At 41.2% G+C, this 103,837-nt stretch overlaps 4 protein-coding genes and 1 long non-coding RNA gene across 5 annotated transcripts; 1 reads left to right on the top strand and 4 right to left on the bottom strand.

The window, feature by feature from the left end:
- The first annotated feature begins 4,227 nt into the window (after positions 1-4,227).
- CISD2 (CDGSH iron sulfur domain 2) lies at positions 4,228-13,118 on the top strand. Its single transcript, XM_082758807.1, has 3 exons — positions 4,228-4,382; positions 11,555-11,766; positions 12,748-13,118. The coding sequence occupies exons 1-3, from the start codon at positions 4,280-4,282 to the stop codon at positions 12,835-12,837; spliced, it is 405 nt and encodes a 134-aa protein (XP_082614933.1). The 5' UTR covers positions 4,228-4,279; the 3' UTR covers positions 12,838-13,118.
- LOC309877477 lies at positions 8,259-15,500 on the bottom strand. Its single transcript, XR_014317368.1, has 3 exons — positions 14,934-15,500; positions 10,793-10,933; positions 8,259-8,410 (listed from the first exon to the last, which is right to left on the bottom strand). It is a non-coding gene; the product is annotated as an uncharacterized lncRNA (long non-coding RNA).
- Positions 15,501-18,563: 3,063 nt separating this feature from the next.
- On the bottom strand, positions 18,564-33,974 carry LOC309877473 (sodium/hydrogen exchanger 9B2-like; the record flags this gene model as incomplete). The annotated part of the gene is given in 12 exon segments (XM_082758804.1): positions 18,564-19,505; positions 20,453-20,589; positions 20,685-20,793; positions 23,137-23,286; positions 24,414-24,520; positions 24,981-25,156; positions 26,016-26,143; positions 28,084-28,226; positions 30,506-30,676; positions 32,178-32,361; positions 33,892-33,935; positions 33,938-33,974. Coding segments are annotated over 12 exon segments (1,626 nt in total). The 3' UTR covers positions 18,564-19,265.
- A 3,418-nt stretch (positions 33,975-37,392) lies between these two features.
- Positions 37,393-52,968, bottom strand: BDH2 (3-hydroxybutyrate dehydrogenase 2). Its single transcript, XM_082760225.1, has 10 exons — positions 52,960-52,968; positions 50,943-51,023; positions 50,048-50,126; positions 46,792-46,888; positions 46,195-46,303; positions 44,435-44,495; positions 42,959-43,072; positions 42,203-42,261; positions 41,456-41,548; positions 37,393-40,262 (listed from the first exon to the last, which is right to left on the bottom strand). Exons 2-10 carry the CDS (start codon positions 51,012-51,014, stop codon positions 40,209-40,211), a joined length of 738 nt encoding a protein of 245 aa, XP_082616351.1. The 5' UTR covers positions 51,015-51,023; positions 52,960-52,968; the 3' UTR covers positions 37,393-40,208.
- Positions 52,969-53,897: 929 nt separating this feature from the next.
- Positions 53,898-86,686, bottom strand: LOC309877987 (centromere-associated protein E-like). Its single transcript, XM_082760044.1, has 41 exons — positions 86,583-86,686; positions 86,405-86,496; positions 85,530-85,619; positions 85,333-85,451; positions 84,313-84,432; positions 83,189-83,270; positions 82,914-82,981; positions 82,758-82,829; positions 82,014-82,065; positions 81,186-81,273; positions 80,878-81,004; positions 80,284-80,403; positions 78,732-78,890; positions 78,211-78,355; positions 77,866-77,963; positions 77,521-77,577; positions 77,275-77,442; positions 74,928-75,002; positions 74,540-74,668; positions 74,031-74,165; positions 73,287-73,464; positions 72,922-73,076; positions 71,959-72,273; positions 70,786-71,097; positions 70,421-70,579; positions 68,417-68,638; positions 67,402-67,560; positions 66,976-67,203; positions 65,776-65,913; positions 64,464-64,610; positions 62,597-62,809; positions 61,232-61,441; positions 60,553-60,762; positions 59,121-59,342; positions 58,304-58,507; positions 57,642-57,754; positions 57,034-57,131; positions 56,378-56,537; positions 55,631-55,890; positions 54,649-54,748; positions 53,898-54,410 (listed from the first exon to the last, which is right to left on the bottom strand). The coding sequence occupies exons 1-40, from the start codon at positions 86,636-86,638 to the stop codon at positions 54,651-54,653; spliced, it is 5,853 nt and encodes a 1,950-aa protein (XP_082616170.1). The 5' UTR covers positions 86,639-86,686; the 3' UTR covers positions 53,898-54,410; positions 54,649-54,650.
- Between the last annotated feature and the right edge of the window lie 17,151 nt (positions 86,687-103,837).

Below are 103,837 nucleotides of genomic sequence, written 5' to 3'. Positions count from 1 at the left end.
GTCCGTGTAGTAGTGTGCCGCTGATGTCGGCTTTGTCCTCTGTCGGTCCTTCAGCGCAGGGGAGGAGGTATCTGTTTTTCATCACTGCAGCTTCCTCCCAGGGGACAGTCTGGGGATTTTGTAGTCTGTTTTGTTGCAACAAACCAGGCAGAACCTGCCACAAATCAGTAATCTATCTGGTCTTTTTTTTTGAAGTTAGTAGGGTATCCTAAAGATACTTGTTCTGATATGAGTAAAAATTTGAATTAGCAACTCTCTGGAAGCCAATAAAGTTCCAAACCTGTGCAATTCTTTATGCGACCGGGGGTCGGTCTGGATCCTCATGAGCTGTTACGTATTGGATCAACTTACTCATGAGGATGGAAAGATTGGATCAAAGTTTAAAACTCGTTGCAATGTTATATTTAATGTGCATCATCAGCACTACTTCACTGATGCTACCTGCAATAGTATCACATCATACAACTTCAGTTACTTCCTCAGCTTTATTTAAAGGCAACAGGAATCAGTAACATAGCACTTGGATAGTTTTATCCTGTGTTATTTTTGCAAATATTCTACTGACTATGAAAGCCACTGTTGTGGACCAATACTGACCATTGCAAAACAGTCCTGGCTTGTAAAAATCTAACAATGTAAAAAGAGACAAACTGTTCTTTATCTGGGGATATCTAGGAAATCAACACTGAAGACACCTATTCCTTCTTGGGTTGGGATTTTCTTCAGCTTCGTTTCATATCCTCAACCATAATTTATGCATAGCACTTCCCCAAGACACTCCCCAGCAACAGCAGTCAGAAGAAGAAATTAAAATGTTAAACCTGTGCCTGAGAGATCAAAGACTGATTATTTCTTACGTACAATTGCACATGGGCTCTGGTCTTTCTTGCACAAAGTAGCATTTTGGAGTTTGATACAATTCTTAGAAAACTTGCCATTCTTCTTTACATTCCTATTTTCGTTCTTTTCAGAAATTAGTGCTCTACAGCCCATGACAATAAACAGCATTCTGAGCCACAGGGACATTTAAAAATGCAACAATAATACATGCTGCGGTAGGACACTGCAGCTACTTAGGCAATTACAATAGCACCTGCTTTCAAAACATAATAGTTACATTGTAAAATGCTTAGACATTAGCTAGATTAAAAAGTAATAGCAGGCTAACTTCTTTCAGTCTGGATTCTCCTTTCATTCCCCATTGATTGTAAAATAATTTAGTATAATTTTATAATATGATAATTATGCTATCCCAAAATTACCCTCCTGATTCGTTTATAAGTGATTTATTTTCTCTACCCATTTTCCTCTCGAGCATGGTGCACACTGCAGAGGAGCAGATATTTTCCACAAGCTCCAGCAGAAGCCACTTCCAGTGCCAGTTCAGAGAGTCAACTGAAAGCACGACAGTCTCAGCTTTCTTCTAACAGCAATTAAGCCTCTGGATGTAAAAATAACAAATGAAAACCTAACTTGGCTGCAACACAACTGCAACTCGCTCACAACGTTCATAAAGCAGGAAAGTAACCTTATATATACATATGGTCTTATGGATTATGTGTTTTAAGCCAGTTTACTTATTCTTCGAGACTAGTTTTTTTAATACTCGGGTGTTGACAGTGCTGCATACTGACGGAGACCACATGAAATGAATCACAGTTCCTGCAGCCCTTCTGGGGTGTCATGATTTTGCTTGCTTTTGGGGAAGCAGAAGAATAAGAGATCTTTACAAACAGCAGGAACGGCAGCTAATCAACCCCCATTGTGAAATGATTCAAATACAAAGGGAGAGGTCTAGCTTCCTCCTAGATAGAGCCATGCATTTGCTGATGCCAGAAGCCAGCCCTTTGGCGACAGGCTAGTTTTTAGTTGACAACAGTAGTTTTGCCTGCTGCGGAGATTATTCGAGGCGCTCGGTATGGATAATGGCAATGCCAATTCCAAGAAAATGGTTTTAACAACACAAGACATCCTGTTGATAGAAAAGCTCATAAACATGAAAGAAAGCTGAGCAAATTACTGCGCTACTTAGGCTTGTTTTGGAGATGGAAGGATTGTGTGTCTGCTACCTCGGAATCTTTCATCTTTTATCCTTACAGGTATGTACTTGGTAAAATTAAATACATCAATATCATCTATAAATGTTCTTTTCCTTTGCAAATCTTAATGTGTTCTAGACAGACCAGCAAGCATTATCTCATTCTGCAGCTGAATTAAAGGCGCAGGGGCATTAAGCAATTTATGCAGGGTTAGAGAGGAGGAACACCAGCAGCTTCTTTTCACCTGCGTTCAGATGGAGCAGGGCTGACCAGCTTTTGGATGCTGAAGGTGACTTACTTCTACTGGGAGCTGGACCAATGCAGCAATGTTTTTAGTAACATTGCACTTAACAGAACAAGCCCCACCAAACACGATCCGCACCTCTGCCATGAACTTTTCCACCATTCTCACCGAAGCATGCATAGGAGCAAGTCCTCTTGCCGATTCTCTTTTGAGTTGTATTTTGGGAACTCCTTGTAACAGACCTGAGCTAGCACTAATGACTTAGACCTCCTCACGTGGCCTCCAAGCTGCACCTTGTCTGTAACGTACTTAGTTGCTGAAAAATCTTAGTGATAGAGGATACCTACAGCTGAAAGCAACAATTGTATTTCAGTATTGGTGACCTAGGTTCTGTTCCAGTAGCTGTGCTTGGGCTTTTTGTGCTGCTTTTATTACGGCAGCTCCTATATTCCTTGCCCAATACCAGATTTTCAGTGGCCATGTTCAGTATGAAACACATAGGCAGAGGCAATCTCTACTTTAAACATTCATAAACCAAAGCTAAATATGCAACAACAAATGACCTTGCCATTCTTCCCAAAATGCTACAAGAGTTTCCAGATACCCAGCAGCACTGAGATTTGAGGCACAAAGAGATATGGACTTGTGTCCATATATATGTCCACACAGGGGGTTAAATGTCTGTAACAGAAAGAAGATGTCACACATGCTCTTGATATTAACCGATCATAAATCCTTCCCCTGTAACTAGGTCCCTAAAGATGGACAACTGCGTACAACCCTCTTCTTTTCTGCAGGACTGAGCGAGCCTGCAGCTTACATTTTCCCCCTTAAGTCAAACAGGAAGTTTGCGGCCAAGCTGGAGAGCGAACACAGATCTCCCGAGCCCCAGTTCACACCGGATGCCCAAAGCCCATCTTTTGCCTCCCCTCCAGCTCTGAATCTCATTCAGGCTTCACTTTCTTTATAGTTTTTCCACAAGCAGTGACATCACCCCTTCATACACCAAAACTACTCACGCCTCACGTCAGGTGATGCCCGTGCAGACAGGCGAGGCGCGGTGCGAGCGGCTCCTCTCTGCAGCATGTGCAGAGCGTCGAGCGGTGCTGAGTGGGGCGCAGATCAAAGGCGGTGCAGCAGGGCTCGGTGAAATGTCAACTGTGCTCCCCAGGCCACAGCGAGCATCCAGAGGAGGCTGAAAGAGCAGAGGAAAGGATGGAGGGAGGGAAGGACAGGGGGGCGTGAAGCTGTTCGATTCACAGCTGAAGGATTTGCTTGATGTACCTTCAGCTTCGCGTATTCTTCCTCCAGAGTTTCGCAAACAAGGTTACGTCATGACGGGTCTGATCTGCAGTCTTTGCAGAATAATCAAACGTTTTGCTCTTTCATTATCTCGTCTAAGAGCAGGCATTTGCCTGCATAAGGAGGAACCCTCTCAGGACATCAGACACAGTCATCACCAGCCTAAACTTGGGTGAGGCGGGGAGCTGAGATACTCGGAGATCACAGGAATATTCTCACTAGCTAAAGATGATTCATCAGGAACAGTTAACGTAGGGTCACAGGTAGGAAAGCAACATTCAGGCCAGAAGCTGCGTTTGTTTGCCTTAAGCCTGGCTTCGAGCGTTTAGTTTCTGCCTCAGTTCCTCACGGCAATTTCAACTTTAAATCAACTCATTTTGATCAACATTGCCCCGGATCACTGCGAACTGGGCTCCACCTTCCCACTGCCAAATTTTTACCCCCAACACACCGCTCCCCGTGCCTTAAAATCAGCGAACACCGAACTCCGCGCTCGGAGACGCACCGACACCGCCCCGTCCCCTCAGCGCCGCGCCCCCCTCCCTAACGGCCGGCTCCGCCCGCGCGCCCCCCGGCGGCTGCAGCGCCCCCGCGCGGCGCGAGCCTGAGGGGGCCCCGCCCGGCGGCGCATGCGCGGCGGCGGCAGCGGCGACGGTTGGCGGCCGTTGCCTTCCCCCCCCCGCTAACGGGCGCCATGGTGCTGGAGAGCCTGGCCCGCATCGTCAAGGTGCAGCTGCCCGCCTACCTCAAGCGGCTGCCGCTGCCCGAGAGCGTCGGTGGCTTCCTCCGCCTCACAGGTAGGCGGCCCCGGGGCCTTTCCTGAGCTCCCCGGTTGTCCCCCGGGGGGGAGGAGAGGGCCGGCAGCCGGCGTTCGGCCGCCGTTAAAGCGCCCGGTGAAGCCCCGTGAGGTGAGGTGAGGTGAGGGGGGTAGGGGAAAGGAGGCTGCTCGGCCTCACCTGTCCGGCTGGGCGAGCAGGGGCCCCGTCAGGGCAGGACGTGGGGTTTGGCTGCAGGCCCGAGCCCCTGCCCCAAGGTAGCCGCTGTGCAGAGCTAACGGGTGCAGCTGGGGAGGGCTCCGTGCGGGAGTCCGGCTTGGACGTGAAATGAAGCTTTTTTTAAAATGTCTTTCTATATTTTTTTTTTTATAAGCCTTGGGTATTTTCCCTCCCTCACCCAGGAAAAAATTACATCTGTTTTAGTCATAGCCTTATACCAGAGCGAACAAGAAAGAAAACTCTCCGTTAAATCCTTGTGTGCTCAGGGCATCTCAGTGCTTTGCAAAACTGGAACTGTGCGAGCTCAGGCTCTGGCACAGTACTGCAGGCAGAGCCTCAAATAGCTGGAATAACAAGATCAGTTTGGCAATAAAAAACAAGAGGAATATTCTAACAGGAGCTGGCTGGAGGCAGAAAACATCTTCAAAGTGTAGGATCAAGCCCATGTGTTCTTCTTGCAGCACCAAGCTGTATGACTTCAGTGGTGCTGGGAAATGGGTTCATTTAAAACTAGTTCTGAGTACTTTTTACAGTGTGCATGCTCCTTGTAAACTTAGAAGCCCCATTATCTTTCTCAGGACAAGGAAACCTGTCCTTCCATCCCCATAGCTACTCTTTCATCTGAAAGTGCTGTTAATTATATTGACCAAAAGAGAAGCTTAGCTGCTATAAAGTTGGAGGAGGGGATATAATGAGATTCAGAACAAAGCAGCTTCTCCTACCCCAGCTTTTGAAAGTTTCCTAATTAAGTCATTGTCTTTTTAACCACGAGTGGTGCTTAAAGTTTCTTAAGCTTAATAATACCTGAGCTTACTATCTTGCTTCACGTTTCCAGACATACATTTCTGTTACAGGATTATTGTGCAGCCTCTGTATGTGTTCACACTGCACGGTGAAGTAGTTGAACTTATTCTGAAAACCTCTGGTCAGAACTCTCTTTTTTCTTTTTTTCTTTTTTTTTTTTTCCTTTTTTTTTTTTTAATAGAAGTGTTTTACTGTCATGTTGTTAACCCCATTAACAAGTACTTGCTTGACTTTGGAGGGAGGGGAATAAGTAAGCAACTGAAACCCTCAAGGGAAGACCAAATGTATGAAATGTCAGTCCCCAAAACATGAAACATAGGTAAGAGAAGGAACAGAGTGGGAAATTGCTTTGAGACCTTTTAAAAATTCAGTGGGCATAGCTGAAAAAAAGGCATTACCTCTAATTATTAGTGATTTCTTTGACTGGTCTCATGTTAAACACTGAAAAGTTGAAACAGAGTGATAATTAAAAATACATAGCTATAGAGACAATGTTTTGACACACTTCATTTTTTCAGCAATCAGCTAGAATAATATCTGATGTCCTGCTTAGATATCTTCATCTAAAGTGAAAATGAATGAAAATAGGAGAAAAATAGCAAAATTTTACAAGGTGCTTAATAAGACATAGGGTAGATGCAACAGATTGAAGCTTTTCAACAGAAAATGCTGGGATGTTACACCCTAGGCACATAAATTAAAAATGATCCTATCTTAATGCTATTAAAAGTTATTGAAATTCACTGAAACCTCACTGCTCATGAAAGATTTCTGTACTTACCTGCACCCAGAGCCGCTGTCAGTCTCAAGTTTTGTCTAATAAGTGTGCTTCCGCAAGCATCTCCTCTTTCTGTGTTGTTGTGTTCTTAGCGTGCCCCATCCTGAAGTTGTAGCCCTGTAAAAGTAGGGGATTGCCAATTCTGGGAGTTGTTTTGTAGCAGTGACTTAAAGGTACCCCTGATAACAGGGTAATGGTAGCACCAACCCTACTGTAAGGGGCTGTATTTTACGTTGTTGAATGGTAATTCACCATTTCATAAAACAGATACAGTTTCTAGCTTTAAAATCAAATTTCCAGGACTGTTGAATGAGTATAATGCAACTTAAAAACTGGAAGGAAAATGGTAATTATAAGTATCTTTAATTGAATTAACATCAGTGAGTGACTCTTAAACAATAGTGAAGATTAGATTTAAATTTCCTTCTGTGTTTACTACTACTACTAGAAGTTTTAGGGCATCATATTCTTTGGCAAAAAAATACATCAAGCATTTTCCTTTGCTTTGTTTTGGAAGGTCAGAAATAATATTGATCTGAAATCATTTAAATGTGTTAGTATTTGTCCTTTGGCATCTGCTGAACTCAGGGACCAGCCCTACAAAGCACTTGCTGGCGTTGACTTTGTTCACAAAGTCGGGCCAGAACTGAAATTGGGAACGGTGCAGTGCTTTGCTTGTTAGTGCTTTTATTGCTTCTATAAACCTTTGGTAGCTTCCAGGCAGATGCAGCTCCAGTTCCTGTGATGCATCAGTTGTAGAAACACCAGACCAAAAGCACAGGGAAGAACCTTTCCTGTAGGGTATTGTTAAGGTGTGCTGATCATAGACCTTGAGACACCTGCTGTTTGTTATGACCTCGCCTGACCACAGTGGAAAACTGCTTGCTTGGAGAGAGGAAGACTTTTAATGTCCAGTGCAGAACTCCTGAAGGTAAAAGCAAGGAGGGAGGAGGGAACGAATGTGTTTGACCTTGGGTTTAAAAATGGATAGCTGAATTATCGCACTGCTGCTGCTCAGAAGCCTCTTTCAGTTCCTTGTCATAGCTGCTTTACCCTTCCCTTCTCAAGTTCACTAAAGTGAACAGTGTTGCCGTCTGCTGGGTTTGCTTTCTGTCCTGGTAAGTTTCATTAAACTGGAACAGAATTAACCTCAGAATAACGTGATTAGGAGTGAGAAAAGGGAATTTCAAGGTCTCTCTAGGTGCCAGTCTCCTTTCCATAAACATGGTGTGTTCCTGTGTGGGCTGTCACGCACCTGGCATACATGTTAAGAGGGACTTGAGTGTGACAAGCTGCCAGGCAGAAAGAGGACAGTTTTGTGGGTCATCTGTTACTAGCGGAAAGAAGGAGGGCTGACATCAGACAAGCTCTGCATACTCTCTGGTCATGAACAATGAATTTCTCGTTTGCAGACTAGCTTGCTAACCTACCCTTGCTTTGGCTTTCTACTTTATTATTTAGTGCGCTGTGCTGTTAAAAGGACAGTCACCTCTCCACCGCCCCACCTGCTGAATGAGCTAACACTGAAGTGGTGTGCAGAGTCCTTTGATTTTAGTTTGTTTAGCAATGACAACATCAATAAATGATCAAGCAAACGAACAGAAAACAGGACAGAACAGCTATTAGTTCTGAAGAGAAAATAGTTGGGTCGATATTTTGAGCCTGCATGAAGAATTGTGGCAGTTCAGAGAGAACACAACCACAGTTCCAATATTCATTTTGACTGGTAGCTAATACTTGTTAAAACTTTGGCTTGCGTTTGAGTTATTATCTTAAGAAACTGCTTTTGAGTCTGCACAGGATCATTTCCACGTAAATGAGCTAAAACATGAAATCAAAGTGAAAGATGAAGAAGGGCTGGTGAAAGACATACAGGCAGTAAACACTGGCTTTGATTTGACTCTCAGTGGCTGGTCGGTCCTGTTCTGCTCACAATGTTTGTGTTTCTTATTTTTGGACTTGTTACTGTTGGACTAAAAGTTAAGAAAAACCTTTTCTCAAAAACCTAATGCCATGGCCTGTGGTCCATGGTCTCAGCTTCTTGCAGTTCTCTGGGCACTCCTGTTTCAGTGATGTTCCTGATACTTTCCAGGACTTATCTTTGGGATTGGTCTCTATCCTAATACAAGTCAAGTTTGAAGACTAACCTCTTCGATCCTCTGCTCTCCATTTCTGGCTCCAAAGACTGCCTCTTCCCAAGCAGCAGAGCTGATAAAGAACCTCCAGAATCAATGTAGTTGAGTATCAGCTGTGAAAATAAACAGAATTTTGTGAATTGCCTTACATCTGCTTCAGAAAGGTATGACTGGCTTCAAAACCACCCAGCAGCTTGCGGTTGTAGGAAGATACCTTTGCATTAATTTGGGTGAAGGCTCCCCTGCTCCCCTACCCCTCCCAGTCCAAAGGTCTGGGACTTTTTACTTTGTGACGGTATCTTGTTTCTCATGCCTTAGAAACATGGTCACGTTGTTTTTTTCAGTCTAAAAGTATGAGCCTGTGGCAGTCTCGTTGACAATAAAGTCAATTTACAATTAACATACAAGTTGGTATAACCTGGGGCTTTCCAGAGACCCCCAGAGTAGTGTTATCTCAATAAATCATTGGCTGCTGAGGAGAAAACTCTTTATCAGCACTTAGCACCGTAGAGATGGGAAATAATACCCATGATAAATAATATCCCTGTACTTCCTATTCCTGTCTGTTTCTAGTTTCCTTTCTAAGAGGTTACAGCTGTCATGTTCCTCTTTCACTCGGATGAACCCAGCTGGTTAGGAGCCTCCCACAGTCACGACTGGTGGCCCAGTGAGTGTTCTGACTTCAGAGTCCTGTCAGGGAGTTTAAAGCTGTACTGAGATGCCACTTGCTGTTCAGTTGCTGGTCTCTTCCTAACATTTAATTCTGGCCAGACTGCTCTTTTTTGTGTGTCAGTTTTAGTCCAGTGGGATTCCTACCATTCAATAGGCATCCTGCTTCTCTTTATGGTGCAGCTGTTGGGATGCCTATTCTGTCTTGGAGTTCAGTGTAGCTTTGTAGATAGGCAGCTCTTTGCCAACAGTCAAGTTAAATGTTGAATTTGATTAATTTTTTTTCAGTGACCAAAGCTTTTTCCCTCTCTTCCAAAGCATGTTTTAAGTCAGCCCTTCATATAAAATCAGAAAGCACGTTCAGATGGCTGTTGATGGGCTGTTCTGGAACAGTGCATCTCAACTGATGTTACTCATGATAATATTTTTGCTGTATGAACGATAAGGCTGGAACATGGCTTAGTTTGTGTTGTGTGTCTGTGATCAGTATCATTTACCTTGTAGCTTCATAGTCCCTCCAGAGTTACCGCCATCTTGTGAAAGTTTGAGATGTTAAGTCTTTCCTAATAGTGGTGACTCAAAGAGTAAATGACGCTATGCCAGCAGCTTCTAAAGTGGGGTTTGGCCATGTATAGCCAGGAGGGGCTGCCTGGTTAGCTGGCTGTCCAGACCTCTTTCCTCAGGACATTCTGTGACAGGTTTGCCTTGGTGGCTCCTGTCGTTATTCTGTCCTCTGTCTTTTCAGAATGTGACAGGGAAAGGTGTCTGTGAGAACTAAATGGTCAGTCTTTGGGGTGGACCACACTGTCTGTCCAGAACTTAATGTTTTTCTCTACTGGAATATTCAGGAAACTTTAATTTTTAATGAGCTTGTTCACTGCGTTATTGAGGGAGAGTAAAACTGCTTAAATATTTTGTCTTACTGTTATTTATGGTAATGATAGAAAAGACAAACAGTTACTGCTGTCCAGGAAGTCCGATGTTTTGTGTAGCACTGAGATACTTAAATGTTTCCAGTTAATTATTAATTAGGGCCCACAGCTTGTTGAGGGAACAGAGACCAGTCTGTTGTGGTGACTCCTATGAAATACTGTCAAAAATCGTTGTGCAAAGGAACCACTGCAAATGCAGGCATGGAAAGACAGCACTGAAAGTTCTTGCAGCATCTTTTATCATTTATTCAGTTGTGGCGCATTTCCAGATAAATGCAGTAAGCATGGTTTTCACACCAAAGGATATAGAAAGCCCGGAGAACATAAAGCTATTCCTGCAAAGTAGTTTTGTTACGTGGTGTGCTTCCAGAACCTTCAAATTATTAAGTAAGAAATACTGCATTCTAACGGGAAAAGTATTAGCATGAGCAAGCTCTTTATTGTAACAAATAAAATTAAGCCTCACAAAATAATGTGATTTCTGAGAGCTCACAGTCTACCTGGCATCCTCAGCCTGTTCTATTGCATTCAAATTGTAGAACAAAATCTTGATATGTTCTGATCCTAAATCATTTAAAAGAGGAATTTGATTATTGTTTTCTCTTACAAAGTGCTTGTGTAATTGTGCTCCAGCTCATTCAAGTTCTTTGTTTCTCAATTTAAAATGTTTTGAACATCCTTCTATTTCTTTATGACTATTCAGATTTAATGTATTCTCCAGAAATTAAAACCAAAACACCTCTCTCTATTGCTACACGCATTGTTAAATTACACCGGAGTATTGTCACAGCTTGTATTGTTGGAAAAGCGTATCAGCCTTTAAAGTACGTCTTTTGCCAGGTGCTGAATTTCTCTCAAAGTTCAGTAAGTCTTTTTTGTACTAATATGTCTTACCTGTACTTAAAATAAATGTCTCAGGTTGGTAAAAAGCAGTTTCCTGGGGCTTGACTTATGTAGAGGTACCTAGAGAAGGAGTCCTGACACTGGCTATGTGCATTGTAGAAAATTGTTGTGGATCCCTGAGCAAACAGAGCTCTGAAAAATAAAAATAAAAAAAAAAAAAGGGAAAGGTTTTGTTAATGCTTATTTGAGGATAGGCATTAGATCTGCCAAAAGTTCCTAAACACAACTTGGAACAAAGCAAATGAGGAAAACTTCAAGAATAAAAATCTGAAATGAGCAATTAAAAAAATAATTATAAAGCATATTGAGTAGTTCTTCATATACAGAATGTAAGATACCAACACTGAACCATAGTGAATTTTTACTAACTTCCCACGTGTAATCATGCCCGGTTTGCTAGTACTTGGTGTTTTATGTTTGGTGAGCAGAACCTCTGTAACTTTAGTTCCTCATTTCAGTACACCTTTTACTTGTTTTATTTTTTTTCCATCAAGTCATTTTCTAGTGTGTTAAAAAGTAAACTTCAGATGAAATTCCAGGAGTCCAGTTTGTGCCTTAGCTACAGTAAAACCCAGATTTTAATCTGGGACTTCTTTCGTCTCATGACTTACCCACAAAGTCTCACCTGCCCTCAGAGCCCTGCTGACTGAGCAGTCCTGTTCCTTACCCTAAGCCTAAATCATGTGAGAATAGCTGACGCTGCACCAGACTGAAGTGGTGTCAAGAGCCAGTCTGAGTTCCACCTGTCTTCAGTTTCAGAATGGCTGCGGTTATTGCCTTTCCTGGGCGTGCTGGCCTTGCTGGGTTACCTCGCTGTTCGTCCGTTCCTTCCCAAGAAGAAACAGCAAAAGGATAGCTTGATTAACCTCAAGATCCAGAAGGAAAACCCAAAAGTAGTGAACGAAATAAACATCGAAGATCTGTGTCTCACTAAAGCTTACTGCAGGTGTTGGCGTTCAAAGACGGTAAGGTACTTTGTGCTACTGTAGGATTTGAGGTTGAAACTTGCATATTTTTATCAGTTCTGTGGTAGTGAGTTGCAACAAGGTGACCTCTTGCTTTTCTTGGGAGATGGAATAGCATCCTGGTTTCAGAGAATGGCACCGTTCTTACTTTTCTCTACTGTAAACCTAGCTACATGCAGAGAGAAACTGTTGAAATCTGTAATAAAAAAAACACCACACACTAGGGTTTTTCCTAGAAATAGTGACCATCTGTGATTTAGATTAAAACAAAGCAAACCTTAAGGTTTGAAAATATGTTCCAACTAATTAGAAGATCAGTTAGAATCATTAAGGTTGGAAAAAACCTATGATTCTATTCTCTGATGGAAAAACAATACTTTGAAATTTGTTCATATTAGAATGAAAGTAGAGTGGGGTCTCTGTTGAGGGAAGGCATATCCCCACCTGGTCCAGAGCAACCACTAGGTGACTGCTTTGGATGGTCTGTGTCCCCTGCATCAAACAGAAGTAGATGGGTGATTCTCATCTTCTTCTTGTGACTGTCCTGACGTCACTGTGTTGGCCTCTCTAGACTGAATGCTTTCCTGTTTTAGCAAAAAACTATGCCTGGGACCTAGAAAACTCTCTCAAGTACTTCTCGTTCAGAAGAATCACTTCAGAAAAATATACTGGCTGAAAATGAGCTGTTGAGAGCACTTTTATTGGCTCCACAATAAACCTTAAGCCACTAGTGGCTGCTTTGGTTCCTGTTCCTTCGTGGTGAAGGCTTCATCTCTAACTTTGTGTCTACAAACAGCTATTTTAGGACCTCACAAACTTAGCTACCTGTTAACAGTGTGTGTGTGTGTGTGTTTTTTTAGTAATGGGCCTGATAGGGGAACAGGGAGTTTGATGTTGAAATGGGGCATAGGAGGAGGAACGGAGAAACTAACAGCAGTTGCTGTACGGAGGTGTACTAATTTCTCATTTGTTTTCTTCCAGTTCCCTGTCTGTGATGGCTCACATAACAAGCACAATGAACTAACAGGAGATAACGTAGGTCCACTAATACTCAAGAAGAAAGAAGTATAGCGAATGCTTAATCCAGTAGATCATGACTGAGAAGTCTTTTATACTGTTGTAGTTGCAAGGGGCAGCATTTTATTATGTGATTGGTATGATTTAGTCTAATGATGGCTGTAGATTTCTTTTTGGGATAAACTGCGTTTAGACAGTGCTAAATCTGTCACTGTTTGATATTTTATTCTGAGAAGAACTGTCTGCTTTGTAAAACTGTAAAGTAACTGTCTCTGTAAATAAGTCGTTTATTTCACCAATAAAATGACTTCCTACACCTAAGCCTTGTTTGTATGAACGCGTAGCTGCAAAAATGTCACTATTTCCAAGGGAACAGGTCAGCCAGTAACATTGCCCCTTTATGCTGAGCTCCTGTTTGTCATTCACGCTCTTGTGAGGAAACAGATTTGCTCCTTGCAAAGTTCATACGCACTGCAGATGCTGCTACTTGTAGTGGGGACTTTTCTGGGTGGAGCTGGTCAAATGACAGAACCACCAAAGGGGAGGTGAACTGTATTCTTGGCTTGTTACTGATTCAGAATGGTTATTAGGGCAAGTCAGAACTTTGCTGTGGTAGGGCTTAATTTCAGATGCAGGTAACTAACTACGTGCTACTTATTTAACTGCTAGGCTCCATATTAATTCTTCTAAAGTGCTTTATTCAATGAAGAGCTATTGGTCTGCTTAGAAGTACAAGTTAGACAGTTGTGTAAAATTGTGGCACAAATGCAAGGGAAGTTTTGACTGTTCCTTAACAAGCATTTTGTTTGGCTTGTTGGTAGGTAGGTGGGAAGCCCCAGAGCACCATGCTACTGCCAAAGCTTATCACCAGTGCTGGAACAAGTACAAGTCAGGAAGCCGTTCTCACACCAGGGCTGTCACAGCAGCAGCAGAACTAAAGTAATCCCTGCATTTGTAACCCTTGTAGGTCTCGGTACCTAAAGCTCTTGCCTTGCAGCAGAACGTGGCAGATCAGGATGTGACTGTGGGTTACCTGACTGCTTTTGCACAGCGTGGAACAGAATCGTGGGACAATCTAGCTTTGTTTAAATGCTTCACGGGAATCTTATCTTAATAGATGAAAGCAACCTGTAACCACTACCCCATTAGGATATAACACTTATAACGGAGGACGATCCATCATGATATTGTCTTGAATTGTAGTGTTTGCCATTCCAGATAATGTATAATAAACACTGAGACCATTACTTGGGCTTGCTGGAGAAACAGCTAGATGAAATACAAAAACATGTTTAGACAATGCTTTCCAGCTTTTCAATGCACAGCCTAGTGCAGCAGTCAGTTACTACATACAACTGTGTGCACTTCTAGCTTTTATCAGGATATTTCTGCATTCAGGTAATTTGATTTCTCCCTAAGTTTGAGAAGTAAGCTCTGTACATCATCCTGTTCTCACTTCCATTGCTCCACTCAGACGGATGCTGTCAGTGTACGTAGTACAGTAAAAGTGGTTTTGTTTCTCCCACAGCGCTATTCCAAAAGAAGAACGACAGTGTAAAGCTTGGCCTCTCGACTCTAGCTCTAGGACAGTTTGATTATGTAATGTTTTTTTCTTCCTGCTCGCTATTAGAGGTGACTGCTGCTAAACTATCTACAACTACGGCTACAAAACACGTAGATTTTCACTTGTTTCTGCTTATGTTTATAAGGGAACGGAGCATATTTGGAACTGCCCCAGCAGCACTCACAGCTCCGTTTTAGAAAGGACATTTTAGTAATTTCTACATGATACTAAAATTAAGGTCATAAGGAAGATAGAGAACCATTTCCTTGTATTTCAGAGTCTGTGAAGGGAATACTATCTCTCATGGCCTCAGCTAAAAGTGTTGTCATGCAGTGTTGAAGCAGGCCTATGTTAGGTGCAGTGAGGAGCCCTAACATACATGGATTGTACATACTTGGAGGTTTAATACCCCTGCCAGAAAATATAATTTCATCTTCTGCAAGTACCGTCTGCAAAAGTACAGCTATAAAACTGAAATAAACAAAAACTTAACAACACTGGCTATGGTATTTTTGCTGCAGAAAATCCAAACCAAGATTGCTGCTGCTGCTTTGGTTATCAAAGTAAGAGTTCAGTTTTTGCCTACCTGCCTTGTGAAAATTGCTGTGCAATGCATTAACGTTCGCATCAGCGCTGAGAAAGGCTGCAAAACACTTCCCGGGATGAAGGAGAATCAGGAGAGTCTATCACCAGCAGCTACCAGAGTCACTCATCCTCTTTGCTTTCAGGAGTCCTTGGAAGGTTGTTGTCTGTACCAACAGCTCTCACCAAATAAATGAAATTTGCTTGGACTGCTAAGTTCACAGCACTGGATAGGACTGGCTTATCTGATCCTGTGCTGCTTGCAGCTTGGATTCTTCATCTGCAAGCCACATGCAGGAATTTTCCCTCTGAAGTTAAAATGATTGTCCTTGAGAAGACAGATGCCAAAGTAAGAAAAAAAAAAGTCACTGCTGACTCCTTTAATAGTTAGCTTGCACTCAAAGTGCAAGTCTGTCCATTTAAGCAGACACCCCTCCTTCTCCCCCTCCAAAAAAACCCACCACAGTTTACTTATCTGTTCAAATTATCTTCATGAGGTCCGTGGGGTTAGCTAAGAACTAAAGTGTCAGCAGAACCCTTTATCTCGGTTGACAGAGTTGAACCAATTACCTGCTAGAATATATTTGGTCGCATCTTGGCACTGGGTGACTTTTCTGCCCTCATCTGGAAGCTCTACACAAAGGGATAAATTTGCCCAGTTCTAAGGAAGACCAGGACTCGGGCAGCAGACCAACTCTTCACAGTCAGGAAAAAGCAAAAGCCAGAAAAGGCAGACACGGCATGCTGCAACGTGCCTTCTGCACGCAACTCGAACACTGGTACCTACCTTTCTTTTTAACTATGATTTTGAAGACTTGTTGTAATGAACTCCAATGAAACATGTAAATGGATAAATTTAGAGAAGGGTGTCTGACCTGGGTTGACTTTTAGACAAAGTAAATGTGAAATGCATCTGGCACTGAATTTCAGCTCTTGCACTCTGTATTTAAAAAGCAAAATGCAAGAACTACCGTTCACTGTTTTGCGGCCATATTACACCCTGAGTGTTTCACAATTAATTTTAGACTTCATCCAAGTTCTCTAGAATGTGCAGTTTGGCTGTAAAAGAGAGAGAAAACAGTGATTATAATTACACTATCATTGCATCCCCAGCTTGTGCGATTTCCTGTGTCCAGATGGCCCATTTCTGTCTTTTCCCATATGCTGCCTGCTGTAAGTGCCCGCCGTGTGCCGCCAGGACCACGCTGTGCCGTCAGACTGTTCTGCTGCAGAGGCTCTCCTCAACCTTCTGGTGCTGCACGTGCACGCAGTGCTCAGTACTCCTCCACGTGACCCTGTGATTGTGTCTGCATGGCAGCCAGGCTCCGTTGGCTATAGGTTACTGCAGCTTGCCCCCTGATTTTATTTCCTCCAAGTAAGAGAATGCTTGGCACGGCACAAAGATTTTACTGGCTTGAATTTATGCATTATTCAAGAATGATTTCATGGCATTTTGTTCAAAGGGAGGTGGCCTTGTGGCTTTACCCATGCAAACTCAGATATAAAGTGAAATCGTTATCTCTTTAAATTAACAGCTATTTAAAATGAGCTGAAATTGTCAGTCTCAGCCCTAATGTTATGTTTCTTCTCAGGAGAAGACAAGCGTTTTGTTCCTGTCCAGAAGACAAGGAGAGGAGCATTATATAGCATTAATGCTCTTCATATTAGATCTGCAGGACTATGTTAAGAGCTGCAGTCGGATTCACGATTTAATAAAGGTCGAGGGAAACGGGTCTTGTAACAGCCACACGCAGTGGTGAGGAAAGGAAAATTGAGTTTGGATTAGAAGACAAAAACACTTCCATTGGTACAGCTATTCAAGGTCTCAGAGCAGTGGGGGGAGTGATGTTGACGAATAAATTGAGAGTGCACAGAGGTTAAGGGAACACGATAAATCCAATTTATGAGATGCTGTTATGATAGTAAGCAAGTATTAGAGGCCATCATGAACAACTGTTTGTCAGAGGTTTGCTTGCACATTTAGGGTCGTGTTCACATTTAAAGGACTTAAATTGTTTACACTTCTGTTACTGAACAGACTCCAAATGTGGCATAATGATGCCTCCCTGAAAGAGGGCTCTAATTTGTATAAAACTAGATCAAAAAAATGAACCATATACAGCTTCCCCTTGTGAACTTCACTCATGTAGCATTATTATGCGATAGTCACTGATGAACTAAACAGCTTATTCCCTCACAGTATCAATTAAGTCTACAGACATTACAATTTCCAATTACAATTAGCTCCTTCTAAACCACCCCTATTTCAGTAACTGAGTGCCTCTGTCAGCCACCTAAAGCAGGCAGCAGGGGCACAGAAGTCAGTGGACACAGCAAGCACCAAGTGCAGCACTGCAACCACGCATCACTCTGTGCAGTTTGAGAGCACCTTCCTCTGGTGAGGGAACAAACGGGAACTGAGGACTGCACATTCCATGCACTGCTGAAAATCTCTGGACACAAAGATATTCTGTACAGTATCTTGTAAAATGGAATTGCAGCAGAGAGCTCTGCAGATAGCCCTTGTCCACCTCGATTACGACCACAGCATAAAATCCTTATTTAAAAAAGAAAGAAATAAAACTTAGATTCTGAGGAATGCTGTACTGACTCCGTGTTTGTGAAAGGAGCAGAAAATGACCTACTTAGAGCCAGTTACTCACCCAAAATGTAGCAAAGATTTGCCAATATCTGTAACAGGCAGTACCAAAGCCAAGCTGATACCAAACCTAAAGGCAAGCACAGGGTTTTGATCAACAAAGGAGGTTTATTCCTGGCTTTTGGACAGTCAAGGGGAAAGAAAAGTGTAACAAGTCATATGGGAAAGTCAAATGTGAACTATATTGCACTGACTCTGCAGGAGGCATCTATAAAGTAAAATGAAAACAAATCAAAAAAACAAACCAAAAGAACACCACCAAAGCTCACTTTTTGTTCTCCCTGGTGAAACATTTTGGCAAGAGATTCAAAATGAGCACTGCCACTCATTACCATCATCCACAGCTGCACACAACTTGGGTGTTGGGAACTCGTGAGGGTGCTAGTGCTGTCACATCGCAGCCTATCTGAAGGAAGGTGTGGTGAGGCCTCTTTCACTTTGTACCATCCCTCTCAGCACTGCTTTTTCCAGGCTGTTCAAGTCTATTACTTTCCTGTATCAGTTAGAGGTTAAAATGCCATGCCAAATCTGAGAGACCTCCGATCTCCACAGCCAAGCCAGCCATCCACCTCTTGGAACACTGAGAGCTAACTTGTTATTTTTTTGGTAAATACTTGTTTTACTTTTTATACAATTACCCAAATGCAAATGTGAGAAGGACCAGATCACAGCATTCTCTCGGCCAAATCAGTAAAAATTTAGGACAGAGTAACAGGAGATACCTGCTGACCCATAAATCCTGGTTTGAGGTCTGCCACAGAACTCTGCTGAGTTCTCCAGAGAGAGCTGAGGAAGAAGGGGGCAACTCCTTGCTACCTTGGCCTTGTCCTGCCAGAAACCCCATCCTAGGGGAGCTCTCCCCTGTCCTACAGCAGCCAGGGCCAGAACACAGCCGCTCTCAGCTTGACGTAGTGTTGCACAAGAGCTGAGGTACACATGAAGCAGCAGCTGTCCCAGTCCCATAGAACCCTCTCCCAGTCCTCCTTGAAACTCTCGTCTTATTTTCAAGCTCAGCCCTTTCTACCAGCACCAGGTACTCCTGTATTACCACAGCCCTGATGGACCCTGGACCCAGCTGCCTCCTCCAGCACACAAGAACTGCTTGGTGCTCCTTGCTGAGACCAAAACTGGCAGGCACAAAGGAACGTGTGCGATGTGTGGGAGAACAGCAATGGGAAACAGCAAGTTTTGAGACCTGGATGAGGAAGGAGAGGGAATCGCCAACCCATGGCAGGATTGGTTCACTGTGCGTCAATCCTCTCTAATTCAATAGTTGCATTCTTTGAGCTCTTGAACTTGTCATCTTATAGCCCGGTTTCAACCATCAAGAAGTTATTCACGTTAGTCTCCATTTTCTTCTGTTTATCCACCTCATGACTCCACTCCATGCCTGAACAATTCCGATCCTCTCCCTGGCCTCACACCCACACGTTTCAAGTAACTGTTGACTGCTAACTTCTGAGTGACTCACGGCCTCACCAGCCTATGTGTTTAGCTGGTTCATCTCTTAAGGCACTATCAACACTTTGACATATTTTATAAAACTCCACCAGAGCTGCTTTTGGAATAGCACATATAACCAATACTTGTTTTGGTTTCCTCCACAAAGATTACAGGCACAATGTGTTTACTCAAAAGCGTCAGTGCTGAAGGACCATATTCCTGTCGATGTCCATCTCACGAAGGTTCACAGGCCTCTGCCTCTTCTCCAGCTTCGGCACCTTCCTCATCTTTCTTGTTGTTTGTCTGCGCCTTCTGCAGAAGTCTGGGCCCTGCCAAGCCAATGGCCAGGGCTCCAACTGGAGCAGTGATCAAGATAGCCAAGAAAGCTACCGTCAGCACGTCCATTCCATACTTTTCCAGTTGCTCATCCTGATGACTCCTTGCTGTATCCAGGGCGAGGGAACCTATTGCAGCCTGTAGGAAAGGAAGCACTGTTGAAACGGAGCAAGTAACCTTTACCAATGAAACCGGGAAAAAGGTCTAATCCACATCTAACAGGAGGGTCCACATTTAACATAAATTCAAAGTTTTTAACATATTCAAAACCCCTTAGTTTCTAGTACATAGAAAAGTAAGGGCTCTATTGGCCCTAGAAGAACAAATTTCAGTTAGCTACACTGTGAATTTCCTAAGCTAATGAATTTATCTGGGTGGGTCCCTCCTGTGGAGGAGCTTAGCTGACATGTTATGCCATTTCTGGAGATGGCACGACCAGCAGATTGCATGTTGGAGCTCTTAAAATTCCTCACCTCGAGAATGTGTCCTGACAGCAGGCTAACTAGTAGCAGCAGCTTCTGAATATTTAGTTTGCAAATCTTGCAATAATCCTTGCCTCTTCTGATTATTAACTTCTGCTTGCAAATAATCATGCTATTGAGGCAAAGCTCTAGTGACTGATCACTGAGCAGGAATGCAAACAGCCTGAGGCTTCTCTAGCAATAAGCCCGTCAGACCACCCCTTACTAAAGTGACCACAAACTGAAAACACTATCTGAGCCTTTGGTGTGACTGTCTCAGCAGACAGAATGTGGTTTAAGAGGGAAATGAGAGTCCTCAAAACCTGTACATAAAGGCACAATGATCTGCGATAGCAGAGAAGGTTTTTCCCTGTTGAAGTATTTGTATGTGCAATTCACTATGATTAGTACAACTTCGAATGTAAGCAAAACACCCTCACGTGGAAGGTCCCCTACGCCCTTTTCAAGCAGACTTAGTGGAGAGTTTGTATTCTAAACCGCCCTACTACGCTCTGCTGCTAAGAGACCTGATCCTCTCCCTGATTACTGCTGTGCTGGTTAGGAAGAGCCGTGCTAAGGACAACAGATGTAGCCTGGAATGAAAGTGATGATGCACTGTTTTACCTGGACAGTGGCTTTGGGAATCCATGCCAACGAGACAAATACCTTCTCCTTGAAATTAAACCCAGCAAAACACACCATCAGGAATGTTGCTATGATTCGCACAACTAGGGCAATGCTTAACGTAGCAACACAGAGCCCTGTAACAAAGACACATACTTCTCACTATTTCTGTGCAAAGGTACCTTTTTTGGAAGCTAGTAATGAAAGTTGGATAAGTAGCGAATGATCTTACCAACAGTTTCAGGTCTAAGAGATGTTACAGATACTTCTGCGCCAATTAAACCAAAAAGAAAAGGTTGAAAGATATTCCATGCAACTGCGACAATTTTTTCTACTTCCCTCTGCAATGAAAACAAGAAATAATCTTGAAATTCACAAAAAAAAAATATATATAAAAATCAAGCACACACATTTAATTAATCAAAGGACAAAGTGAAAACTTATCATGAAGATTGTCCAGACTTGCTCCTCAGACAGTTTATGGTAAACTGCTACTCTGCCCTAATACTAAATGATTCAAAATCAGTTGTGTACCATTTGAAGGTCAGAGCGTGTCTTGCTTTGTCAGAAAATAAATGTTTGCTATCTCGAGAAGAGAAATAAAAGTGACTGATGTTTGAACAGTAACAAAGCAGTTTGCAGACTAGAAGAATAAAGCACAGTTGATTTCAGCATTTAGGAAGATGCAGTTTCAGCTGTTTTGCCATGAAGTTTCCTTAGCCTTTGGTAACTGCATGCTTACACTTGTCCTTCTGTTTGTACCTGAGCAGAGTCAGACCCTCAAAAATGTCAGTAATGACCTCAGTCTGCTCATACTACACTCAGGCAGAAGCCTATCTCCATGTGAGCAGGAGCAAAACTAGACGGAGTAAGCCTGATATCCCATACCAGTAAGAAGTGTTGAAATTCACAGTTTGATGTACTATATAACTGCAAAGCCATTTTTTCTGCTTGTGCTTGAACATCTGACACTTTTCCTAAAACAAGTTGCTGCCAAGGTAAACAGGACCCTTCCATTTATACAAAGAGATACATGCAGCATATCTAACAGACTTCTTTTTTAATTAACTGGGTTCTGCAATAGCAAATGAACATACAGGCCGGAGTCTGTGAAAATGCAAGCGCTGTGCTCTGTTACTGAATCAATCCAAGACCCAGATGTGTCCTGTCCCTCATGTTCTCTCTGGGACTGATCCTGCAACGTGCTCTTCAGTCAGTGGAAAGGTAGTTAACTGCAATGCAAAAACTTTTGCAACATTAGAGAAAATAAGGTAGAAATACATGGGCCTGTAAACATTTTTCTTTATTTGCCGCACTTCTCCCCGTTATCTCACCCTTTGTTTTTTTTTTGGAAGAGAAGCAATCCTCTTTACAGATATTAGCATTGTTTCAGATTGTTTACAGCCCACTATTGCTGAAGCAGATAAATGTTCCTTGTTCTCTGTGGACATTATTTGTTAGTAACTTCCATTGGGGACAGCATGAGGCAGTGGCCTCTGAGAGGCTCAGAAGGCAAATCTTGGTAAAATACTGAGTGTACAGTAAACAGACATCTCTGGCTGTTTTGACAAAAAGAGCTATTCGCATTTGAAGTCATCACCTTTACAACCAACAAGTCTCACCTACAGATCAAAAGAATTTAAGCTAAGCATTTATAAACTGCATACCCTCTTTTAAGGACCTTCCTTCTGAAATGGCTTAAAAGCTTTCAGTGAGCTTTATGAGTTGTACTGCTCTTAAGTACTTAAATCTCAAGATTCCCTTCTTTTAAAATTGGACAACAATGTAGTATTTTAAATAGAAACCATGGTTTCTTGTTTGCTATTTTAACAAACCTTGAGATCTTCCTGGGGTTAGTGTCTAGTTGGGAATAATTATCTATCTGATTCCCTTTCCTTTATTCTCTTCTCACCTTCTTTATTGCATGTCTCAAGGCTATAGCTATGGAGAGAAAGATGACCTCAAAACATGAAGTGTTGGTGGCATCAAGCAAAAGAGATGTGCCAAGATACAGAAATGCAGTGGAGCAGCAACAGTAAGAGGAAGCAGGCTTCATAGCTAAGAGAAAGTGGCTCAGAAACAGCCTTCTGTATGGTTTCCGTATGGCTTCTGTATGGCTGTGTATCACCATTTAGTGTGGGCATCCTGCTTTCTACATTTGTTCAGAATACACTGCCAAGGATTTGGGAAAGATGAAAAAATGGTTGGATAATGCTTTCCATTTCATCTCCCAAAATCACAAGGAACAAAGGCTCAGGGTATTCAGGCCATGCGCACAACTGTATTTAGATACCTGTTAGTAAATCTTACCTTAAAATGACCACTTAAGGTTACAGAGACCATCACACAACTCTGGGACAAAGCTCTGGACTCCTACTCAAGTGCCATGACAATTAAATCTCTGTGGGGCTTAAAAGGCATTGACTTTTACGCTGATGTGTAAGGAAAGCTTGTGAGCATTTCACTGTCACTATTCATTACCTTATCCACATCCACGGTAAATTTCTGTCGCACTAAATGTAAAAGACTTCCAGAATAAATGCAGATTTTTTTTTTTTAAATCTGTATTCCCCCTAAAGTTTCATAAATGCACCACTGACACTTCTGACAGAAATTCAAACTTCTGTGAAACCATGCATTCAAACGAGTTTCTGTATGGTATGCTTCTTTATGTAAACACTCACCTTTTCATCAGACCATCCCACACCAGCAACAAAAGCTAAGACTAATGTGCAGAGCCCTCCTGATCCAGGGAAGCCAAAGCGGATGCTACCAAAAACAGCAAACATGGACAGCCCAAGTACAAGATACGATCTCTTCCATGACAGAGACGTCTGCAATCAAGGAAAGAAAGAAAGAAAGAAAGAAACAGAGTAAATTTCTTTTTAGAAATTGAGAAAAAAGTCTATGCTTATTAATTTGAAAGCAATAAAGGGCGCCGTTGTGAAGGAATTGAAGCTTTCAAATGAGACTTGAACTCCTCAGATGTGTTGAAAGTTTTTTTTCGACACTTCTTCCTAGCAAACTAAAATTTCAGAAATTCAACATTTCTTTTCCTCTGCCCATCCGGAAGCTTATTGCCAACATACTTTTTGTATCACCAGGAACATGATTCTAACCACCGTGCTTCAACTCTATGATAACTGGATTTTCTGCCTGTACAGTCAAGCAGCTGGAACAGTTTATCCAAGGAGGGGTGAAATCCACGCCACTAAATGTTTTTAAGGACAAGTCAAACGTCTGCCAGTCAGGCTAGTTTTATTTGTTCCAGTTTCATAGCAGATATTTATCTCTCTTCTGTCATTTCTATTTATTTGATTAGCTTCCGTGCCACACTTCTCATGTTATTTATTAAGAAAATTTGGTCCCACCAAGGGCAATAGGTGCTTTGGAAATTGACTTCAGTAATCCAGAGTGTATCTATTTACTTCTACAATTTTCTGTTCATTTAATTATACTTGAAAGTAAATCCATCTATCACTTTATATAAGCATAATTTTTAATCAGAAGTAACACATTCTAATTGATGTTAATATGCCTGATCACTTGAAGCCTGAGTCTGTCTATGTTATCTTAGGCCTAATGGAAACATTTTAGAGAAGTAAATGAGTTGCACATCAATTTAATTGATGATTACTGTCTGAAATAGGTTTTCCCTTTACATGTGAACATTACCACCACCTTCAATGAGCAGGATGGTGAGCTGGGCTCCAAGCTCTGCATCAGGAAGGCCTGTGAGATCACACATTGGTATTGTTGCAGTAAGCAAATAATCATCTTTATAACACATCCTTGCTCCACAGGCTTTGAAATGTTAGAAGCTGTTAGAGCTGTACACTGCTTTCCCAATAAACAGCTTCATATGAAACTTGAAAATGGATAACATAAGAATAGCATCCCTTAGCGAAGAATCTCTTATATAACAGGCTTTTAAAACTATTTATATATATATATTTTTTACCTGATCCTGGCTTGGGAAATAGCGAACAAACATTCCCAGAATTCCCCCAGCTGCTATGCCAACAGCAACCTCCAGCACTCCCCGGAGCACATTGTATAGAGTGGAACCTGTTTGACAAAAGAAAAGTGTGTTCAGTAACCCTTAAACAGACCCTTCACACAGACACCACACTGACCTGTGAGGGTGATTCCAGGACAGTTTCAGCTTTAAATTAGTTGAGGGAAGGGGTCAGGAGAGAACCCATGGGCCTGAAAGAACCAGACAGTGCAACTTTGGGAGCACCTATATTGGATACACGGGGGCTAGACTCGGCAGCTGAGGGAGTAGACGGGGAAAAAAAAAAAAAAAAAAGTATTTTGGAAGTTGACCCACAACTCAGAGTGGATGGAGTCACATGAAGTCACTTTTTTGACCACAGGTAATTTCTCTATCAATATTCAAGTCCATTCATGAACTTGACAAGGAGATGTCATTAAGATACAAACCAGGCAGTCATAACAGAGCATGCATGCCTCAAAATATCACAGTTTGTCCTGGATGTCACCACCTCCAGATTAAGCAGCATACCAGAAGAGAAAGCCATCCCAAGGCAAGTGTTGAAGCCTGTAATAGCCAGAATGTCATCAATGCTGCCAGCTGCCATTAGCAAAGTTGGGACACCTTTCTCCACTCCGTATCCCCCAGCCTGTAAAATCAGCATTGAGGGAACCACAACAGCAGGAGAGACTGCACCTAGAACGAAACTGAAAACACATGGTGTCAGCCTCTCTTAGAAAGAAAGCACTTCAGAACATTCTGATCTCTCTCCTGAAGTTCACATCGACCTTTACATAAGATATTGTCCTTTTCCTGCTCATTACAAGCAGGGATATTTTCATGCAGATTCGCAGTCAGCTTTTACTTCCGGACTGAGTAACTCAGTGTTCCAAATAAAGGGTTCCACAGACTAAGATTTGTCTTTACACAGTTGTACTCCCTGATACACGCCTTGGTTGTCCACTTTAGGAACTTGGTCTAGACACGCTTACAATTTGAGTGCCCAGTTCCTTCTCAAAATTCAGCATGTGGCAGAGGAGTGCATCCATCTTGCTCTATCTAGTATGTGGTCTGGTCAGAGTCCACCAGTTTAGACAGAACCTAGATTGAAAATGTTACCTCTTCAAGGATATTACTCCGAAATTTAATGATGCCATATCCTTATCCTCAACTTGTGACAGAAGGCTGTCCTGTGTGCATCTCTCAAAGGGGAAATTCCGCATTTGAGCACAAAACTGCTGTATCATTTTCTGTCCCTAAAAGCCCTTTGTGTTGTGGTTAAAAACCCAGGGATTGCACCATCCTTCTTCCTTCTGTAATGCCCAGATCACAAACAGAGAAGAAAAATGATGCAAGTACTCCTCCACAGCTTGGAAATGTGACCTTTAAATTAGCCACAGACCCAGACATGAATGGTAAGCAAACAACCACATGGGCTAAGCACAGCTTCCTAACTGGCATTAAATTGAGGCGTCTGCTTGGCAGAGAACTAACTGCATTTGGATCATCTAGCCGTAGCATGAAAATAGGCACCTTTGTCATACAGGAGAAAAGAGAGTACATTACCCTAATATAAATCCCCATTGCCATGGTAAATGCATGAATAAATAGGCGAGAACAGCAGCTGTGCATGTTTCTGAGAGGCATGGTCCGAAAGAGAGCCGTAAACAGACTGCTTTGAGTTTCTTAAGAGCCTACAATATAGAAGCAAATGCAAACATTAGCATCAGTACCCCTAGCTTCATAAAGAGGAATAACGTTTGTGGTCCAATCAGTTTATTGAAAGAATTCCCTTTAAGCCAAAGTGTGGGATATTCTTTTTTTACATGGCCCATGCCAGAGACAGGCTCAAGCACAACTGAATTTGGGTATCAAGTTACAAGTGTGGCAGTGAAACCCACCAAATACACGTTTCCTAAGGTCCCTGCACATTGGAGGAAGGGGAAGCTGAGGATTCTTTGGCTTCTTGTGCAGTGCAAACAACACAGGAGAGGCTTGAGCAACGTATCATTTGAAAAGCGTACCCTTAACCCATCTGACTCCGTCCACTGAAGATTTTGCTTTCATCCCATAGGTTGCACGAGCACCCCAAAAAATCATCCCCAAATCTGAACAAATGATGAACAGTTAAAACTACCTGAAATCAGAGAAAGGAGCCAAGCATTTCTTTCAGCTGACTCTCACTCGATACCCAGAGTAGAGTAAGTTCCTTTTGGCTCTGCAACTTCTATCCAAAAACTTCTCTAAAACTGAGTCTCTGATTCTAAAAGCAGCCCTTAGCAGTTAGTCACAACCATGACTCTGCTAGGACGAGTCCCTAAATTTTGACATGGAAAAAATCACAATGAGTTGCAGTTTTTACTGGCGCGGTTTATCCCAGCATAATTAGGGCTGAGAATCACCAGAGCAACTGACATCTTTGTCTTCACGGCTTCAATTACACAAGGAACAATTGTAAGCACATCAAAGCCTTGCTACATATGGAGTCCAAATGACAGTTTCGATTGCCACATGGGAGACAAATGAGTCAAAGATGAAATTCCTTTGGCCAAAAACGTTGTCAGGGAATAGAAAGAAAAGCAATCTCGTGTAACTGGGCACTCAAGCTGTGTGTAACAATGCACAGGACACGCTAATACAAGATACACAAGCTTCGATATCTTCATAAAATGAACAACCGTAATATAAGAAAACCGTATTTCAAGAATGACAAAACCCTTTTTCCTAAATAGCTGAAAAATCAAACTCCATAGTTTTCATTGTGGGTAAGAAAATCAGATTTGTTGACCTGCACTAGGTATAATTAAACTAAGTTTGCTATAAACTTCAAACAGCCACTTAAATAGATAAGGGCCAATATGGCACAGCTTTATTTCAGCTGATTTTGATCCAGCAAAACCTTTTATTAATTAATTCAGGGAATATAAATTTATTAAGGAAAATAACTTATTATAAATTATAAAACTTTATTACAAGTTATCTATTATAAAATTATAAATAATTTATTAGGGAAAATGAATTCCTCAAGCATGTGGGGGAAAACTATTTTGTTCACAGAAGCATTTATGGCCTTTACAGTGCTGTGAAGCACTGTTTCATCTGGAATTATCTTTAAATTTAACATACTGGCATAAAACTTTGAATGATTTAAAAAAAAAGAGAAAGGAAAAAATGAAAAAGACAAAAGTTTTTGTTTGTTTGTTTGATTTGTGTCAGCACAAACAATATTTTTCTTCCAGGATAAGGACTCCCTTCATTACTTGTTTTAGTTTGTCAGTGTAAAATGACGGGTAGTTTGTCAGGCAGTGTGAACGCCTCCTGACAGACTATGATGCGTTGTGTGTCCTCAGGACATCCTGCTCACAAAATTAAGGACATTTCTTTAAGGCAAGGGGGGTAAATAGTCATAAAATCAGTTTCCTTCAGGTGTTTTTTGGATTGCTCACCAACTCTACAAATCCAGTCACCAATATTGATTAACAAGACTATACAAGTCATAACTATGCTTTCTGTAATGCTCTAATTCACAAATCCTTTAAGACGGAACAGGTCAATAATTTTAAATAATTAATTATGCATTTTTTTAGAGGGCTCTTCTATGCTTTATACCCCAGGCGAATGGCTGGTGCCATACCTTTGGATCCAGGCCAAGTCCTGCTCGAGTCAGGATAATTGAAAGAGAAATATTCCTCAGTGCTGTAGACCAGCCTAGGTTGATCTGGACAATGTCACTAACGAATGGGATATTTCGGATGAGAAAACCAGCAAGTAGCATCCCTTAAATGAAAGCAAACAAACTGCTGTCAAATGATTTGTTTGACTGCAATGAAAACTTACCTCAAATTGTTAAAATAAACACTGTGCGATATATAAGAGACAAAGAAACAGCTCCGGTTCTGTATTAGCCTTGTTTCAGAGATGGGTACTTCGAAACAGAGATGCTTAAAGCAATGAAAGATGTCTAGAACACAGTAAATAAATTTAGCTGTAGCTAATTTTTTTTTTTTTAACTCTAGCAAGAGTCAACAGAATTCAAATTTGTTCACTAAGTGCAGGTCATACGTACCATAAGCAAAACCAGCTCTGGATCCTTAAATATATTTTGCTTGTCAGCTTGTTTTAAAATGAAAAGAGTAAGATCATGTAATAATATTGTATATTTATCTCAGATGTTAGAAACTGTTAAAAAAAATCCTTTTAGGTATAAGAAATGCAGCGATCACAGGAATCATAATGCTGAATTCCTTGGAAAATTAGCTGAAACAGCTCATCATGGACTAACTCCGATTTTAAAATGCTCTGGCAATACAACTTTTATGCAAAGGGGAAAAAAGGGGAGAATATCAGGAACTTGCTCTTATCCTTTATTTAAGCTACCTGTAAGATCCAACCTTTTGCAAATATTAGCAAAACTTTTTAAGCAGAGACTTCCTGCAAAGCTATCAGAACTGGAGCTCTGGAAAGATACAGGTAAGTATGGAAAAGGGTAACTTTATCTATAGGTCTGTAAAGGTTGATTGTATCTTTGAGTCATTGGGACCTGCATTTTCATGGTGTAATTTCATATTAATCATGTTAACAAACAGGAAATCAAAAAAAAAAAAAAAAAAGAAAAAAAAAAGCAGAAAGTAAATAAATACTGTGCTCAGGTTGGTCACAGCTTGATGTGAGCCTGTAAGCCTTGGCTGTGGAATTGGTTTGTCCTGGAACACACTAAACTTTTGGACACTGTTCTTCCCACTCCCTCTCAGGAAAAAAAAAAAAAAAAAAAAAAAAAAAAAAAAAAAAAAAAAGTGGCATTATTAGCCTGCTGTATCTTGTGACAATTATATCAGGCTAGCATAATGATCACATGCTCTTTGCAAATTTTTTTTGTGTGTGTACCGGATCTACACGAGTTTGGAAGTCTGTTTCACAAAGAAAAAACCTCACCACCTTAAAAGATACCTTCGTTGTTCTGCTTCACCTTGCCAGCTACACCTCTCTGCAATGTATACCTGAAGTATACCACGTGACTGTTTCTGTACCAATTTCATTCCTTTTTTCCCCTTATGCAGAAGCTCGCTATAAGGTGCGGAGTGCTAAGCCAGCCACAGTGCACTTAATACAGATTAAATGCAAGGATTCCTATGCATCCTATGCAAGAGCATAAAATTTGTATTTTTAGTGGGAAAAATTAAAAAAAAAAGACTCCATAAAGACATGGTCTATTCCTTCTTTTGTCTCAGATTGCTCTGATTTTCCTCAAAGACCATGGATGTGAACAACGAACTCTAACACAAGCAGCTCGCCAGACATGTGCCATCATGCTCAAGTTGCTGTTGTTCATTAGTGCCGGTCAGACAAGCAGCTTCATGCTCAGCTCAGCTTTTAGATACAGATGGAACTGAAAAAAGCAGAATCCAGATGGTCAGAAACTTTTTTTTTTTTTTTTTTTAAGGTGGATGTTTACTTAGGGCAGACTCCCTGCTTGTAAAAGTCTGTTTATGCTCCTGCAGGCATGCCACATGCAAAACCTCCCTCCCTCTCATTTGCATTTGCTCTCACTCGTGAAGCTAAGCAGTACACGAATATGCACGCTGCCTGATCGGTGCTACATACAAAGCTATCCAGCCCTTCTCCTCTAAGAGGTGCTACCGTGTGAGACACCACCAGCTATGCAGGTTACAAATCACAAACACGCTACAGGCAGATATTTTTAGCCCACTCTGCCACCAAGACTTCCCTGTATCAAGAGCTCTGCTTGTTTATAGACTAAGCACAATAAGGGGGCAGCCTTTTCCAGTTTCATTGGCAACACAGTACTTCACAATATCACACCTGATCTAACCAAGAGGATAAAGAGGAGGTTCGGTAACATCCAGGCCATTTCACCTGAGCCAGTCTGCGACGTTCTGCACCTTCTCCAAGGGGAGCAGACACAAATTGCTTGGAAAAGCCACAGATCTGGGGACTCTGCAGTTTGCATATTCCTTATCCAAACGTATCTAACACGCAGATGTCACTTGTTTAAACAACACTGCTATGCAGGAAGAAAAGAAGGAAGGGTGTCTTACCCAGAAGAGCAGGGAGAGGTGGCAGCGTTCGTATTTTAATGAGTCCAAAAATTTTACCACCAATGACAGCAAAAAAATAAAGAAACATAATTCCAAACAGGTTTCCTCCTGGGAGACATTCGGTGCCAGTGATGGACCAAACCACAGCCCAAACCAGGGCCACGAGTGCAACTAGAACAAGAACAGAAATATTCATATTTAATCATTTCTAATGCTAAAGTTCACTATGAGGTCACATTTGTTTTTCCACTAGGCAAAAAGGTGCAATGAAATCCCAGAATTAAAGCTTCTTACCTTAAAAATGAGTTTAATCATAACAATGCATTTAATCTTTAATGCTCCCTAAGCCGATGTTCTGATTTTGCAGACACAAAGATACTTCAGAAAATGGTAATAAGAAAATCATTAGGGTCCAAAAATCATTGAGAAAAATCTTAGGCGACTGTGGAAAGCACTTAATAGGTCCCAAGCAAAGCCAAGACTTTCACAAAACTTATCTTGCATTTCAACTATTTTCCTTCAACTGCTTAACAGCTGCAGTAGGAGCCTGCTGCTGTACAGCCTGGCAAGTCTTTGAGCTAATGACTGCAGCTCTAGGCTCACTTCTAAAGGAACTTCATGAAGTACCTCTTTTTTTTTTTTTTTTTGGCTAGATATGTTCATACAGTGCATTGCTATCCCTAGGGGAAAAATATCTGAAGAAGGTCATGTCTCTGGTCAGCCTAAGGTAGTACAGATACTGCTCTGGTACAGCAATCCAACAGGAATACAGGAATAATACAGAGAGAAAAAAAAAAAAAAAAAAGAGAGATATGTGAACATGTTACAGAACATGTGAAGATGTTACACTCTTTCCAGGTTTCCAAGTCTGTTCCTACAGCTATGCAGCAAGAACAAAGATGCATAGGTGTAAAAGCAGAAGAGGGAAGGAGAAAAAAAAAAAAGTTTGTTGTATAAATCCCCTTTCTCATAATCATAAGGAAATATATTGCATTTTCGGGGTGGACTTTTCTTATTTGTATTTGAGAGTGATGGGAGACCAGTAGTTTTCCAAACATAATATCAAAGAATCCCAACTGAGAGAGGGCAGAGACTGTAAAAACAGTCAAAACCACAGAAAATATCTTTTGCTTGGAAAAGCCTGAAATAACTGGTTAGCCAGGCATTCTCTTATGTGAGATTAGAGTGCAGGGCAAATCTTAAACAAAATGAATTTATTTGTCTTGGAGTTAGGATTCTCAGCTTTTAAAATATAGGGTATTCCACACAGAGGAAGCTATCACCACAGCCTCATTTTTGTTGCCTTAATTCAATAAAAAGCCATCTAGCACGTGGAAAATGCACGGTGTTTATAATCATCTTGATGTTCTCACACAAGAAGAGACTTAAGATGAGAATTAGGAGGTCTTTCTTCTGATAAAAACAATTTACAATGCAAAGACATATCTGCCACATTAAACACAGAATACAGGATAGAGGACCAAAAATAATACGAATATTTGTTTTACCTCTGCTAAAATGTTTAACGTATGATGTGCAAAAACATAGCTATTTCCCGTCATTATCTCTAAGGAAAATAGTTAGAAATCATCACATCCAGAGAAACAAGTACTTTGTTTGCCATTTCTCAGTTTACTCAGTTTAACTAAATGTTTTGTGCTTTTTTACTTACCGTTCGTCACTGTTAGGGCCAGTAAACCCTGGGGTGGGCAAGCAAACGTTTGCCTCCATGTTCTTGTAGATGTTGAAGATCCTGGTATTGGTTCTGGAGGTTGCTGAGCAGAGTGATTCAAGAGAGCAGTTTCTTCTGTTTGTATATTCCCGTCAGCACTTTTGGTGTCTCCTGTTGGTCTCTCCTGAAATGAAAGCAGTTAAGATCCTCTCAGAAGCAGCACTGTCTGTATTTGTAGTGGTGCACCAGACATCTGCAATCAGCTGTGATGTGCAAGGTCCAGGTCAGAGCGTTGTAGCACATTAGGCATTTTCTGATTATTTTTATACCCCACAAAGATCTGCAAATGAGAAGCTGCAGGACATTTACCTTTTATCTGTGACTAACAGAACTCCTGTTGCTGAACGCATAGTACCTGTTCAGCTGAAGAATACTTGAAGAAAAACAATATTAACAACCAGGGTTCAGATTGTCTTGGGTATGAGCTAAATATTTATCAGTTATTTTCTAGAGTTTGATAAGGTTCTGCTTCCACACTGGATTCCACAAAGAAGTTAACAATTAGCATCATCCCAGTGAGACAGTACCTTTATCATAACTCCTAAATAATTTCTGCTACAAAGCTTTGAACCAAAATAACCAAACCCACTCGTTATTACATAAAGATGAAAGAAACAGCGCAGGTGGTTGGTGCAAGCATCACTCACATGATCCATTGGTGGAAGGCTCAAGCTGCTAAGCCAAGGTAGAAGAGAAGTATTACCCAGGTTTCCTGAAGCACGGTTTGTTGAAGGTGCTCTTTTATACTAATTCAGCTGCTTATCCATATTCATAGCCAAAGCACTTTTTGACCATTTTTGGGTATATGCCTCACTTCGTTTTGGTGTCCTTATTTTTGACAAGTTAATCATCTACCTTCCCGTAGAGTTATTCCACTTCATGTCAGCTCATTGTCATAGCACAGACATGGAATTCTTGCCTATACTGCGGTTTGGCTTTCATCCAGTAACAGTTCCACGTTTCCCATTATTTGTCTGTCTCATATATATATATATATATATATATATAGCCCTTACTCAGAGTCACAGTTGGAACACCAAACCTTGTGAGCTTTTGAGCGTGAAGCTACTTGGTTTTCTACCCTGTGATCCTGCTATCACCAACCACACGTGCATATAAAGCTATGCCATACAGTACTTATCTTTACAGCCAATACCGTGTGTTTAACTGAAAGTGCCTTTTCTATTAAGAATTTTATTCTTCCATTTGCTGCAAGTCTTTTTTTTTTTTAAAAAAAAAAAAAAAAGATATAGAAGTCAACACCAGAACTGTGCATAATGGAAGGTTAAAACTGTGATTTTAAAATTTTTATTAGTTGAAAAAAGGGAAGAGATGCATGAATAACTTCAGCAATCAGACTGATCTGCACAATTTGAAAGCAGAGAAGCAATCCCAAGTCCATTTAATTCTCTTCCACAGCTGACTGTGAATCTTAGTGATTTATTTTCTAGTACAGGCTGAAATTGTAGCCAGTGATTTCCAGCAATCCAACGTAACACACTTTTTAAAACTGAACTTCTGTTAATGATAAGAAATTCCCACAGAGATTTCTCTCTGCATTCTGTTCAGCAGTTTAACAGATGCAGCAAGAAAAGGGAAAGGAAAAGGAGGGTTCTTCTAACTAAAGCTGTACTTTGAGATGCTAATTAATTACCTCACTTTTCTCATGCATGGGAATCATGCCGTTTCTCTCACATATGAATCCTCATTCTCATTTAACGTATCTTCTTTCACCATTGTGGCAGACCTAATGAAAGCAACAAAGATAGAAAATTTACAGAAGTAATATTATTTTCCATACACAAAACTTTTCAATGATATTATATTCTTCCTTATAAAACAGGTGAAAAAAAAAAAACAAACCTCACAGCCCAATTTGAAGATTAGAAACATATACAACTTGCATTCTACAAGGCTGAGAAAATATGGCTCTTTTTTACAGCTTATATCCAATGAGAGATACTTCTCAGAGAGAGGGATAGTAAGCTCCAAGCTGACTGTGGGTAATTATCATTGTATTTACTTAGACTAAATGGTCCATCGCTGGTTCTGTTGATGGTAACAAGAGATATGTCAGTGTCCTAAATGAAATTGTGTACCAATGTTTACTGTAATTTCACAAGTCTGAGTTAATAAGTGTTGCATGCACATGTCTGAAGACAAGGCTTACTAGAGTTCTTTGTCACAGCAGCTCCACCGACTACCTATCAATGCTAACAGCTTTTTCTTGAAGCCCTGTACCTTACTCTGGCCGTATAAAACACAACTCAAGTTGTGCCAGAATGTTTGAGCCAACAAATTCCTTCCTTGATGAATTGCTGGAAGCAAATCAGGGACCTAATTCTCACAATTATCAAGCCTTGGGTTTATAACATGGTTGATATCTGGGAAAGATCTCTTGAGCAAAGACAGGGCTGTTTTAACACCTGGGTGGTTTTATTTGAGCTGTTCTGATATGAAACTGGATTGAGACGTAGCTAAGGCATAGAGAAAGAATACAAAACCATAGTTTCAGTGTATTCCAATGTAATGGCTGTGCTCTCTTTTCTTTTTGAATTGAAGATATTTACTTTCAGTACCTTCCTACATTTTCAATTACTGTTTGTGGATCCAAATAGCAGTGGCACTTTTTTTTTTTTTTTTTCCTAAGTGTCATAAGTGATACTTCTGCTTTTCCTCAGAGGAAAGATTCAAGATTTTGCCTAGGCACTAGGGCCAGGAATCCACAAATGCCAGTCTAGTCACTGGACTAGAAAGCATCAGCAAGCTACCAGCTCTTCCCTCCTTCCCTTCACTAACCATTTCCTCAGGTTTTTGTACTTTGCAATTCTGAAAGGAGCACATGTGTGCGTGCATAGTAAGGGATGGAAAACATTTGCTCTCAGAAGTCCCCTGTGGCCTGTGGTGAGGACCAGCGTGAAGCAGGATGTCCCCCTGCAGCCCATGGATCCCACCCCACATGGAACAGATCTCCACCCTGTAGCCCATGGAGGAGAGCACGGTGGAACAGGTGGACATGATTGAAGGAGGCTGCGGCCTGTGGAAGACCCCTGCTGGAGCAGATTCTGGGCCGGAGCTGCAGCCCGTGGAGAGGAGCCCAAGCAGAAGCAGGGGGTCTGGCAGGAGCTGCTGCCTGTGAGGGACTCGTGCTGGGGCAGTTTTCTCCTGAGGGATGGACCCCGTGGTACGGACCCATATCTGGAGCAGTTCTGGAAGAGCTGCTGCCTGTGGGAAGCCCACGCTGGATCAGTTCATCAAGGACTGCATCCCATGGGTGGGACCCCACAGCACAGGGGACGAGAGTGACCGAGGAGCGGCAGAGAAGAAGTGCTGTAGACTGACCATAACCCCTGCTCACAGTGGCATGAAGGAGAGGAAAGATTCACTGAGCAAGAGGATGGGGTTCTCTGCTGCCAGGCAGGGATTGTTTCAAGGTTGGAATAGAGGAGTGTGATAGTGTGTGCTCTGCCTTTGGGCTTTGGGGGACAGGTCTTCATCCTGTCGGGTTCTTACTGCTGCTACCTTTGAGTGATAGGAAGTGGGATGAATGAGATCAAAGCGACTAGTTAGTTCATAAGCAAAACACAGGCCCATTTTAAAAACAACCTTCCTCTCCCCCCCCCCCCAAAAAAAAAAAGCCCCCAAATACACAAGAAAAAACACATACACACACAGGAAAAAGCAAACAAAACGTCACCCTCCGTGCAAACAAAATCAGAGGGATTGAGAAACCATGTGGCAGAACTCACAGCCCCCCGTTAAGGCTTGTATTGTGGAAACCAGCCAGTACCAGGCTTATTTCAATATATCTCTGTAAAATATACGTCCCTTATTGTTGAAAAAGAAAGGCTTTTTATAGCATTTTTTATTAGATCCTCTGATTTTACTTGTTTTTCACAGGAGGGAGAAGAAAAGCGAGGGAGAGCAGGGCTCAAAAGATGACGGACGGGCAGCATGTGCATGCCGATATTTTTAGCCCTATTGCCCTGGTGACAGTCAACATTCTGCTTTGGGCGCACACAGCCCAGAAAGGAACGCAAACAAAATGCCACCAGCACTGCCAGAGCAACTAAGGCTGAGATTTAAACAAAAAGCGACAGCCGTCACCCAGAAAAAAGGCGTAAGGAAACCCTGATGCAACCTCCTTCCCCACCTCCCCCAGCAGCTCCCGCCCTGCACAGCTGGGGAGCAGTCCCTGGGTTGCTCCTCCTGCTGCATCCAGCTGCAGGGGATGGAGATGCAACAGGACGGAGGGAAACTTACCTGGGGAAGCATTCAGGGAAAGGCCATGCCCCTGGGCAGCCCCTCCAGCACACGGAGATGGAGAGGTGCAAATCCGCTCCCTGTAAGCAGGAACAGCTCCGTGCCAGCTCTGGCTCCTCCTCCTCTGCTGCTGCCGCTAGTCCAGCGCAGTCCCTCCTCCACAGCTCCACAAGACGAGGCAGCAAGGCCCTCAATCTGCAGCTTGGGGGGACCTAGAAAGGCTTCCCAGATGTCACCTTATCTCCTGGTGCTGTAGATAGCGGTCCCCCGGGGCAGTGGAGGGGCTGGCAGGTGTCAGGGGTGTTTGGGCAATGGAGCAGCCCCGAGCCCACAGCACCTTAGAAGAACTGCACTGGGACAGGCAAGAAAATGAAAGCATTTGCACATCTGTGGTGCTCCCGAGAAAATCCTGCTGCTTCTCAAAGGAGCGAGGGTGCCCACCTCAGCTGTAAGTAACCCCGAGGGGATAAGAGAGCTGCTCTCGCAATCTCATTTTGCAAGCCACGCTGGGAGGAGCATGTGAAAGCAGATTCAAGTGCAACACGTTGCTACTTTGCTCCTTGTAGCATTACACGCAGCAAAAGCCACTGCAAATCTGAAGGAAAAAAAAAAAAAAAAAGCTGTTTTGTGATCAGATTAAATTTCCCTGAAACGCTCAGAAGGTGGGACATCTCTTAAAGCCTCTCCAAGAGAAAACCTTGCCCTAAAATCTGAAGAGTCACACTCCTCTTCATATCATCACTGGGGTGACAGGAGATAAAATGAGATAATCCAGATCCATAAAAACAGACCAGGGAATTAAGAAGTCACAGGGGTATTTAAAAACATTCTCCTTTGATAATTCTGGGGAAAAAGCCTCCTAGACCATCCATGACATGGACGTGTCCCCTAGACATCTGTGAAAATATGTCAATGTGTGAACAGCTCAAATTCTGAAATGCAACACATGCTCTGCTAACAAAGCAAGAGACAGAAATATGCTTTTTTTTGTTTTGTTATCATGTTGGTTTTTGACAACCAACTTCACTGAAAAATGCATCTCCCTGTGCTTTTATTGTAATATAATAAGTGGATGGCTTCTCCTTCTCTTGCAGGTGTGCTTTATCAAAAAAAAAAAAAAACACCCATCTGAGTACCTTTGGTGTATGCCAGTCACCAGAGAGCTTAGAAATGTTTACTCATGAAGTTCTCTTTGCAATAAGTATATTGAAGTTTCTCTCAGATTCATAGTTCTCTTTTCAAAATGGACAGTGCAAGTTTCCTGACCTGCTGCAGCAGGGAGATCCTTTCCAAGGTAAGCCTTCTGTACCAGCTACAGGACGACAACTTCGGCCTTCGTATTAAGCTCTGAAAACACTGCAACTGTATCCTGTTGGCCTCAACTTTCAGCATTTTCATTTACGTCAGTGAGCATCGGTGGAGCTGTTTTGGATAACTTTGGATTTTTGCCTCAACTTTATCCTGCTTGGCTGCTGGGTCACTTTATTGAAATACTAGAGAACATGCCCCAAATCCCATGAACCAACTGCACAGATCAGAATGTCCCAACTGTGATTAAAGATAAGAGTTAAACCCATAACAAGTCTGAGGAAGCCGGCCTCCACAATGCTTTCTCATTTTAAACTTTTAAGTACAATTTTACAAACAAGAAGCTTGCTGTTAACCAGACATGTTGCACGTCTTTGAAATCAATCTCTATTAATGCTTCAGCAAATATCGAAAAACTTAAGCAATCACTTAAAAACATGGCAGTCATTACAGAAAAATGCATAAAATAGAGTACATTTTCCCCCATGATTTCTGATTACTGACCAATCACACTCATTGATCATTTATTCCCCCCATATTTATACCAATTTCATAGATATGAAAAAAAAACGCAATTGCATACAGCTTCATTCACAGACTAGATTCACAGAGCTATGTTCAATTTCTTAACACAGCCATATTTATAGGAAGTCAGTCTTGTATATTTGTCATTCACGTAAATTTTAATGGTATGTTAGCAAACCAAAAAGCTTTGGAATTCCAGCCTGTTGCCTTAAATCTTTGGGTTGTGATTTTTCCCCCCTCTCCGGAGTATGAGCCTTTACCACAATAGATTTCTGATTCATAATCAAAGCTTCAATGTGCTACCACAACAAAAATATCAACACAAGCTCTTGTAGAAACTTAAGTCTGTGTTTTAGCAAGTCCAATATTGGTATTTGAGAATTCAACAATAGATTATCTAAGCCTAGCACCTAGTCTACAGAGCTGGCAGTATTTGTCCAGCATTGGTTCATTCATTAGTGTATCCTTTTGGAAGGGGAATATATTGGCTGTGGATAAAGTGGTAAAATCCACTCCTTTGGCTTACCCATCTGTCTTCTTCAGAATACTTCTCTATGTATACACGGCTACCAGTGACATCATTGCACAGTATTTTCTGTACAATGCAGACAGAAAAGATGCTGTGAAGAATTCCAAGACAATTTTAGGATTAATCTATACTATTAATGACATATTAATGGTCATGTCATTCTCCTAGTACAACCTTTCGGGACTAGCAAATACACTCATTTTCAAAGTGATTGCAAAACTACCTATGATTTTCTATGCTCTCTACGTGCCATAAGCCTTAGCCTTTTAACAGCTGTAACAGCAGGTTCATCTGCATCATTTCTACTTCATGAAAACAGTGTCTATAATCTTTGTATGCTTGAACAAAAAGCCCCAAACCTCTGAAACTATACAAGGCTGCTAGTTATACTGCTTCTACTTGCAATCTGTTGTTCTGTATTTTGGGCTATGACTTACTATTTTTTCCAGATTCCAACAGCCTAACTTCCCTTTCCATATGTGGAAAAAGGATATTGCAGCTGCACAAATCAGCTGTGCATGTACACCGACTCTTTACTGTATGCGCAGGAATTTGTTGTGCCCGTTTACTATGTATCTATACATTTACTATGTATCTATACATTTGTCAGATGGTCCCTGACCATCTGACAAAGGCACCTTCCACTTTGGATTTCGTGTTGTCAGACTTGGGACAGATTCTTTTCAACAATTCAACACAGATCATTTTTCTACAGTTGTTACAGAGAACAGAAAAAATCATAATTTGCAAAGCAGGATGGACTTTAACATATAATTTGCAAGAACTAGTATGCTCTCTAATATAGATGCATCTATCGACAGTTACAGAACGATTCAAACACGCTATTATTTCTGCCGCCTTCTGTTGTTTGAACCACATTTAGTTCAATAATTGTTCAGCTGGTTTAAAAGTAGTCTGTTTTCTCTGGGTAGCCTGCTAATGCTGGTAGGAAGTCTAATTGTGAACCTCCAAATATTTCGCAGACTGAAAATACGGGTAGTATTTAATTTCTTTAATTTAGATTTGCTTAAAATAAGATTTTTATTTTGTATCTTAAATAATATTCTTTGCACATTGATATCTGAAAGGCTAAAATCCTGCTCATGCTCCAGGAGTTACCATAAAAAGAAGCAACATGAAGTATGTTTTACTCCAATGTTTCACCATTTAGAGAAAAGTGAATCTGTAAGATCAATCTAGAAAGAGATCACAACCATAAAAATGCACCAGATTTGTATGGATGACATCATGTGAGTGATTTAAATCTATGCAAACTCTTAACTGAGGAACATGACCCTCACTTCTTGCCTTTAATAGTATAAGTCTCCATCTGCAGGTAGAGTTGATCACAAGCTCCATCCTCCATCAATGATGAGTTCGTTGCCAGTCATGTAGGCAGACTGAAATTACATAAAAGGTAACAATTTTTCATTATTATATATATATATATATATATTTACAGCTGTTAAGTATAAGGAAACACTGTTGCCTGTATTACAAAGAGGTCTGGATAAATACAATATAAACAAACTTTGAAACGGAATCCTGATTAACTCAGAGGAGTGTAGTAACAATAGTATTAGAGGCATTAAGATGAAAACACATCCTGGATGGGCAAAATCACATAAGCTAGACTTCTCAGATTTTACCTGCAGGAATAATATCTTACACTATGATATTGTTAGTTCCATTCAGCTGAGCAGAATATGACTAGGTCCGCCTATAATTACAAGGGGAACTAAATGAAAATTGAGATGGTGCAGAAAAGTGAGGTAAAGAACTGAGTTGGTACTTTATATCAGTACAGAAATATAATGGAATATATTACAAAACTGGAATTAATTGCACATGGTTGAAAACCCATGACCAGACTGGAAAAAGTTGGTAGCTTCACAGAAACACTGGAGGAGACACAGATTACTGATAGATAGAAACATTAAGTCTGAATTAATTACATTAAAGCATTCTGTTATGCTCAGTAGGACTGCTGGACAAGTCCAGTGAAATCCAGTCCAGTTTTAGATCCATAATAAATGTATAGCACCTGAAATAAGTTCTTTAAAATTCATGCTATTTGCAGTGATCATTAAGAGTGTGGTCTAAAACTTTAGTCTGTTGTTCTCTGTATGCCAAAGTGGCAGTCTGAGCATTAGACCATTTAGCTAAAATCATTGGTGGGTCTACACAAATATTTTCTCTTGCGTAATACAAGCAGATGATGACTGTACTAATTTTACCTCCTTAAAACATCATCTAGCTGCCACGCAAACAAAGCAACTTGCAAGAGCAGACAAGCCCATTTTTCCTATCACTCACTAAGATATTGCTCAGATGGCATGAAAACAACCTCGTTATGGTACCAAGTACATAATGCCTTAACAATCCCTGTCAACATTCAGGGTACTTTTTGTATCAATAAAAGATGGACAAGGGTTTTTTCGTTTGTTTATACATATATACACATGCACACACGCGTGTATTAGAACAATTTAGCTTGAAGACAATATAAATCCTCTTAAAACATGTTCTCTCTATTGTGAAGTAGCAAAGAAGCACAGGATTGTGACAGGAAATTGTGTCACCCCATACTTACTTCATCAGAGGCCAAGTACACAAAGAGATGAGCCACTTCTTCAGCGGTAGCCATCCTGCCAGTCTTCTGTCTTGCTAGAAAATCTTTCAATGCCTAGACATACAAGACCATCAAAAATTAAAAAATTATTTTAGCCCAATTAGTGTGTGACATGTACAAAGCAATATTGGAAATGGCCACACATTTTAACTTTTAGTATATGGGGTAGGGGGCTTATGCCAGAAAAAAGAAGGCCCACAGTGATACGAGTTTTATGTTGAAAAACATTCAACTGGACCTAAACCTCTGGTTCCAGAATAAAGCCACTGAAGCCATTCTTCCTTTGGTGGTAGATATTCTTGGGCCCTTCAAAAGAAGGCTCACGATTACCTAGTTAGTATGATCAAGGAACCCGATTCATTTTTAAACACACTGGCCAGAATGCCCTTTCTATTGTTGTTTTGCACTGCTTTGTGGCTGCCATATGGCAAAGAAGTGAGCATCATCTACGTTTGCAGTAGATATTGTAACCAGTGACAGCCCCTCTGCACTCACTTGAAACGTCCTTCCAAAGCATTTTAATACTCCCATCCTCAGAACAAACTGACCAAATTATTAAAGAAGACACTACTGTTATGTTACCATTGGCGTTCTGAAATACAAAGTTTTTATTTTTGAATTTGGGCAGAAGTGCTGCCTTCTTATAAAGAAAAAAAAAAAAGAAGAGAAACATATGTACATGATCAAAATAATAAATTGCTATCTCACCTGTTCTGGGTTAGGCCGGGCTTGAATTCTTTCCTGTAAAGATGGTGTGTCAACAGTTCCTACGCAAAAAAAATAAATTCATTATTAAATCTTAACTTCATCAGCAGTCATAATGAAAAATGCAGTTCATGAGTTCCATTTCTATGTCATAACACTGATGTATAACTCAGTAATAACGTGATTCAGGAGAAAGGCTACAAAATCATCAACATAGCTTAGGAGCCTAAATTTCAATAAAATACAAGACGTGAAAATTAGATGCAGTTCCAGATGGTTGAACAATGGCTTGCCTGATAGCTAGGCCTCGCCCGCTTCTAACTTTAGGACAATGGCTTTAACAATAAACACCCAAGTGCTGTGTAACACATGCATAACGTGCATGTGCTGGGCTAACAGACTTAAGTTAAACATGCTGTTTATATTACATAATAGCTTTTCTATTTTTAAATCTCAGAAATGTTTCAAGTACAGCATCCCTGCCTATGGCAGGGGGTTGGAGGTACATGATCTGTAAGATCCCTTCCAACCCAGACCATTCTACGACTCTGTGATATGATTCTATGTTCTGGTGGTTTTGTTTGTTTGGTTTTGGGGGGTGGGGTGGGGAGGAAGTTATTTGCCTTTTTGTTGTTTTTGATTCCTTGTAACTTTACTTGTCACTTGCAAGTCTATTCCTTGTTAATGATGTCAAACTAAATCAGGCCATGTGTCTTTTAGCATCTGCTCATGTTTACAAAACACTGCAAGAATACTTACCAGGACATACGCAGTTGCATCTGATGCCTTGTTCAATGAAATCAGCAGCCACAGACTTTGTTAGACCAATAACTGCTGCCTTTGAAGTACTATATACAAATCTGTTCACAACTCCTAACAGAAGGTCAATGTGAAGGCAGCACAAAGGAAAAAAAAAAAAAAGAAAAGAGAAAAAAAAAGAAGTTTATTCAATATGCATCTACTTCTGGACTCCAGCATTTCCTGTAGCCCACTCTCCCCATGAGGACGAGCTAAGTAGAATGCTGACTGCCAGAATTCTGCTCAGGCATACACCAGAATAAAACACAGTATTCTTCAATAGTATGAATTTGGGGAGTAGTCTAGAAAAAGTAACAAGCAAACAAATGTTTATGAAGAGCAGAGACCTGTCAATCACTGACAGTTTTTTCTTTGGAAGCATGGCTATAGTGCTTATGTAATTGCCACTTCATTGTTTCTCTTAAGAATATATGTAGCAAGGTATCACTGAAAGTAATTACTTTTCACTTATTCCTTACAGGTAGAAAGGATCCTACAACACTTTCATAACAGGTTCAAAAGCTCAAAGGCCAGGACTTTGGTGTTTCTGTAGCTTTATGTCTATGTTTTTGTGCATGTTTAAGACTCAACATATTCACTTTTTTATTTTTACTACATTCCTACCACAGGATTGGTAAAGTCCTTTAAACGCTGACCAGCACAATATTTATTTTTCATTCCCATCATTTTTTTTTTACCCTCCACAGGTTAATCGGTAGCTTTTTAGCTTTTCTGCTTAGCTGTTTTACTTGTCATCTCAAATCATTATTCCTGTTCTTAGGAAGACTGAAGTGTTTCTTTTCATAATACCGCTGAGCAGTTGCAACATCACTTCTCTCCCCCTCATCTGTGATTAGTGAGTCAGATTTGCCCATGTCAACTGCCCTGAGGAATACTACACACCAGAAAAAAAAAAGAAAAAGAAAAAGAAAAAAACACAAACAGAACAAACAAAACAAACCACCAAGCATTAAGGTCTTTACATTGGGTCATGTGAAAGCAAGAATCAAACACCTAGGCAACCAGAATAGAAGCAATTCACCCTTAATAGAAGTAACTCAAACATCAGGTCCAATCCAGCAGTAAATGATTAGGCAGCCCTCTGTTCCCGTATTCCTCTGTTTTGATCACAAAAACTTATCTACAACAAAGTGTCTACAGGTCATTCACCTCCTTTTACAGCAAAGCTTTGATTTGTTCACCAAGAACGCCCCATTCTGCATGTTGGACGAGGAGTTACTGTTGTACACAATTTAACTACAACATGCTTCATCAGGCGTACGCACAAAGGATCAGCATCAAGGGCACTCACTACACAAAGCCTTATCAAACTTTCCTCAAAAATGGATATGCAAATTCTTACAGGACAGAAACGTCAACAGGGCACTTTAAGAACATTAAAAATTTATACATGAATTTCTCTAGAAAGCTACTGACCTTTAATGCTGGATGCCACAGAAGACATGTTTATAATATTTCCAGATTTCTGTTTAAGCATCTGCAAAAAGAATACTTATGTCATTCAAACACAAACAACTTCATCATCTGCAGGCCCAGCAGAACAGCCCATAGCAACCAGCAGAACTAACAGCCCTACCGATATGCAACTGATCTGCCAGATAAAGTGTCAGTGGCATGAACAGTCAACAGATCAAAAAGATGAGTGCATGAAGTAGTAAAGCAAATTCTGAAATTCACACTAAGTTCTCCTAAACCATTTCAGGAATGAAGATGACAATGACAGCAGAGAAGGGTTTTGTTCTTTCTTGATACACCTACAAAGCTCTTCAAATGTGAAGGACTAGCATCATCTCTGTTGTGGAGCACCAAGGAATTTGTGCACCTGAAGTAAAATCAAGAGAAACCAGCCTGAGGAGAAGGTATAACATTCCTGCTGCTTGCCTGCCCCTAGGATTTACCTCCTACCTAGCTGACAGAATTATTAAAATGACATTACTATTATTTATCTTGTTCCAACTTGCATGGTAAGAGAGAGTGACAAAAAGACTTTAAAAAACGAAGTAAACCAACAGCACAGCCCTGACTATAGGTTGTTCTGTATAATCCCAGCATAGCTATTCGGTAAGTTAAGGTGAAGCCACCTTTCCAAGTGAATCTAAAATGATCACTTACCTTTGTAAAATGCTATTGATCAATGCTCTGTGACATGAATCCCCACATGCAACATGGTGTGCTCTTCATATGAAACACCCCCCTCAATCACTATTACAGTGAGGGATCACCGATCTGAAATTGAATGCTTTGCTGGCAAATACTCATTGTTATGAGCTGGTACGTTGGTGGTAGTTCTTCAGGTATGTACTACCCACCTTGTCATCTTTGCCTCCACAGTAAGTCACCCTACATGGGCATCTGTCTCATCCCATCTGCCAACATAGCAATTCGCTGATCCCCTCCAAACTCTTCTTGCTTTGGAGAAGAATAAGGCACAGCTCTCTAACATTTTTGAATCGTAGCTAAGTTACAAACTTTTTAGGCATCACAGATCCTCAGGTGCCTAAAGTTGTTGCAAGGAACCTTTGAAAATGAAGACTAGCTATGAAAAATAAGGACTGGAGTAACACTGAAAAAAGTAGTAGTCATCCAGTCACGGTCACAGCTACCACTTCTAGCCTTTGCTTTTACAGGAGGAATACAAACCACCTTACTCAGCCCAGAAGTTTCTGTCGTCTAGAACAGAGTTATTACTTCACAAACAGTCCTTGTCCTCAAGCTGCTCAATTGTCTAATTGGACTGTTGTTGCCATATAATGAACATGTGTTCATCAGTGGCACTGAATTGCTCCATGAGATCTCTGTGGCTGCAGAAAGTCTATGTTAATATATGTTATTTATAGCTATTTTTAGCTGTGGTATTATTCTACAACGTGCAGCTGTGTGTTGTAGTACAACACACTAGGATAGTATTATGCTCTGTATTTGAAGGATTTTAGTTGTAAATTACAGAGGAAAAGTCCTGAATTAACCTTCTCTATAATATTTTAGATGGGTTTTGTAAAACACAGGCAATGCTTTAGAGTATAGGAACACAATAATTTAAGGGCCTTCCCTAGCTAAAGCTGCATACTTGCATTTTCTATTTCAAATCCCAAGCTGTCACAGTGGCAACAACTTCGAGCTATCACACTTAAATGCAATGCAGCAGAGACTAAACATCCCAGGCAATGAAGGCGTACCATTGGAAGGAATGTCTTGATCATTAGATACATGCTGCGAACATTGAGGTTCATAGTGAAGTTCCAGTCTTGCTCCTCACATTCCAGAATGGTTCCATGATGAACAAACCTGGAATAAGTGGATGAAGCAGATTACTATCTGGGATTTACATTTCTGTGGCTTTTTAATCTACATCTTTCCATTGTTATTTTGTTATACCCTTGCAACCTTGAAAAGCAGGAACAAGAGCTCTTCTGAAAAAAGACAGCAACAGTGTTTTTCCCTCAATATGCAAAGAAACGTTTGCCAGTAGGGAAATTAAAAACCAAATACATTAAAAAAGCGTAAGTACAATTGGTGGTCTACCAGGAAAGTGAAAGCCAGCAGTATAGGGCATCCATAGAGCAGGGAAAACCCTAACAAGTTCCACAGCCATTCTACTTTAGCCTGGGTAACATTGCTGCACATAAAAAGCTCAGTTTAATGAAAACACATGCAAATCTGTTAAAGATACTAAACACATTACAACAACAACAACAAGCATTAGGTAAAAGAAAGTAGTTCAGGAGGACAGGAAAAACTGGAAAAAGAAGTAGGATCAAACAGAAGTTGGTTACCCTGCAATGTTACAGAGGACATCTATCCTTCCAATCTCCTTGGCCAGATTTTCTATCTGCTCCCTTTGGGTGACATCCAGAACTCGTATTTGAATGCCTGGAAAAACATGGTTTTAGTTTCACAGTATTTGGCGAAGAATCAGCAGTTTGTTTTTCTGAAGTGTCGAGGACACTGCACCTCCCACTCAAGTCGATGGCTTGCCAGGAACAGTCCCCTCTCAGTGCTGAGCCAAAACACGAAGACTCGCTGAGTGGGAGTTGCACTTAATGATTAATTAGTGTAATGCTTAAATCAGGACAGCAACGGACAGCATGGCTTGCTACTTAACATTTCAGACAGGAATTAAAAATAGATCAACTGATTCAATTACAATACAGCATCACACAAGCACATGAATTAATGCAATTTACCATAAAAATAATTTCCAATAAATTTGAATTCCACTGTGTCATTCCACTTGAATTACAGAGCCTGCATAATCATAACAAGCTTTCATGCCCCCTACTAAAGAACAGTTACATGTCTCACCATCACATTACATACCATCTATCCATATGTAGTTGAGGACACTATGAATCAACTTATTATTTAATTGATGAGGTTTGTATAAGAAGCAGTGTGGCCAGCAGGGCTAGGGAGGTGATCACCCCCCTGTACTCGGCTCTGGTGAGGCCGCACCTCGAGTACTGTGTTCAGTTTTGGGCCCCTCGCTACAAGAAGGACATGGAGGTGCTTGAGCGGGTCCAGAGAAGGGCGACGAAGCTGGTGAGGGGCCTGGAGAACAAGTCCTACGAGGAGCGGCTGAGGGAGCTGGGCTTGTTCAGCCTGGAGAAGAGGAGGCTCAGGGGCGACCTTATCGCTCTTTTTAGGTACCTCAAGGGAGGCTGTAGCGAGGTGGGGGTTGGCCTGTTCTCCCACGTGCCTGGTGACAGGACGAGGGGGAATGGGCTTAAGTTGCGCCAGGGGAGTTTTAGGTTGGATGTTAGGAAGAACTTCTTTACCGAAAGGGTTGTTAGACATTGGAACAGGCTGCCCAGGGAAGTGGTGGAGTCACCATCCCTGGAAGTCTTTAAAAGATGTTTAGATGTAGAGCTTAGGGATATGGTTTAGTGGAGGACTTGTTAGTGTTAGGTCAGAGGTCTCTTCCAACCTAGAAATCCTGTGATTCTGTGAAAAGTGATTTCACATAAGCCATAGACAACCTGAGATGATGTAACTATGACAACAGAAATTAAGAGAAAGTGTAGCAAGTAGATGGCTTCTATTGTGAAGACTAGATCAAATTTAGGATGTTCATGCTTTTGTAATTATTTATCAAAAAATGCTTAGAAAGTTGCTGCTTTTCACTATTATCTCCTGCTTATTACAGCCTCTGACAGCTGTTGCCATCAGTGCTCGTAGCACTGGCTGTCCCTACACTGTACCTTCAAGATACAAAACACAAGTATGTATTTGAAAGATTGGGAAATCTAATTACTACAGAACAGGGACAGGTGCTACTCCTGCAGTTTTCAATAGAATCAGCCCTTTCCTTAACAGAACTGCTTCAGGGCCAACCACAGCAGTGCCACCCCATGGACAGAAGTGAAAAGAGCAAAGTAGATGAACTACACATCCAGATGAGCTGTAACATGACATGCTATAACCTACGTGTCATTTCACTTCATTTTATGTAAGTAGTCTCCAGTAATCTAGTGCAAATAGCTTCTCTAACCCCACGTCAAGGGTAAATTCTTTCTACAGAATTCAGGATCTTTTTTGATACAGCCTGGCTACAACCTCACTCCCTGCTGTGTGTAAAGACTGGGCTGTGCACCTTCCTCTAATAGTGCTTCCCACCCAAATGCAAAGAGCTGCATGGGATTTTTTGTTATTCTTAAAGATTATTACTTTAAAACCATCAGTGTAGTCACATTGGAAAGAGCAGCCTACAGAGGTCACGGAATTTCCATCTCTGGAGATATTCCTAACTTGGCTCCAGGCAAACTGCTTTAATTAGACCTGCTTTGTGCAAAAAGCAGGACTTAATAGCCTCTGGATCTCTCATCCGATCTTACACTTGTGTCTTTTGAAGCAAACTGATGAGTCCATGAACATGCTTAGTTAAATGATACAGACATGTTTGAAAATATTTGTCTCTGCTGTAATTAGTAACACTACAGGCTGGTGATGAACAGTGGAATTACATCTGGAAAGAATTCAAAGAGCACAAGGTGCAAGGCCTCAGTGAATGAGAGTTTAATTAATATATCAAAAAGATAGAAATGGCCAAAAGTATATGAAAAAACTATATTTTTCCTTCTGCACACACTAGCAGATGGAAAACAAAGCACAGTTCAAACTGTAACACTTCCCTAAACATACTCAGAATAAACCTGGAAAATCCCAAAGTTCTTAAAGAACCGCAACAGAACTGCTTGCAGTGAATTCTTGTCAAAGGAGAGCGATGTTCACTTAACACCGTGTGCAAGAGAAGTATTTTCATGGATTTTACTGTCACACTCTAATAGGAATGGGTAAAGAATAACGATCATTTCCTTTCATCCAATTAAGCTGGAAATATTTTCGGTTGTGAGATATACCTACACCTTAATTTTTCTTCCAGGACTTTTTTTTTTTTTTTTTTTTTTAGTATCCCCACACTCAAGTGTCGCTAATAACAGAGAAATATAGATGTTGAAACCATTCTCCCTGAAATATGTTCCTGTGCAACCTTCAGGCCTGAGCATTTCTACAAATAAAATAAGCTCATCTTGTATCGGTGGGATTTGTTTCTGAATATGTACCAATTCCTGCTAGAAAGCTATCTCTTTGATATGTTCCTTGCTAAGTATGGACCATGGACATGCAAAGCACTAAATCTGTTTGTACAGCTGGGTATTAGTTCTTGTGATCAGAGTAAAGCATTCCAAGCTTTTTCAGTCTGACAGGCAGCCTGGCAACTCAAAAAATGGTAATACACCATTCTGGCAAGAGGTAATCTACTGCTTCGGTGACAGAAGAAGCACACAAAGTTACTCCACAAACTTAGAATATTGTCTGAAATCAATCCTGACATTGCAGCATTTCACACGTCACCTCTGCCATTCTGCATCACAGAATAAAGTAATGACAGTAACTAGAGAATTAGTCTCCATCTTTTCCCTTTTTTTCCTGGCCTTTTGAAGTTTGCCCTACCGCTAAGTTATATTTTGGCCAACCTACAACAAAACTTGCAAGGTTTGAACTAATGCCTACAGTAAGTAGATCATTTACCTGGGTATTTCTCCAGCTCTCGCAGCTTAGACTCATTGATGTCTGTAGCAATGACTTTGGCTCCTTCTTTAGCAAAAGCCTGAAGAATACAGTAAGAAATGTAGTTTATATTTAAATATGCTAGATTTTAGCAAAAGGTCTATTTTCTTTGCATTTCCCTTTTGGCTTGAAATAAAAGTTGACTGAAGGCAGCTAATCTCCCCCTTCTCATTGTGGGCACGTGAGGAAGTAACAGACATCAATTACCAAACACCCTGGGGATAACTGTTACGGTGGTACTGAAGTAACTCCATAGCTTCTCTGTCTCCTTTGGAAAAAGGAAGCAACAGGAGCAGAACTCATCAAAAGAAATTAGACGTTAACCAAAATTAAAACAAAGCAAACACATTTTAATTCTGTTTTAAGAGTAATATTTTTGAACGGTTTTTCTCACAGTTGCCTTGTAGCTGTGCTCTTCATGTGGAACTGGTTACATCAACTATCAGCATAGTTGAAACATCTTGGCTTTACTTGGGGGATCTTTGCAGTGTCCAGCCTTATAAACAGAAAAACTCCCCTATATCCTTACATTTTCCCAGAAAAAAAGCAGCAGAGACATTGGATTAAAAGGCACAGCCAGTACAAACGTGTATTGTTATAAGTAGGTGCAACTGCTCTTAAATCCTGCCCACATGGTTTATCGCCACTCTGTGCTTAAGACTTTCAGAGGTTAACACTGCAAACAGCTTACCCAACGCAGTGCAGTAACTACATCGTTCCCTGATTTTTTCAGTAAGTTGTTCTGGCTTAATCTGTAGTTTACTAATTCAAAAACTTGTTTGGTGCAGATGATGTTGGGCACTCCAGTATTAGAGACCTAGCTTTGGCACAGAAGAAAAATATTTTTCCAACTTACGATAGCAGTGGCTCGTCCAATGCCCTGTGCTGCTGCAGAGAGCAGTATTACCTTCCCATCAAGCCGCCCCATATTGCTGACCTGTGCAGACAAAAAGTGTCACAATCTAACAAAGTGAGCTAACATCACTTCCAGGGCATCAGATTCAAGTGTATTCCAAAAACCAACTGTAATCCAGAGCACCTCTACCAACAAGTCAAAGCATTCTGATTAGGTGCTGAGTCAGAAGAGAAGTAAAATGGGTTGTAATGTCTGCTGCCCACTGTGTTCTTAGCAAGCACGTCTTTTTTTCTGCTCCTCTCAAATTGTAGACTTAGCTTCCCAAACGGCAATAAAATCTGCACACTACCCTGGAGGGCACTGCAAAAGGTCTTTTCCTTCCATCATGTCCAAGACCTGGCCTTTGTGTGCTCTGAATCGTTTTAGGAATCTTCCAGCACAACAGATTTCCAGCTCCACAAGGTGAGGGAGTAAAGGGGAACGAAGCTGTCCTCTCATCTTTATCACAGTTTGACCTCTGAGAACTACTGAGCATACTCAGAGCAAGGTGTAGGGGAATAAAAGGATTTATTTTTCTAGTGTTTGACAATGCAAATAATATTCTTCTTTTAGGTGGTTCCACCTTGCTTATGGCATATCAGCCAAAAGACAAACTGAGGTCCTCTTTTCTGCCTAGACATATGCGTTCAAATGCAGTATTATGTTTTTTTAAAACAGAGCACGTAAAGTTGCAAACAAAACCAAATGCCATCCTTTGCACTCCTATGGGTTCAAAAAGTCCCTAGTAGGCTTTTTGTTTATTCAAAGCCTAAATTACTGAATAGAATGTTTCAAAACACTACCGAAGAAGGTCACCGTATCCCAGTGTGATCTGGTTTTGTTAACTGAGTTCCCAACAAGCAAACATTCCTACACTTTTAAAAATCACAGAACAAAGTTTCTCTATTTAGCTACGAGTGTAGAAAGGTTTCCCAAGAACCTCAACTTCTTAAAACACTTGGGTAAACCCAACATGCTGAGTACTTCATTCAGAAGTTAGATGCACACCCAATATTTCCCCTAGGTCAGCAGCCAATGCTAGCACCTGGAGAGGCTCAAATCCATCCTGTGATTTGTTAGCCCAGTTTAGTGTGCTACATCTCCAACCAGACTATTCATTTCTGATTTTTTTATCCTGAGAAAGCAGATAGGATTTCTGGTCAGTTTTTCCCAACAAAACCTGGGGCAAAAGTAGCATGTTTCTCTAAAAGTTACAAATTCAACAAACTGAACTTATTTGTAAACTGTTATACTAAAAAATTATTTCCACCCTAACGCAGAAACATTATCTCATTTTAATTAAGATTGGACTGACTTCTGGATTGTGTTTTGAGACACTGAAAAGCCTGAAATTTTAAGTTTTTCCCCCTATAACCAGAGGGAAGAACATACAAAAAGAAACCTCAAAAGGAAACTAACAAAGACAAACCACCAAAACAGTCCACTACACGAGTGGTAACTAAAATGCACCTTTCTAACTAGGGGAAAGAACAATACCTTAAAATCACTTTACAGGCTGGCTTAGTAAAGCAGTCTTAGGATGCCTCTGATGGAGGCTATGTCACATTACATGAGACTGAGCCTATGTTAGCAGAAGGTTTTTGTGCTGACAGGTGATAACTACCAAGCTAAACCAAGGGAAACAAGATGGTGCATTACAGCAAGTACCACCTAGCCATCTGCACAAAGCTTTGCAAAACACACTTCCTGAAATAAAAAAATTCTGGGAAAAAATCATTCATTTTGGCAAAAGTCCCAAGTGTCCCAAAAGTCTGGTGTTAAAGTGCCCACTTGAGGCAGAAATTCTTGTTCTTTGCTGTTGCATGCACATTTTCAGTAGAAAAAAATGGATCAAGTAATTCCTTGAATCACCACATAATTTTGGAAGCTTTTTTTAACCTAACAATCATTTTTAATGAATATTTGACACACTAATTCTATGAAACTTTTCAAAATAAAGGTTAGTACAGTCACTCACCAAAAGATCTCAACCAGCTTCTTGGGTTTACTGACCTTTGGAAAAAGGAAGTTTTACGCTCACTTGTTTTGCTATGCTTGGTGGGAGTTGTAGTCTAACTGGTAAGTTTCTCTACACCAACGCAGTTTCATGTTGAAACACCAAGATGCTGCCATCTAGTGAAACTCAAGATTTTATGTAGGATTTTCTCCTGCACAGGTTAGGAATAAGAGAGGATCATGAACATTAGCTATCCATTCCCCCACAAAGAATGCAAGAAATTAACAGGATTCTCACCAAAAAAAGGACACAACAATGTTCCTCCACAAGCAATTGCTCTTTATCCATCATCAAATTTTAAACTAGGACAATACTTGAAAAGTAATTTTTTAATTGTTGATTTACCAAAGTAGCTGCTCTTAAATTTGTATCAGTGCTTTAACTTAGATCTGTTAAGGCAGTTAACATCACGAGACTCAAAGATTCTATGACAAAATTGAATTATAAGCTCACACCAGATCCAAGGTCACCCTAATAGTTTTCTTAATGAATTCAGAAAGCTGCCTGAATTCCAGCTGGGCACATTTCTGTGGGTAAACCTGGACACGCACACAGGCACACTCGGTCACATTATGCCACTCTTGAACTAAACAAAACACTGGTGACACAGATTTGTGCAACAGTAATTCGCTGCACAAACTGACTGCAGAAAGCTGTAAGACAGACAAGCAGCATAATAATGATGAAAGGGGTAAGATCACTATCAAAGTCTGTTTTTAGACTGAATATTATAATCAGCATCCCCAAATCGTACCATCATGTCTCCACAAAACTGAAGAGACCAGCAGAAATATTTTGAGATACTTAACACAAAGTTTATTGTCAAAACAAACCTTATACAGGACGTAAAAGTAAGTTTCAAAATTCAGGTAGGCAGGGTAGCAAAACAGTCTGCCGTACAGCCCTGATTACTATTTATTTTTCACTCACTAGGGTAACTGCAGCATCAATTAGATCCATTGGTTACTGCTTGGAAAAAAAAATATTCAGATGTCACACTCCAAACAGGAAAGAGAAGTATGCTCAAAGATGATGCAAAATGCAAAGTTACTCCTGGCACCATAATTGACAGAGCTGCAGAAATATTGCATAGCGTTTAAGAGAAGTCCTTGATTTATTTTGTGCATTAAAGAGGGAAAGTCCGTGATACAGAGGTTAAAGTTGTAGTAAAAATGCAGTTTCCATGGTCTCAAAAAAAAAGAGACAGTATAAGACTTCTATATTGAGAAACAAAAAGAAACTAGTGAGAACAGAGAGATGTTGATTTGGAAAGAACTGAAGGTACAAGCCACCCAGACGAGGACTCTTGCAGGAACGCCAGAGAAGTTCGAGAAGCTTCACCGCAGCTTAGTTCATGATTCATTCCTGTGTCCATTTTTCTTCAGTATGTTAGCTCTTCTCTTTTTGCTATCCTGAAAATAACCAAAGAAGAACATCAGCAGCAGGTTGCAGGCAACGTGACTGCTTTTTAATTTTTGTTCTTGTACTGCAGCTTTGCCAGCTGGGGGAAGCAGCAGCAGCTCCAGGACAACAAGGGAACTGCAGCTGCCAGAGCTCTTCCCACAGCTGATGATTTAACCCGAAGGAACCGTCTTCCATATAGGCGGATTCTGGATGTTACCACTGCAAAGGCAGCTTACAACAGAATACCTTCACTGGGTAGTACAATCAGGGGCTTTATCTTTCTCTGAAGATCCAAACCACTGGCTAAGAGGTTGTTCTGTGGGCTCTGTTCCTGCAGGTGGCACATCTATAGAGAAGACAAGAACATTACAGAAATGCTTTCCCAGTTTCACAATTAGTATGAATACTGCAATTTAATCTTGACTAGGGTTTTAATAGTCAGCTACCAAAGCTCGCCTCCAAGAAGCATGGTGCTGCTAAGAAGTCTGTACTAGCATTAATGTGGCCATCACAAGAAATGCATTGAGTCATTCTTTCTGGAAGCCTGCTATTAATACCTTGAAAACTTGTTAAGTCTTTAGTATGTCTGCAAGGGCCTTATAGGAGCTGCTAGAAGTGAGTTGATGAGGGCAGTAGTGCTAATGTGCTAGCACTGACAACTAGATTTCCCCAGAAGCTGCCAGGCCAGAGATGAGACAGCCTGACTAGGGCAGCTGTTACTGCAGCTGGAAGCTGCCAGACTAGGAGATTTCACATCGAAGACTAAAATTGACCACTCCAAAGAAATTTAGAAAAAAAAGTTAACCAGCAGTTAACTCGGAATAGATGACTGAGCAACCTGTGAGAATCAGTTTTGCCAGAAGCAGGTACTTAACTCAGGTAACATCAGAAAGCAAAAGATGCTATAGCATCATCTGTCTGCTAGGAACGATACTCTGCCCAGTCACTTTGCAGTGATCGATCATCAACACTTTCACTGCAACAAAACAAATATAAAGTCTGACTAATCTTCATGAATGTTTTAAGTATTTGGGTGCTGTACAGCACATATAATCTTTTTGGCACCAGCTGGTCAGCCCTTCCACCAAGGTGGTAACAAGGCATTCAAGAACAGTTTCCGTGAGAGTTTTGGGACCGAATGCAGGAAGCACAGGACACCTACTTTTACTTGAAGACCACTCCTTATATTTCGTCTCTCCTAATCTTGATCAGACACCATATTACATACCTGTTAGCGTACCTAAATTGGAATTATCAAAGAAATTTGTTGGACGCGTCAGTGGCAGAGGCTTTGATGCATCCTGAGTCACCGTTTCCTGAGAAATAGGCTCTTTGAAGGATGGATTTTGCTCTTTAAGGGAATCTGGCACTTTCTTCGCTGGAGACCTTGGTACTGTCTCTCGAGTAGTCTCTCTCGAAGATTTCTCTTTCAATTTTAGCGCTCTCTCTTTCCATTTTCTAAGTTCGTCTTTCAATTGAGCCTCATTACTGAACAGGGAAAAAAGATCACCAGCATTTAATTACAGAAAACATTAAACAACTCTTCTAAGTCAAGAAAAATGCCTGACAAGACAGTTCCTGCATGTTCCTGTATGACAATTCCCTTGACATACCACAGACATGGCAATGCAAGCCCCCTTACCACGACCAAACGTGTATTCTTAGTTTTGGAGGCATAATTTTTTTTTTCTTCCCAAAAGCTAAAGAGATCCAAACAAAACATGTTTTCCAGTTATTGATAAAAAGCATTTAAAATTCCATTCTCATGGAAAAAAAAAACAATTTAAAGCTTAAAAGCCATCAAGAAGTATACATACATACATCACCACCTTTAGAAGTTTAGATTTGCTAGACTCTTTCACATCTTACACTTAAAAATTCTCCACTTCTACAGACGTCCAGGAAAGAAACTGTAACAGCATAGGTTAAAGAGAAATGACTTAGTTAACGTGGCGCTTATTATCTTTATGCTTACCTTAGTTGATCATCAATTTGTTTCTTCAGCTGCAAGTTCTCTTTCTGTAGCTTCGCTTGTTCAGATTTTAAAACAAGCACGTGTGTGCTCTGAACTATACCACTGCCACCACCACAAGTAAGGGGCTTTTGGTATTGCTGAGGAGTTTCTGTAGATACCACTAGAAAATAGTTTTATACAAAAGCACGTGTTACTTGGTCAGGGTTTCAAACCACGTCAATATTTCTCTTAGCCATGCTTATGCAAAATTCCTTCCCGTAGCCTTGTATGTAAAACCTCACTAGGTTCGGAGTATCATTACAACAGCTCTTTTTTAAACCCACCATCAGTAATCACACTGCCAGGGAGATATTAAGGAGTTTATGTGATTAGTTATATCATGATTAGAACTAGAGAACTAGATATGGGAACGTAACCCACCACAACAGCAACCACAACCCAAGAAATAACAAACGAAACCAGGCAAGAACTGCTGTGATTCCAATACAGCCTATGTGCAGCTCCCGTGTTTCAGCCTTCCACCTCTTCCAAAGCATCCTACCCCTCTCATGGCCTTTTGAGGTAAAAGGCCTGCATCTAAGCCTAGAATTTAACCACACAACCTTAAAACCAGATGTTTAATATGAAACAATCCCTTATATTGATCCGGAATTTACCAGTAACGTCTTGATCTTGCTGTGCTCTTCTGAGTTCTTCTTTTAGCTTTCTTAACTGTTCTTCTTGGTGTTCTGCAACAGCTTTATAATTAGCAAGTCTGTATTGGTGGGCAGGGAGAGGGAAACAGAAAAATTTTAAGCTTAATTATTAAAGTTGCAAGAGACTTAGTTGGATTTTCAAGCGTATTAACAAAGACAAATGTATGTGAAGTAAAACAAAAACTACACCTGGCTGCCAGTTAGATTTCAGGTGAAGTACAGAAAAGCAGAAGTTAAACTATTATTATTAAATTATTCTGTGTGCATCCTTTCTCTCCATTGAGCCTCAGAGCGCTCTTCATTGATGCTTTCCCCTCACAGTCGTCAGAACAGTTTGATTTATGGCTGAGCATAGGTTGGCTGAGAAATTTTGGTGGGTGCATGGGGATGGAGTTGGTTTGGCAATCAACCTGACTGAGGTGCACGTGGCTTTTACTTTCTCTGGAATGCAGCTATGATAAAAACCTCGTAGACCCAAAGCTGAACGCTCACTTCTTATTCAGGCGTGTGGGGGTTAGGGAAGAGCTACCAGTTACAAACAAACCAACCAAACAAACACGTGAACTTACTGCATATCAAAAATCTTTGATTGCTTCGTTCTGTCCATGTCGTATCTTACCAACTGTGTTTTGAGATCATTAATTTCTTCTTTGTACAACTCAGCACCTTTATTTAATTTTTCCTGAAAATAAAACAAGACACCTACTATGAAGAAAAGCACCGAATACGGGGACTGCTTGCTTTGCACTTTTACTGCAATCTGCCAGAAGTTACAGGACAGAGCTGGAAGCAGGACGTTATTCTGGGCTAAGAACGCCCAGATCACTAACCAGTACCATAGGACCAGTTGCCATCTGAACTCTGGTATAATGAATGCACTCCCATTTTCAGCCAGTTTTGCTGACTTGCTTGCAGACGTCATCTGGGAATCTTGAACTAGCATGCCAATAGATTATGCAGAAAAAAACAGCCCATGCTTCAGTTTCAAAATTGGAAGTTTAAGAATGTTTCAGCAATATATCAGAAGCAATAAATTTAGCTTCTAATACCATAACACGGGTTCTAAATTTTGTCTCTGAAAGCAGCACCAGTAGCACGTGGAACAGCATGCTACAACACGTGAGTAGAGTGCTTTTCTCTAAGAAAACCACACAGAACTACAAATTGACTTTACAGCGCTCTCTGCTTCCCTCGCTGTAAGAATGAAACTCGAAAATAATTTGACTCCTACCTGGAGACTCTGATTTTCTGCTAGGACAGTGCTGAGGCTTTTCTCTGTCTCATTCAGTTTGGCTTCCAGCTGGGTGAGCTCACTCGTAGCTGCTTTTACTTTCATCTGTGCTTGTAACTGATCAATCCTGTCATCTTTTTCTCTGACATTTTTTTCCGCTTCCTTTGCTATGTTTTCCAACTTTTGGATTTTTACTTCCATAGCCTGTTGGGATATACCAACCACTTATGAGCAGTAACACCAAGCCAAGAGTTATAACTACGTCCCTGCACAGCACAGGGTGATATTCTTCATCAAACAAACAAAACAACAAACAAAACAGGAATTCCTATACGGTCTATAGCATTGTTCTCTTTCATCTGTTACTGTTCTGGGACATTCAACTCTAAAAAAACATGCTTTGAACACAAGTAACTGTGACATTGGAAATATGGACAGAGGGCAAACGAGTGCAACCCCCACGAGTCATGACAATTTTTATCCAGCTTCCAGTCTGACACAGAGACTGCTGTATAGTTAATGAATATCACACTACTGGAACCTATACTTCGGAAATAACTGGGTGCGTTTACAGAGATTTATAAACTAACATCTGTGCATGTGTGTGCGCACAGAAAACTGACCGTTAAATCACATCACAGGCAGAGCTCAAACTTCCACTTTTGGAAAAAAAGAAATCTACAAAAAAAAGTCCATTGTGGGCCAGTGTATCGTGTGACAGATTTACAGTCATCAATCTTCATTTTCTCTTCAGTCAAGAGTACTCTCGCTTAGAAAATAATCATAAAGAGGGTTTTCTTTAGAAAAATATTTGCACCTTTTTATCTTGTTCTGCAGCCTTCAAGCGGTTATGAAGTCTGTTGTTTTCTTCTTCTAGCAGAAGATGAGCAGAGCCACCAGGGGCCAGTTGTTCCTTAAGGGCCTTTAGTTCCTGAAGCAACTCTTCAGTTTTCTCTTTTGTCCGTTTATATTCAGCATCAGCATTTTTGCAGTAGTTGGAAGTTCTGTCATTCAACTCTGAATTAAGCGGAGAGAATGTCTGAAAAATCAGTAACGAAGAACAGATTAAATTTTGGAACCAGCTAGAAATAAGTGAAAAATCAGGAAGTGTCTTAGCCTGTATTAATTTCACATTCTGAACTCAGTGGCACATTTGAAGACAGTTATTACCAAAAATGGAATTACTGACACTCAAATGATCAGAGCGCTGGAGCACCTCTCCTAGGAAGACAGGTTGAGAGACCTCGGGTTGTTTAGCGCAGAGAAGAGAATGCTGTTTTTGTTGTAAAAGCTTTGATTCACAGAATGTCTACCAAAGAATTCTACCGGATTTCCCAATGCTGACAGGCTCTTAGGAAGAAGTCAAGGCTGACAAATAATTCTACAGAAGCAGCTTAACTCTTTGTCAGTAGGCTGAGAGTGAGTCACAACGTGTGCAGAAGGATGACGAGCTCTTCCTAATCTAGCCGAAAGCACAGCACGAACAGCCTAGTAACAAGCGTATGCTGGAAGTCAAGACAACTGCTGTTAACAACTAGTCAGGAGGTAGAGGAGTCCCTCCCACAGCCTGTCTTCCACGAGGTCTCCGATGTGCTTATTAAAAGATGTCACCTCATGAAATGCTCTTCATGATTCACCTCAGACAGCAGAACAGACTTTTTCCCAGTTGTGGGTGGTATAAGGAAGAAAGAAGAGGGAAAGCACAGCTGAAAGACCTCTAGGATAATCTAGCTTTCTGAAGGTAGAAAAGGTGTGAGAATGGCAATTACAATTAAGCTCTATCAAAAAAAACAAACAACAAAAAACACTTCAGCCATTCTAAAGGTGGTTTGAAAAGAACAGAATCTCGTAGGCAGAAAGCCCTCAGAATGTGACTGCATCAGGCTGCCAAGTTCTACAAGGAAGGTTGGAGTAACAGTTACGAACCTACAGTTTCTAAGATTCATTCTCTTTAAGAAAACCACACACAAAAACACCACCACATACACACAGAAAGCTATCTTCCCGAAAGTCTCTTTAAACACAAGTTTCCAAGTTTGAATGTAGGGGGAAGAAAGCCTGTAAAAATCTTCCAGGTATTCCTACGTTTTACAGATAAGTACGCCTATAGCCAGTGCTGTTGGATAAACTGAAAATAATTAAGTGAGTCAACTTTAAGATAGCTTTTTGTGTTTGTTGTCAACCACGTTACAGAGGTACTTGCAGAGTGCTTACACAAAACGTATTTCTTATTCATTAAGTTAATTTACCTTTGCTTTTGCAGTCCAGAACTTAATGACCTGTAAAAGCCTTTCATTATCTTTTCTTAGCGCTTCTTTCAGTTCTTCTGCATCACAGTGGAGTCCTGAACAAGCTTCCCAGAACCCTGCTGTTTCTTTTCCAGCCCTTTCTTCCTTCTGTAACTCTGCCTCTATGCTGAGAAGTTCACTTTCCATTTCTGATACGTCTTTGATAATATTCTTTAGAAAGAAGAGAGCAAGTTTAAGCATTGCCTTGATAACTACACGTTTAATAGAAATTTCGCCCCCTTAGGTATCCATACTTACAGTAAGTCTCTTTTAACACCTAATTATAGCATATTTGCTAAGCTAAAATGAGTTTTGCTGTACCTTACTGGGAAAATTAGAAAACAATCCACATTCCTGGGGATAGGTGGGAAGGTGAAAGGAGAAAAAGTTATCAAATTGCTTCAAAAATCATCTTAGGATCAGGTAGTACGGATTCTAAAGGGCAAGTCAGTTAGAAACGCTTTATGAAACAGAGAAATCATTGTACGGAACTGGTGGCAATAAATAAATGTGAGTTCTGTGTTCCCCTCACCACATTGAGTTTAAACAGACAAAACCAATGCCCATCACGCTAGCACAACCACATTACGCCCTGTCTCAAAAGAAACAAGCCTGGCTGAAAAGTTGTTTCAACCGCTACCTCTGCATCCGAATGCAAACTCTGCAGCACTTCGCCCACGTTTACCACTCGAGCAGGTATTTCCTTCTGGGTCAAATGAAACTCCTTGAGACCCCGAATTTGAGCTTGCAGCTGATCTTGTTTTCTCTTTTCCTCAAGCAATTCCATTGCATACTTGTTCACAGTAGCATGATACTCCATTTTCTTTGAGCAAAGAAGATGGAATTGGAACTGTCGTAGAAGCACAGGACATATCAGTGAGTAAGCTTTAGAACGCTACCTTGCATCCAGCTCAAATTCCAGATTTTATCATTCAGTCTATTTATTCTCCTAGCAAATAGATGTTTAGGACAACTGAAACATGACTACAAAAGCTACGTTCTCATGTCCTATAGCAATGGCGTGTGAGACTTTCAGCTGGGTCGGCATTTTCTTTTTTCAAGGAGTCCACAAAAAAAGAGCTTAAAAGGCTAAGACAGCCTGCTACGTATCTAGACTTTGGTTTTCAAAGTAGTTTTGTTATACTGATTTTATCCTAGAGTTGTTAAAGGTATGGAGTATGTATCACTGTGCTAATTTAAAGCTTTACTCTAGCCGAGTAAATCTAATCTTCAAGCCTAAACATCTCGAGCATAAGAGTTGAAAAACATCTCTTGAAATAAGAAAAACATGAAATAGTCTCCATGAAGTTGGGAGATCACGTTCTTCAGAATATTTGTTAACATTTCTAGTTAATAGGTAATCCTAAAATACAACTATGTGATATTTTTATTACCAGAATTGTCACCCCATCATTGTTCCACACCCCCACCCCTCCCAACCTAAACATTCACGGTAAATAAAGAAACTGAAACAAACCAAAAATACTATCTAGTTCGATGTGCTTCTGTTAATGCACACAAATTCTCTCTCAACCTCAATTTTTCCTGGTAACTGGAATTTGTTTCTCCACTCAACTACAGATTGGGGAAGGTCTGCACGACCATAGAAGTTAAACTGCTTGGCAACTTTTCAGAACAAACATGTTCCTCCAAGGCATCTAGCACATCCTTCCTCTCCGATGAAATATGTGCTCAGGGGTCCACAATTTCATTTACAGACCACACAGAACTTATTTTCACACCAATGGAAATGGATTAACACTAATGAAATGTTGCTGTGCAAAGCAGCTGAACTATAGTCAAAACTTAAGGTTAGCTTATCTAAATAGCTCCAGTTTTCCAGGATTGTAATGGGCTTCGTGAACGCATGACTTACAGAAAACAAAAATCAAAGCTTGAGCATATACACAGAGTCCTTGCTGTTAGTACTGAGAGCTTCTCGAAAAAGAAAGCGTGAAACAAAGCAACATGAAGCATCCACATATTCAGCATTTGAAGTCGGTACCTTGAGTCTGTCCAATAAACGCTGGAAATGAGTGTTTATTTTCTCATTTTCCATTTGAAGTCTTTTGACTTGCTTATTTTGTTCTGGTGAAAGCTGAGTCAGTATCGCAGCTATCACTGCTTTCTGGCTATTCAGATCCTCCTTCTTACGACAAGACATTGTGGAGAGACACTCATACCTCTTCTCCACACTTGGGAATAGCTCCAGAAGCTCCTAAATACAAATTAAGTTAATTCAGTCACAAGAAAGAGTCATTAGCTACGAACAGCAGCTTCACATCAGATTCCAGGTTAAGCCCCACAGAATGTTTTGGTTTTACAAAAAAGGAAAAAGCTAACAGGACTAGACCTTCAAGTTTTGACTTGCCACAGGAGCATGACAAAAGCACTACAGCTGGGTCTGAAATGAAATTTGTTGCCTGTTCATGAGTTCGCCACCGGGACTGCCCTCAGAACGGGCTTTGAGTTGGTCTCCTGGCTCCTTTTGTGCGAGTCATGAGCAGGCCACGTAGGCCAAACAAGCTTCGAGGCACTCCTAGTGAACTGCAGCTCAGATGAGATACATGAAGCTAGATTACACTTTAAGGCACACGTAACAGCCTAAATTCATTGGCCAGTAGCACCCGTACCAGAAACAGACAAGAGCTCTCTCATTACAATACCTGTTTTTGCCCCCATCTCATGCACTGAAATAACGTGTGCTTTTTCAACATTAAAAGGAAAGAAAGCTTTTATACAGCAGCCCAGAACGTTTTCAATAGCCATGGGTGGCTAGGCTCAGAGTGCCATCGCGATGACTTCTGTGGCGACAGCAACATTTTACAGAAGAAACTCCCCCAGGGTAGTTAAACTTCCTAGCATATATTCCCATAACCAAAGATTCCATTTTTTTTTTTGTACTGGTACCTGCACACACATCCACAAACACTAATAAGGCAGCGAGAGAGGCTGTGCTACCATAGGTTTAGCAATGTGATTCAAGTTTTTTATCCCCCCCCCCCAAAGGAGTTTCAGACTCCTTGTTTCTACCTGTGAAAGAGGTAGGAGCTCTCTAGTGACCACTAGGAAAGCTCCCAGCTACAAGTCAGAAGGGGAGACTACCATTAAAAGGTTATCAGCAGGTTTTTTTTGTTTTGTTTTGTTTTGTTTTTTACTTCCCTCATTATTAGTTCGTACTGCTGGTATAGCACAGAACCAGTGTGAATGGAGAAAGCTACGTGGCTGATTTCTCACTTTCGTTCCTTTCTTCATCACTCCTGGTGATGACTGAAGCAGCCCTCAGCGTGCTTCTGGCAGGTATAGAGTGATGTCTGATCGTGCTGCACAGACGTGCAGACTGCAATAAATACGATGGTAACCTCTAAAGTATTTCATACCTCCATAAAGCTGGTTTATTTAGGCTTTTGAGAGTTCAGTAGTGGCTCTTGCATTTGTGAGAAAACATACTCAGGATTGTTAATTAACAAAGAATTAGAGGAACTTCTTATTTTGATGAGAGAAGCTATTTAGTGAAACCAATTTCATGGAAATCAATTTACTTCTGGGGGCAGGATACACCGAAGAGAGAACTTGAGGGATTTTGAAAAACAAAACAAGACAGGGAAGCAGCTCCAAATAAAAATAGGTGATATAGGCGACTGGACAGTAAATCGAGCGAGATGTCTCAATTGAGAAGTTCAGTTTAACTTTCCCAGGACAGGCTGCACTGTCACCGAAGAGCAACCACAAACCAACCAATCCCGTGGTGTGTAGTATCTTAGCAAGAGATGCAATCCCATTAGCACATGATGCGTGGAAGCAAGGTTTATGCTCTGGAACAAGTGGTACTAAGTTTTAACGTGTACCCTTACATAAACAGGGTAGTTTACCTTAATTCGCATGGTTTTTGCCTTCAGGCTGTCATCATCCGTCTGTTCTGCGTTATCCAGTGCATCCACTTGAACAGACGCGTCGCTCAGGCTTCTCTCCTTCAGTTTACTTAGAGCACATTCCAGTTTAGCACTCGTTTCAATATACTAAAATAAATACATGCATATTTAGGTACCATTCAAGAAGATAAATTATTCCTAACCCAGGTATGCAACTTGCAACACCAACCATCTCAGAGGATTTTTGCAATTCCACGTTGAGCTGGTCCCGCTCAGACCTGGTGTCCTGAAGAAGTTTTTGTAGCTCATCTTTTTCTTCACTAACGGATGAGATTTGTTCTTTAAGCTGAGAAGAATGACTAGTTCTCTCAGCCAATAGCTGGTCTTTTTCACTTGATACACTATCTAGTGTCTCAGTTAACTGTTGAATCTATAGTGATGGAGAAAAACAAGAACTGGGTTTGTCCTCGTCTCTACACTTCACTGTCAAGTACTAAAATTAGTCGTGTCAAATACGACTTCCAGTAATTCTAAAATTCACATTAGCAGCAAGAGAAGTTTAAACATGAATTTCAGTTTTCTAATCACTCAAAGAATAAATAAGAGAAATAGCATTACATCCAGAGAGCTCTACTCCAGTCAACTCTGGTTTCCACTAAAGCAAGAGGAAAACATGTAACGTAAATGCATTTTGACTGCTTCAGGAAAATCGAAAAACTAGCAAGAGACAGAGACAATTCCATAGTCCATCTATCTGCTCTAATCAGTTGATCAACAACACATACGCCAGCTTGGAGCAATCCTTCGTTCTACTGTTTGATCTACAAAGGAAGAGTTTGGCAGGTGAAAAGCAAAGAAGTGGAAACCGCAGAAAGATCGAGCTGGGAAGAGCCAAGTGGCAGCATTTGCTGAATAACAGCCAGTTTGAAAGCGTGCAAAGCACCAAGGATTCGAAACCCACTTAAGTTCAAACAGCCTATGTGGTGCCTTTTGAAGTCTCAACCAACACATACAGAGTCACCGTCATATCAAACCCGGACAAGTTGGACAAATCTGTGTCCAGTCCAGTGGAGCAGCCAACCCAGCTGGCTATAAGGTTGACACGAGTCCAGGATGGCACTTCTAAACATCGCTAAATAAACATTTACAAATCCTCTCGTGTTCATGCTTACGTCACACAACAGTGATAGGCTGACAATTTAAAATTAAATTGGGCTTGTCTTGAGCAAAAACTTAGCTCATCAGGGATGAAACGTCAGAAAACATAATTGTGGAGGAGCTAGCTAAAAACCAAAGCTCCTAAGCTCCTCACCTTACTTGTTAGGCTGTCCTGTACAATCTCTGACCTCCTCTGAACCTTTAACAGATGTTCCTCCCTTTCTTCAGCTTTGATCTTCTCATTGCTGAGGAGTTCTTGCTGCCGCTTCAATTCCTTTTCTGTTTCAAGAAGCTGGAGTAAAAACAGAAAGAGATTTCACATATCCAAACTCAGATATTAGCTGAATCTACTTCTAACACACCAGATCATTCAATATTTCATACGAGTCAAAATACTTAACAGAAACAGAAGTTGCTTTAGTTTAAAAAGTTGCAGATTTTGTCTTTGAACATTTCTCCTAAATAAAACCTACCAACTTAGAATACTGATAAATCCTCAGTATTCCCTGTCAAGTATGCAAAGTATGCTACAAACACGCTTCCACTTATTTTCTGCAATCCCTGTTTCAGAGATGAGGAACACAAAGCAGAGATGTAACATAAGTGAAGTTTAAGCTTTACAGCAAGGCAACAGATAACACTAAAACAGATGAATTGGAAAATAGTGGTAGCACGCGTAAGAAGATTCTCTGCCTGCCACGGATTTGAATCAACTACAGATCACCGAGGTGATTTCCCTGTCTGAACAAAGACTGCTGCTCGATGGACACCACCCAACCACTCCAATTGTCATCTTCATCGTTACAAAGTCAGAGTGGCTGAGGGCAGAAGGTGCTCTAGAGATCATCTCGTCCAGCTCCCCTGCTCAGGCAGGGTTGCCTACAGCCTGTTGCAGAGGCCCTCATCCAGGCAGCTGTTGGATGGCTCCATAGGACACTCCGCAGCCAGCCTGGGCAACCTGTTCCAGGGCTCTGTTACGAAGCTACTCTTTATCCAGAAGCAAAACAGAGATACGCAGAGAACTGCTCTGTTTCAGTGTCAGCTTTGGAACTCCAAAACGCACCACCAAATTCACAGAAATGCCCATTAAGCATTTGGGTAGGTGCATCCATGTTTTCTGGTTCTTCATTCCTTCCTAAATAAAGAAGTCTCAGATTTTTTGAAAGAATGCATCTTTGCATAGGTCCTTAATACAATTCCCCAAGACAGAAATTAAAGCACACCGGTATCTGCAATTTGTACATATAACACTGATACTGGCAAGATAGCTGTTTTGAAAAACAGCTTTGAGATTCAGCCAGGCTTCTCTCCTAAACATTTATCCTTGTTCTACTTTAATCAAAAGATAAAGCACCTTATCAACACTCTCCTGTAGGTTAACCTCCAGTTTGTTCTTCTCTGCTCGAACAGCTTCCAGCAGTTCCTCAAACTCATCTCTCTCCCATGCTAACACAGCACATCTTTTCTCTAGTTGTTGAAGTTCATCGTCTTTGTTTTCACTTTCAGTCTTCTCTTTTAGTTCTCCCAGCAGCTGTTGCCTTTCCTTAGTTACCAAACTTAAGTCCTCACTCAACGCGTTTATCTACAAAAGTAGAAAAAACGATAAATAGCATGTGTTGATTTTGTATTAACAGGATGTCACGGTCTACTAGCAAAAACTCATCTAGCAGACCTGCAAAACAGTGCAAATTAAAATAGGTAGGTAGCTGTTATTCCCGGCAGTCCTTCAGGGGACATTCTCTAAATCAGCTTTAAGAGTTGCTTTTGTTAGCGTACTTGCCTTCTCTTTCAGTTTCTTTATTTCTTCAGTTAGTTCTTCTTCAGTCTTTTGCTGTTTCTCTTCTCCTTCTGCTATCAAGTTCTTCTGAATATCAGATTGCTCTTTATGATGCTTTAGTTCTTCCTGCAGACTTTCCATTTCTGTCAGAACTTCTGACAACTGCAGAACAAAGCGTGACACGGCTGATCACCCAGTATGTCTTTCTTCAATTTTACTTACAAGTCTTGGGGCAACTGTCACCAGTTAAGGGAATGTTTTGTCAAGTTGTGCTGTAGCAAGATCTACAACTCTGAAGATTTCATCTTAGTTAACTGATTTTAGGTTTTGGAACAGTTAGGATCTCTGGTCTCTTACGTATGGATAGACTATCTGAAGTTTGCTCAAATTCATGAGAGCTTTTAATTCTTATGAAAGGCTCTGCAAATCTCTTAGGAAAGATTTACCAGACTTCCTTTTACCTACTTACTAGCTCCATTTTTGTTGACCGCACCTCAGGTTAAGTTTGTCTGGAATACTGTGTCAACAGAAACACATTTTCAGGCAAATACTTGGAACCTTGAAGTGCTACTCTGCCCCAAGAACAAGACATCAGGAAGGAGAAATACATTAGGTCATTTCTTTTCCAGGTTTAGATTTCTCTTGTTCCATTTATCCCGGACTGAAATGGTAGGAGACTTTAGCCCTTTGATTTCTGTAAACTCGTATTACCTTTACTGCTCAGTGCTAAACGCAAAGCTACCGGAGATGAAAAATGTCACAGAAACTTGTGCAGTGTTTGTCCGTCAGGCAGCAAACAACTGTTGCGAAACCCAGAGCGGCACGGTGACCAAAGGGGTGGTGAAATAAATTTAAGAAACAAGTTCCAAGATCCAGATTGGATGAGTAACCTACATTTAGTTTACTGCTTCTGAGAACAAATGAAGAAAGGAAGAGATACTGAACAGGCTTCACGACTCAAGGAACATAGTAGCATAACGTGTCTTTCAAACAAAGATTACAAGATTTAAATACATACTCTCTTCTTGCTTTCCTGACAGTTAGCCTCTAACTGGTCTCTCTCTGCTTTAGAGACCTCTACCATTTGCTGCAGTTCTTCTTTCTCCTGATTAAGTACAGCAATTTTCTCAGGCTCCTGACAGACGTGCTCATTCATTATTCTTTCAGCCTGTTCTTTTTCTGCAAGTAGCGTGTCGTACTCAGAAGAGACACGAGTCAGGTTTTCAGTTACTTCAGCGAGCTGAAAGAACAAATACCTGTTATTAATACTGCTGATCATTTCCAGCACAGGTGGAAATAATTTGTTAGTTTGGAAAAAACGTTACCATGCTATTTTTTTGTGTCCCAGTAATCAGGCTGATATAAGAAAAGTGCTACTGGATCACATTTCACAAGCATTATCTATCTACACGCGTTCTTATAACGGGATCATTTTACAGAAGACATGCCCGTTACTTTACTAAGGTAGAAAGCAAAGGATGACAACAATTTTGCTTAAAAGTTAGAAGCACTGAAGTTTGATTATCTCACTGGCAGAAGCGTGTAAAAATTTACAATCCACTATAATTCTACAAAAACAACTCCATTACTGTATCTGCAGCAGACAGGCTTGATTCTAACAAGCATTCATGTGTTGTTTTTTTTTTTAAAGACCCAGTAGCTTCAGATATGAAAGCAAGCAGACGCTAAGTTTATAAACAGCTTGTTCTTTAACTTGCTGCACTAAACTGCCATTTAGTTGCTTAAGTATCTTCAGAGTCACATAGCTGAAAGACAGCATGCTATTAGAGAAACGTTAAAAAAATTAAGACTTAAAATAAATTGAAGTCAAATAGCAGCATTGATGTCTAACGTTCTACCCTTCAGTACTAATGCATGTTTTGTTATAAAGGGTTGTAGCTTACAGGTCAAATTGCAATTCGGTCGTCTTTTCACTGCCTCCATTTTTATGGCTTTCTTTTGAAAAGCAACACAGGAAAAAAAGGGAAAAGCTTTTAATTAAGTTTTATTACTACATTTATTGAACCCTTTCGACCTGAAGTCTGCAGAGGCCATGGGCTGCCCAACCTGGATAGAAATCTTATTTAATTTGCAGAACTACATCTGACCTTCTGCTTCAGCTCAGTTGTTTCCTTCAACGCCTCTTGCACTTTCAGGAGTTGACCTTCTTTCTCTGAACTACTTTCTTAAATACAAAAAAAATTGATTCCTCCTTCTACAGCATTTCTAGTATTAAACTGCTGTAATTAAAACAGGAAAAAAAAATACTGAACGACCTTTGGCCTTTCTGTCGCCTGTTTTAAACTTTAACTTTTTAAGCAATCTCTTCTGCAACTAGCCACATTTTATTTAGAAAATGTCTGGGAGGAAGAAGCCAAATAAGAGAGGATCTCTTCACTTATTTTTATGCATCCACTCAAAAAAAAAACACCAACCGTGCAAATACTGAATTAATGACCGCTGACTTACTGGGTTTGGCAGCTGATATACTTACTGCAGGCTAAAGTCCAGTCTCATGTATTACAGGTTGTCCTGCTAAAGAAATTGCCCCTGAAGCAACTGCACAAGAAAATATTCTCAGCACCCTTCCTTGCGAGTTGTTGTACCCAAGCATAAAGACATGGGATCAGCTTTCTGCTCTGTGCTTGGAGCTCAGCTGCCATTTACAACCACTTGCTAGACTTCTTCTCACTGGGACCTGAGTGTTACAAACCATAAAGCTTATGGCAACTCGGCTCTTCTTCCCTTTGTCATCTAATGCCACCACTCAGGTCGGCAGCTCTGGAACACGCTAGTTAAGCACAGGTTTATTGGCGTACATCAGCAGATGCTGACCTCTCTGTAGAGCATCAAGCTGGGAAGGCTTGGATCAGACAGTACACCTTTGTCACACGCTTTCTGCCAAAGGTGTAGAAATTTAAGGGCAAGCAGCAGAGACTGCAGGGACGTTAACCAGGCTTATTTTCACACTTGTTCAAAGCATTTTCCAATACAAGTTTTGAATGATGATATATCACCTCACCTGTCTTTCAAGGTCACTGATGGTTTTCCTTAGCGTCTCCTCAACACTCAGCATCTGAGACTCTTTTTCAGAAAGGCTTTTCTCCAACTTCTTAACAGTTTCCTGGGACTGCTTCAAAGAACTCTGTGCGTTTCTCAGTTCGTCATGCGCTAAAATGTTCTTTAGAATAAAAGGAAGAAAATCCACAAGAGAGAAGCTTGAGGTATTTTGCCACATTACTAAGGACTCCTTGAATAAAAACAAAAAGCTCCACAAAAAACTCCACTCTCCTAATCCCCTATGTATTTCAATATTGTTTATAACCGTTCTTATATTCTTTTCCCCTTAACATGTACGGTCCACTTCAATAAAGGCAGAATTCCTACCATTGAAACAGTGTCCTTGATATCTTCACTGAGCTGGTCTTTCTCAGCTTGGAGAGACTCCTCTCTTTGTTTCAGGTCATCTCTTTCCTGAGTGAGAGCTTTTATTTCTTCCCGACATCCACTAAGCTCTTGAAGAACTGCCTGTAACTCTGAATCCTTGGCCTCCAATCTCGATTCCATAATCTTCTCTTGCTCTTTTAATTGTTCCATTTCATTTAGCTTCTGCTGAGTCTGAATAAGATCCTCTCTGACACCAAGAAGATGCTCGTGCTCTGCTGTCTTTTCTTCCAATTCTTTCATTTTGTTAGAGAGCTTTGGTTTGTAAAGGGAAAGACCAGACGCTTTCATTGTCTTGCGAAACAGCACGTTACATACATGTTTTCACAGACTCACGTTAACTTAGAAATGATAGCATCCTCTCACTCTTCAGCAAAAGAACAGAAGTTTCGCTGTTTCACTTTAAGCCTCCACTTACATTCTGGCCCCCGTTAAATAAGCATCTGTTTCTGGAAACCTTCTGATGGTTTCTCCCTAGCAGGAAAAGCCTTGCTAAAACACAACACACATGACGCTGTAGCCTAGCTTAGGAAGCAATCAAATCTGTAGCTGATCATGACAGCCATAGCACTACCAAAAGGCTTGTCAGAAATACACGCAGCTTTAGTTTCCTTTTCTTCTAAAGGATGTTCCTCCCCCCCACCTTTATATATCCCGATTAATGCAGTGGTTTTCTCTGGTTTGAAAGATCTGCCCTTTTGTTTCTTTTAAAGCAGAATCCTAAACGGTTCCCTGAGGAGAAACCTTTGTTTCTACGATTTCAGAGAGTCGTAGCTAGATATTCAAAATATATTTTCATAATAAATAACATTTGAATAATAAACTTAAATATGATTTGCACTATAAATAAACTTAAGAATGGGAAAAGAAGAATTAGAACTAGAGAACAGAGGAACACAGCCTGCTGTAAACTATATGTTTCTTTCCCCATGAAGGACCGTTTTGATGCATAAGCCTGTGACTGCACATCTGGCAAAGAACAAGTAATATCCACTAACACTACAAGAATTTCAGCTGCAATGTTATTTATACATTCAAGATCACTTCTCCAAGTGATTTTAATACTACGGAAGCTCTTTGCATCTTACATGTCTAAAGGATCAAGATGACACTGACCTCCGATTTCACATCTTTCAAGGCTGTTTCAGACTCTTCTGCTTCTTTAGATAGATGTTCTATTTGGAGTTTCATTTGTTCGCTGTTCTCCGACGCAGCTACGTATTTTAGTTCTAGTTCTTCATGCAGCTGTTTAAGTGCTACATATTCCTCATCGCAGTTCTCATACTTAAGCTGTGCATCTGCTAGGTCTTCTTTCAGTTTTCCAATTTCTTCAGTCATACACTTCAGTTTAACTTCATTATCAGCTGCCTCAGAGAGCAGCTTTTCTCTTTCCAGTTCTAGTAAGCGTAGCTCCTCACATTTTTCGAGAGTCTACAAACAAAAGAAAACATCAACAGCGTTTTCTAAGTCAGTATTTATCACAACTATATAATGAGAAAACCAAAACGTGTCCATACGCAGGCTTTGGAAACAAACATAGGCAAAACACAGAGCACAGTATGGTGCTAGACTTCAGACTCTCCCCCAACAAAATAAAACCCAAACAAATCTTTGAACAACAGGGATGATGGTAAGCCCCATTGGGTTCAAAAAGACAAATTAATTATTTTTTTTTAGACATTTAAAACTTTTTTTTAATATATCTGAGCTAAGAATGGATTAATACTCCTAGCTATAGCAAGGCAAATAAGCAAGCTTTGTACTAGAAATTTACATTAGTTATTAGAAATTTACATTAATTAGTTATAGCAGACTTTATGACTCAGCATGTGATCTTTGATTTTTTTCTTGAATGCAAATATCAGATGCCTGAGGGAAAGCACCTTAATGGCTTTTTTTTTTTTTTTTTTGAAGAATTTCATGTTATTTGATTCAAGACTACTTTTGTCTTTAAGAGGCCTATTAGATTCTAATGTGTGATATTCTAATGTGTAACTCGGGAAGCACAATATAAAGAACACGTAAGGAAGCCCAGCTCCAGAAAAAATTAATTTTCTCCAGATTTTTTTTTTTGTTTAGCTCTCTCTGCTGCATCTCAACACTATTTGGTAGAGACTGAAATTCTGGTAGCTCTTTTACTTGTTTTTGTAGGAGTGCATTCTCTTCCAATGCTTTTTCTAGCTCCGCTTTTATATCAGATGCCTTTTTTTCCAGCTCCACAACAGAAAGCAAATCTAGAAAAATGAACAATTTTTGGTTAGAAAGTGTGAGGGCAGAAAAGCAGGTTTTAAACTAAGCAGAAGAGGCATAATGCACCCTGAATGTCATAGACATTAAAGTCTAGAAAACATTAGAGCCAAAATCTTCCCTACCACCCACCTCAGTGGGGAAAGGGAGAAGGGGCAAGGGATGGGAAGAGAGCACCAACTCAAACCGAACAGTACCTTTTGGAACTTTACCCTCCATCAGTGCAGTTAACCTTGTGTTTTCTTGAAATACAGACTGCAATTCTTTCTGCAAGTCAGCTTCCATCTTTTTGTAGCTGGCTTTTCCTGCTTCTATTTGACTTTGATAGAGTTGCACATCCTTTTGCATTTGCTTGTAATTACTTGAGAGTTCATTCTTCAGGAAGACAAAACAACGTGCAGTTCACACACAAAATCCAAGCCTACTTGCTTAACAGTTCAACACTGCATCCCATCACATTTCCTGTTGTTGCCCTGAACAACTTGGATCATGATCAATACAACAGAAGTCGCAGTTAAAGAACTTAATTCCTGTTAGAGTGCTAACCAAAACGTACCTTACATTAGAGGCTGAACCATAACCGCTTTCCCCATTTCATTTTTACTCCGTCAAAGCTCAAAGCACGGTCCACCCCACTTTCCTGCATTCATCTCACTGGTTTATTCCCTGGGAAAAATCAGACTTGGAGTCTTCTCTCCCAGGAACTCCCCAAACACTATTGCTTTATTCTCTCCATACTGATAGACTGCACACTTACTCCTGCACAACAAGCCTCTAGAATCTTTTCATCTTTCTCCTAAGACCTTTTTTCCACGAGTTCCAGAGTGAAAACATCACTTGGAGCACGAGTCACTAGCCAAATCTTGTATTTACTGATTGGAAGACAACAGTACCTCAACCGTATTTGGTACAGCAACAAAAGTGGTTTAACAAATACTTGCCATTTTCTCCTTCAGCTCCAAATTCTCAGTTCTGAGAAAAGAAGACTCTTTTTTGGCATCCAAGGCTATAGCTTCACTATCTAAGAGGGATTTGGTCAACTGTTGAACTTCCTCAAGTAGTTTACCGAAATCTCTCTGAAAGAGAAGTAAAATAATAAAATAAAAAAAGCTAAAACAGGCCATAACAAAGCAAACTTGATCATTAGAATACAGCTAAAGTACAGAAGAGACTTTGCGAACATGGTTCATTATCTGAGCTCTGTCCTTCTGCTGTTCCTTTTAGATGGAGTGAAGTGCAACCTTTCCCATAGCTTTACTTCACCAGAGCATTGCTGTATAAAGTAAGCTTCTTGCAGGAGAACTGTTGATGTAGCCAGTGTTTTAAGCTTCAAAAAATAGCTAATTCTCTTGACAGCGGATTTCAACTAAATTAAAGCTACAATTATATTTAACCCATACCCAACAAAGTATCATCCAACATAGCCTCGCAACCCCAGAAGAAAACTCACATTTACAGCTGAAACAGATGCGTCCTTTTTTTCCACTCCTGCTTTCTGCAATTCTTCCACACGATTCTGCAACGTCTTTATTTTGTTCTCTTTCTCTTTCAGCTGTTCCAATTTGGAGCTTATTTCTGCCTAAAAGTTACAGGAGAAAAGGGAAAAGAAAAAACACAAGGGAAAACCTAGTTCCATTTTTTTTTCTTCAGGTAGAAATCTAACAGAAAACTTAGTAACGCTTATTATGTAAGGTTGAGTTTATAAATATCCCCTTTACAACTGGTAAGACTAACCAGAGCCCTGCGAGTCTATACTCTTATCTACTATGGACAGTCTAATCAACATAAACCAACGTTCCATAGAAGTCTTACTGCATGCAAGCTTGAGACAGACTCACCTCAAGTTCTACATTGTGCGCTTCCACATTTGAAACTACATTCTTTAGGCTGGTAACTTCATGCATTAGTTCTGTCTGTGGAGCAAATTGAAGCAAAATTGCAGAGGAGGTTAGAAAGCGACCACAACCAATGGTATTAGCTGCCATCGCCACGAAAATAAGCAAGGTCTACCTTATGTTTTCTTTTCTGTTAGTTAGCAAACCATATACATGTATATGTATTTAAACAGGTACAAAGCAAGCTGCTACGCCCTTTCAAACTGATAGATAAGATGCAAAGCTCCATTTCGGCTTCCCAGCAAACTGAAAGAATTCAAGTCCAACTTAATTTTAAACAGCTCAAGAAGTGAAAGCAATGTGATCAAAGCCATTTCATGCACAAATCTGTAAGGTATGAAACTCCAGATTGGCCACGTTAATTCAGATTGGTCACGTTAAGCAGCTTTTTACAACACAGTGCAGCTATCTAATGCAATCTATTCAGTGACAAGAATTAGGAAGTGTCAGAGCTGAGGTGAAGTAAGCAAGCCAGAAACACGTTCAAGTTGCATCCTCTGAAAGGAGGCACAAGTAGAAGACTACAGAGAAAAGCTACAAGCATAGGGAGGAGGAAACCTAACCTGTAATTTTCAGGTCAGAGGAGAGCTGTAGAAATAGTATCAAACTACCTGTTAAAAGTCACTTCCTGTCATTATTCACAGCAGAGTTTACCTCTGTGCGTCTGCTGGCTGAAATTGATGATTTCAGCCAAATCTGCTCAGCAAAGGAGGTGACCTGTCACTTGTGCTGTCATTACTTTGCTACACAGGTGTCAAATGCTTACATTTTAGGGAGTATCTTCAGATACGGATCTCAAGGTATGATTTATTCAAAAAGCAGTTCTTGCAACTTAAGGTACTTTAGACTATTTGTCATTAGACATACAGGTTTTTCAGGGACAATTCTAACAGGATTTGTTCAATGTTGGCTTCAGAATATACCTATACATTTTTGTGGGGAACACAAATAATAGGTGAGGCTGTTAAATTGTAACCTGAAACAGGGCGAAAGGATGCAACTTCAGTTCAACCTTAGCATCATGGTAAGAGGATATGAAACAGCCTAGGGCGTGCAACCAGTCTGCAGCCAACACAGCAAAGAATCAGCTCCTTCTGGAAAAGGTATTAGGTAAGATGTTGCAGGAAGAACGGCCGAAGACATGACAGACACCAGTAGGGTCAGATCATGCTCCATTTTATTACCCGAATAGCCTGACTTTTCTAGGGAACTTAAACGGGAGGAGAGTGTCTCACTCAAGATTATTGGTCAAAAGCACTCAGACAAACAACTACAAGAAAACAACCCCACCTGCAAGAGAACAACCCCCTTGTGATTAGCAGTCACGTAGACCTTGTCCTTGAAGCCAGCTACTGGCACCAATATTTGTCTGAATTCCTCAACTGGGCAGTGTGGGAACACTGTCATGGGGACTTGGTTTGCTCAGCTGCAGCAAGCCGTGGGATCTTTGCTGTTCCAAAAATCCCTCAACAGTAAGAAATGGAACAAAGTACACCCGTGTCTCAATACCTCAAATGTCTCTTCTCCTTCCGTAACTTAGTTGACAGACTAGCCCTTGGGAAACTAGAACGTAATGCCTAAATAGAAGTATGTATTACTTGTAACAGAATTAGAGCATAGAAAGAAAACAGACATCTGGACAAAAAAAGATATGTCCACAAAAAGCACGAGGAGGTGAAACGAACTGGAAGTCTGCATGTCCTATGTCATATTATCCACTAGACAGAATGTTCTGACTTTGTGGCACAAAACAGCTTTTATTTTTTCCTTTTACAGACATCATCATTCGCGCTATGACCGAGTTAAACAATGTTTAAGGTTAATGCTGACATAGCTCTGATCTTTGTAACTCACTGAACTGTCCTATACAAGAAACGAGTATGCTTATTAAGCCATACATCACTAACTTCAAAATACTCCATAGCCTATTTAGTAACAGCGCGTTTATTACACATTGGAAAGGGAGAACCTCTTGCAGAAATCTAGACCATTCGTGTATTACATATACATGCGCACACAAAATATAGTGTGGATACACACAAATATATACATGTGTGTAACTAGACTTCCTCTAGTTAAAATTCAAAAATGAAATACGAATTTAAATAACATTCAAAGTTTAAATACGAGTTTTACGCTAAGCGCATTTCAAATCCTGGATTCTTTCATTCTGCTGTTGAGCGCAACTTAGCACCACCTGTGAATAAACGTCCAAGTAGATGTATACTGACTTAACTCTTCCAAAAAATTGAGCATACAGAATTCTTATCTGTATTCCACTGCACCTTACCTCATGCTCTTTTTGTGTTTGCTTTTCCAGCGTTTCAAATTCTTCTATTTCCATCTTTTCCTTCAGTTTCTCCTTCATTTCATTTATTTCTAATTTCAGCTGTTCATTTTCTAATACGAGTTTATTGAAGTTATCTTGTAGGACATTGACTTCACTTAAAGCAAGGTCCTAAAAAGAGACAACAAACTTGAGGAGAGGTTATTGGGATTTTGGTCTTATTTTTAAGACAGTAATGGACAGGCTTACCTTTTCTAGTGTTGAAACGTCACAGCGTTGCGTAGATTCTTCAAAGAATTTCAGAGTCTAGAAAGAGAATCACTTCTAGTTAACTGATGTACAAGCCGAAGCAAGTTTATGGTATTCCTTGTTGCTTGTCTTTTCACTGCTAGTCCTGTTTAAATACCAAAGCTCACTAGCCCATTCTCCACAAAAACATCCCACAACTTCAAACGAATGACAGAGACTTGCTTTCTAACTAGCTAGATGCAAAAAAGATTCTCGATTCCCTAAAGAAGGGTAAGGCTGACCTTACTGAGAAGCATGGAATGTGTAGACACCATGTAAGGCCAACTGAAGAGATTATGAAGTTACCCAGTTCATGTGAGGTCCAGGAGTCCACTCTGTATCCGAAATTTGATCGGGAAGAGTTAAACATTGGTTGTCATTTTCAGAACTCTCAGAAAATGTAGCTGAAAAGGAAGATGCGTTAGAAATAGAGTGAGAGTACATTTTAAACTAGACATCAAGAGTTCTGTCAAAGATTTCATCACATCAGAAATAATCATTCAATGGCAGTGATGTAGCACAGTGAGTAACATTTCTGAATCTATACATTTAGATTTATAAGCAAGGGATTATTCCTCATTTTCAGGTCTTCATTTCAAAGCTGCCTTGCAGAATTTTCGTGTTCTCCTTCCGCCCCACAAAGATACTTACAACCCTCTCCATCTGGTAGGAAAGACAGGGACGCTTTCATTTTTTTTGTTTCAGTCAATTCCGTTTTTTCAAAGTCTTCAAAATAATTCACATTCTTCTGGTTTATTTTACCAGGAGCCCATGTAACTCTTCTTCTTTTCTTGGCCTTAAAAAAAAATATTCATTTTAAAATTTTATTTATAGAAAATGGTGAGCACTACGTAGAGAGTAGATGTTGCATAAGTTACTGCTACAACAGTCCTGCGGGCTAACCTACAGTATCTTCGGCTTTGCAGTTTCTTCAAAACTGAACTACAGCACGATTATTTGTAAGCAAAAGTCTTGTTCAAAATTGAATGAACGCTTACTCACAAGTTATTTACGAGGTTATTCCTTAAAAGTGTGAAAATTGAGCACAAACACTTACAATTGGTCTGGGCATATTGAAAGCGAAATCTCAGGACTGCATAACTCAAACTTATTCTTCATTTTCACAACGACTCTATGTAAGATTTAACAAGATCTGTAACAGCTGCTCTTACTTTAATATCCTGTTTTGCTGAAAACGAGGCAGAAGTCACCAGCATCTCAGTTAAGTTTCGTATCCTATCCTCCTGCACTTTCTGGAGAGAATTTTTTTCTTCCAGCAACTGGGCCAATTGATCTTTTTCCACCGCATGAAGTTGAGTCTTCAGAGACACCTTCCATAAAAAGATCAATCATATTGACATAAAGAGTACAAACTACTGGTACGAGAGATAAGGTATTATTAGTAATCAAAAATGACACCACGTACATATATTCTTCTAAGCCTGGAAGAGCTGTCTCTAGTCTTTAAGAAAGCAACTGACAATTTAGTCCACAATTTACCCATAGACTTAGTATTTGAAGTCTGTATGTGCAAGTATTTAGAAAAGCAAAACAATATAGCTACAGACTTCTCTAGGAATTTAAAAAATAGAGACAGAGAAAGCATGCTTTCAAATATAACAGTTTAAGCTCACCTTTCTACAGAGCCTGAAGCTCTTTCATAGCTATGATTTAATTGTCACATAACAATATGCTTCTCTGATGCAAGCAATGTCTCGAAATTTGGGGTACTGATAATTTATTCCGTTGTAAAGCAACTGCATTGCAGTAACTAGCTATTTGACAGCTTAGTTATCTTGCGATAATTAAGTATTTAGAGATGAATACACGCAATTTTCTAATAACCTCTTCTGGACTCAACAGAAGTACTTTCCTGACTACGTAATGTTATAACAGAACAAGCATACCACTAGGTGGAAATCTATACTTCAAATTCATTTTTTAAAGCCAAATTTTTCCTTAATCTTTTTCTATAACTCTTCCTGCCCCCCCCCCAAAAAAAATATTGCTTTGATTTAAATCATCAAAAGATGCATCACGTCTAAGTTGCGATTTTCCCATGCTTTACATATTATGATGCATTCTCTTACAACACCTGCAGGATTCTCATCAACACTGTATTGGCTATTTTGTTTGTTGTTTGTTTATTTTGAGCAAGATGAATGAGTCTACACTGTATGGTGGGAAGTGTCAAGTCATCCACTTTTAAAACATATCTTCAACATATACACGACAGACTTTGCCACTGATCTTACACAGCTGCAGCTTAGGCTGAACATCAGTTAGGAAGGAGGAAATAATCCATTTGGAACCTTCAATTATAATACAGGAGGTTACTGAGCGTCAGTCAATTATTGCTTTCATTTGTAGCACTATTGAAGTGTACTATGAGGCACAATAAGTTTCTTAAACTCTCTCACCTACAAAAACATTCATCAGTTGGCCTCATTTAGCGTTAGCTTTCACCCAGATACACTGGTCATTATCAATTGCTTTACCTTTCGCTTTGTTTTCAATTTGTATTCTCTGAATATAAGCGACAATTACCAGCTTAAAGGGTTTCCCCACCCCTCCAGATTTAACTGGTCTTGGTTTAAAACAGTTTCCAAAGAGCTACCACTGTAAATATACAAAAGTACGCACACGTACATATATATACACACACACAATATATATGCACACAGGCACATATAAACTATAAATTTTACTGTATTTATTACATACTTCCTCCAGCTGCTTTTTCAAATCCAGAATTTCTTTGCGATATCTCTTCAGGAGGGCATCATCATTAAGAACTTCATTGACTTTTGGAGTATTCTTCATTCCTTTGGCTGTATTGGCAAACTGGAAGAGACACCATCATCTCTCACGGACAACGGTTAAAGAACAAATGCATCAAGAGACGTATTTTCTCTCTTATTTCCCAACAGAGTTAAGGGAACAGTTGAATGACAGAAAAGTGTGCTTAAGCAAAACCACACCTAATTAGTTTTCAATATAAAGACCTAGAGAGCACCAAAAGGAAGACAATCCTGCCTAAAGTTCATCACTAGTTCATTTACCCTCTCTTCTTGTAGAAGATGTCTAAAACGTTGTCGAACTGCCAAAAAGCTCTAGCTAGCCAAACTAGTACAACAATGGGACCGAGAGAACACGCAGAGTACAAAATAGACACATTTCATATCCCAAGTGCAGAGGAACTTTAGAAGGTTCCAGTGACTAAAGACCCCTGCCCGTCACATTTTTCCCCCCACCCCAAGCCATCAATATTAAAGTCTAGAGGCAGAATGATGCTCGACAACAGGCAAGAAGGTTTACCTGAAGAGTACTGAGTGTTTCATCAAAAGAAACAGGAGTGATCGTACAAATAATAACCGTCTTAGCATTTCCTCCAAGAGAGTTCTGTAGAATTCGAGTCAGCTTGCTGTCTCTGTAATTTATGAAACTGAGGGGAAAGTAAGAAAACAGATTTAAAAAGTCATTTTTCTATGAAAAAACAGTATTGTCTTAAGGTGACAGAACATTTAGGAGAGCTATATAGAATACTATTTGATGCCTAAAGAGATTTAACTTCTTAATTTATCAGTGACTTGTCCAAAAAGAGGTATGTCAACACAAGCACTTACCCAGAAGGGTCGTCACAAAGCTTTTTGATAACTTGGCCCAGAATGAACAAACTCCGATTTATATTGCAGCCTTCTTTCAGTCGGACACCTAGGTATTACACAGTATTTTATTTCTTGAAGATGTATCTAAATGTTGTTTTATTCAACATGTCAAGGTGTTGTGTTATGTTATGCTCAGAGGGGTTGTCCAGAGTTAAATCTCCAGTACCAAAATGCACTGTGACAACGCAGCACCCAGTATCAAGTCTTTTAGAATAACCCAAATGAATCAAAGTCTATCACAAATTAGCATTAATTAAAAAAAAAAAAAAAAAAAAAAAAAACACAATAGAATCTAAGTGTACGAAACCAATCTTAGATTCAACTTTCAGGGTACTCACACCTTTTAAGAGAGGATATTAACGTGTTATTCTCAGATTATGATTTATTTTCTTTAATAAAGACATTTTTGTTCTTCATGCTGTCGTTTTAACTAAGCCTGATTGTTAACACAGTGAGCTATCTACTTACTCTTCAGCTTCATATATTTATTAATAGTCCTTAAGAGCTTCTAATGATTCCTTTACTACAGATTATTCATCTTCATTATATTAGTACAGCCTACAACTTTTGCTGGACCTGCCGTTCCAGAAAAGCCATGTAACTACACAATTGTCTGCACTTTACAACTTTTGTTATTTTCCTGAGCAGATCCTCACCTGCCAAGTGGAAGATACATTACTTAGAAATAACAACATCACATGGATAGGAGCTTCCTTTCCATCACAGCCTCTCACTAAACCTTAATCAACAGAAATTGTCATAAGGAGAACTTCATTCAACACTCACCTTCAGATCCTGTTTGACTAGCTCTCTCACTGCCTGCCAGATCTACCAAGTTCTGCAACATTAAACGTTTCACAGATTAGTGCTGGGGGTAATTTAATTTTAGATCCTCTTAATTCTATGAAATTCTTAGCACAGATTTAAAATATAGCTATGCTTTGGGAAGAAATAGGAAAAAAACAAACAATTGCTCTCTCATTACTGGAAGAGATACGCAACTCCACAACATTTCAAAAAAATATTTTCAAAGTGCCTAAGGAGATCAAATAAGGTCATAGGAACTCTATTAATAGAATAGAATTCCTATATAGAATTTCTCTTAATAGAAACTCTATTAGTAGAAGCTTTAACGTTTGCTATTTCAGAATTATTTCACTGGGTTTGTCAGTGATCAGGAACACTCAGAGGGGAAGCTATGTTTGACAAATATGTGGACACACGCTGACAATAGTCCCTTACGCTCCTGGGGAGGACATCACACTCCTCAGTCCAGCATGTATTGTCTAGGAACTCTAACCACACCAACATTCCCTCTGCTGGGAGGATATCCTCCAGATAATGCCCCAGTAGTCTCCGTCTATACAGATGATCAGAAGCATGATTTATGTCCAAGAAGCATCTGATAGAAATTAACAACAAAACATGCTTGCAATGTCGTTCTAAAATAACATTTTTCTCACAGGCAAGCTGCAACAGTAAACTCCCTGCTTAAATGCCTACTTAACAACTTCTTAGAGTACTTCTTACCAAGTGCGACACCATCACTGCTCCATCACAGTTTGCATTTGCAAGGTCACTTCGTTCTCGGCTTTCAATTATCTAGCAGAAGCAGGCACAATAAGCTTTTGTCACTTCAAATATTTAGTAAAACAAAACAACCTTCTCATAGGAAAAGGCTTTTACCATTCTGAAGATGGTGTGAGAACGGCTGCTGTGTTCATTCATTTTTGTTTCCCCATAATGGCGATTTTCTGTCAAAAAAGAGTATTAGAAATACTTCTGTTTCTGAAATACACGTGTAGAAATACAACCCAATAAACTGGAGATAAAAGACAAGGACAGCCTTTAAGCTCGCAAGCAGCAATTTCTGAATATTATCTCAAAGACACTCGGGATTCTAGATGTATACAATTCAATACTTCCCTAAAATATCAGCTGACATGGGTTAAACAACTTACTTTCTCCTTTCCTGATCCATTCCATAACCTCTTGTGGGGAAACAACCACCTCTTCAATCAGGTCTTCTACAAATGTATTTCTCTTAAACAAACAAACAAACAAACAAAAAAAGGTAAAAACCAGTAATAAATAACTTACTGAAATTTATACTTAACTTGAATACATTAAGGTAACATTACCAAGAATTATGACTGTACTTTTAAAGGGAAGTGAGATTAGTTGAATGTATTTTTGCTTTAGTTTGCCTCTTGAAAAAGAGAGGAAAATTTAGACCTATAACAGTATAACCTATATTTACATATATTTATATATAATATATTTACATATATTTATATATAATATAACCTATATTTACATATATATTTATAACCTATATAACAGTATAACCTATATTTAGACCTATAACAGTACTATAACCTGAAGAGACAAAAACCAGAGCTCCAGCAACCATCCTAAAAATTACATTGGTAAGGGAGATTCCCTCAGAATAGGTCCAGAAAGATATATCTGGAAGTGTTTTAAGGCCATAATCATGGAGCTTATACGTCTCCCCTCTTCCCAGATTCTAAAAGCATTGATCAAAATAATTAAAAAACAAAAACAGTTTGTCACAAAGCTTGATATCAAGAACATAAGGATAGCATTATTTTATTTTTCCCTACAGATTATTTTACTGGATAGTACCACTCTGATAACTTTTCTGCAATTACAGTAGAAGAAAATTCTATCCACTTTGTGGATGACATGCAGAGCTGCTTTAATAGCATCTTTCTATCTTTTGAAGACTTCTAACGCATTGAGCTAGGGAATCAATACCATGTTTGTAGTTCCACTAGCTAGAAAAATCCCAAGTATTCACTGTTTTAGTTAAATAAAATACACTCTCTTGGAAAACGTGAAGAATTAAGTCTACATTTTATAAACACTTATAAAGATAAGTCAGCAACAGCAAGCCCAGCTTCACCCTTGCTGTTCTATTACAGAAAGTGCCTTTCTTCTGTCTTTGAATATAACAATTACAGTTTGATGAGGAAATGTTTTCACCTAGATGCGTCAAAGCTTTTTTTCCCCTCAAGCAGATGAAATTGTTATGTCTTCTTACATTAACATAATATCCACTCACATTAACATCCTCACGAATTCCTAGAGGCTTCTTTTTCCTGATATCACAAAGCAAATCCGTAATGGTTTCATTGTAGATTTCCATGTAGGAAACTCTTAACAAGAATTCTCTGTCTGGAATCTAATGATCGCAAGAGGAAATGAAAACAATATTAAGCAAATTAGATCAGACTAAACAACGAACACCTTTTAATTACAGTACTCTGAACTCAAAGCTATATGCTTGGATACCATTCCACAGACTTCTTTGCCCTTTGCATGTGAGCGTCTACAAATGCAGATGCATTTCCTTCTGTTCCATCTCCTTCCAGCTGCATTAATGCTGTGTCACGTTTATTAAGTCATAAAAGCAAATTAATTGGTCTACAGAAGCATGACAATAGGCCAATTCAACTCCCCTTTCCATATTTAATTCTTTTCTCTCTTCTTGGCGTAGCTTGACTTCTCTCTCGGACCTACTTTGCTAGGAAAGGCCACACACTAGACTACAGCACCACAGAAAATTTAGTTACTTTTTTTTTTTTTTTTAATTACTTGGCTTTAAATGCTTTTGTAGACCCTAAGGTATTCTGCACCTCAAAGGAGCAGGAACATTTCACATAACCAATATTGATAACCCGAAATACTCAAGGCAGAAGCAAATACTCTGCAAATAACGTTTCAGTTTGTACTTTCTCCTTGATGTCATTAATATTGTTAGTATTTCGTAGCTAAGTTTTAAAATAGAAAAACAAAGAAGAAAGCTGCACATCACCTTGCCTAAGCTTGTAATTCAAGTGTAATGTATTGGCAAGCTTAAAAGCAACTGTTTTGTTACTGATTTGATTCCAACTATTTCACTTTTTTTTACTTTTCAAAACCAATGGCATCTCTGCAAGCTTAGCAAAGTGAGTGCAACATATCCTCCAATATAAACTGTTTCTTTTCTTCACAAACTCCTTAATGCTAAAAGTAGTTTTCCTTTAACATTCCAAAATATTGCTAGTCCTTTCAGTCACCTCAATTTCATGGAGTTACTCACCTCACAAATAAGTTTGAAGACATGTTGGACTGCCTTAGGAATAACGCCTACAGACTCTTCGTTCCCCATCATGGTGTACGTCTTCCCTGAGGAGGTCTGTCCATAAGCAAAGATTGTGCCTAGGAAGATGATTAAGTCTTACTGACTATTTCCAAACTGCATTACAAATAGGATTAAAACACAATTGTAAAACCTACCGTTGTATCCTTGCACGGCTGATTGTATAATTGGAACAGCTACACCTTCGTATAATTGCTGTGTGTTGTCACTTGAGTGAAAGACACGATCTTAAAAAATAAAAAGAAAAAAGAAAAGAAAGCACATAAGAACATAGCACTGCAAGTCAAAAACAAGCCGTCATCTTATTCAGCAATGCTGACTTCAATTATTGTATCATGGACTGAGTCTTCATAGGATAATTTAAACATAAAACACAATTGTGTCAGTACTGTGCCAGACTTCAGGAACAAAAGATTAAACTCAACACCAACAGTGACGATGCAAAGACAACAGAGCCTCAAAGAAACTAAGAATGACAGATGCAGTCGTCCCATTTAACCCTAAAAAAGGTTAAGGCCAATCTATATATCAGGACTGTAAGCCTGACAAGACAGGCTGTAGCTTGGGCCACGTTCACCTGTACGCTTTGGTAAATCGTGTCTGGAGGCAGCACGGTGGAGCAGCAGGAAGATGCTTCAAGCAAGAGGATCTCACGTGCACGTCACCCCAATGCTCTGGGCTCAGCGCAGCCACTTGTCCCTGAGATGGGAGCGCTACAGAGGGCATCTTCCACCTCACTTCCATACCAACAGAGCTCCAACAACACTCTGCAGTGCAGACCAGCACAGCAAAAGGCGCTGAGAGCAGGACGTCGACTCCCAAAGGAGAATTCCTGGCCAGCACTGCCACGCAAACACCGCAGACACAAGCCCTGAGGCATTACGAGGCCGGGAGAAGCGCCACGAGAGAGCTGCGATGCTGCCAACGCCACGGCAAGCAGTGTCAGCGCGCACTCCGGCCGTGCATCCCGCAGGCCCGCGTCAGCCCCAGCTGCTCCTTCCCACACACTCACCGTAGCTGAAGGCTCGGGCACCGCTCACTTCTGAGACCGTGTTCCCCTCGCTCCTCCAGTGAGGCGCCGCCTCGTCCCCCAGAGCGCTCTCCCTACGAGACAAAGCACCCCGCTAAGCTCACCAGCTCCACCCGCACCCCCACGCCGCCCAGCCCCTCGCCCTCGCCCTCGCCCTCACCTGGCGAGGAGCGGCCGCAGCCGCACGCAGACGGTAACGGCCCCTTCGTCAGCCATCCCCGCGGCGCCTCAGCAGCCCCAGGAGCTCTCCCCGACCGCCGCCGCAGTTTGAACTGGGCCCGAGGCCGCTGCTGATTGGCCCGCGCCGCTCGCTGACGGGAAAGGATGGCGCCCGTGGGGGCGGGGACGCGGGAGGCGGCTGAGGGGAGGCAGGGGGCGCGGAATGGCCGCCCGCCAGGCGCGAGCCCGCTCGTTGAGGCGTTAACGCGGTGTAAATAGGTTCTGAAGTGCCTATTACAGAAGCGTTTGAGGAATCGCAGCCTTTCCGATCTTGTTATAAATGGGGTCTCAACCCAATCTGAATTTTGTAATATTTATGAAACAAATATTTCTAAAAAGTATAAAAGGAAGTAAACAGCGCTGGGTGTGCGGGGAGTCTACGCTCCACCAACACGCACACACAAACATCAAACATTCTAAATATACAGAACATTGCTTTACATACTAAACCCGAGTATGCCTATATATACGTACAATCAGGAAAGGTAACAAAACAATCCTCTAAGTTCCATGACTTAGTACACTCGAGTACACCTATACCTATTCACGATCAGAAAAGGTAACAAACAATCCTCCAAGTTCCACGACTCAACAGTCTCCATTTTCCACTCCTTTTCTTGATTACATACAAATCTCCATTTTCCCATTCCTTTTGAACAGTATGTCTCGCTTTAAGTTGTCAAGCAACTCGGTCTTCAAGGCCTTTTGTATCCCGTTCTTCCCAGATCGAAGAAAAGCATATCCATCTCCTTTTCAAGGCCAATAGGCCTGGGTCAAAAGGCACGTTCAGGTTGTAGGTTTGCAGGGGGCAGAACAGCAAAGGCCTTCAATGGCTATAGCAGCAGAGGGGCCCATGGTGTAGCAGTCATATCAGTAAAGGAGCCCGCAGCTCCCTCATTGTCTGGCAAACCACACGTGTCTGACTGTGGTCCTGTGAGAAACACTCCATAGCCAATAACTTAGGCTGAGGCGAGGATCTCAGTGAAGTAGTAATTTATTCACGATTGCAATGGCAGGCACCCCACAAGCAGGAGAGAGCACATCTACTAGTTCCAAAACACAGTTTTGGAACCTTTTGATGACAGGACCCTCCCCTGTTTCCCCACTGAGTGGGTAATCCAGGTTCACAACCTATCTGCTGCTTCACAAAAAATGCATGGCCTTCAGTTGCCGGCCTTACTCTGCTGTGCAAATAGAGTGCAAGCTCCCTGTAAGAGGTGTTTAAAGGAACACATCTCTTCCTAGCTGTTGGATTCACTGCACCCAGCTCTGGGGCCCCCAGCACGAGAAGGATGTGGAGCTGTTAGTGTAGGTCCAGAGGAGGGCCATGAAAACGATCAGAGGGCTGGAGCAGCTCTCCTGTGAAGACAGGCTGAGAGAGCTGGGGATGTTCAGCCTGGGGAAGAGAAGGCTCCAAGGAAACCTTAAGTTGAAAGTTTTCAGTCCTGAAGTACATCTGACCTTTGCATAAGTCATGAAACTGAAAATAGCTTCACGTTCAGCTTATATACGATTTTATACAATTTGCTGATAAATCCAGGCACTTTCTGGAAGAATTGTGCTGCTGACAAAGGAGCCATTTAAAAGTTTGGGACTGTGTATCCTTGCATCCAACTGCAGTAAATCATATACTGCCTGTGGGTATCTCACGGCAGTTTTACGTGGCCTCATCTGACGGGCTTATGGAGCCCAGAACATCAGATGGCAATTGAAATGCAGTTCAAGAGGATCAGAAAGATATTTGTAGCTTTTGAGAGTCAACTTTGTGGTGAAAAGGTTTTTTTACTTCTATAGACAAATAAAGTTGTAGAAAAGTTGCAATTAAAAGGTTATCCAAGACAAATATCTATTCAAGGAAAAATAGATTTTAGAGCCATTACAGGCATAGTACTTTGACATATTTCACAGATTAGACGAATTTTGCCAGGAATTCAGGCAAACAGACCACAAAATCGTCTCCTGAAAAATGTTTGTAAAAACGTACACTGAAAACTCTTCATAGTACATAGCAAATAAGGAGCTTCCTGGTCCAGCATGTGAACGTTACGTGCTGGCTTTTGAAGCCAGGGATGAATGCTATCTCCCCAAAAAGTAATTCTACTAACATGAAACACTTCATTACGTTGCGCTGATCTCTACTTCATTTTTAATATTAAAATGCCAAGCCAAGTCATTTGCAGATATTTCCCATGTCACTTTGATAAGTAAGGCACATTTTGCTGTAACGTCAGCTGGTTTTGACTCACTTAACAGGTTTATGGTAAGAGTAACTACAGGAGTCAGTGACAGTTAAATCAAATGTCCCAACATTAGCAAAAGCAAATTTGCTTTCTGAAAGAAAATAATGTTGCCTTTATTATCCCCATTTTTCATTTCATACCACAAGCCTGTGAGCTGATTAATAAAAGTAACACTTTCTACATCCAACCGAGTGCTTCGGAACCAGGACGTTGTCACCAGTGCAATGGCAGCAGAGAGCAGGAGGAGCTCTCCAGAGCCCTTTGTTGTCTGCACGGAGAACGGCTGAGGAAGGAAATGCATTTCTGCAATGGTGTCACACTAAACTTCAACATGGGGTTGGCTGGAAAGGTTCACAAACAAAACACCTTATTCCATCACACGTGCAGAGGAGCTCAAAAGATGTTTTTCCCCTCACTTAGCTAATGGAAATTTGTGTTTTGCCATGTAACCGTCTTCTGACACCTGTTTTACAACTAGGCGTAGTTCCACCTCCCTGTGGTAAAATAATTCAAGGCTAGAGCAAAAAAAAGAACAGGGAGGTTATGCTGGCTGCCTGGGCCATAACTCACCTTGCAGGAAAATCCCGGACCAGAGCACCTATGTGCTGCCCCCCCACACAACATCCATAGATTTGGTGAAGGAACATGCAACGCAGGGTACTTGGAATTGAGAAATCAGAAGGAAAGTCATACCCCCTCTTCAGTTTATTTTACAGCTTGTAAAAGTACTAGAAGCAGCTAGCTTTGCCTTTCATGCACCCATACTTTCGTTATCTTTACTTGCCGTGCCACACCTAGGATGAGAGCACACGACTGACATGGGGAACCAGGTTCTCCAGATTTTGTCAGCTCCCCTTCTCACTTGGAGCACAACAAGTAATAACCACTTCTGAAGAAAGAGAAGCTCGCAGAACCACAGAAGATAAGCAATCGGCTGTAAAGAATTGCAATAGAACTTCTGAGGTTTATCCTTCCTTTGAAACCATACAACAGAACTAAATCTGCCTCTAACTGGGAGAGAAAATCTACCATGCATCCAAGACTTTCTGCAAACTGATTCATTTCTGTGAGCCAGAAAACAACAAACACACACGTTCCACCACCAGAAACTATTCCACTGGGACAAATACTATTGATAAAAGCACTCTCTTCAAATCTGCAAAACCATAAATACATATAAATACATTTATCCCACTGCTGAGCAGCAGTTATAAAGTTTGAGCCTGTCATTAAGTACCTTCTGCTGGCACCTCCTCTCCTTCCTTCTTCCAGAGATACCACCTCAAAAAGTAAAATAGACCTGGAATATGCATGGTACTCCTTATTTTCTTCCTTACAGTCTCCTCTGCCTCCCTTGCTCTCCATTTATTAGAATAAAATGCAAAATAGAACTACAAGGGCAACATTTATTTATTTTTTCCTCATTAACCAAGACCTCAGGTCTTCCTTCTAGCTTCTGGGATTTGACAGAATTCTTTTCTGCCTATCTGGAAATGGCAGATATTAAACTAGTCATGCATTTAATCCAGGCAGGAAGTATCCTGATAATGTGCTTGCTGGTTTCATAGTATCTTCATAAGGAGTGGAGCATTCCCAACTCTGATTGATTTTAGTAGAAACTGAAGATGGAACACAAGTATTAAAAAGTATTAAGAAGTGTTTATTTGGAATTTTATAGCTGTCACAGCTACAGACTTTTATGAGCTTTGATATTGCCTCAGCGTTCATTCACCTACAGCAAAAGACTGAACTGGTGACAGACTCTCAGACTTGTGATAGCATTTACTGGATACTGGAGATCAAAAGAAAAGTTTAATATAGCGTAAGTAGGGTCCAAAAAAAAAAAAAAAGTAAATGCACACGTAGTACATCTGGGAAATACGTAGCATCACATTGGTGTTCTTACACAGGTATTAAGAAATCTTAGGAAATTCTTAGGATTGGCATATTCAGGTTCTGCTCTTGTGCCCTCAAAATCTTTAAACCAATCTGTGATAAAACAGAGTTGCCAAGGTGAAGATCTGATCTCTGTTGGCCCCTCACTCCATTTTCACTTCTAAACTGTGAAACTATTTGAGAGTTGCCAGCCCTGTTCATCACTGTGTAATACCTGAAAAGCAGCACACTGTCTAAAAGCAGTCTAATGCAAGAATTACTTGCTTCCCCCAAAAAGAGTCCTTGGCAGGAGGTTCATCTTTGCCTCTGCAGTTTGAAACACATCCACCTCCACAGCCAGGTGATCTGCTCCAAAACCTTTCAACAGAGCACCTCTTGCTACAAAACTGTACTTCAGCCTCATGAAAATAGAGATCATCTTCAGATAACATGGTCACATCACACAAAAAGCATCCTCACGTCACTCTCAGAAATAACAAAGAAGCGCCTCTGCAGACACACCTTTATAGGATTCCACGAGTGCGAGATCTGGCCACAAAGCATATGCATCCAGCTAAAGTCGGCGAGGTTTTAGGTAGAACATAAACATAGTGCAACTTCTTGTTTGCAGTACGTTAAAATTCCAGCAAATTTCCATTTTGTTACAACCAAGCCAACATAATGACAATCTGCCTTTCCTCTCCCACGCAAAGTATGGTTTTCTATTATCCCCCTCCCCAAAAAAATCTGTTGTTACACTGTATTGCCAATAATTATCTTACAGTCACAAAACAGAAATACTTACATCCAAGTGCCACTTTAAGACTGCATCTCTTCAACAGCTTCCTCTGCACTCTCAGGCAGCATGGCCATGTTTAGCAACATCCACCTCAAACACCCGTGGGAGCAGTCCTACCAGCCCATCTACCAGCGCTGACCATTGCTACTCACAACCGTCAGCTTCCATACAACTTAGCCTGCTGTAAACACAGAAGGCTTCATAATGAACCAGCCTTCATATTAGAACAGTATTTTCTGATGATTTTACTCAATTTTTTGTGTTCCTTTTGTCTTAGGTGGGATACTCTCATTGATTATGCTTCTAGTGACTTGTGGTTTGGTCCATCTTAACAGAAAGTAAGACTCCAACACCTCGTTATAAAGGCAGTTTATCTACTAACCTTTCCTTTTATTAATAGAGGCTGAAGTTGAATTATTTTAACAAATTAAGCTTATTGTCAGTAGGAAGCACTCCTGCCTATACTACTAAAAACACTCCCAATGACTTGTTAAACTGCAACAATAAATCACATAACACAAAGCTATTCATAATCATTAGGCTTTGTAGGGGAAGTTACTATGCAAGATGAAAATTGGTGCTGTTCTGGACTTCTGCTACGCTACTGCAAGGCCTGCCCCACTCAGTGAAAAAGCTAGGAAAATAAACAATAGCACACAGTACATTTGGGGGTGTGGGATTTGACATAGACCAATAAGTAGTCCTTAAGACACAAAGTTTTGTGTTAAACAGGCAGCTTCAGTACTAATGAAAAGCCTCTGCTTCTGAGAATTTGACTAAGGGGGCTGCAAACAACAGGGCAAACATCAGCTTCTCTGTTCTAGCACCTGCCACTTTTAAGCTGGGAAACAACCAGAAGGTCTATCCATCCCCCCACAAGCATTTCAGACAAGGGTTAGTAAAGATGGTGACTTTGGATTTCACCACTTGAGCTGGCAAACTAAGAACTACTTACATCCGTGCTTCTGTCACGAGCTCTCAAGAAGAGTGGCGCGTTTGTGTCCCTCACAGTTGAACACTTCACCGGAGCGGGGAATTGAGGCGGGCAGGGCATTTTTTTTTCTTTTAGGGCTTTTTCTCCAGCATTGAGGCCACTCAAGGCAGCTGAGGGAGCCGCCAGGGCCCGGCAGCCCTCGTGAGGGCGGCTGATGAGGTACGGGCAGAGCCGCCAGCAGCGGGCCGTTTCCACCGGGCGTTGCCGCCATTTTGCAGCCACTCGCTGAGGCGGCCAACACTTGACAGTATAACAGCAGTCCCTAGGGAGTGCCACAAACAGGACGCAAATTTTAGCAAGGAAGCTACCGTAGAGAGTACTAGCGAGCCTGCTGATTTGCCATGGCTGCACCCCTGAGGAAGGTTTTTGCCAAGCAAAGTGTGGAGACACAGAGAGAGGTCCCACAGAAACATGCGAATGCACAGGTGCCAGAGCCTGGCCCTTGCACTGCAGGGTGACAGAGACAACACCTGTGTCAAGATGCGACCAGGTGAATGATTTACTCAGCCTAGTGGCTGGCCTGAAGGAGGAGGTGGAGAGGCTGAGGAGCATTAGGCAGTGTGAGAGGGAGAGAGACTGGTGGAGCCAAGTCCCTAAGCCCTGAGGCTTAGGTAGCCAGCAGAGGCTCCTGGAGAAGCACATCACCCGCTACTGCCTTGCAAACTGGTCATACTGATAGGACAACAGGGAATGGTTTTAATCTAAGACAGGGGAGATTTAGGTTGATGTTACGAGGAAGTTTTTCACTCAGAGGGCACGGGCACAGGTTGCCCAGAGAGGTTGTGGATGCCTCATCCCTGGAGGCATTCAAGGCCAGGCTGGATGCGGCTCTGGGCAGCCTGCTCTAGTGGTTGGCAACCCTGCCCAGGGCAGGGGGGTTGAAACTAGATGATCTTTAAGGTCCTTTTCAACCCTGGCCATTCTATGATTCACCTGGAGAGCTGCAAGAAAACATTCCTTAGGTGCTTTGTGGATCTGTGGTATGATCAGTCTTCCACTTTCCTGTAAGGTAGCAGCAATTAAACAGTCATCCCGATACTAAAGTCTGACATGTTGTTGAGGATATTGGTCAGCACCTGCTATCATGGAGCTTTTATTCATTTGTTTACAGATTCAGACAGAGCATGTTACATTAGTGACTCACATCTGAAGATTTATGTGCAATCACAAGGATCACGGACGTGTTTAAATAAGAACTATACTCATCACAAAACATCCACTTATCTGCCATAAGATGTAACGCTTCATTGAGCAATAGCCATTTGATTATTTTTTTCCTCTCCATAGAAAGATTCGGATTCAAGCACACTTCGTTACACCTTGGTTTGAAGTAGATGGTTGTTCTTAATGCACAATGGAACGATGCTATTTTAAATATCTGGCCTAGCTTTCATCCCTCCTTCAGCCTCCAAAAAAGAAAAGTGTGAAATCTCCTAGACAACGTCACTCAAATTGCCTCAAAGGAAATAATTTATTCCCACAAAGTCAGCAACCGTGAGAAGGAAATGTAACCTTTCTTGACAGAGCCAGAACAAGCAAGCAAACAAAATTCATTTAAGCATTCACAACAACCTTGAGAAACATGCACAGGTTCACACAGTTTAAAAACATAAGCTAATAGTAGGATTTTTAGTCTTGGCTAAAATCGTATTTTTCGTTTTGGTTTCATACATGCATTCATCTGACAAATTTTCCAAACACTAATTACGTGTCCCAGAGGAATTCCTCCTATGCTCATCACTCTTGCAAAGGGCTTTGGGGCTTCACTTGTGAAAACTGTTACTTTGCCAACTTTGCATTCGACAGCAAAGCTCCCTGTATGTTCGCATTTGCCAGAATGTTAGTGGCCTTGTTACCCAGCTGGACCTTTTAGCTGGACCAGCTAAATGAGGCTTCCTTTTGTGTACTATTATCTAAATCCTGTATTAATGAATTTCTGATCTGTCTTCTGAATGAGCATTGGCATCCTACTGCACTATTACTCCAAGATACCACCTATTACATTGCTACTTCCAAGTAACTAACTGCTCCAATTCCCTCAAAGAAATGAAGGATTCCTGCCCTTACGCACCAGATCAACATTGCACTAACATACAGTTTGAGTGCTGAAACTACAGTTCACACAGAACATAAATTGCACTGGAGTCTTGTGTCAGCATTCTGCTCCAGAGCAATGTTCATACCCATTTTACATGTACAATCTGTGTTTTGACTTTCCTGTTAGAACAGAACTCACAGAAGATAATACCCTCCTCACAAAGTAATTTCCAATTATGCCAAACAGAATCAATGTTTCTACTAAAAGATTATAGCAGAATATACCAAATATTACTTCATTCCTTTAGAACATTACGTCCATTAAGATGTTTACTAACATCCTAACAAAAGGTTAAAAAGAGACTAAAAGACATACGAAGTCATACAAAACTGATGATTCATTCACATCCAAAGGAAACAAAAGAAAAACCAAAAGCCTCATCCAAGTTTTATCGTTATCTCATAACCATTTAGCTTCAGTTTTTAATAGCTTAGTGGAATCTACAATGAGACAGGCAGCAGGTAACAGGACCTTGAGAAAGAAAAGGGAATCCACGGGTGGGACCCCAAGGCTCAACCTTTAATAATTTCTTCTGCCTCAGACTTCCTTCCTGTCTTTGAGCAAGCCACGTCGTATCTGGGAGCCTCTCCTTTCTGCTTCCTACACCACTGAACCATGGTTAAACTTTTAGGGGCTGCAGAAAGTTGGTATTCTTTGAAGAATATTAAGTATTTAGATGGAGGGGATACCTGGCTAGGTTTAGGGAAACGATCAGGCTTCAGAGGTCAGAGTGAGCGCAGCACTGTAACTGCAGTGGGGCTGTGAGAGGAGTGAACATTGCTGCCATGTGCAGTCAGAGGCTGCTTGAAGAGCACTCCTGTAAGGAACACGGCCTGTGGCCGGGGGCTCGTCTCTTGGCCTGTAAAATACCAACTGCCCAGACTCACTAGCCGGCATCTTGCTAAACATGCTTTCCAGCCAGTGTCCGAATGATAATGCTCTGCCTACCATTTGTCAACATGGGAACTTGCCTGCTCTGTGATGCACGCGTCAGATCTTTTTCCACTACTCTTCAGTTTGGTGTAGCCTGCTTAAAGCACTGGTACTGAAACATCCCACAGGATGGTTTGGGGTTAGGGATGTGAAATTCATGACTCTGAATTCATCTCGCGTTCACTAATTGTACTAACAAAGATTCTCACACCTCATTATTGTATGTTATACCTAAATTCCCTGCACACAATTGCAAAAAAAAATTATTTCAAGAAAAAGGCCTTAAAGCAAGTGTTTTAGGGAGGAAGAAAAGCAATGAGTTCTATATAAAAATAAGTTCTATATAAAAAAATCATGAAGTAGTTTTTCAAGATTTATTGGATTCTGCATTTATGTATGCTCAAGTTTGGAAATGATAAAATAATCTGATCTGTTTAATGTTGCTTATGAAATAAACTCTTCAAATAAGAAGCCATGCAGGGCCAGGCTTCGTCTTCAAGCACCTCTTGGCAGCCTTCTCCAAGACACCCCACGCCCAGCGTGGCCTTCGGAGGGCTTCTCCTGTCGCCCAGTGCAGCAGCCCAGAGGAAGCCGAGTGCGCTCTTGCCCAGTGCTTGGGGCTCCGTGCAGAAGAGATGACACTTCTGCAGGAAAGGGGGGGAAGGGGAAGGGGAAGAGGAAAGGGAGGGGAGGGGGGAGAGGCCATGGTGCAGGCAACCCTGCATGATGGTAACGGGATGGCCTCTCCCCCCTACACGTGGTGGCGGAGGCAGGGCCGGGAGTACGGAGCGGTCCGGGCGGTTCTGCGATGACGCTGGTGCTGTCTCGCTGGTGGCAGCCCTGGCACGATGGTGTTGTGCCACACCAGATGGGCTGGAGGTGGATCCACCTCCATTGGCTCCTCGTCCTCCGCAGGTGGATCCACCTCCATGGGCTCCACACCATCCGCCGCGGCCGCCCCGTCTCCACTGCTGCTCCACCGCCTCCACTTCCTCGCAGGCTCCACGAACCGCTTGGTCCCACACAGGGGTGGGCAGCTGTTGCCTCAGGTTCTCTTCAGACCAACCATGGCTGGCATTCGCTAGAGATCCTGGGGGATCAGCGAGGGGGGGGCAGGCGCAGGGGCTTTTATAGGCGCCAGGACAACGCCGGGGGGCAGATGCCACAGGGACATCAGGAGGCCGCAGTGATGGCCGCAGTGATGGCGCCACGCCCCAGGCCCGACATGGCCGTGCTGGGAGGGGGCTTCTGAAAAAGGCCTGAAAGAGGCCCTGGGGTGGGAGGAGGAGGATGGTGAAGGGCTCTGGGGGACCCTTCCTGGGCCATTTTGCTTGCCAGAGAGACAGGCTGCCCCTTGGGCACCGGGACTGCCCTCTGCCTCCGCTCCTGCACCCTGAGTAGGATCCGTTTTCAGAGTAGCCTCAAGCCTCAGACACACCAGCTCTTCCCTTTGACATGTTTCACAGCTCCCTGTTTACTGACTGTAATATAAAGAACCCATCATCGTGCAGCGCAGTCACTGTAGCACTTGCTTTGGACCCCAGCGCCCGGGCTTCACTCCAGGTCTGAGATGCGCCTGATTTCCAGGGAGCTTTGCCTCTTCTCCTGGCTTCTCCTGGGCCACAATCCACAAGCGAGTGAATCCAGCCCACGCGTTTCTGGGAAGGCAGTTCAGCACACTTCTGTGTTTATCCAAACCTCGCTAAGGCTGACAGGCTTATTTTCTTAAATATCTCAGTGCAAGTGCCCGCGGCTAACAGCCCACACAGCGATTAGCAGCACGCCAGCCACAATTAAGCTGAGGAAAACACTGCGTGTACAGCGCAGGGAACTTCAGGGCACTCGGCCTAGCACAGGGAGCGAAGTTGGGAACTGGGCTCTGCAGATTTGAAAGAAATGTACGGTGTGGGAAATGGCAGCTGGCTAAAGATCTGTTGACAGAGGGCTGGAAAGTCACGGAGAGACCATTCTCGCACACTTTGCGAGCTCAGGCATAAGAAAACCAGTAATGTTATTTAAGTAGCAGCAATGTCTTCATCTTGAGGTATAAAAACCACGCCAAAATACACCAAGGAGGAAAAAAAACCAATATTTTGTGTAAAATAATTCTAGACAAAAGCATCAAAAGTGTAGTATCGTGATAACACAGCAAAGTTTACCACCTGGAAAATAGTCACACTAGTTTTCCCAAGAATATTCTTGAAAGCTTTATGAATTAAGTGTGTCTACAAATAAGGAGTGGCAGGAAGGAAATCAAAGCAGAAAGGTTGTACAGGACTAGCAAGGTGAACTTATATACGTATGCCACAAAATAAAGTTTTACCAAGTACGGCTCATGGAACCTCATTCATTTATTTCAAAACTTTATCAAACTTCTGAGCTCTTTAGTTGAGAACAGAAATCTGTCCTGAATGTTTCAGAGAGCTCCTTGTTCTGTTCAGCTTGGATTTCTACTCCCAGTAACTACTCCATCCAAAAATCTCAGTAACTTCAAGGTTGTCCAGAAATGTTAAATTCTGAAGCTACCTCTCCCTCTTCCGGGCTGAGAGACAAGAGCTGTGGCACTGGTTACATGTTAGGACCTTGCTGCACTGAGAACTAGCACCTTGTAACTTACCATAAAATACCTTACCCCCAGTAAAACCAAATCACACGGTTAACTCCAACTTTGCCTGCGTGCATACAGAAACATAATTCTGGCAGTTCTAACTAAGCTAGCGAGAAAGATTATGGGGGGAGGGGGAAGGGGAATCAAATATTTCAGTGTTGACAGTGCCAATTAATCACTGACAAAGATCTACGTAAAGCTTCTGCATTGATTTGCCTATGGACAGATACAGACGAATACACAAGGTATCTAGCTATATAGCAACCAGCTGGTACACCACAATCACTACTAATCGTTTACACACCGTAGCCAGCCTACACAGTGGCACAATCGGTGCCAAGTTCCAACTGAGTATCTGGCATCATCTGATTGCGTGTTGATCAAACCTGGGAATGTAAGGGAAGCGCCTAACTGCTGGTTTTCAAACATTTCGGTTTCTTTGCCTAATTTCAAAGCCAAGATGTATTAGGTAGTCACTCAAACATGGAAATGAAATATGAAAAAACCTGCACGGAGTAGGTGTACTCTGCTGCGGCATTCCAAGAGCTGAGCAGCTGGCTCTGGCTTAGGAGACATCTTGCTGAGGAACAAGTTTTGGTTTTAGTTCAAACTCTGATGATAGGTAAAGCAATTTCCATGTTTAACACAAAGCAAAACTAGGTCTGAGAATCTTCAGTCAAATTTTGCTGCATTAACTTTATGTTCATGCTCCAAAGCATAATTCAATCTGAAGCTGACAGTACTTATCTGGCGTACTTTTAATGTGTTGAGGGGAGCAGAGAAAGACAAATCAGTATATTGATTTCTCAAAACAAACAAAAAAAAGTGCTAGGTACCTGCCTGCTCCTAATAACCTACAGTTTTACGGGGCCATTTCAGCCGCAGGGAAAGAGTGCTCTGTTCTCCTACCTCTCCGTATCCCAGGGAGCTCTACAGAAAGTAACGTGCATTAACAGATTACCGACTCTTCACGAATCTGGATAAAAGCTTACAACACTGTTACGATATCCTAGCACAAACTCTGCAGAGATCTCTTTCTAAAGACAATAAACCGCAAGAAAACAATGCTCTGCCTGGGACCCGGGCATCAGGAGCAGCCTTCTGGAGGAACAGAGAAAAGGGAGTAAGTTCGGGTCAGCCAGTGGGGACAACTGCAAGCAGCTGAGCCCGTCCAACACAGCTGCTGGCATCCCCTACTTTGCTGTCGGTAGCACACAACTACATTTTTAAGAACCAGACCTAGGGGTGATGGCAAAATGCTGCCATACGAAGGAGATTATGGCAAGAGCTGTCCATAGCTCTGTTCTTACAGGCTGAGCCCAAAGTTCTCGAGACCACTCCTCACAGGCTCTTCTATAGTAAGCTTTTCAGCTCACCTCTTGTTATTTTAAGGACTCCTCACAGTTACAAGCTCCACTTGGAGTTCTGATTGAGAGACCTGTGCTTAACACCCTCACTGCACGTGAATTCATCATCGACGGAGATGAGAGAGCAGTCAGGTATGTGATCACCAGCATTACCTGTCTCTTGCAATGCTGACGTGTTTCTAAGTGACCTGACACTGCCAACACCACTTGGGAACACCTTACGCCTTGTCTGGAGTCCAAAACCCCACAGCTCTGTGGAAGCACCAAGCGAAGGCATGCACGGTTTTACTCAGCTGTCGGTTTAAGTGGGAACAGTGCAAAACACGAACAAATTAAAAAGGATTTACCGTCCACAGACAGAGAAGACCTGTCAGGTTTGCACGTGTTCTTTGGATAAATTGCATGGGAAAAATTGCAGATTTGCTTAAACACAAGAACTTCACGAGGTGACGCGGCAAATACAGGCAACCTGAAAGCTGACAGAAGATAAAAGCACTTTATTTCCTGCTCCTGAGAAAAACTCATTTTGGATCATCCTCACATCTCAGTCACATCCCGTTTTATTCTGTGCCTGGGAGACCCTTAGGTCTCTCCAGGAGACTCATCCTAGAAAACAAGACATTCCTTCTCAGAGTGTTTTTAAGCTACTAAATAATTAAAAACCGGATGACAAGCACATTACTCATCCAGAATTTTACACTTTTGCCTAAGACCCAGGCAAAAACAGATCCCAATTTGCTAGTGATCAGGCAAACGGGGATAACTTCTCCTCCTCCCCCTCCCCAGGATGCTGTATGGCTCATTTCTGGCTGCCTTCAGTTCTCCAATTAAGTGGCTGGTCTCTGCTAAGTGCACTGCAAACACACATTGCATGCAACTTCACAGCAGTGAGGTGACCTGCCTTTCCTGCTCAGCACAAAACGGTGAATGGATAATAAGCACATTTTTTCCCTAGGGTATTTCCATGTGAACGTTAAAAAAACAACACTAAAATAATTATTAAAAATGGAGCAAGTTCTCAGTAACATAGGGAATAGGGGAACCTATCTAGATAGGTAGACTAGCAACAAAACATTGCTAAAAAGTTTACTTCTCTTATCCTTTTTTGATGAATACCCACTTTCAGCAAAGAGGCTGACTGATTTATTTGCAAAAGGGAAGGAAGGAGAGCGTTAAACCCGTGCAAACAAAATGAGGAGAAGTCACTGGCCAGTGACCCTGTTGGCCCAGTGTTGTTTAATGAGCACTCTGGTGACACGCTCCAAAAGGGGATTCATCGGGGGACACGATGCCTCCATTGCAGCCCGCTGCTCCAGTGGTGGTGTTATGTTAAATTTAAGGCAGCGAGGGGCTGTCTGCCTGATCTCTCACTGACATTCCTACCTGCTCTCTGGGCAGCTCTGCTTAGAGGCAGCCAGCTGCAATGAAAAACCTGCACACATGCAGCTTTTAAAATAGGACAGTTCAGTGGAAGGGACCTTCAGTGATCATCGGGTCCGCTTCAGGGCTAACCAAAAGCCAGAACATATTAACGAGGGCATCGCCCAAATGCCACTGGAGCACCGACAGGCCTGGGGCATCAGCCACCTCGCTGGGCAGCCTGTTGCACTGTTTGACCACTCTCCCGGTAAATAAATTGTTCCTCACGTCAGGTCTGAGCCTCCCGGGCCACCCCCATGCCCCCAGTGGCTGGTTCCCTCGGAGCAGAGCCCGGCATCTCCCAGTCCACGTCCCCTCCCCTGCAAGTCTCAAGGTAAATGGTAGCAGGACCAGAGCGCTGTGTTAGTTAAGGCTAGAACATCTAGCACCTCGCAACTCAGGACTCCAGCTTTCCCAAACATCGTTCCCCAGCCAAAACCAGAAACACACCTAGGTCTTGCAGCTGCAGAGCCGTCATTAAAAGCCTTGAAGAGTTATCCACCTGCCACTCCTGGGAAGCTTTGGTCTCTTTCCAGGCACTACCATTCCTTTGCCTTCACATTTTTAAGCTACTACCTAGCGAGGAATATCCGGTGCTCTTCTGTGCTATGTGAAGTTATGCGCTGCAACGCCCCATGAAAACTCTCTCTCTCGTTTGGAGAAAGCAGCCAGGAGGATGGGAGACCCTCATGATTTGTCTCACTACAAAGCAACCGAGATCTGCCACCACTAAACGCCCGCTCAGGTAGCTTAGGGTGACTTGGAGCCGTGAAAAAATCCCTTACGACAACCATTTCCATGAACAAAGAAGGAAACGACACAATGGATGTGGAAAGTATCCCCCACCACAGAAAAACGTGCATAAATTGGGCAGAAACAGCCCACGTTCCTACACCACTCGAGGGGCAAATGACTGCCCTCCATTGTAAGCATGCTGATGCACAAGGAAGGAGTCTAACATCCAGCCACTTCCCTTCTCTCCTGCACCCCTTCCATACTCACGTCACCCTAGTGACTAGGCTGTTTTCAGCAGAATTATCCCAGATTAATGACTGGACAGGTGAGGGCAGAATTGGACTTCAGCATTTTAGGATCACCACAAGGCTCACAGAACCACTGCCAACTCATTACCAGGTACGTGGACGGTGAGTTCTGAAATCAGGTGGGGTTTCCCCCCACACCCCCAAAGTTTGCATACGTGCTGGTGCAGATCTTGTGCCTCCATCTCCATCCAGCGAGAGAAATGTTTTAGCAGTGGCACCATACCCGGTTTTGTAAAGCTCTGTGAAAAGCATTTTGATATAAATGAAGGATGAATGTTTCAGAATTACTTGTCTGACTTACCAAATCCACTCAGAGGCTCTGTTCTTATTTCTCATTTTACCTAACAAGCTTTCTAGTTTTCTCATGACATCTTCCACGTAAGAGTAGCTGACGTGTTTGCTTTAGGAAAGAAACGTGAAATATCTGCCTACAAGCTGATCTTTCGACACCAACAAAATGCATCTCTTTGCCCCTTCTCCTCTCCTGACCTCAGCTCCGGTGCGTAATTAGGGCTCTGCAAAATGCGGAGAGATTATAACCAACGTGGGTAAGAGTAGGAAATGATCAGATCACTCAAACTCTAAACTCAAACCAATTGTGTTCTAGGGCAGATGTTATCTAACCACAGGACAGTAGTGGCCAAAAGAAAGACAGACTAGGATGGCATCATGAAATAAATATTCATATCATAACACCTCTAATTTCTATGGAAGAAACCTATTTTCTTTCTAAATACTCTTCCCAGAAAGAAAAGCACTCCTATCTCTTTTAGGGCTGAACTACTTCTTTTATGTTCTTGGACAGTAGTCAGTATTTGTACAGACAGACCTAGGATCCTTAATATTGGATTAGGGAATTAACTGCAGTGGGATTTGCAGCCTTTTCCATTTTCTCCCTCCTATCACACCAGTATTTACCAAGTTCATGCGTGCTGGAGGCAAGTTCAATTCCCATCTCTGCTCGGGGGAGTGATTAAACCTAGCTGATGCTGAGAAGAAGAAATGCAGTGCAATGCCTATAGCAAGACTTGGCTGCCAAGCCTGTGAGGAAGGATTAGTGCCAGAAGCAGAGCCACCAAAAGAAAACACCTGCAAAGAAAGGTTAGGGAAAATAATAATAATAATAATAATTTTTCTAAACAGCAAAGCCAAGTCGCTATAAGCATAGAACTTAAGTGCGTTAAGCTCAACTTCAATACCAAAAAGTATTCCAGTAGTGTAATTTTAGATCCCTTAGAATAATCCCTAACTTTGAGGGAGTTTGGACCATGATTTAGGATTTCCATTTTGCAGCTAGTGTGGATCTTTTAACAGACCTGAAAGGAAATCCTGAATTTCAGGTTTACTGAAGTTTGGAGTTGATTCAGATTTTGCAGCATTGGCATATTTCTAGCAATGAAACACGAAATGTTTCCTCTGTTAGAGGGACCTATTAGTAGCTCGTTCCTCTGCCAAAATGGAGCTGCCTTTCCTATAACCTGAGACCTTCCTACCGACTGAAGAACAGTCACCTCGCCGCTCAAGGAGATGAACGAACGCCTCCAAATTATCCGCTGCATAGAAAGGACAACTGCTACTCATAGAGCAGACCGAACACCTTATTTTGGAGCTACACATTAGTCCAGTTGTGATTTTTTCTGGAGCATAACTAGGTTCAACTGGCAGCGCTGACTTTTCAAGGCTGGGAAATACATGTGTCAACCCAGCAGAATCACATTGCAGAATTTTCCACGCTTTTGCCATTCAGAAGGAGCACGCTGCCATCCCAAAGGCAGTAGTGCCATCCTGCTTCTCAGAATGGAGATTTAAACGTGGCTTCC

This window comes from Aythya marila, assembly GCF_965140915.1.
Source record: "Aythya marila genome assembly, chromosome: 4".
In the NCBI taxonomy this organism is placed as follows: domain Eukaryota; kingdom Metazoa; phylum Chordata; class Aves; order Anseriformes; family Anatidae; genus Aythya; species Aythya marila.
The sequence above is the reverse complement of the archived record's forward strand: the minus strand, read 5'-3'. Positions and strand labels throughout refer to the sequence as shown.

What these genes read in the sequence shown, in the direction of transcription:
- BDH2 (XM_082760225.1), bottom strand. Translation starts at nt 51,014, where the DNA reads ATGGGGCGGCTTGATGGGAAGGTAATACTGCTCTCTGCAGCAGCACAG. An exon ending in TCAAGACATTCCTTCCAATG is followed by an intron (nt 44,496 to 46,194) that starts GTACGCCTTCAT and finishes TTCTTTTTGCAG; the next exon opens with ATGCTTAAACAGAAATCTGG. An exon ending in ATGCAACTGCGTATGTCCTG is followed by an intron (nt 42,262 to 42,958) that starts GTAAGTATTCTT and finishes TTTTTTGCGTAG; the next exon opens with GAACTGTTGACACACCATCT.
- LOC309877987 (XM_082760044.1), bottom strand. Translation starts at nt 86,638, where the DNA reads ATGGCTGACGAAGGGGCCGTTACCGTCTGCGTGCGGCTGCGGCCGCTC. An exon ending in AGCCGTGCAAGGATACAACG is followed by an intron (nt 85,452 to 85,529) that starts GTAGGTTTTACA and finishes TCATCTTCCTAG; the next exon opens with GCACAATCTTTGCTTATGGA. An exon ending in TACAGGAGAGTGTTGATAAG is followed by an intron (nt 65,914 to 66,975) that starts GTGCTTTATCTT and finishes TTTTTACTCCAG; the next exon opens with CTTCTTGAAACAGAAAAGGA.
- CISD2 (XM_082758807.1), top strand. Translation starts at nt 4,280, where the DNA reads ATGGTGCTGGAGAGCCTGGCCCGCATCGTCAAGGTGCAGCTGCCCGCC. An exon ending in TGGCTTCCTCCGCCTCACAG is followed by an intron (nt 4,383 to 11,554) that starts GTAGGCGGCCCC and finishes ACCTGTCTTCAG; the next exon opens with TTTCAGAATGGCTGCGGTTA. An exon ending in GGTGTTGGCGTTCAAAGACG is followed by an intron (nt 11,767 to 12,747) that starts GTAAGGTACTTT and finishes GTTTTCTTCCAG; the next exon opens with TTCCCTGTCTGTGATGGCTC.